The sequence below is a fragment of the Salvelinus namaycush genome, chromosome 24 (assembly GCF_016432855.1).
Source record: "Salvelinus namaycush isolate Seneca chromosome 24, SaNama_1.0, whole genome shotgun sequence".
Lineage (NCBI taxonomy): Eukaryota > Metazoa > Chordata > Actinopteri > Salmoniformes > Salmonidae > Salvelinus > Salvelinus namaycush.
In genome coordinates this window covers 12,296,352-12,440,530 of record NC_052330.1, presented here as the reverse complement: position 1 = coordinate 12,440,530, position 144,179 = coordinate 12,296,352, and the positions used below count along the sequence as shown (strand labels likewise).

Sequence of the window (144,179 nt, the reverse complement as noted above, 5' to 3'; positions counted from 1 at the left end):
ACCAGCTGGAAGTTACTGTACTGAGCTGTCCAAGAGTACAATAGCTCTATGCTTAGAGATATGAAAAAAGCCATCCCTGACATATAGTTCAAGTTTAAGTTTTATTTGTCATATGCACAACAAGTACAGTGAAATGCTTAACTCGCAAGCCATACCCAACAGTGCAGTATTTAATATCAAAAAAAGTATAATTGATATGAGAAAAAAGGGAAAAAATTTAAATAAGAAAGAGAGGAAGCTATATACAGGATCAGTACTAATTGTACAATGTGCAGGGATACTAGAGTATTTGAGGTAGAAATGTACATATAGGCAGGGATTAGGAGAAAGTGACTGGTAGCAGGATAAAAAATATATAAAAATATATATTATAATAATAATAATAGTAAACTGTGTGTGTGTGTGTGTGTATATACAGTGGGGCAAAAAAGTATTTAGTCAGCCACCAATTGTGCAAGTTCTCCCACTTAAAAAGATGAGAGAGGCCTGTAATTTTCATCATAGGTACACTTCAACTATGACAGACAAAATGAGAAAAAAAAATCCAGAAAAACACATTGTAGGATTTTTAATGAATTTATTTGCAAATTATGGTGGAAAATAAGTATTTGAACACCTACAAACAAGGAAGATTTCTGGCTCTCACAGACCTGTAACTTCTTCTTTAAGAGGCTCCTCTGTCCTCCACTCGTTACCTGTATTAATGGCACCTGTTTGAACTTGTTATCAGTATAAAAGACACCTGTCCACAACCTCAAACAGTCACACTCCAAACTCCACTATGGCCAAGACCAAAGAGCTGTCAAAGGACACCAGAAACAAAATTGTAGACCTGCACCAGGCTGGGAAGACTGAATCTGCAATAGGTAAGCAGCTTGGTTTGAAGAAATCAACTGTGGGAGCAATTATTAGGAAATGGAAGACATACAAGACCACTGATAATCTCCCTCGATCTGGGGCTCCACGCAAGATCTCACCCCGTGGGGTCAAAATGATCACAAGAACGGTGAGCAAAAATCCCAGAACCACACGGGGGGACCTAGTGAATGACCTGCAGAGAGCTGGGACCAAAGTAACAAAGCCTACCATCAGTAACACACTACGCCGCCAGGGACTCAAATCCTGCAGTGCCAGACGTGTCTCCCTGCTTAAGCCAGTACATGTCCAGGCCCGTCTGAAGTTTGCTAGAGAGCATTTGGATGATCCAGAAGAAGATTGGGAGAATGTCATATGGTCAGATGAAACCAAAATATAACTTTTTGGTAAAAACTCAACTCGTCGTGTTTGGAGGACAAAGAATGCTGAGTTGCATCCAAAGAACACCATACCTACTGTGTGATCTGTGTAAAGGAAAGAATGAATGGGGCCATGTATCGTGAGATTTTGAGTGAAAACCTCCTTCCATCAGCAAGGGCATTGAAGATGAAACGTGGCTGGGTCTTTCAGCATGACAATGATCCCAAACACACCGCCCGGGCAACGAAGGAGTGGCTTCGTAAGAAGCATTTCAAGGTCCTGGAGTGGCCTAGCCAGTCTCCAGATCTCAACCCCATAGAAAATCTTTGGAGGGAGTTGAAAGTCCGTGTTGCCCAGCAACAGCCCCAAAACATCACTGCTCTAGAGGAGATCTGCATGGAGGAATGGGCCAAAATACCAGCAACAGTGTGTGAAAACCTTGTGAAGACTTACAGAAAACGTTTGACCTCTGTCATTGCCAACAAAGGGTATATAACAAAGTATTGAGATAAACTTTTGTTATTGACCAAATACTTATTTTCCACCATAATTTGCAAATAAATTCATTAAAAATCCTACAATGTGATTTTCTGGATTTTTCTTCTCATTTTGTCTGTCATAGTTGAAGTGTACCTATGATGAAAATTACAGGCCTCTCTCATCTTTTTAAGTGGGAGAACTTGCACAATTGGTGGCTGACTAAATACTTTTTTGCCCCACTGTATATATATATATATAGTACCAGTCAAACATTTTGGACACATCTACTCATTCCAGGGTTTTTAAAATAATATTTACTATTTTCTACATTGTAGAATAATGGTGAAGACATCAAAACTTTGAAATAACACATATGGAATCATGTAGTAACCAGAAAAGTGTTAATCTAATCAAAATATATTTAATATTTGAGATTCTTCAAAGTAGCCACCCGTTGCCTTGATGACAGCTGTGCACACTCTTGGCATTCTCTCAACTAGCTTCATGAGGTAGTCACCTGGAATGCATTTCAATTAACAGGTGCACCTTGTTAAAAGTTAATTTGTAGAATTTCTTTCCTTCTTAATGCATTTGAGCCAATCAGTTGTGTTATGACAAGGTAGTGGTGGTATATAGAAGATAGCCCTATTTGGTAAAAGACCAAAGCTGTGTTTGAATACCCATTCTAACATACTGTATACTACATACTTCATGAGTATAAACGACATACTATATACTAATAGTTCATTTTAGTATACTGTAAATGAGCAGTATGCTTTTAGTTGAGCGTACTAGCTCTTCACCTGTCTACCGGAAGTTGATGCTGTTGCTATGCAACCTCTTGCTAGCTAGTTAGCATAACAATTGACTAGTTATACATTTTACAACCTCGGGTGGGTTCTTAAATTCAATCTGGAGTGCCAGAGTGTGCTCGTAAATTCAGAGTGTTGTCAGATTGTTTGTTTGTAAATTCAGAGCGTTTTGCTCTCGGAGCGCACACTGGATGCTCGGGCTGAGGATTAGGGTTGATTTGAGCGTACGGCAGTCAAGAACCCAAGCTAACGTTGGCTAGCTTGCTAGCTACTTCCAGACACAAATGAGACCACTGACCATTTTAATTGCCCTAGCAGAGCTGGTTAGGCAGTTTTCATGTTATCCAGAGCGTTGGTGACTGTAACTGTGCTGCTGGCAACAATTTAATTACGCTTTTTTGCCAACGTTTACTGACACCGGCCATATTCAATGGGTGTTGAGCACTTGTAAATTAATTATTCTGCGCTCTGGTACACTCAGACAAGAGTGCTTTGAAATCGGAGTAGATAGCCAGAGCCAATTTATAAAAGCACCCGAATGTCCATTGACTATACCATTTAGCTAAGCTAAGAATGACAGGAATAATCAAGTCAATAAACGTTGTGTAGTTAGTTAGATAGCATATAGTTAATATTCTGGCAAGTTTGATGTATAATTAGCCAACTAATATTAGGTAGCTAGCTAACAACATACTGGTACATACTGCTGTAATGATACGCTATGTGGTTCGTAAGGACAGCGTAGGTAACAAATTGCCAGCCAATATAGCGTGTGTGGTAACTTATTTGAAAAGTCATTACTTTATTACATTGCTCAACATTTTCTTAACATTTGTCATAATTAGTTAAAGCAATGAATTTGTGTCCACTCTCGTTGTACTTTGACTGCATATTTTCTGCCATTTTCTTCAAATCTGGAAACGATGTGAAGCCTCCAATGAAGCCTCCGACGAACCATTAAACAGGCAAAGCGTCAATACAGTGGTGGCCAAAAGTTGAGAATGACACAAATATTAATTTTCACAAAGTTTGCTACTTCAGTGTCTTTAGATATTTTTGTCAGATGTTACTATGGAATACTGAAGTATAATTACAAGCATTTCATAAGTGTCAAAGGTTTTTATTGATAATTACATGAAGTTGATGCAAAGAGTCAATATTTGCAGTGTTGACCCTTCTTTTTCAAGACCTCTGCAATCAGCCCTGGTATGCTGTCAATTAACTTCTGGGCCACATCCTGACTGATGGCAGCCCATTCTTGCATAATCAATGCTTGGAGTTTGTCAGAATTTGTGGGTTTTTGTTTGTCCACCCGCCTCTTGATGATTGACCACAAGTTTTCAATGGGATTAAGGTCTGGGGAGTTTCCTGGCCATGGACCCAAAATATCGAAGTTTTGTTCCCAGAGCCACTTAGTTATCACTTTTGCCTTATGGCAAGGTGCTCCATCAGGATTGAAAAGGCATTGTTCATCACCAAACTGTTCCTGGATGGTTGGGAGAAGTTGCTCTCAGAGGATGTGTTGGTACCATTCTTTATTCATGGCTGTGTTCTTAGGCAAAATTGTGAGTGAGCCCACTCCCTTGGCTGAGAAGCAACCCCACACATGAATAGTCTCAGGATGCTTTACTGTTGGCATGACACAGGACTGATGGTAGCGCTCACCTTGTCTTCTCCGGAAAAGCTTTTTTCCGGACGTCCCAAACAATCGGAAAGGGGATTCATCAGAGAAAAGGACTTTACCCCAGTCCTCAGCAGTCCAATCCCTGTACCTTTTGCAGAATATCAGTTTGTCCCTGATGGTTTTTCTGGAGAGAAGTGGTTTCTTTGCTGCCCTTCTTGACACCAGGCCATCCTCCAAAAGTCTTCGCCTCACTGTGCGTGCAGATGCACTCACACCTGCCTGCTGCCATTCCTGAGCAAGCTTTTACTGGTAGTGCCCCGATCCCGCAGCTGAATCAACTTTAAGAGACAGTCCTGGCGCTTGCTGGACTTTCTTGGGCACCCTGAAGCCTTCTTCACAACAATTGAACCACTCTCCTTGAAGTTCTTGATGATCCGATAAATGGTTGATTTAGGTGCAATCTTACTGGCAGCAATATCCTTGCCGGTGAAGCCCTTTTTGTGCAAAGAAATGATGACGGCACGTGTTTCCGTGCAGGTAACCATGGTTGACTGAGGAAGAACAATGTTTCCAAGCACCACCCTCCTTTTGAAGCTTCCAGTCTGTTATTCGAACTCAATCAGCATAACAGAGTGATCTCCAGCCTTGTCCTTGTCAACATTCACACCTGTGTCAAGGAGAGAATCACTGACATGATGTCAGCTGGTCCTTTTGTGGCAGGGCTGAAATGCAGTGGAAATGTTTTTGGGGATTCAGTTCATTTGCATGGCAAAGAGGGACTTTGCAAGTCATTGCAATTCATCTGATCACTCTTCATAACATTCTGGAGTATATGCAAATTGCCATCATACAAACTGAGGCAGCAGACTTTGAAAATTAATATTTGTGTCATTCTCAAAACTTTTGGCCACGACTGTAGAGGACTAAGATCGAATCGTACTACAATGGCTCTGACGCTCGTCGGATGTGACAGGGCCTGTAAACTATTACAGACTACAAAAGGAAGCACAGCCGAGAGGTGCCCAGTGACACGAGCCTACCAGACGAGCTAAATCATTTCTATGCTCGATTCGAGTCAAGTAACACTGAAACATGCATGAGAGCATCAGCTGTTCCGTACGACTGTGTGATCACGCTCTCTGTAGCCGATGTAAGTAAGACCTTTAAACAGGTCAACATTCACAAGGTCGCAGGGCCAGACGGATTACCAGGACGTGTACTCCGAGCATGCGCTCTCACCACCTGGCAAATGTCTTCACTGACATTTTCAACCTCTCCCTGTCTGAGTCTGTAATACCAACATGTTTCAAGCAGACCACCATAGTCCCTGTGCCCAAGAACACTAAGGTAACCTGCCTAAATGACTACCGACCCGTAGCACTCACGTCTGTAGCCATGAAATGCTTTGAAAGGCTGGTCATGGCTTACATCAACACAATTATCACAGAAACCCTAGACCCACTCCAATTTGCATACCGCACCAACAGATCCACAGGTGATGCAATCTCTATTGCACTCCACACTGCCTTTTCACACCTGGACAAAAGGAACACCTATGTGAGAATGCTATTCATTGACTACAGCTCAGCGTTCAACACCATAGTGCCCTCAAAGCTCATAAATCAGCTAAGGACCTGGGACTTAATACCTCCCTCTGCAACTGGATCCTGGACTTCCTGACGGGCCGCCCCGATGTGGTAAGAGTAGGTAACAACTCATCCGCCACACTGATCCTCAACACGGGGGCCCCTCAGGGGTGCGTACTCAGTCCCTTCTTGTACTCCCTGTTCACTCATGACTTCATGGCCAGGCACGACTCCAAAACCATCATTAAGTTTGCTGAAGACACAACAGTGGTAGGCCTGATCACCGACAATGATGAGACAGCTTATAGAGAGGAGGTCAGAGACCTGACTGTGTGGTACAAGGACAACAACCTCTCCCTCAATGTGATCAAGACAAAGGAGATGATCGTGGACTACAGGAAAAGGAGAACCGAGCAAGCCCCCATTCTCATCGACAGGGCTGTAGTGGAGCAGGTTAGAGATTGAAGTTCCTTAGCGTCCACATCACCAACAAACTAACATGGTCCAAGCACACCAAAACAGTCGTGAAGAGGGCACAACAAAACCTAATCCCCGAAAGGAGACTGAAAAGTTTTGGCATGCTTCCTCAGATCCTCAAAAGATTTGTCAGCTGCACCATCGAGAGCATCCTGATGGGTTGCATCCCTGCCTGGTATGGCAACTGCTCGGCCTCCGACCACAAGGCACTACAGAGGGTAGTGCGTACGGCCCAGTACATCACTGGGGCCAAGCTTCTTGCCATCCAGGACCTCTATACCAGGCGGTGTCAGAGGAAGGCACTAAAAATCGTCAAAGACTCCAGCCACCCTAGTCATAGACTGTTCCCCTGCTACCACACGGCAAGCATTACCGGAGTGCCAAGTCTAGGTCGAAGAGGCTCCTAAATAGCTTCTACCCCCAAGCCATAAGACTCCTGAACAGCTAATCAAATGGCTACCCAGACTATTTGCATTATTTACTGCTGCTCTTTAATAATTTGTTAATCTTATCTCCTTACTTTTATTTTTTGTATTTTCTTAAAACTGCATTGTTGTTGAAGGGCTTGTAAGGAAGCATTTCACTGTAAAGTCTACACCTGTTGTATTCAGCGCATGTGACAAATAACGTTTGATTTGATTTTGATTTGAAGCCACGCCCATTTCCTGAAGAATTGCATTATGGGCCCTAAAGTATGGAAATAGTGTCCTCTGTGTGTATACTTCATAATTTGGCGAATTTAGAATGACATCCGGGAACTTTTGGCATACTAACTATATCCATACAATGACCAATAAGCATACTATATACTCAATTCACGTCACAAATAGTACGGTTAGTGCGGTTAGTATGAGTATTCGAACACAGCTCTAGTCCATATTATGGCAAGGACAGCTCAAATAAGCAAAGAGAAACTACAGTCCATCATTACTTTAAGACATGAAGGTCAGTCAATCCGGAAAATTTCAAGAACTTTGAAAGTTTCTTCAAGTTCAGTAGCAAAAACGATCAAGTGCTATGATGAAACTGGCTATCATGAGGACCGCCACAAGGAAGGAAGACCCAGAGTTACCTCTGAGGATAAGGTCATTAGCATTAGCTGCACCTCAGATTGCAGACCAAATAAATGCTTCACAGAGTTAAAGTAGCAGACACATCTCAACATCAACTGTTCAGAGGAGACTGCGTGAATCAGGCCTTCATGGTCGAATTGCTGCAAAGAAACCACTACTAAAGGACACCAATAAGAAGAAGAGACTTGCTTGGGCCAAGAAACACGAGCATTGGACATTAGATGGGTGGAAATCTGTCCTTTGGTATGATGAGTCCAAATTTGAGATTTTTGGTTCCTACCGCCGTATCTTTGTGAGACGCAGAGTAGGTGAACGGAAGATCTCCGGATGTGAAATTTTTGCACATTTATTAAAAACAAAAAACAAAAATACCTTATTTACATAAGTATTCAGACCCTTTGCTATGAGACTCGAAATTGAGCTCAGGTGCATCCTGTTTCCATTGATCATCCTTGAGATGTTTCTGTAACTTGATTGGAGTCCACCTGTGGTAAATTCAATTGATTGGACATGATTTGGAAAGGCACACACCTGTCTATATAAAGTCCCACAGTTGAAGGGAAGGCTACCAAAACATTTCTGCAGCATGCTGAAGGGCCCCAAGAACACAGTGTCCTCCATCATTCTTAAATGTAAGAAGTTTGGAACCACCAAGACTCTTCCTAGAGCTGGCCGCCTGGCCAAAATGAGCAATCGGGGGAGACGGTCCTTGGTCAGGGAGGTGACCAAGAACCCGATGGTCACTCTGACAGAGCTTTAGAGTTTCTCTGTGGAGATGGGAGATCCTTCCAGAAAGACAACCATCTCTGCAGCACTCCACCAATTAGGCCTTTATGGTAGAGTGTCAGACGGAAGCCACTCCTCAGTAAAAGGCACATGACAGCCCGCTTGGAGTTTAGCAAAAGGCACCTAAAGACTCTCAGACCATGAGAAACAAGATTCTCAGGTTTGATGAAACCAAGATTGAACTCTTTGGCCTGAAGGCCAAGCGTCACGTCTGGAGGAAACCTGGCACATTCCCTACGGTGAAGCATGGTGGTCGCAGCATCATGCTATGGGGATATTTTTCAGCGAGAGGGACTGGGAGACTAGTGAGGATCGAGGCAAAGATGAATGGAGCAAAGTACAGAGAGATCCTTGATGAAAACCTGCTCCAGAGCGCTCAGGACCTCAGACTAGAATGAAAGTTCACCTTCCAACAGGACAACGACCCTAAGCACACAGCCAAAACAACGCAGGAGTGGCTTTGGGACAAGTCTTTGAATGTCCTTGAGTGGCCCAGCCAGAGCCTGGACTTGAACCTGATCGAACATCTCTGGAGACACCTGAAAATAGCTGTGCAGCAACGCTCCCCATCCAACCTGACAGAGCTTGAGAGGATCGGGAGAAACTCTCCAAATACAAGTGTGCCAAGCTTGTAGCGTCATACCCAAGAAGACTCGAGGCTGTAATCGCTGCCGAAGGTGCTTCAACAAAGTACTGAGTAAAGGGTCTGAATACTTATGTAAATGTGATGTTTCATTTTCTTTATTTTTTTAAATTAGCAAGTTTTTGCTTAGTCATTATGGGGTATTGTGTGTAGATTGATGAGGGGGAAAAAAACAATTTAATCAATTTTAGAATATGGCTATAACGTAACAAAATGTGGAAAAAGTCAAGTCGTCTGAAAACTTTCCAAAGGCACTGTATATCTTTATATGTACAGTTGAAGTTGGAAGTTTACATACATTTAGGCTGGGGTCATTAAAACTCGTTTTTCAACCACCCCACAAATTTCTTGTTAACAAACTATAGTTTTGGACTGTTCCCCTGCTATCCTTCCACAAGCCATAAGATGGGTGAATTTTGGCCCATTCCTCCTGACAGAGCTGGTGTAACTGAGTCATGTTTGTAGGCCTCCTTGCTCCCACACGCTTGCTCCCAAACTGAAAAGCGTTCTGCCCACACATTATCTATAGGTTTGAGGTCAGGGCTTTGTGATGGCCTCTCCAATACCTTGACTTTGTTGTCCTTAAGCCATTTTGCCACAACTTTGGAAGTATGCTTGGGGTCATTGTCCATTTGGAAGACCCATTTGTGACCAAGCTTTAACTTCCTGACTGATGTCCTGAGATGTTGCATCAATATATCCACATAATTTCCTTCCTCATGATTCCATCTATTTTGTGAAGTGCACCAGTACTACCTGCAGCAAAGCACCCCCACACCATGATGCTGCCACCCCCGTGCTTCACGGTTGGGATGCTGTTCTTCGGCTTGCAAGCCTCCCCTTTTTTCCTCCCAACATAACAATGGTCATTATGGCCAAACAGGTCTATTTTTGTTTCATCAGACCAGAGGACATTTCTCCAAAAAGTGCAATCTTTGTCCCCATGTGCAGTTGCAAACCGTAGTCTGGCTTTTTTATGGCGGTTTTGGAGCAGTGGCTTCTTCCTTGCTGAGCGGCCTTTCAGGTTATGTCGATTTAGGACTCGTTTTACTGTGGATATAGATACTTTTGTACCTGTTTCTTCCAGCATCTTCACAAGGTCTTTTGCTGTTGTTCTGAGATTGATTTGCACTTTTCGCACCAATGTACGTTCATCTCTAGGAGACAGAACGCGTGTCCTTCCTGAGCGGTATGACGGCTGCGTGGTCGCATGGTGTTTATACTTGCGTACTATTGTTTGTACAGATGAACGTGGTACCTTCAGGCGTTTTGAAATTGCTCATAAGGATGAACCAGACTTGTGGAGGTCTGCAATTTTCTTTCTGAGTTCTTGGCTGATTTCTTTTGATTTTCCCATGATGTCAAGCAAAGAGGCACTGAGTTTGAAGGTAGGCCTTGAAATACATCCACAGCTCCACCTCCAATTGACTCAAATGATGTCAATTAGCCTATCAGAAGCTTCTAAAGCCATGACATCATTTTATGGAATGTTCCAAGCTGTTTAAAGGCACAGTCAACTTAGTGTATGTAAACTTCTGACCCACAGGAATTGTGATACAGTGAATTATAAGTGAAATAATCTGTCTGTAAACAATTGTTGGAAAAATGACTTGTGTCATGCACAAAGTAGATGTCCTAACCGACTTTCCAAAACTATAGTTTGTTCTCAAGAAATTTGTGGAGTGGTTGAAAAACAAGTTTTAATGACTCCAACTTAAATGTGTGTAAACTTCCAACTTCAACTGTACAAAGAAATGTCAATAGAAGACAGGTAAAACGAAACAAAGTTCAGTCATTCCAGCTTCAGTTTGGAGTGATTGTGTTAGCTGTGTTGTTGGCTAGCTCCTCTGTCCTGAAGAGAGAGCACATTTTCTATGCCAGGTGAAATCACGCATCATTAGCACATTGTTATGGATGTATCCAAATAAATGTCCCTAGAAAACAGCTTAAACAAATGCAAATGCAACTACTTTGTTGTAATTCTGACTGCACTGTTTGACGTGACTGTGAGAAGGCCATAGTTGGCTAGCTAGCAAGCAAGGGATAAGAACGTTGCCAGCCAGTATGGTAATAGAAGATTTAGAACAAACGACTGGGTCGCACCCATAGATACAGAACAAAAAAACATAACGACTGGGTCACGTCTCTGGCAACCCGAACCGATAGAACGAACGGCCAGCCGGCTTGGGTATGACCCTAGATTTGTGTCGGAACTATATCGTGTGGAAGGATGAAATAATATGAATGAATTAATCAAAATAATGTTTTTAATTAAAATATGTCAATCATTATTTGAATCATGTTGGTAACCCGTTGCATAAAAGTGATAATGCCCTCGGAGCCGGTGTTTGGAGGATATATTGGCACGGTTTGCCGGCCCTCGACTTCGTCTTGGGCCTAACAACACCCGTGCCAAAATATCCTCCAAACACTGTCTTCGAAGGCATTATCACTTAAAGGGGGTCTGCTTCTCTACTTGATAGACTCACTGATGAAGAGACATGTTAGGGGTTTTGCATAATCATCTCTCTAACGTTTTAGCTATAGGCTAATGGCAGCATCAGGACCTATTTGTTTTGGTAAGGCTAAAAGGTTACTGCGAATCAACATTTGAATAGCTTCGTAAACTGCAGTATATACATTATGTAAATGCATACTCTATCCTAACGGGAAATGGTGGACAATTACAAACGATTCCAGTTCATGAACTGCTTTGCCCTTTATGGACTGTGCTATTTTATTGCTTTGCAGCTTGCTACAGACTAACTTGAGGGAACTCAACACAGCAACAGAGAACCGTAGAGTATCACCAAACTTTGCCATTGATTTCTTTCTCCACTTTATGCTGACGAAGCAAATCTTTGGCTCGGTGGTATTTACCCAGAGCAATGTGTTTACGGGAATTATCCATCCGTCTTCACACAGCTTTTGAGCTTTTCCTTGCTGCCTGTCACACTGTTTCTATTTTCCATTAAATATTACAAGAACTGTAATAACATTCATTCCATGGTGTGTTGAAAGATGGATGAAAAGGGACATGTCCTCTGAATCCATTAGCTTTAGGGTTATTTTCATCCATCCCAGCCTGGCTTCAGGCCATAAACCAGAGTGATTTTAGCAGCGCAATTATGTTTCACTATAGAAAATGGAGGCTCTGTCCTGTTCACTGAGCTCTTTTATTTCAATTACCAACCCGGTTGGGTTCTCTCACCTCATAATGAGATGTATTACTTTGACTGTTTTGCGGTGGTGCAACAGGGCAATGTATATATCTGTTATTAAAATACTTTAGGCTGTGATCGATAAAACGCAGGATTGACAGAGCGGTCTCATTCTCGGTTATAATACAGATTAATACAAGAACTTCCCTCCAAATTTCATTGTACCCTTAGATAATGTCTACTAAGGTGTACCACAAGCTTCCACGATTAATAGGGGCAGGAGATGTTTTGTACTTTGATAAAAACAAATGATATTATGGAGATCTAATCAACGTGTTATGTGTTCATTGGGAAGCTATCCTTAAAGAAGTAAAGAGGATATAAATAGTAAGCACAGATTCTGCCAGGCTGAGGGTCTCTTTCTCTCATTAGTTGTTTTCGTTCGACCTTGTGCAAGTCAAGCACGTAGAGCATTTTTACTTGGAAAGGGAGATTCATCTTTTCAACTCCTGAAAAGAGCTCATCTGCTGCTAATATAAATACAATACAATTGGACTTTCTCGGTTCCAGCATTGCAAAAGAAACGGCTATTTGATAGAAATTAATGGTGGCTTTTAAAATGTAGTAGACAGGTTATTTTCATATCTTTTAAACCAATGCCTTTTGGCAGGGTGTGAAGTGTGATTTGGGCTCCAATAGGAGGGGTTCAGTGCCAGGCAACCTGGGGTATAATACATGGAATTTGGGCGGCTGTCTGAGGAAACGGCAGGCGGAGAGCATTGTTCTGGGCATCCAAGACATTCATGTCCAGTGGGTCACACAGCGCAACCGAAGGTATTTATAACTAACCCAAGATAGTTAATCTGTGTCGTTTACAGTGGGAGCAAATGAAGCATAGTGGGCAGAACAAGCAAGGAGGTGGGCAAAGCCAATCACAAGCTAGTGAGATCCTATTGGTTGTTGTAGTATGTATTTGCTTATTTCTGTGAAGTGAGCGTCTCTGTAAACTGAATTTGACCTTGCACTCCTTCTAAACAACGCAAATTTAAAAACTTTGACAAAGCGTCAAGTCTATAAAACTTAGTGCACTGTGTTCGTAACAGATTCTAGTTTTGGGGACACAGATTATTTGGGGGATCAGTTGTTTAATTGATGAGAAAATTAGCAGAATGTCGGCCCAGTTTCACCTAGTTCCATCCTCTCCCACAACCCGCGACTGGACTTCCTCTCGCTACCATATTTGGTGGTGAGAAAACATTCTAAACTGATGCTTCAGCTTTATAGCCCATGTGATGTTTCTGGTTTACCCCTTCTGTCTGTGGCGCAACTTTGTTCCCCTTTCCTACGGCAGCATGACTAGGCAATGAACAGCTGAAGGGAACCCTAGAATCTATCTGCCCACTTAAGATGGAAAGCGAAGACTGGTGCTTGGTTTAATCAATGACTTTTAAAGACAAAATGGGAATTCAGTTGGTACTGTTAATTTGAAATGAATTAAGATACATCGATTTGAAATAGTTTGACAACATTTTGTGAAATATTTGAAATACTCAACTCAACATGATATCCATAGACAGTCATACAGAGCTTGGTCTAACAAACCAATTCTACTCACTGTCTCTGAAAACAATACTAAAGCTCTTTGCTGAGCCATGGTTGAATGCCACTTGCAGTTTTGGAGTTTAATTTCAGAATGTAATTCAAATGTGAGTCAAGCCACAGAGCCTTACATGGCTCATCAGAAACCAAAGTTCGCACTCTGGAGAAGCACTGTGTTGTCATATTAAATCCTATAGAGTCAGACAAACTGTTCGCTGAGAAAAAGTTTCAGCTGAAAATAGGGCACGCAGTCCCAGCAGGGCTAACTCCTGGCAAGTTTCATAGATGGACAATGTCCTGTTTGTGTTTGATACTGGCAAATGCCGCATTACATCACTGTGTAGTCTACCCACTTCACTGCTCATTTTGCAGTTAAATGTCATTATTCACAGGCTAATACACTCTTTCAAAGAAAATATGACTAAAGGAAAAGACTGTCACATCTATGAGGTCCATGGTCTCATCACTGCCAGGTTGGTAATAAATGAATGATGCTGTCTTTTCCATCTGCATCTGTCTCTGAAATTAACCATGTCCGTGTCCCAAAACTGTCTTGCCTACTAAAACAACATATTGCTTACTAATAGTACTACATACTATTTAGAGCATACTGTTAAGTAGAAACATATGCAGTAAGCAACAAATATCAACAAAAACTTTATCCATAAATTAAATGAGTATGACATCCTGATATTTAAAGCATACTATATTTTCTAAACTGTACATACTATAAAACGCTCTATTTCGTATACCACAAAAGCCTACTATTTAGAACACAAGTCTAGGTATTCAGACATGGCCCATGTTTTGTCAGCCATGCCACTATACAATCAAATTCAATCAATCAAATGTATTTATAAAGCCCTTCTTACATCAGCTGATGTCACAAATTGCTGTGCAGAAACCCAGCCCAAAACCCCAAACAGCAAACAATGCAGGTGTAGAAGCACAAAAGTTAATTGACAGTATATCTCTTCAATATATCCCACACTGTGTATTTCAACATTTGTATCACTCAGTATCTGACTAACTCAAACTATAGTAGCATAGCATTGTTAAAGGTTATGGAAGAGGACATAGTTGGTCCCAACCATTGTCACAACCATGACGCCTGTATATAGGTTAAATCCATTTGAATTCAGTCACTTATTGACAGCATTCCTTTTTGATTTAAACAAAACTTTTCGGACATGTTTGCCAATGGAAGAAGAGGTCAGAAAGTGACTTTTTGGACCTGAATGGAAAAACATTCAGGAGATAAAGGTGTTCAAAGTTGACCCATTTTGCATACCCCACCATACCATGAGACATCCATGACATCCATGTCTCCATCATTGGAAAATATAAATGGTTGAGTTTGATATCACTTAAACACTTACAAACAGGGTTGTAAAACTATTGTATAATTTCTTTAAATATTTCTTAATAAAAATTAAGATTCGTTTTTACCTTTTTATTATTATCTAAAAACGCATACACTTTTTTCATATTCGCATATGTTATAACTTAGACTGTATTTCACATCATCTGAGGTTTTTGTGTTGTGCCCGTCATCAGTTTAGACACAACCTGCTCTTGAATATTGAATACGGGGTGGGTGTCATGTTTTGGCTGTACTTAAAAGGGAATCAAATTGAAATTTCAACTTTCAAATGGTACCACAAAAATGGTTAGAGGTCCACACATCAGAGAATGTTGACTTGAATGGAAATATCTATTATTTTCAATTATCCTGTCAAACCTTTATAGGAAACCTATTGAAATGATAGAAATATAGACATAGAATATACATTCAATTGTGGATGGACAACATGCTCTTGAATACAGGGTGGGTGTCATTTCAATCATAGAAATTGAATTCATAGAATGGACCTATCCCTTCAGACCATTGCAATTTAGCTTGTACACCATTGAAATTGAAATCAAATTTAAAAAATTACTTCTAGAAATATCGGTCCATCCACCATTGAATGTCAATTCTATATCTATATTTCTATGACCTCCAACCATCTTTGTGGTACCATTTGAAATTGAAATTTCAAGTACATTTTTGTACATCTAAGCTACAACCTTGTTTGTAACCTTTTAATGATATCAATCTTTATATTTTCCAGTGATGAAGACATGGATGTCTCATGGTATGGTGGGGTATGTAAAATAAGTCAACTTTGGACACCTTTATCTCTTGAATGTTTTGGCATTCAGGTCCAAAAAGTTAGTTTCTTAGCACTTGGGCAAATATGTATGGAAGGTTTTGTTCAAATCAAAAGAGGTGCTGTCAAAAAGTGATTGAAATCAAATGGATTTACCCTATAGCCTGGTGCCATTCTTAGGTTACTGACCTAAACCAACAGGTTGGTCCAACAGGCTAGTAGCCTACATTTACCATGTTAGTGTATTCCAAAGCTCACCAAGAAGCTTGATGGTAGGCCGCTAATGCAGCTATTTTACAATGCAAGTGGAACATTTATCCAAGGTTGTTTTGAAGTGGAAATATTCTGCTAATCAGACGTTGCAGTGCATTTCAACACTGCTGGATCTGATGCCTCGCAGATAGCTTGGGGCTATGGCTCAGTGAACTGATGCTTTTTCCCCAGTGTGGTAATTGTGCTTTGGTCTGTTTCGCACCAATGGAATCAGAACATCTCTCAATGTGGAAATTCAGCGCCTGCACATTTAAAAAGCATTCCTACAGGCAACTCTTTTTAAGAATATTATTGCTTTATTTCTCATGCTCCAAAAACTATAGCAGGCGATGGCAAACAGATTTTCTAACTGAAGGTTCATGCTTGTCTTGGAAGTATACCAGTACGGTACCTGCTTGAGGATCTTACCAACACACAGCATTTTCTCATCATGTTTGAAAGTGAGGGAGATAAGAGAGACTAAGAGAAATGACATGGGCATTTTTTCTCGTCTGCTGTCATCTGAGTTTGAGATAGACAGTCCTCCCCAGTGTTTTCATGCTGGCAGCCACTCTGTGAGAGAGAGAGAGAGAGAGAGAGAGAGAGAGAGAGTGAGAGAGAGAGAGAGAGAGAGAGAGAGAGAGAGAGAGAGTTAATTAAAAGGGCTGGATCATCCGTGCCCGTCTTGCTGTGGATTCTGGGGGATTGACTCTCAGGACCCTACTACTGTAGCATACGCTCTCCACTGTCCATCACAGGCAAAGACAGGAAGGGAAATGGCAGTGATTTTTCATTTCCTGCTTCCACTCAGTCTGGGATGATGTGGCGTAGCTTAGAGTGTACGCCAGGGAGATTTGAGTTGATTTATTCTTGCACACAGATAAAACTGAAGAAATGCAGAATTGACATTACTAAGAATTGCAAAGCAGTCATTTAAAATAATTTCAGTGCCATCAGTCAATGCATAAGGCTGAACATGGGGATCAACACAGAGAGAGTATGACGAAGGGGTGGTAAAGACATCTCGCCATCATGGAGGTGTTCTGTCAGTTCCTGTGTTGTATTGATGTGTGTTGGCACAGTACAGTATGTTGCTAGAGAACACTGTTCCTGGAAATGAGGTTTCATATCTCTGTCACTGAAGGAAGTATGAGGGCACTTCTGTGTCAGTGCCTAGGCTTGTAGCATTAAGGAACTCCTGCAGCAAATTCAATCTCGATCAGGAACGTTGAATGTTTTGAGGAAAATGCTATAGGAAATGTGGCTGCCTGAGGATTGAGTAGGGCCATTATTTTGAAAAATGAAAAAATGTTACTGTGACTCCTGAGGAATAGTGGGGAAAGTGTTGAGGTGGGACACAATAACTAGGTCTCCTCCATCTTTACATTCTGCTGCACCAACAACGGAGAGCAGTCATTCATTTCTAGAAGATAGTACATGTAGTTTCATACTATCGAACCTCATTGACAGAGATTTGTAAGTAAACAAAATGATATGCTCAGAGACATTTATTTCATGCACGGATTTAATGTTGACTGTCATATTTTATTGATGATAGGTTAGTATTGATCTAACCGCCTGTGATTGCTCACTTTGAGCACGTGCCATATGGAATTGGTGTAACGGATGTGAAATGGCTAGCTAGGTAGCGGGTACCCGCTAATAGCATTTCAATCGGTTACGTCACTTGCTCTGAGACCTGAAGTAGGGTTTCCCCTTGCTCTGCAAGGGCCGCGGCCTTTGTGGAGCGATGGGTAACGACGCTTCGTGGGTGACTGTTGTTGATGTGTGCAGAGGGTCCCTGGTTCGCGCCCGGGGCGAGGGGACGGTTTAAAGTTATACTGTTACATTGATGCTGTAGACCCGGATCACTGGTTGCTGCGGAAAAGGAGGAGGTGAAAGGGGGGTGAGTGTAACGGATGTGAAATGGCTAGCTAGTTAGCGGGTACGCGCTAATAGCATTTCAATCGGTTACGTCACTTGCTCTGAGACCTGAAGTAGGGTTTCCCCTTGCTCTGCAAGGGCCGTGGCCTTTGTGGAGCGATGGGTAACGATGCTTCGTGGGCGACCGTTGTTGATGTGTGCAGAGGGTCCCTGGTTCGCGCCCGTGTTGGGGCAAGGGGACGGTTTAAAGTTATACTGTTACATTGATGCTGTTGACCCGGATCACTGGTTGCTGCGGAAAAGGAGGAGGTGAAAGGGGGGTGAGTGTAACGGATGTGAAATGGCTAGCTAGTTAGCGGGTACGCGCTAATAGCATTTCAATCGGTTACGTCACTTGCTCTGAGACCTGAAGTAGGGTTTCTCCTTGCTCTGCAAGGGCCGCGGCTTTTGTGGAGCGATGGGTAACGATGCTTCGTGGGTGACTGTTGTTGATGTGTGCAGAGGGTCCCTGGTTCGCGCCCGAGGTCGGGGCGAGGGGACCCCCATAAAGTTATACTGTTACATTGGCAACAACATGCAATGTGCCAGTGCAGCTGCACCACAGACTGTAAATCCATACCAGCCAGCATATAGAGAAACCCGGAGATGGACATTTGTCAGAGTGAAACCTCAGACTGCACAGATTCATCATGTCATATGCACTATTAAACCTTAAGTGCCAGACCTCACATGACACACTGTTATCTAGTGGTGGAGAAGAACTTTCGACTAACTGCTGAGGAAGCTTGTTAATTACTTCACTTCCATGTTTGATATTCCCATCCTACCAGGCTGAAGTGTTTTTGAAAGCAGAGTGACCACTCTCTCAGACAGCCAAACCAGGCTTCCCACAGTCCCCCAGGACCCAGGGAGTTTAGCAGGCTCAGCCGAGCACACTGCCCCACTGATGAATAGGAATCTATGGGCGAGAAAGCTGAGAGTGCTGGGTAGAATCCCTGACTGTCTGGATGTAGCTAATTAGCTAGTGGCGCTAGCCTTGAACTGGATGAATAAGCTCTGCTGATTGGCTGTGTGTTAGCTAGTTGGGTCTGGGACGCTCCTGAGTGTGGTGTTTCATTACACCACACCACAGCGCTCCCCAACTGATGAGGCTGGGCTTAGTGAAGTACTGTAGGTCAGGTCTGCGGAGCAGCCAGTCAGCCAGCCACCATGGACCCAGTCAGTCCATTCCACAAGACACTGGCGGAATAGCCCTCATCGGAACAGACAGAGAGAGACAAGGGGAGGAAGAGGGGAAGAGATGGACAGAGGCCTGACCAAGAAGGAAACTTAGAGAGAGGAAAGATTGCTAGAAGAAGAGGGATGTTGAGAGGGGGAGGAAAAGATGGAGGGACAAACGGGCAGAGAGAGAAAAATATGTCGACTTTTGAGAAGAAATGGAGAGAGAACATGGCATTATCTTTCTTCTGCATCACAATAAGGACTTGTTCCATAGAATTTTCCTCACACATAGGAGATGAATGGCCATGTGTGTGAGAAAGTGATCCCCCCCCCAATACTGGTGCACTCTTCCAGGGGTCATGAATGCGGAACAAAGAGGGATTCTGTGGGCCGCAATGATGAGATCACACACAGGACACACCAGCTCTGTCCCTGACGGTTATTCTTAGGGCACTGTGAGGCGACTGAGTCACAGGGCCTCAGGCCTAGAATATAGCCTGCAGCAGTACAGGGGGCTGTGTAGCCTGCTTCTGTCTGTCGGTTGGTCTATTAAACTTTGTCTGTCTGTTTGTCTGTTAGTCAGGCAGAAGAGAAGGTATCTAGAATTGGCAAATGGCAATGAGGAGATACGAGAAATGGAAGGATTCTCTCCACTGATAAGAAATCCGTCTTCAAATAAATCACTGCGCAATGTTCTTGAATATCGCAGGCCACTAGTGTTTCACCTTATATTCAGTGTGATATTAAAAATAAACGTATCTCTTCCAGTGGCAGTTTTGTGTGTTTGAAACATTGTGGATTCAAACCCAGTAACTGGGGTAATTTGTCATACTCTGCCTAGCTTTTAAATTCAATCTTTGACACATAGCATTGTCTTAAAGACGAACTGTAAGTGATGACTAAATCATGACTCTGGGTTATTTTTACCATTATCATGCTATCTTTTTTCAGACCCTCTCTCACGTACCACTGAGATGTGGAAAGCCCTGCTGTGTTATGTGAATTTATTTCTTATAATGACATCCTATGGGAGCCATTATTCTGGCTATTTTAGGGTAACGAATGTTTGGAAGGGAACATTGCCTTGCTTATTTCAGACCGTCGCATGCTTATACACTGCAACACAAAGTTTGATAGCGATTCCAGCCCGGTTGATGACAATGCATTGCATTAGGAGGGAACTTCCACATGCTGGTTCATTCCTGACCTTTGTGTGCTGGTATCTCACCGATTCACAACTCGATAGCAATCACTGTTGACAATGCAATGTAGTAGGAAGGACGCACAGTACATTTGTGGCGTGTCATTTTCTTGGAACTGGTAGTGTTGTTTGTGCGGCAGAGTCTATTGATTACCTGCGAAACGATTGCCTCGGCCTCTTTATTCATTCCCTTTTGAGTGTGAAGGATTTTGAGGTGACGTGAAGTTATCCCAGGGTGGCAAACCAATACCCAGCTCATTAACATACAACATTTTCTCTGAGAGTGACTTCAAAGGCTTTTCACCCACTCTACAGCCGGGGATGTTACTGTTGGTGTGTTGCTTTTGGATATCAACGTACGGGAGATGAATTTTGATCACCATATGGGTCTAGAGAAGAAGGGAACGTGGAATGTGCTCTGCTCTCACCCAAGCTGTTGGTGTTGTCTTCCATACTCGTCTACTGTAAGCAGCCATTAGCTAAAACATTAAGTGTCTTGCTCTGGAAAAGTCTACAAGACATGCTCTTTTGCTTGTATTGTTTTCATTTTTGTAGGAGCACCTATCCCATCACACTGAAGTACTGTATCAATAGTTTCACTAGGTTTTCATGACCTTTACCGTGTATCATGAATACCATGTACTCACAGGAGCCTAGTAGCCAAGATGTAGCTGAATCGCAAAATAATCAGCAGTGTGACCATCTGTGACACATGACTGGCAGTTGAATATGCTAGAAATATGCACCATTATAAACCTGCCCACCTGCTGTGGCTGGCTGCTGTGTCTGCTGTTGGAACAGTGATGTATCGCAGGACTCAAGGAGCTGCCAGTGCGTGGATTAAATACGCATCTCCTAAAGTAGGTAGAAAGATGAAAGATGAAGGTCTCTGTGCAACACTGGCGCCACTCGCCTGCCCATGTCTGACAGGAGGCCACGAGGACGACTGACTGATGGGACAGTGGAGGAGTGCTGAGTGCTGCTGACTTTCTGTTTGACTCAGTCCGACTGAAGAAAAACTAACATAATCCTACTGTCACGTTCTGACCTTAGTTCCTTTTTTGTCTTTATTTTAGTTTGGTCAGGGCGTGAGTTGGGGTGGGCATTCTATGTTGTTTTTCTATGTTTTGTTCTGTAGGTAATTTTCTATGTGTTTGGCCTAGTATGGTTCTCAATCAGAGGCAGGTGTCAGTCGTTGTCTCTGATTGAGAGCCATATTTAGGTAGCCTGTTTTCTATTGTGTTTTGTGGGTGATTGTTTCCTGTTTTGTGATTGCACCTTTCGGGACTGTTTCGATTTTTGTTTGTATCATTCACTTTGTTATTTTTGTATTTTTTTAGTGTTCAGTTTTAATAAATTCAAATGGACACTTACCACGCTGCGTATTGGTCCGATCCTTCATACTCCTCGTCTGAAGAGGAGTAAAATTGTTACACCTACAACTCTGAGGCCCCAAGGCCTGTCTGTGAAAACCTCGGAGGGGAGAGACTGCATACATACAGTACCAGTCAAAAGTTCTGACATACCTATTGATTCAAGGGTTTTTCTTTATTTTTACTATTCTTCAAAGTAGCCACCCTTTGCCTTGATGACAGCTTTGCACACTCTTGGCATTCTCTCAACCAGCTTCACCTGGAATGCTTTTCCAACAGTCTTGAAGGAGTTCCCACATATTCTGAGCACTTATTGGCTGCTTTTCCTTCACTCTGCGGTCCAACTCATCCCAAACCATCTCAATTTGTTGAGATCGGGTGATTGTGGAGGCCAGGTCATCTGATGCAGCACTCCATCACTCTCCTTCTTGGTCAAATAGCCCTTACACAGCCTGGAGGTGTGTTGGGTCATTGTCCTGTTGACAAACAAATGATAGTCCCAGTAAGTGCAAACCAGATGGGAAGGCTTATCGCTGCAGAATGCTGTGGTAGTCATGCTGGTTAAGTGTGCCTTGAATTCTAAATAAATCACAGACAGTGTCACAAGCAAAGCACCATCACACCTCCTCCTCCATGCTTCACGGTGGGAACCACACATGCGAAGATCATCCGTTCACCTACTCTGTGTCTCACAAAGACACAGCGGAGGTTCGAACTAAAAATCTCAAATTTGACCAAAGGACAGAATCCCAACTGCCTAATGTCAATTGCTTGTGTTTCTTGGCCCAAGCAAGTCTCTTCTTATTATTGGTGACCTTTAGTAGCAGTTTTGACCATGAAGGCCCGATTCACACAGTCTCCTCTGAACAGTTGATGTTGAGATGTGTCTGTTACTTGAACTCTGTAAAGACTTTATTTGGGCTGAAATCTCTGAGGCTGGTAACTCTAATAAACTTATCCATGAGAGCCAGTTTCATCACAGCGCTTGATGGTTTTTGCGACTGCACTTGAAGAAACTTTCAAAGTCCTTGAATTTTTCCGGATTGACTGATCTTCATGCCTTAAAGCAATGAAGATGATGGACTGTCATTTCTCTTCGGTTATTTGAGCTGTTCTTGCCATAATATGGACTTGGACTTTTACCAAATAGGGCTATCTTCTGTATACCACCCCTACCTTGTCACAACACAACTGATTGCCTCAAACGTATTAAGAAGGAAAGTAATTCCACAAATTAACTTTCATCAAGGCACACCTGTTAATTGAAATGCATTACAGGTGACTACCTCATGAAGCTGGTTGAGAGACATTTAGGCCAAAGTTTAATCTTGGTTTAATCAGACCAAGGAATCTTGTTTCTCATGGTCTGAGAGTCCTTCAGGTGCCTTTTGGCAAACTCCAAGTGGGCTGTCATGTGCCTTTTACTGAGGAGTGGCTTTCGTCTGGCCACACTACCATAAAGGCCTGATTGGTGGTTGTACTTTTGCAGAGATGGTTGTCCTTCTGGAATGGTCTCCCATCTCCACAGAGGGACTCTGGAGCTCTGTCAGAGTGACCAGCGGATTCTTGGTCACCTCCCTGACCAAGGCCCTTCTCCCCTGATTGCTCAGTTTGGTCAGGCACCCAGCTCTTGGACGAGTCTGGGTGGTTCCAAACTTCCTCCATTTAAGAATGATGGAGGCCACTGTGTTCTTGAAGACCTTCAATGCTGCCAAATGTTTTGGTACCGTTCCCCAGATATGTGCCACGACACAATCCTGTCTCGGAGCTCTATGGACATTTCCTTTGACCTCATGACTTTGTTTTTGTTCTGACATGCACTGTCAACTGTGGGACCTTATATAGACAGGTGTGTGCCATTCCAAATCATGTCCAATCAATTGGATTTACCCGAGGTGCACTCCAATCAAGTTGTAGAAACATCTCAAGGATTATCCGTGGAAACAGGATGCACCTGAGCTCAATTTCGAGTCTCATAGCAAAGGGTCTGAATAGTTATGTAAATAAGGTGTTTGTTTTTATATTTAATACATTTGCAAAAATATCTTTAAACTTGTTTTCACTTTGTCATTATGGGTTATTGTGTGTAGATAGATTAGGATTTTTGTTTTTTAAATCCATTTTAGAGTAAGGCTGTAACGTAACAAAATGTGGAAAAATTCATGGGGTCTGAAAACTTTCCGAATGCACTGTACATGCATACATACATACATACATACATACATACATACATACATACATACATACATACATACATACATACATACATACATACATACATACATACATACATACATACATACATACATACATACATACATGCATATGTTGTGTACAGCCATTTGTATTCACAAGTTCTAGTCGTGTTTTCGCCACCGCAAATGGCTTTGTGCTTTTAAGAACAGCTTGTCTCAGCAGTAGCTTGTTTGAACTTGCAGACGGATGAAACACTTGTTTATTGTCTTCTTTTTTATAATGGCTATCTGCTTTTTTATCTAGACAGTTCCCCTGTCACCACAAGTGGAGGAGAGGAGTTAAATATCGAAAGAACACAACAAAAACTTGGTAACTTCTTTGATGAGAAGAAAAAAAGCAATTTGTATGGTTTCCTTCAGCCAGTGTCTGGTGCTTTTGTCAGTCTTATCCTAAGTGCATTTGCTATTCCTTTTGACACGTTTAAAGCAGAACATTTTTTGCTTCAGGTGTCTGTGCATTTGTCAGCGCAAGACACATTACATCTTTGAAAGAAGAAGAAAATGTCTGTCAAACGAGCAAATAATCAGCACACGTCTCCCGCCCAAGCACAGCTCTCCAGTGCCTTTTGCTTCTACGTGCTTGCTCTTCACAGCGATAGTGAGTAATGATTATCGGTACTACAGTGTTAGATGACTTGGAGCCAAAATAATTTCCATTTGAACTATCTTGGCTGCACCTCAAACACCAAGGCTGTGGGTTTTTGTTTGTAGTTTATGTATTTTTGGGATAAATAATGCAGGTTTGGCAGTCATCGTTCGTTTTATGGCCTTAGGCAGTTTACTCACTGGGTTAACATTAGAGAGGGAAAAGGAGAGAGAGAGAGTCAATTGAAATGGAAACTGGTGTTCTTGCCTCCCGGTCCACAGCAGCACAGTTCAGGCTCTTCTGGATAGGGCTCAGAAAGCACCAGGGAACTGCATGTTAACTGCATCTATCCTACAATATCTTCTAGGTGCCTGCATACAGCACTAGAGCAGAAGCAATGGGGGAGACTGAGCTCTCTGAGATTCATCCTCCTTTGCCTGGTGTCAGGAGATGCTGTGTTTTGGCAGATGTTTCCAGCCCCTCTGTTGCTCATGCCCCCACTAAGACTTCCTGTTTATCCTCTGACCTTAATTCAGGACACCAGCTGCCAGCACAATGCCTTCAGCCCCAAGACTCCAGCTTCTAGCTCCAAGCCTCCAGCCTCCAGCCCCCATCTTCCAGCCTCTAGCCACAAACCTCCAGCCCCAAGCCTCCAGCTCCAATCTTCCAGCTCCCCCCTCCCAGCCCCAAGCCTCTAGCCTCCAACCACCCAGCCTATCAGTCTCCCCATCTACAGCAGCACACCATGGAGACCGACACCCCTATACTACCCTATCCTTACAAGGACGTCCCATCAGTAGACACCACTTGTGAAGCTCAGACCTGCTGATCAATGCACCGGATTCAATGAAAGCACAACAATGCAGATGTAAACACCTTGCACAGTACCACAATTCCATTGGTTCCCTATAACTAAACAGAAATGAAAGGAACCTAGTGGTGCTACCACTTCCCAGGCCAGTCAAGAGGGAATGTGTCAGTGTGTGTGGGGAGTGAGACAAGCAGACAGGCAGTCAGCCGCAGCCGAGGGGAGCGGGTGTGAGAGTGTGAGAGACAGCCAAGGCACTCCAGCCCACTCCCTCTGCCCTCGCAGGGAAAGCGGATGTTTGTCTGAGGAAAACAGAGGCAATGGAGCAAACAATAAGTATTGTGAGGGAGAGAGGCAGAGACTGAGTGACCGAAATGGACCTGGCTCTTGACATCCCAGCGAACAGTAGTCCATTCTTGATGCAGGGCTAATTTCTCCCCATAAAAACACTTGACACTTAACTTTCCTTTTACAACTTTACATTCTCACATCAAACCCCAGATGTGCTTGTCATGCTCTACTCTCATTGTCAGAGTAATCATACCTTAAACTCAATTGCCAGAACCCAGAGGACTTCAAAATGTAGCAATCTGGCTTTTCTCTCAGATAGGTATGGTATTATCGGTTTGAAATATTCATGGAGTTCGCCTGAGTACCCTTTTATTACACTGTAGGAGCACATTAATTATGCATGGCCTGGAGAGTTTCACATTGTATCCATGAACCACTGGAGTGAAGTTTCTGATATACTGTGTCTGGTAGAAAACCTCCAAAAAATTGAACCACAGGGCGATTATGAGAAACACAAATTCCTGGAGAGGGGTGAAACAGGCTCCCCGTCTCCCCTGTCCTTGGTGCTCTGGACCTGAACAAAGATCAGGATAGTATGAGGTCATCTCAGGCCAGATAAACTTGATCCTCCCCTGACAGCCAGACTCTCTTCTCTCACAGCTCCATCCAGGGCCATGTTCTCACTCCCTGTTTGGGGAATCAATTCAGTGAAATGTGGCTCTGGTCTGATCCTGGGGTTCTGCAGTTACCAGTCAAAAGTTTGGACGCACCTGCTCATTCCAGGGTTTTTCTTAATGTTGACTATTTTCTACATTGTAGAATAATAGTGAAGACATCAAAACTATGAAATAACGCATGGAATTATGTACTAACCAAAAAAGTGTTAAACAAATCAAAATACATTTTATATTTGAGATTCTTCAAAGTATCCACCCTTTACCTTGATGACAGCTTTGCACACTCTTGGCATTCTCTCAACCAGTTTCATGAAGTAGTCACCTGGAATGCATTTTCATTTAACAGGTGTGCCTTGTTAAAAGTTAATTTGTGTAATTTCTTTCCTTCTTAATACGTTTGAGCCAATCAGTTGTGTTGTGACAAGGTAGATAGCCCTATTTGGTAAAATACCAAGTCCATATTATGGCAAGAACAGCTCAAATAAGAATAGAGAAATGACAGTCTATCATTACTTTAAGACATGAATGTCAGTCAATTCGGAAAATGTCAAGAACTTTGAAAACTTCTACAAGTGGAGTTGCAAAAACCATCAAGCGCTGTGATGAAACTGGCTCTCATGAGGACCGCCACAGGAAAGGAAGACCCAGAGTTATCTCTGCTGCAGAGGATAAGTTCATTAGAGCTACCAGCTTCAGAAATTGCAGCCCAAATAAATGCTTCACAGAGTTCAACAGACACATCTCAACATCAACTGTTCAGAGGAGACTGCGTGAATCAGACCTTCATGGTAGAATTGCTGCTAAGAAACCACTACTAAAGGACACCAATAAGAAGAAGAGACTTGCTTGGGCCAAGAAACACGAGCAATGGGCATTAGACCGGTGGAAATCTGTCCTTTGGTCTGATGAGTCCAAATTTGCGATTTTTTGTTCCAACCGCCGTGTCTTTGTGAGACGCAGAGTAGGTGAATGGATGATCTCTGCATGTGTGGTTCCCACCAAGAAGCATGGAGTATGAGGTGTGATGGTGTGGGGGTGCTTTGCTGATGACACTGTCAGTAATTTATTTAGAATTCAAGGCATACTTAACCAGCATGGCTACCACAGCATTCTGCAGCGATGCACAATCCCATCTGGTTTGCGCGTAGTGGGACTATCATTTATTTTTCAACAGGACAATGACCCAAAACACACCTCCAGGCTATGTAAGGGCTATTTTACCAAGAAGGAGGGTGATGGAGTGCTGTATTAGATGACCTGGCTTCCACAATCACCCGACCTCAACCTAATTGAGATTTGGGATGAGTTGTACCGCAGAGGGAAGGAAAAGCATTCCAGGTGAAGCTGGTTGAGAGAATGCCAAGAGTGCGCAAAGCTGACATCAAGACAAAGGGTGGCTACTTTGAAGAATCTCAAATATAAATATATTTTGATTTGTTTAACACTTTTGGTTACTACATGATTCCATATGTGTTATTTCAGAGTTGTGATGTCTTCACTATTATTCTACAATGTAGAAAATAGTCAAAATAAAGAAAAACCCTGGAATGAGTAGGTGTTCTAAAACTTTTGACTTGTACTGTATTTGGTAATTAGTCGTTTTTGAGAGAAGAGACATGTTCAAGAGAAGGAAAACACCCCAGAGGCAGCAGCCCTTTGTTCTCATTGACGGCTGGAGAGGTTGACGCTTTTGATCTGAACAGGGTTTCTAGTGGCATGCTTTTCACAGTCATGTTGGTCTATATAACACTGTATGCTTTAATCAAACTGCTTTTTAGCCTGAGACTGAATACCGTACTGTAGCTGAGAGATTTATTCATTCATCTGCAAGTCATGGCACACATTGACCCCTTCTCACCCTGTTGTCCTGCAGTTCGGGTCGTAATTCAGCTACTTCATAATAGCTGCCTTGTTATCCAGTCATTGCTATGTGGTACAACATTGCTACCACTCTTTTCAGCGTTCACTCTTTCATTTTCTATACAGACCGTGTGATTATACACAGAACAATGAGGATTTTCTGGTCAAATGTTATGTGCTTTGTGACATCCTCCTCGGGGAGTGGGCTGAGTTCATCGACAAATGTTCCATTAAAGGGTACATGCTCATTTAATAGGAATAATTTACCTTGCTTGTGTTACCTTAGAGATCACCCCCCCCCCCTCTTTCTTTTTGTCCCCATTCTGTTCTTTTCTGTTTTCAGATATGCTCTTCAACGTCTTTTAATAAGAACCGTGTCTTTTTGACGGCCATTCATGGTGCCGTTTGCTGTCGTTATGTATCAGTGTGCTACTGGGAGAACACGTCTGTCGATGGATGCCCTGTCTCTCTCTCTCTCCATCTCTTCAACCCAGCCCGCCTCTATCTGTCTGTTTGCCTCTCCGACTGATGCTCTTCACCCGTCATGTTGACAAGGTCCTTACAAATGAACTCTTCATGTTCCCTCAAGCGGTTTATTAAATCAATTAACTGAAACAGCTACCAATTAAAGATAACAGCCGATAACACATTTATCTCTGCAAAGATTGATTGACAACCGATGAGCAGTACCTACCTATGTGTTAGCTATGTCAAAACAGGAAGAAGACATGACGAGCCGTTGACGACACACATGGTATTTTATGTGCTGTGCTGTTCTTCTAGTCCTGTTTTTCTTTATATTATTGAGAGGATATAGCCGAGCTAAGCATATCCATATCACATTTAATGGACAACAGTGTATTTCATCTCCATGACTGCTGCACTGTTCCAGTGAAGTGACTGTTGAGTTATTCAGGGGTGGCGCGGTAGGCAGTCCTTCACAATGGACCACTGGTCCCCGGCACGCATATTGAACACAGGCAGCGTTGTCTGGCTCTGTGAGGGAATGTGCCGGTGGACTTCACTGAACGGAAATGGTGTCTGGATCATTGTCCTCTGTTAGGGAGGCAGTACACTGTCGGACACATAGGCCTGTAGGAATATTATGGTATTATTAAACTGTACAGAAAGATAATTTCAGAGCATGAATTTAATCAAGCAATTATGATGTTATTAATGTCCAGAATTGTTGTTGTTGTTGTAAATAATTACTATGCTTCAAGGAATATTTTAATGTGATGAGCTGTGAAAACGTTGGTGTGAGTTCAGTTTACTGTTTGATGAGCAGAACAGGAGTCAGCTAGATGCAATTCATCGTTACATAGTCAGAGGTGGTTATATGTTATTGGACATAAATAACCAAATCTTGTCACAATTAACAAGTCTATTTCCTCTTAAAAGTCATTGTCAGTTAAAGTTGGCTGACTTTTACTCTCTGAGTACATGCTACAGTATTACCCTGTTTAATCTTAAGGGAATTGTGATCATTAAAATGGCCACACTGTGACTCAACCTCTGTCTCTTTTCTGGTCAAATTCACTTTTCAGTTTCTTAATCCCCCACACAGTGAATTAGTTAAATAAGGCATACAGTCCTCTGACACATAGCTACTGTAAGCATGACTGATACCCTACTGAGGTAGAGAGACCCATGCACTCCTAGGAACAGGAGAGAGGAACATAGGTCTCTCTTATCAAAGACATCAGCCACAGGCTCACATTCCATTTTTTAACCACACATTATTCTCACCATGTATTGAAGGGTTGAATTAAATGTATTGAGTAAGCGGTATTTAAGTCAAATCAAATGTCATTGGTCACGTACACATGGTTAGCAAATGTTAATGCGAGTGTAGCGAAATGCTTGTGCTTCTAGTTCCGATGGTGCAGTAATATCTAACAATTCCCCAACAACTACCTAATATACACACATCTAAAGGGGGGAATGAGAATATGTACGTATAAGTATATGGATGAGCGATGGCCGAGCGGTATAGGCAAGGTGCAGTAGATGGTATAAAATACAGTATATACATGTGATATGAGTAATGTAAGATATGTAAACATTATTAAAGTGGCATTATTTAAAGTGGCTTTGTTTAAAGTGACTAGTGATCCATTTATTAGTGTCCGGTGATTGGGTCTCAATGTAGGCAGCAGGCTCTCTGAATTAGTGATTGCTGTTTAGCAGTGTGATGGCCTTGAGATAGAAGCTGTTTTTCAGTCTCTCGGTCCCCGCTTTGATGCACCTGTACTGACCTCGCCTTCTGGATGGAAGCGGGGTGAACAGGCAGTGGCTCGGGTGGTTATTGCCTTGATGATCTTTTTGGCCTTCCTGTGACATCGGGTGTTGAAGGTGTCATGTAAAGCAGGTAGTTTGCCCCCGGTGATGCGTTGTGCAGACCGCACCACCCTCTGGAGAGTCTTGCGGTTGAGGGCGGTGCAGTTGCCGTACCAGGCTGTGATACAGCCCGACAGGATGCTCTCGATTGTGCATCTGTAAAAGTTTGTCAGGGTTTTGGGTGACAAGCCAATTTCTTCAGCCTCCTATGTGGGTGGACCATTTCAGTTTGTCTGTGATGTGTACGCCCAGGAACTTAAAACTTTCCACCTTCTCTACTGCTTTCCCTTCGATGTGGATAGGGGGCTGATCCCTCTGCTGTTTCCTGAAGTCCACGATCATCTCCTTTGTTTTGTTGACATTGAGTGAGAGGTTGTTTTCCTGACACCACACTCTGAGTGCCCTCACCTCCTCCCTGTAGGCTGTCTCGTCGTTGTTGGTAATCAAGCCCACTACTGTTGTGTTGTTTGCAAACTTGATGATTGAGTTGGAGACGTTCATGGCCACGCAGTCGTGGGTGAACAGGGAGTACAGGAGAGGGCTGAGCACACACTCTTGTGGGGCCCCAGTGTTGAGGGTCAGCGAAGTGGAGATGTTATTTCCTACCTTCACCACCTGGGGGCGGCCCGTCAGAAAGACCCAGTTGCACAGGGCGGGGTTGAGACCCAGGGCCTCCAGCTTGATGATGAGCAGACATGAAACACAACGCCATGATGCCGAGAAAGGTTTTTTAGAAGGGTTAGCGATGTAATTAGAGAGAGAGTGAGAGAGGTGGAGAGGGACAGAGAGTGAGTCACCAGTGTAAGGAGCTGGACCAAGGACTCAAGGAGTCTCTTCATCACAGGGAGCCCAGACAGCAGTGCAGACAGGACAGGCCAGCAGGGGTCACAGCACCATCAGTGTGTGTTTAGCACAGTCATTATCTCCTTAGATAATCACCACTCGCTGACCTAAACTGTGTGTGTGTGTGTGTGTGTGTGTGTGTGTGTGTGTGTGTGTGTGTGTGTGTGTGTGTGTGTGTGTGTGTGTGTGTGTGTGTGTGTGTGTGTGTGTGTGTGTGTGTGTAGGGGGCAAGTTGTAAGGGTGTGGACCAGGCCTCTCCCTAGGGGTCTTTCTGCTGCTGGCCAGATGGTACCCTCTACTGCCACCCTTACCCCACCCCACCCCAGCCGACACATTTCAGTTGAAGGCATTCAGTTGTACAACTGACTAGGTATTCCCCTTTCCCTTTCCTTTTCCCTGTCTGCTCTGCTCCCCAGCCCCACCCTGGATAGCCAGGCAGGGAAATGGCAAGCAGCCATAAGGGAGCTGCTGCTACTGTAGCACAGCTAGCACAGAACTATCATCTGCTTCATATGGTATTTACCCATCCATTATGCAAGTCCATTGAATGCAGTTTTGTTCCCAGAAACATTTATCTGTGCAAATGAGAATGGAGTAAGCTGGCAGTCTCCAGTGGGAGGTGACCTAGTTCTGATTAAACAGTCGTTCACGTCCCCCCCCCTGTATAATTCAGTTTTAGACGTGTCTGCGGTGACACCCATGCTGTAGCCGCTGTGATGGATGTGAGCTACCCCGCTCTGAGGACACCTTCCTGGGTACCAGAGCTGGATCAGGGGGGCTAAATTGTGGAGGTGTAGCACACTCCCTCCTTTCATCCCCAGGAGGATGGCTCTCTCTCTCTCACTCAGTCATTTTATTGCTCCTCTCTACCTTTCCTGCAGTATCTGCTGGTGCCCGGGCACTAACTTCCTTTTATTGATTGTGAGCTGTAGAAATGAGACGGAACATAACTGGGAACACTGCAGAGTAAAAAAATCTATGGCATTTACTGGGATGCTACTTGCTATCATGCCACTGCAAACAGTGATTGAAATCTGTACAAAGTACAATCACTCTTCTCCTGTGTTTCTCTTTATCGCTGCATACCTTTTTATTTCCTTTTAATTTCATCCCTTTCTCTCTTTTCATCTCTCCATCCCTTTCCCAATCTCTCTCTATCTCTTTCCTTTCCCATCCATCTCTCTCTCTCCGTCTCCTGCTGTGGAGGTGGAGGTGTCTCAGTATTCTGCAGAGTGAGGCAGAGTGTCTACTGAGAAGGAGCCACTCTCTCTGCCCGTCTCAAACGGGAGTGAATTAAATTAGGCCTCAATGTATATTTACTCCTGGAAGAAGATGGAGCCGTTGTAGGTCATCACGCTGATCCCGATCGAAGCAGACTGGAGTAATTTGGGGGAAATGGTGTTTGATTCGGCTTTGAGAATGGAGAGTAGAAGATAGGGAAAGTGGAGGGTGGCGGACACACACATCCCTGATGGTGAGAGGCCTGGATTTGGAGGAGAGGGAGTGAGGGAGGGATGGTGAGAGGAAAATCAATGGTTGTAAACACAGCGTCTCTCTTCTCAGTGTCAGCCCCCGAACACCCGTGTCCCTCAGGCCTGGGGTTGGGCTTGTCCTGGAGGCTTCTCTGGGATAGGGCTGGTGCTGGAGGCTTCTCTGGGATAGGGCTGGTGCTGGAGGCTTCTCTGGGATAGGGCTGGTGCTGGAGGCTTCTCTGGGATAGGGCTTGTCCTGGAGGCTTCTCTGGGATAGGGCTGGTGCTGGAGGCTTCTCTGGGATAGGGCTGGTGCTGGAGGCTTCTCTGGGATAGGGCTGGTGCTGGAGGATTCTCTAGGATGGAGTTAGGGTTGGGGGCTTCTCTGGGGCTGGAGGTGCACAGTAATGAACTTTTGTTGCCTCTAAATTTGATTCATGGAAAATTAAAGGCCAGGGTGAATCACTTGAAATGCCCATTCTCTCCATAATTACCTGTGATTTAATCTCTGAGTGTAATTGCTGTTTTTAAGAGGCAACCAAATCTACAATTTTTGGTGTTGTTTTTGAAGTTGTAGCTATTTTCTTAATGACATGCACCCTCTCGTAATAACATTTCACAGAAACATAATGTTTTGCTGAATATTAGATGGGATTTCATTCAATAGCAATCATTTTCAAATGCCCCTGACCTCCTTCCTTTGTAGTCTCATACCGTTCCATCAAATCCATCTGAAATGACTACTTTTTATTTCTTTCATATGCTCTTGCACTCATCTTTGTAACGCAGACAGGGTCATTGTCAGAACACAAAACATTGAAATGATTTGAAGAAACGTAATTTATATCCCTTGTTAAATCCATAAAAAATGGCTTCTCTCTCTCCTCTCTTCTCTCTGTGTGTGTTCTATAAATCAATTACCCTTAGGAATTAGAGCAAAGTTTTGCTGGAAAATGTTGTTTCTCAGATAAAGACATTTGTGTTCTTATTGTATTACATGATTTGTATGACTATGATTGACATCAGCATAGTTGAGGCTGTTGTTTTCAGTGTATTGTGTATTGTTGTATTCAGTTAAAAACATGCTGCCTCGTCGTACTAAGCTGACTACATAATACAGTGATAGTGTAGGTGTTAAACATCAGCAGTACGTCTGGGATAGTCCTTAAAGAGCTACTGAACACGCAGATTGGCGCGCGTGTGTTTCTGCTACTCATTGGATGTTTTAGTTTTGCAATTTGACATCTAACTAAGGTGTCTGGTGCACTATTTCTCAAGTATAAAAAGGTGTGACATGTTGCCTTATGTAAACAGTCGGAGGTCTGTATCACTGTCTATGCTATTGGATAGAGAGCGATCACTGCAGTTGTTCACCCCATGTTAGTGGGCAAAGGGACATCCTAAAATCAAAATCCAACCTTCATTTACCTGTTGTGACGGATGGATGTTCCAAACTCAGTCTTTGACGAGACTGACTTTATGACCAAAATTATCCTATTTAACTTTGTGGTCAATTTTGACACTAGAATTTTTCGGACTCATATCGATGCCACATCGGTCGTTTTACAAGGGATTTGTTGCTTTTTAAAGGCAGTCGCTCTTTAAAACTCTCTAACACTGCTTTTGGGTGTAGAAGCAGCCGTAGCTTCCTGAGTTTTCCCTTTCGTATATTGTGATCCCATGCCTCCCTCTTATATCTGGCTAACTTAGCTGATTAAGTGTGTCCTCTAGGCTTCCTTATTGTCCTTTGTTATTTTCATCCCCTTCTCAAAAGATGGTCAGTTGGACTAGAGCTCTCTGCCCTGTCCTTGAGAAGAGCAGCATGCTCCCACTACCACCACTCACCATGGCTGGCTCCTAGCACTGCGGATACAGGTAGTCATGCTGTAACCAGAAAATGGTTGGAAATGGAAGTTGCTCACATATTTTGTGAAATGGACTTCCTGATCATTCTAGCTGCCACTATGTTTTTACAGCACTACAATTATATCTGGAATGTTTGGCATTGCCCAGCATAGAATGTATAACACTTTATCTATGTTGGCCACATTTTTCTACCTCACTCGTCTGTGTGATCATAGTTGGTCATTTCCATGTCTTATTGGGTGTGAAAAGAAAGATAAGTCTATATTTTTTTTAGGAATTAAGACGTACAGTATAGAAATTGTTCAACCATTTTCCATCCTAAAATGTTTAATAAACAAGGGCTTTGATTTGTTGTCAAGCAGATGGAAAAGGGCTCGTTGAAAATATTTACGTCAAATAGTCTTAAAATGTATTAGAAATACTTCAAAACACAATAATGTTGAAGTAAAGACCCCTGCCAACTAATACCAACACTTATATTTAGTTCAGGAAAAAAATGTCTGCCTTCTGTAAGTTTAAGAAACATTGCCTTGTGCCTTGAAATTCCATTACCAAAAACCCACGTCTTGAAGATTTTTTCTAATTTCTCTCCCCCATGAGGAGGGAGGATAATAAACGTTCACAGAAGTAACAAGTAAAGGTAGACCTATTAATTAATTATAGTGTTTTTACTGATATGAATTATTAAATTATTAAAACCGGTAACCAAATCGGTAACAGAATCTTCCCGAAAATCGGTAATGGAATTTCTGCAAATGATTTGGCTACAATTTAAATCCTAGTAGTCACAAACCACAGTTTGGTCACCTGCTACTGTCCTCCCTTCCACTGGCATATTGTTATGTTCAGCTAATTACTGTTTTGGTTCTCTTACTGTTGTCTGGTGGTCAAAGAAATAGTGGGAAAAGTCTGGACAAGCCCTCCCTCTCTCTCTCGCTTCATTCTCCAGTTAAGGCCACCTCTCCCGGCTCTTACTGACACCTACCCATGAGCCCCCTCTTTCCATTTAGTGTAACCAGCATCCTCACTCACTGAGTACCGACCAACACCGGACAGCCATGGACGTTGAAAAGTATTTGAAATTTGGTCAGTGTGCCCTGGCCTTCATTTCAACGTCCACAGAAGTCGTTTTTTGGTCCTGTTACGTCCACTGTGATTGGTTCAGATTTGGGCCAGTCCGGATCGCTCCAAATCTGAACCAATCATAGATTTGTGTGTCATAGAAACTATGTTCCACAAGTTTAGACAGCACAGTACAGTAGAGTACAGTACAGTAGTGGTCTTCACGGGTCCAACAGACCCAAAATTACAAGATCCGACCTACGAGTCCTGATATAATTACCACGAGTCTCGGGTATGTGCTATTAAAATTAATTTATTGACTGGACCCGATTTGGACCCGTCCTCTATTCATTTAATGTGTGAAAGACTATGAGAACTGCGTGAGCTTGTGCTATGTGTCAGCCAATTTCAATTCAATAAAACGTATAGCTTATGTCCAGCTGAAACTGGTTCCGGCTGCTCACGTCACGTGTGCCTGCTGTTGAGGCGAGAAAGAGCGAGTGAAAGGAGCCTCAACCGAACAAGGCTTCTGTTGATTGCGAAGATGGAGGCCTTTTTCATTGAAGTAAAATGAAAGTTAGAGGAGAAAGAGTATAGTGAAAAGAAGCCTACAAGGGGAATGTCCTCAGGGACAAGTTTTAGAGGACAACGATGAGAAGAATGTTGGTGCATATTTATATTTGTATCATATTTATTATAATTTGTTTTATCATTATTATTATTGTATATTATTATTATTGTAGGCCTATTTAAGCATCTAAACCAGTTCTTTACATACAGTGGCAAGAAAAAGTATGTGAACCCTTTGGAATTACCTGGAATTCTGCATAAATTTGTCATGGACAAACACAGTGTGCTTAAACTAATAACACACAAATTATTGTAGTTTTCTTGTCTATATTGAATACATCATTTAAACATTCACAGTGTAGGTTGGGAAAAGTATGTGAACCCCTAGGCTAATGACTTCTCCAAAAACTAATTGGAGTCAGGAGTCAGCTAACCTAGAGTCCAATCAATGAGACGAGATTGGATATGTTGGTTAGAGATGCCCTCCCTATAAAAAAAACATTTACAAAATTTGAGTTTGCTATTCACAAGAAGCATTGCCTGATGTGAACCATGCCTCGAACAAAAGAGATCTCAGAAGACCTAAGATTAAGTATTGTTGCCTTGCATAAAAGCTGGAAAGGGTTACAAAAGTATCTCTAAAAGCTTTGATGTTCATCAGTCCACAGTAAGACAAATTGTCTGTAAATGGAGAAAGTTCAGCACTTTTGCTACTGTCCCTAGGAGTGGCCGTCCTGCAAAGATAACTGCAAGAGCACAGCGCAGAATGCTCAATGAGTTTAAGAAGAGTCCTAGAGTGTCAGCTAAAGACTTACAGAAATCTCTGTAACATGCTAACATCTCTGTTGACGAGTCTACGATACGTAAAACACTAAACAAGAATGGTGTTCATGGGAGGACACCACGGAAGAACCCATTGCTGTCCAAAAAACACATTGCTGCACGTCTGAAGTTCACAAAAGAGCACCTGGATGTTCCACAGCGCTACTGGCAAAATATTCTGTGGACAGATAAAACTAAAGTTGAGTTGTTTGGAAGGAACACACAACACTATGTGTGGAGAAAAAAAGGCACAGCACACAAACATCAAAACCTCATCCGAACCTTAAAGTATGGTGGAGGGAGCGTCATGGTTTGGGACTGCTTTACTGCCTTTACTGAGTCCACCTGTGGTAAATTCAATTGATTGGACATGATTTGGAAAGGCACACACCTGTCTATATAAGGTCCCACAGTTGACAGTGCAAATCAGAGCAAAAACCAAGTCATGAGGTCGAAGGAATTGTCCATAGAGCGCCGAGACAGGATTGTGTCAAGGAACAGACCTGGGGAAGGATACCAAAACATTTCTGCAGCATTGAAGGTACCCAAGAACACAGTGGCCTCCATCATTCTTAAATGGAAGAAGTTTGGAACCACCAAGACTCTTCCTAGAGCTGGCTGCACGGCCAAACTGCATAATCGTGGCAGAAGGGCCTTGGTCGGGGAGATGACCAAGGGACCCGATGGTCACTCTGACATAACTCCAGAGTTCCTCTGTGGAGATGGGAGAGCCTTCCAGAAGGACACCCATCTATGCACCACTTCACCAATCAGGCCTTTTATGGTAGAGTGGCCAGACAGAAGCCACTCCTCAGTAAAAGGTACATGACAGCCCACTTGGAGTTTGCCAAAAGGCACCTGAAGGACTCAGATCATGAGAAACAATATTCTCAGGTCTGATGAAACTAAGATTGAACTCTTTGGCCTGAATGCCAAGCTTCACGTCTGGAGGAAACCAGGCACAGGTCATCACCTGGCCAATACCATCCCTATGGTGAAGCATGGTGGTGGCAGCATCATGCTGTGGGAATGTTTTTCAGCGGCTGTAATCGCTGCCAAAGGTGCCTCAACAAAGTACTGAGTAAAGGGTCTGAATACTTATGTAAATGTGATATTTCAGTTTTTTTAAAACATTTTAGAATAAGGCTGTAACGTAACAAAATGTGGAAAAAGTGAAGGGGTCTGAATACTTTCCGAATGCACTGTATCTGTATAGCAGTAGTAGCCTGACAAGTATAAAGAAATGCATGTCGGTGTTGGTAACATGGAGCTGGCATATCTCTATCTTTCTCTCGGTCACTCTGGGGTTGGCATAAGCTTCTCTTCCTTTTATATTTGAAATAGTCATATCATACAGTGGACACCTAGGCCTTTAGGCTATTAGCTTGCAGTGCACTGATGCATTTAGTGCTCAAATCTCAGACAGTTGAACCGTGATGTGGACAATTATTGTTTTAGGAAAGTAAAAACCAATAAAACAGTAGGTTATAAAGTTTTGTATATGCTACACATCGTAATTTGTTATAGGTAGTTTGTAAGGACACGTAACTAGATTGTTTGGCCAATATCGCTTGTTTATTGATGGCACTGGCAGCACCCGGTCTGAAATTTCTTTCTCTCTCTCTTTTTCCATGGCTCTTTTCGGAACGGGTTATCTGGTCGGGTGGGAAAGCCACGGATCCATTTCAGAATGGTCTGACTTTTTGGACCCGTGAAGACCTCTACAGTAAAGAAAAGTAGAGTGTAGTTCAATATAGTATAGTACAGTCCTGGTCTATACTTAAGCAATAAGGCCCAAGGGGGTGTGGTATATAGCCAATATACCACGGCTAAGGGCTGTTCTTATGCACGATGCAACGCGGGTGCATAAGAAGGTGCCTTATTGTTACTGCAAACTGGTTACCAATGTAATTAGAGTAGTAAAAAATGTATGTTTTGTCACACTCGTGATATACCACGGCTGTCAGCCAATCAGCATTCAGGGCTCAAACCACCCAGTTTATAATGTAGATTAGAAATGGTACATTTGTGTACCTATTTATGATACATCACCATGAAGAGAATGACATTGATATCCATAATTATGCATTTCTATGATGAAATTCCGTTACCTCAGTTCTGTTAACGGGTGTAAATCCACTTCACTTTCTGTATTTCAATAACCAAATAAGATTTTTTCAAACTCAAAGTGTCATGTCATACCTGACACCCCATTCTCTCTGCAGACATCTTTGAATCTTAATTCGGAATAGATATTTAAGAGTTTGGGGAAAACGTGGTCACATAATTTTTGGCGATTTTACCGAAATTCTGTTACCAAACTTTGCATCTCCACCATTCTTCCAATAAATGTGTTTTTGCAAAATGTTCAGTGTAAATTGTTAAAAGTAATCTTTGTGCGTAGAGTTGAAATCAATGTTTGTTTCGCTATTCAAGGACTTGCGATGCTCGTGGTTGTTTCTCAAGGATGATTTTGCTTCTGTCGGGAGTAGGGACTATGTTTGTAGAGAGGAATGTAAAGGGGAACACGGGGCTCCTAGAGAATATGTTGAGAGGGATATGGACTTGGTACATTGGTGCCTCTTTTCTATGAGGGAGAAAACTGAGTGATTTAAACCTAATTCATTTAGGTCTCGACTAAGGTAATACTACTTGAGCAATAAGTAATTGGACAAAAATAAAAATACATCCATATTCAATCCTGACTCTGATTGCCTTAGAGGAAAGTCAATTGGTTTCCATCTAAATGCAAATGTCTACCTCTGTGTATTTGGCGCAATGAAACCATGCATAAATATGCACGTATGGAATACGCCGTTTTCTGGCCATATCATAGCTAAGCTTTAGATATGAATTATGTTTGACTTCTGCCAGTAACTGTGTGTGTACCGTCATACTCTACAGTATGTACTGCTCTATTTGTTCAGAGTGTAACTCTCAGTCCCGTGTAGGCCTACCTGTGTATTTGCAGGTTTAAGCAAATATTAGTTTAATGACTTGAAATCCCCTCATCAGCAGCTGCTAATGGCCTAGCGGTGCAGTATGATTAACACAGCAGTTTATGTACCCTTTATGACTCAGCTGAAAAATGCAAGCGAACAAACATGACATCACCGTCCCAGATTCATCAATATGTCTGCTCCTCCTAGTAGAATCTAGATCTCGAAGAAGAGTTTGGGGCATCAATGTTTACTTTAGATTGACTGTAACTACTCCGTGCACTGTAGTAATTGTGCAGGAGAAGATTCAAATTAGAGTGTGTAAGAGAGGGGATGTGTATGCCGGAGGAGGTGATTTGTTTGTTGCAATTTATTGGTGTATAATGTAATATGGGTGGTGTGATTCTACTCATTACTCTGGGCTCCACACAGAGATGCTCACAGTCTACGGCTGTAATTACACGTGTCTGGGAGATAATGGGAAAATAAACTCTCTGCAATGGGCTAGCTGCAGAGAGGGCGGGGGAGAGAGAAGCTTAGGGCAGTTAGATATCTCTGCTCCATCAGATAATGTTGTTATCGCAGAATTACCCATCAATACCGCCTTCGCGGAAACCGTGAAGAGTTGAAAAACTAATTAAACATCAATTGATAGTAAACAAGATAAGGGAGTGGTGAGACTGAGTGTTGTGATGCTTTGTATTTCATCACAGAGATATGAGCATGAAGTAATTGATGTTTAGGGTTTTTGGTCAATATATGCATTGTTTCTTAGGCCTATAGAACATATTTAATATACATGTTGTGTCATTAGCAGAGTAGTATAGTCTTTTAATTTTTTTTTTATTAAAACAACAATAGGTAGCTGCAATGAGTTGGTTATAATTATGTATTGACCATACATCTCCATATACCGTTTCCCAATCTGGCAGATCGACGTTAAATCTGGGTTTGGCCGATGCCAGGAGAATGCTACCTGCCCCAATGCATAGTGCCAACTGTAACATTTGGTGGAGGAGGAATAATGGTCTGGGACTGTTTTTCATGGTTCGGGCTAGGCCGCTTAGTTCCAGTGAAGGGAAATCTTAATGCTACAGCATACAATGACAATCTAGACGATTTTGTGCTTCCAACTTAGTGGCAACAGTTTGGGGTAGGCTCTTTCCTTTTCCAGCATGACAATGTCCAAAGTGAGGTCCTCCATACAGAAGTGGTTTGTTGATATCGGTGTGGAAGAACTTGACTAGCCTGTAAAGAACCCTGACCTCAACCCCATCGAACACCTTTGGGATGAATTGGAACGTAGACTGTGAGCCAGGCTTAATCGCCCAACATCAGTGACACCGACCTCACTAATGGTCTTGTGGCTGAATTGAAGCAAGTCCCCGCAGTAATGTTCCAACATCTAGTGGAAAGCCTTCCCAAAAGAGTGGAGGCTGTTATAGCAACAAAGGGAGGACCAAATCCATATTAATGCCCATGATTTTGGAATGAGATGTTCAATGAGCAGGTGTTCACATTTTGGTAATGTAGTGAATGTTCTGCCTCTTCTGGAGGATAACATTTGAATTGTAGCCGACTATGTGTAGCTTCATTTAAAAATCAAGATACTTTAAACAGGGTTCCATTGTCAATCCACTGGAAATGGATAGTTTTCATCTGTATGACATCATAGAGCCCCCTTTTAAACATCGGATGTTCCTCTCTTAGTAGCCTACTGGAAAACCAGTTTGGATTTAGATACAGTTTCAGTATAATAGAAGCTTTAAGAGAGAGGTTTAATGCTTTTTTATTAATTTTATAAATATAACTTTATCTGGTTTTCCATTCCAGTGGTCCTGTGTAGAGGTCGACCGATTATGATTTTTCAACACCGATACCGATTATTGGAGGACAAAAAAAGCCGATACCGATTAATCGGCCGATTTAAAAAAAATAAAAAAATGTTTTGTTATATACACTGCTCAAAAAAATAAAGGGAACACTTAAACAACACAATGTAACTCCAAGTCAATCACACTTCTGTGAAATCAAACTGTCCACTTAGGAAGCAACACTGATTGACAATACATTTCACATGCTGTTGTGCAAATGGAATAGACAACAGGTGGAAATTATAGGCAATTAGCAAGACACCCCCAATAAAGGAGTGGTTCTGCAGGTGGTGACCACCGACCACTTCTCAGTTCCTATGCTTCCTGGCTGATGTTTTGGTCACTTTTGAATGCTGGCGGTGCTTTCACTCTAGTGGTAGCATGAAACGGAGTCTACAACCCACACAAGTGGCTCAGGTAGTGCAGCTCATCCAGGATGGCACATCAATGCGAGCTGTGGCAAGAAGGTTTGCTGTGTCTGTCAGCGTAGTGTCCAGAGTATGGAGGCGCTACCAGGAGACAGGCCAGTACATCAGGAGACATGGAGGAGGCCATAGGAGGGCAACAACCCAGCAGCAGGACCGCTACCTCCGCCTTTGTGCAAGGAGGAGCACTGCCAGAGCCCTGCAAAATGACCTCCAGCAGGCCACAAATGTGCATGTGTCTGCTCAAACGGTCAGAAACAGACTCCATGAGGGTGGTATGAGGGCCCGACGTCCACAGGTGGGGGTTGTGCTTACAGCCCAACACCGTGCAGGACGTTTGGCATTTGCCAGAGAACACCAAGATTGGCAAATTCGCCACTGGCGCCCTGTGCTCTTCACAGATGAAAGCAGGTTCACACTGAGCACATGTGACAGACGTGACAGAGTCTGGAGACGCCATGGAGAACGTTCTGCTGCCTGCAACATCCTCCAGCATGACCGGTTTGGCGGTGGGTCAGTCATGGTGTGGGGTGGCATTTCTTTGTGGGGCCGCACAGCCCTCCATGTGCTCGCCAGAGGTAGCCTGACTGCCATTAGGTACCGAGATGAGATCCTCAGACCCCTTGTGAGACCATATGCTCATCATAAAACTTTTATGAAAAATACATGTTGTACAGCAAATGAAAGATAAACATCTTGTGAATCCAGCCAATATTTCCGATTTTTTAAGTGTTTTACAGCGAAAACACAATATATATTTATGTTAGCTCACCACAATAGCCAAACACACAACGCCATTTTTTCACCGCAAACATAGCTTTCACAAAACCCACAAATAGAGATAAAATTAATCACTAACCTTTGAACAACTTCATCAGATGACAGTCTTATAACATCATGTTATACAATACATTTATGTTTTGTTCGAAAATGTGCATATTTATAGCTACAAATCCTGGTTTTACAACGCAGCCATCGTCACAAATAACACCAAAATGTCCGGAGACATTTTAGACAACGACGTAATCTAACCAAAAAACTCATCATAAACTTTGCTGAAAAATACATGTTGTACAGCAAATGAAAGATACACTTGTTCTTAATGCAACCGCTGTGTTAGATTTTTAAAAATTACTTTAGTACAAAGCACAGCATGCAATAATCTGAGACAGCGCCCAGCCATTCTCCGCCATGTTGGAGCCAACATATTCCACAAAAATACGAAATAACATCATAAATATTCTCTTACCTTTGATGATTACATCAGAATGCAGTACAAGGAGTCCTAGTTCCACAATAAATCGTTGTTTTGTTTTAAAATGTCTGGCTAGCATAGTGGAGCGCACATGTCCATGAACTCTTGGCGCATGGAACGAAAAATTCCAAAAGTCATAATAAAAGTCGAATAAACGGGTCAAACTCAGTTGAAAATCCATCTTTATGATGTTTTTCTCATATGTATCCAATAACGTCCAAGACGGAGCATTTCGTCGTGTCTACCTAACGCATTGCAGAAAACAATATGGTGCTCTCTGGTGCGCAGCAAAATACTGCCAATATGGCAGACCTGTCACTCCAAAAGCTCTCATTCGGTCTCACATCAAGCTAGACACCCCATTCAACATTCTACTACCTGTTGACATCTAGTGGAAGGCGTATGAAGTGCATACAGATCCATAAATAAAAGGCAATTGAATAGGCAAGGCCTTACACAGAGACCCATTTTCAGAATTTTCACTTCCTGTTTGGAAGTTTGCTGCCAAATGAGTTCTGTTTTACTCACAGATATAATTCAAACAGTTTTAGAAACTTCAGAGTGTTTTCTATCCAATAGTAATAATAATATGCATATCGTATGATCTAGAACAGAGTACGAGGCCGTTTAATTTGGGCACGATTTTTCCCCAAAGTGAAAACAGCGCCCCCTATTAACAAGAGGTTAACTGACTTGCCTAGTTAAATAAAGATTAAATAAAGGTGTAAAAAAATAATATATATATATATAAAAAAATCGGCAAATCGGCGCCCAAAAATACCGATTTCCGATTATTATGAAAACTTGAAATCGGCCCCGATGATTAATCGGCCATTCCGATTAATCGATCGACCTCTAGTCCTGTGTAGCTCAGTTGGTAGAGCACAGATGTTGCACCGCCAGGGTTGTGGGTTTGATTCCCCAGTGGTGACCAGTATGAAAAAAAATATGAAAATGTATGTACTCACTACTGTAAGTTAGCCTGGATAAGAGCATCTGCTAAAATTCCCCCCAAAATGTTTTTTGCTCACATAACTTCTCCGGGAGTCGGTAGAGCCATGAATAGATATGCCAATTGCACACTACCTCAAAACTTGAGACATTTGTGGCATTGTGTTGTGTGACAAAGCTGCACATTTTAGAGTGGCCTTTTATTTCCCCCAGCACAAGGTGCATCTGTGAAATGATCATGCTGTTTAATCAGCTTCTTGATATGCCACACCTGTCAGGTGGATGGCTTTTCTTGGCAAAGGAGAAATGCTCACTAATAGGGATGTAAACAAATTTCTGAGGAACATTTTAGAGAAATAAGCTTTTTGTGTGTATGGAACATTTCTAGTTTGTATTTTTGTTCAGTACAGTTGGGTTTTAATCCAGATAAACTGGATAAATTATCCAGGTCTTCAATAAGAGCGTTCATGGTTGAAGATTGTGGACTTGAGAACTTGAATCGTCGGTTTACATTGATATCTTTATTTCTAACCCATTAATTGTATTATTGGATTTGATTTCTATAGCTAACAATTCAATGGCCATAACAAACAAATATGGTGATAGAGGGCAACCTTGTTTTACACCTCCTGACAATTCAAAATTCTTAGAGAAATAACCATTATGCATAATTTACATTTACAGGAGTGTTATACATTACTTTTATCCATCTCATAAAATATTCTCCAAGGTTGAAATAATCCAGGTACTTATAAATACATTTTAGCCGTACTTTATCTTAGGCTTTCTCAAGATCTCATATAAAGATATTAAAGCCTAACAGTCTGTTAACTACACATAAATGTCATTACTCTTTCCATTTTTTAGGATGGCAGTTGGTCATCTTCATCTGTACCCAAGTTCTCTGCATTCTCATAGTTTTCAATTATTTATAGTAATTGTCTTAAGTTATCTTCAATATATCTTCCTTTTAAGAATCCTTTCTGATCATGATGAATAATATCCGGTAAGATCTTTTTAATTCTATGAGCAATACATTTTGGAAATATCTTTGGATTGCAAAATTGAATCTTCAGAATGAGGGAAATCAGCCCTTCTTTTTGTGTGTCAGACAGTTTACCATGTATATATGAATAATTAAAACATGCTAGTAGTGGATATTTCAATAAGTAATCAAATGTTTGATATATTTATATTGGAATGCCATCAAGGCCAGGGGTTTTCCCAGTCTGAAAGGAGTGAATTACCAACTGTAGTTTGTCCTTTTTTATGCTGCAGATAGTTTAAGCTGATTTTTAAGGAAAATAATATCACAACAAGCAAGTATAGTCTTTTGATACTGTCAACCACCTGTAGTGTGTCTCATAAGCAGTACCTTGGAATATTCACTAAAAGGAAACACTCAGGTCAGGTCACTGTTGTGGCTATCTTATCCTTTATACTGTTTCGTCTCAGTTTGTTAATAACTTGTCTGTGCCACTGAAAGCTTTGCATACTAATTCCCTCCAGCTGAAAGATCAGACCAGGCTCCAGGGCTAATATTGGATCTAATTGGTTTCCCCGAGCTCGCCATGCATCTGTCTGGTTTACCTCTTCATGTTTGTGCTTGTGTCATATTATTATGTACCTCGTTTCAAACACTGGCCTTTGACCTTTTCCTCTATAAGGACACACACACACTTGCTATTATTTCCCAGGCATTACTAATTAGATTTGAGATGAACTGAGCGTAAATGGAACAAATAATAATCTCTTGACTTGCTTGAGTGTATGCCTATTTGTTGGTCCTTTACTACAGCTCTGTACTGAATATGCAGATATTTAAAGATATTGCGCTGGAGTGGCTCTGCATTTTGCTCTTCCAGCGTATGTGTGCACATGCGTGTTCTCCCCTGTCACGGTGCCAGTGTGTAGGTGTAGAGGGAGCAGCGAATGGGGCTGATTTGGTATGTGCTCCCCCCCGGGGGGGGGGGGGTTTAGACTTGATTGACAGCTCTTTCTTCCAGCTGAGGCAGAACTGACAGCTCCCACGATTGTATTTTACTACAAATACAATCAAATAGAAAGATTACACAAGTGGCCTGAGAGGTTGGGTGTGTTCAGGCCTGGGCCAAAAAAAGTGCTCCATAGGGAATAGGGCGTTTATTTCAAAAAGTAGAGCAGCATATGGGAATAAAGGAGGATGTCATTGGCCAGAAGAGGAGACGTTATGGAGAATCCTCTGTACAACACTGTACAGTAAGCTCAGTGAGGAAGCTTCGTGTCCTTAAACAGCTGTTGATGAATGAGAGGAGCCAAGGCCATGTGTCACAATGGCTGATGGAGGGTGTTTGTAAATCCTGTCCTAATATAAATCAGACTGGAAGCCCTTGATGTGCCTCACACTGCTAGAGAGACTGGAGTATAATGAGTTTAGAAGGTGACAACTCTGTGGGAGTCAGTGGGATGCAGAGATGGGTCTGTGGGTGATGGGGACACCTGTTGATCTGCTGTTGTAGCTAGGGACAGGAGTTTTACATGACCATGTGAGCTTCTGTTCTCTGGCCATGCAGTGCTGTGAATGTACTGTACTACACTAGTTGTATTCCAATGCCCTTTCCGGTCAGTGGTTTAGTATCTGTGCTGTAATACCAGTGTGTAGTAACAATGTCTTCTTCCCTGTCTCTCCTCTCCAGGGAACTTCTAGTAACACTGGCTCTGGGCCAGGTCCTGTCTCTGCTCATCTGTGGCATCGGGCTGACCAGCAAGTACCTGGCTGATGACTACCACGCCAACACGCCCGTGTTCCAGAGCTTTCTCAACTACATCCTACTGTTCCTGGTCTACACCACCACGCTCGCCGTTAGGCAAGGTATGACAATGGACACACATGCACGCACTCACATGCAACTGGACACAACAGGCATCAGTTGCTCAGGTCACACCTGAGTGCAAATAGAGACTATAACAGGATTAGTTTGAATCCTACTAGATGAATATTATATTGTGTACTCATCACTTTCTCAACAATAAGGGAAAGGTAAAAGCCCCTGTCCTCAATAGCTACTGCATAATGTAATACATTTGCTATGCTTTATGGCATTGGAGCTGGAGATGAATGGGACAGGACAGGACTTGTATAAACTAAAGACAGTTTACAGCTCGGATTGTGTACAAACATCTTTGTTCTGAATGATATGTTTGAAGAGAGGAGCTCTTGTTCTCTACTGACCTTCTAGGTGACCTCTTGGAGTGCTCACAGGGAACATTTCAAAACAAGCAGCAGGTTTCTTAGTGAAAAACTATCACTGTGTGTGTTGTGTCAGAGTGTATGGTGTGTGTGTGGAGCACACTGAAAGGCCGTCTGAGTGGAACACCTGCTGGGGGTGTCAGTGTTAACTTACTCGCTAACTTACTCTCAGCATCGCATGTTGTGCCTGAGTGGCCATTGTCACAAAATGTATCCTAACAACTGTAGATGGTAGATTCCAGGTGAAGAACGGTGAGCTGATTTGGTTTTATACAACAGATTGCATGGAGAAGTTAAACATACTCGAGATGAATTAACTGATTTATTCATCCCTCTCCCGCAGTTTTTCATACCGCATACCGCACCCACCCACACCTGCTGGCTTTCTGTCCGACTCCCACTAGCTGCCGCAAGAACTGGTCCCAAACCCAGCCCCCAAATGCTATTTTAGGCAGATGAACGTGGTACCTTCAGGCATTTGTAAATTTCTCCCAAGGATGAACCAGACTTGTGGAGGTCTACAATTCATTTGTTTTTCCTATGATGTCAAGCAAAAAGGCACTGAGTTTGAAGGTAGGCCTTGAAATACATCCACAGGTACACTGCCAATTGACTCAAATTATGTCAATTAGCCTATCAGAAGCTTCTAAAGCCATGACATCATTTTCTGAAATCTTCCAAGCTGTTTAAAGGCACAGTCAACTTAGTGTATGTAAACTTCTGACCCACTGGAATTGTGATACAGTGAATTATAAATTAAATAATCTGTCTGTAAACAATTGTTGGAAAAATGACTTGTGTCATGCACAAAGTAGATGTCCTGTGGTTGAGTGGTTGAAAAACAAGTTTTAATGACTCCAACCTAAGTGTATGTAAACTTCAGACTTCAACTGTATATGCAGTACCAGTAAAAAATTCGACACACCTACTCATTCAAGGGTTTTTCTTTATTTTTTTTACTATTTTCTACATTGTAGAATAATAATGAAGACATCAAAACTATGAAATAACACATATGGAGTCATGTGGTAACCAAAAAAGTGTTAAATAATATATTTTATATTCTTCAAAATAGCTCCCTTTGCCTTTATGACAGCTTTGCACACTCTTGGCATTCTCTCAACCAGCTTCAACCAGCTTTTACAACAGTTCCCACATATGCTGAGTACTTGTTAACTACTTTTCCTTAACTCTGCGGTCCAACTCATCCCAAACCATCTCAATTGGGTTGAGGTCGGGTGATTATGGAGGCCAGGTCATCTAATGCAGCACTCCATCACTCTCCTTCTTGGTCAAATAGCCCTTACACAGCCTGGAGGTGTGTTGGGTCATTGTCCTGTTGAAAAACAAATGATAGTCCCACTAAGCTCAAACCAGTTTGGATGGCGTATCGCTGTAGAATGCTGTGGTTGCCATGCTGGTTAAGTGTGCCTTGAATTCTAAATAAATCACTGACAGTATCACCAGAAAAGCACCATCACACCTCCTCCTCCATGCTTCACGTGGGAACCACACGTGCGGAGATCATCCGTTCAGCTAGGTGGTTTGAACCGAAAATCTCAAATTTGGACTCAGACCAATGGACAGATATCCACCAGTCTAATGTCTGTTGCTCGTGTTTCTTGGCCCAAGCAAGTCTTCTTCTTATTGGTGTCCTTTAGTAGTGGGTTCTTTGCAGGATTTCGACCATTAAGGCCTGATTCACGCAGTCTCCCCTGAACAGTTGATGTTGAGATGTGTCTGTTACTTAAACTCAGTGAAGCATTTATTTGGGCTGCTATCTGAGGTGTAGTTAACTCTAATGAACCAATCCTCTGCAGCAGAGGTAACTCTGGGTCTTCCTTTCCTGTGGTGGTCCTCATGAGAGCCAGTTTCATCATAGCGCTTGATGGTTTTTGCGACTGCATTTGAAGAAACATTGAAAGTTGTTGAAATTTTACGGATTGACTGACCTTTGATGGAGTTTCGTTTCTCTTTTCTTATTTGAGCTGTTCTTGCTATAATATGGACTTAGTCTTTTACCAAATAGGGCTATCTTATGTATACTACCCCTAGCTTGTCACAACACAACTGATTGGTTCAAACATATTAAGTAGCAAAGAAATTCCACAAATGATCGTTTAACAAGGCATCCCTGTTATTTGAAATGCATTCCAGTGCTGTCAAGGCAAAGGGTGGCTACCTTGAAGAATCTGAAATATAAAATATATTTTGATTTGTTAAACACTTTTTTGGTTACTACATGATTCCATTTGTGTTATTTCATCATTTTGATGTCTTCACTATTATTATACAATGTAGAAAATAGTAAAAATAAAGAAAAACCCTTGAATGAGTAGGTGTGTCCATACTTTTGACTAGTACTGTATATATATTACCGGTATATACGTGATTGGATGTGTAGACAATATGGACAGTATATGGATAGAATATGTAGTATATCTGAAGAATAAGAACGGCAATAGTTAAATAGGATAGGCCTTGACTAGAATACATATCGTGGACAGCAGAGGGAGCACCCCTTATCCACATTGATGGGACAGTAGTGGAGAAGGTGTAAAGTTTTAAGTTCCTCGGCGTACACATCACGGAAAAACTGAAATGGTCCATCCACACAGACAGCGTGGTGAAGAAGGTGCAACAGCGCCTCTTCAACCTCAGAAGGCTGAAGAAATTTGGCTTGTCACCAAAAACACTCACAAACTTTTACAGATGCACAATCGAGAGCATCCTGTCGGTCTGTATCACTGCCTGGTACGGCAACTGCTCCGCCCACAACCGTAAGGCTTTCCAGAGGGTAGTGAGGTCTGCACAACGCATCACCGGGTGCAAACTACCTGCCCTCCAGGACACCTACACCACCCGATGTCACAGGAAGGCCAAAAAGATCATCAAGGACAACAACCACCCAAGCCACTGCCTGTTCACCCCGCTATCATCCAGAAGGCGAGGTCAGTACAGGTGCATCGAAGCTGGGATCGAGAGACTGAAAAACAGCTTCTATCTCAAGGCCATCAGACTGTTAAACAGCCATCACTAACATTGAGTGGCTGCTGCCAACATACTGACTCAAATCTCTAGCCAATTTAATAATAAAAAATTGGATGTAATAAATGTATCACTAGTCACTTTAAACAATGCCACTTTATATAATGTTTACATACCCTACATTACTCATCTCATATGTATATACTGTACTCTATACCACCTACTGCATCTTGCCTATGCCGTTCGGCCATCTCTCATCCATATATTTATATGTACATATTCTTATTCATTCCTTTACACTTGTGTGCATAAGGTAGTTGTCGTGAAATTGTTAGATTACTTGTTAGATATTACTGCACGGTTGGAACTAGAAGCACAAGCAATTTGCTACACTCGCATTAACATCTGCTAACCATGTGTATGTGACCAATACATTTTGATTTGATATACATATGAAGTGGGTAAACAGAATGTAAACATTATTTGATGTGACCAGTGCTCCATTATTAAAGTGACCAGTGTTCCATGACTATGTACAGTTGAAGTCGGAAGTTTACATACACTTAGGATGGAGTCATTAAAACTCGTTTTTCAATCACTCCACAAATTTCTTGTTAACAAACTATAGTTTTGGCAAGTCGGTTAGGACATCTACTTTGTGCATGACACAAGTCATTTTTCCAACAATTGTTTACTGTCACGCTCTGACCTTAGATATCTCTGTTTTCTTTATATTTTGGTTAGGTCAGGGTGTGACGAGGGTGGGTATGCTAGTTTTTGTATTGTCTAGGGTTTTTGTATGTCTAGGGGTTTTGTAGGTCTAGGTATTTGTATGTCTATGGTGGCCTGATATGGTTCCCAATCAGAAGCAGATGTTTATCGTTGTCTCTGATTGGGGATCATATATAGCCATTTTCCATTTTGTGTTCAAGGGTTCTTGTTCTATGTTTAGTTGCCTGTCTGTACTATTCATATAGCTTCACGGTTCGTTTTGTTTGTTCGTTTGTTCAGTGTTCATTCTTTAATAAATAGAATTTACGCATACACCGCTGCGTACAACGCTGACATTTACAGACATATTATTTCACTTATAATTCACTGTATCACAATTCCAGTGGGTTAGAAGTTTACATACACTAAGTTGACTGTGCCTTTAAACAGCTTGGAAAATTCCATAAAATGATGTCATGGCTTTAGAAGATTCTGATAGGCTAATTGACATAATTTGAGTCAATTGGAGGTGTACCTGTGGATGTATTTCAAGGCCTACCTTCAAACTCAGGGCCTCTTTGCTTGACATCATGGGAAAATCAAAAGAAATAGCCAAGACCTCAGAAAAGAATTGTAGACCTCCACAAGTCTGGTTCATCCTTGGGAGCAATTTCCAAACGTCTGAAGGTACTACGTCCATCTATACAAACAATAGTACGCAAGTATAAACACCATGGGACCACGCAGCCATCATACCGCTCAGGAAGGAGACGCGTTCTGTCTCCTAGAGATGAACGTACTTTGGTGCGAAAAGTGCAAATCAAACCAAGAACAACAGCAAAGGACCTTGTGAAGATGCTGGAGGAAACAGGTACAAAAGTATCTATATCCACAGTAAAACGAGTCTTATATCGACATAACCTGAAAGGCCGCTCAGCAAGGAAGAAGCCACTGCTCCAAAACCGCCATATAAAAGCCAGACTACGGTTTGCAACTGCACATGGGGACAAAGATCGTACTTTTTGGAGAAATGTCGTCTGGTCTGATGAAACAAAAATAAAACTGTTTGGCCATAATGACCATCGTTATGTTTGGAGGAAAAAGGGGGCGGCTTGCAAGTTGAAGAACACCATCCCAACCGTGAAGCACGGGGGTGGCAGCATCATGTTGTGGGGGCGCTTTGCTGCAGGAGGGACTGGTGCACTTCACAGAATAGATGGCATCATGAGGAAGACACATTATGTGGATATATTGAAGCAACATCTCAAGACATCAGTCAGGAAGTTAAAGCTTGGTCGCAAATGGGTCTTCCAAATGGACAATGACCCCAAGCATACTTCCAAAGTTGTGGCAAAATGGCTTAAGGACAACAAAGTCAAGGTATTGGAGTGGCCATCACAAAGCCCTGATCTCAATCCTATAGAACATTTGTGGACAGAACTGAAAAAGCGTGTGCGAGCAAGGAGGCCTACAAACCTGACTCAGTTACACCAGCTCTGTCAGGAGGAATGGGCCAAAATTCCCCCAACTTATTGTGGGAAGCTTGTGGAAGGCTACCCGAAATGTTTGACCCAACTTAAACTATTTAAAGGCAATGCTACCAAATACTCATTGAGTGTATGTAAACTTCTGACCCACTGGGAATGTGATGAAATAAATAAAAGCTGAAATAAATACACTGCTCAAAAAATAAAGAAAACACTTAAACAACACAATGTAACTCCAAGTCAATCACACTTCTGTGAAATCAAACTGTCCACTTAGGAAGCAACACTGATTGACAATAAATGTCACATGCTGTTGTGCAAATGGAATAGACAACAGGTGGAAATTATAGGCAATTAGCAAGACACCCCCAATAAAGGAGTGGTTCTGCAGGTGGTGACCACAGACCACTTCTCAGTTCCTATGCTTCCTGGCTGATGTTTTGGTCACTTTTGAATGCTGGCGGTGCTTTCACTCTAGTGGTAGCATGAGACGGAGTCTACAACCCACACAAGTGGCTCAGGTAGTGCAGCTCATCCAGGATGGCACATCAATGCGAGCTGTGGCAAGAAGGTTTGCTGTGTCTGTCAGCGTAGTGTCCAGAGCATGGAGGCGCTACCAGGAGACAGGCCAGTACATCAGGAGACGTGGAGGAGGCCGTAGGAGGGCAACAACCCAGCAGCAGGACCGCTACCTCCGCCTTTGAGCAGGAGGTGCACTGCCAGAGCCCTGCAAAATGACCTCCAGCAGGCCATAAATGTGCATGTGTCTGCTCAAACGGTCAGACACAGACTCCATGAGGGTGGTATGAGGGCCCGACGTCCACAGGTGGGGGTTGTGCTTACAGCCCAACACCATGCAGGACGTTTGGCATTTGCCAGAGAACACCAAGATTGGCAAATTCGCCACTGGCGCCCTGTGCTCTTCACAGATGAAAGCAGGTTCACACTGAGCACGTGACAGACGTGACAGAGTCTGGAGACGCCGTGGAGAACGTTCTGCTGCCTGCAACATCCTCCAGCATGACCGGTTTGGTGGTGGGTCAGTCATGGTGTGGGGTGGCATTTCTTTGGGGGGCCGCACAGCCCTCCATGTGCTCGCCAGAGGTAGCCTGACTGCCATTAGGTACCGAGATGAGATCCTCAGACCCCTTGTGAGACCATATGCTGGTGCGGTTGGCCCTGGGTTCCTCCTAATGCAAGACAATGCTAGACCTCATGTGGCAGGAGTGTGCCAGCAGTTCCTGCAAGGCATTGATGCTATGGACTGGCCCGCCCGTTCCCCAGACCTGAATCCACTTGAGCACATCTGGGACATCATGTCTCGCTCCATCCACCAACGCCACGTTGCACCACAGGCTGTCCAGGAGTTGGCGGATGCTTTAGTCCAGGTTTGGGAGGAGATGCCTCAGGAGACCATCCGCCACCTCATCAGGAGCATGCCCAGGCGTTGTAGGGAGGTCATACAGGCACGTGGAGGCCACACACACTACTGAGCCTCATTTTGACTTGTTTGAAGGACATTACATCAAAGTTGGATCAGCCTGTAGTGTGGTTTTCCACTTTAATTTTGAGTGTGACTCCAAATCCAGACCTCCATGGGTTGATACATTTGATTTCCATTGATAATTTGTGTGTGATTTTGTTGTCAGCACATTCAACTATGTAAAGAAAAAAGTATTTAATAAGAATATTTCATTCATTCAGATCTAGGATGTGTTATTTTAGTGTTCCCTTTATTTTTCTGAGCAGTGTAATTCTCTCAACTATTATTCTGACATTTCACATTCTTAAAATAAAGTGGTGATCCTAACTGACCTAAGACAGGGTATTTTTACTAGGATTAAATGTCAGGAATTGTGAAAAACTGTGTTTAAATGTATTTGGCTAAGGGGTATGTAAAGTTCCGACTTCAAATGTACATAGGGCAGCAGCTTCTAAGGTGCAGGGATGAGGAACCGGGTGGTAGCCGGCTAGTGACAGTGTAGTTGAAAATCCAAACATGATTGAGTTGGAGACGTGTGTGGGCACGCAGTCATGGGTGAACAGGAAGTACAGGAGGGGCATGAGTACGCACCCTTGTGGGGCCCTTGTGTCAAGGATCAGCGTAGTGGAGGTGTTGTTGCCTACCTTCACAACCTGGGGGTGGCCCGTCAGGAAGTTCAGGACCCAATTGCACAGGGCGGGGTTTAGACCCAGGGCCCCGAGTTTAATGACGAGCTTGGAGGGTACTATGATGTTGAAGGCTGAGTTTTAGTCAATAAACATCATTCTTACATAGGTATTCCTCTTATACAGATGGGATAGGACAGTGTGCAGTGTAATGGCGAATGCATCATGTGTGGATTAATTGGGTCAGTAAGCAAATTGCAGTGGGTCTAGGCGTCTTGGGTAAGGTGGAGTTGGTATTATCCTAAACTAGCCTCTCAAAACACTTCATGATGAAAGAAGTGAATGCTATGGGGCGATAGTCATTTTGTTCAGTTACCTTCGCTTTCTTGTGTACAGGAAAAATGGTGGACATCTTGAAGCAAGTGGGGACAACAGACTGGGATATGGAGAAATTGAAGCTGTTTTGCAGATGCTCTGAGGACGCAGCTAGGGATGCCGTCTGGTTAACATATATAATTTCTTACTCACGTCAGCCACGGAGAACGAGAGCTCACAGTCCATGGGAACGGTGGTGGCCGGCGTCAGCGGCACTGTTTCCCTTGAAGTGGGTGAAGAAGGTGTTTAGCTTGCCCGGGGCAAGGTGTCCGTGGCTGGTTTTACCTTTATAATCCGTGATTGTCTGGAGTCCCTGACACATGTCTTGTGTCTGAGCCGTTGAATTGCTACTCCACTTTGTCTCTGTACTGATGTTTTGCCTGTTTGATTGCCTTACGGAGGGCATAACTAGACTGTTTGTACTCAACCATATTCCCAGTCACCTTGCTATGGTTAAATGAGGTGGTTCAGTTTTGCACGAATGCTGACATCTATTCACGGTTTTCGGTTTGGATAGGTTTTAATGGTCACAGTGGGAACAACATCCCCTATACACTTGAACTCAGTCACCGTGTCAGTGTATACACTTCCTGATGAACTCAGTCACCATGTTGGTGTATACGTCAATGTTATTCTCAGTGGCAGCCTGGAACATATCTCAGTCCGGTTGATCAAAACAATCTTGATTCATGGATTCCGATTGGTCAGACCAGCGTTGAACAGTCCTTACAACGGTACTTCCTGTTTGACTTTCTGTCCATAGGAAGGGAGGAGCAGGATGGAGGTGTGATCTGATTTGCAGAAGGGAGGGCGGGGGAGGGCATTGTAGCTGTCCCGGAAGGGACAGTAGCAGTGGTCGAGAGTGTTGATCGAGAGTGCAACGTGTTGATAAAACTTTGGTAGCGTTTTCCTCAGATTTGCTTTATTAAAGTCCCCAGCTACACTAAATGCGGCCTCAGGATATGTGGTTTCAAGTTTGCACAAAGTCCAGTGTAGTTCCTTGAGAGAAGTTTGTGGTATCGACTTGAGGGGGAATATACACATCTGTGACGATGACCGAAGAGAATTCTCTCGGGAGGAAATGCAGTCTGCATTTGATTGTGAGGTATTCTAGGTCGGGTGAACAAAAGGACATGAGTTCCTGTACATTACCACAATCACATCATGAGTAGTTAATCATAAAACATATACCTTTCTTTTTCCCAGAGAATGCTTTATTCCTGTCTGCGGGATGTACTGAGAAGCCAGCTAGCTGTATGGACTGGGACAGTATATCCGGAGAGAGCCATGATTCTGTGAAACAGAGTATGTTAGGTCCTCGCCCTGAGCTTGTCTATTTTATTGTCATGGGATTGAACAATAGCGAGTAATTTACTCGGAAATGGTGGGTGGTATGCACGCCTCCTGAGTTGGACTAAAAGTCCACCCTCAATACCTCTTCCCCGCTGGCGGCATCTTGGAGCAGTCTCTGGGATAAATGTAAATAACTTGGGGGGTACGAACAAAGGATCCAGTTCAGGAAAGTTGTTTTTCTCATCGAAATGCTGGTGAGTTACCACCGCTCTAATATCTAAAAGTAGTAATGCAAAGGACAAAGGATGCAAAGGACTTTCTGACCTACGAGAAATAGCACAAAAAAAATGAAATACTGCAAAGTTGCTTAGGAGCCATGAACAGGGCGTCTGTTGGTTCTATCTTGCTATCTTGCTATGATCTTGCATGCCCAACTAGGAGAGGAGAGGTAGGCTACCTAACTTTAAGCAGTGTGAATAATATGACAAAGATCTGCTTTTAATACAATAGGTAGGCTGACGCATACAAGCATAAAGACGACCATTTCCAAATAATTTGCGGGAGAACCAAAATATTATAATCCCAAAGTTCAGCTCCAAACCGCAGCATGAAAAATTCAGACCGCACCACAATGATCTCTGTCGGGACCGACCCGCTGCTCTTTTTTGTCCTCATTGCAGTTTCATGCTGTGTAGGAAGCTTTCGTGTTAAAGTTGTCATCATTAGCCTCAGTTTTCTGTTGACGTTTTTGATTCAGAGTGACATGGATGTTGAGGTAGAGGTGCATGGAGGGTGAGATATGAGTATCGATGCTGCATGGGAAAACCTGCCACAAGCAGATAGTGAAACCTTTGCCAGGCCTCACCTCAGCTCACTCACACACTCTTTCTATACACCTTCTCTCCTAGGCTTCCTTGTTTGGATATTCAACTCACACATCCTAGAATAGAACAAACATGTAAGGGTCTCAGAGAGAGACAAATTTAGTTATGCTTTCTAATAGTAGAGCTGAATAGCAGTAGCATCACATAAACTCAGCAAAAAAATAAACATCCTCTCACTGTCAACTGCGTTTATTTTCAGCAAACTTAACATGTGTAAATATTTGTATGAACATAACAAGATTCAACAACTGAGACATAAACTGAACAAGTTCCACAGACATGTGACTAACAAAAATGGAATAATGTGTCCCTGAACAAAGGGGGGGGTCAAAATCAAAAGTAACAGTCACTATCTGGTGTGGCCACCAGCTGCATTAAGTACTGCAGTGCATCTCCTCCTCATGGACTGTACCTGATTTGCCAGTTCTTGCTGTGAGATGTTACCCCACTCTTCCACCAAGGCATCTGCAAGTTCCCAGACATTTCTGGGCGGAATGGCCCTAGTCCTCACCCTCCGATCCAACAGGTCCCAGACGTGCTCAATGGGATTGAGATCCGGGCTCTTCGCTGGCCATGGCAGAACACTGACATTCCTGTCTTGCAGGAAATCACGCACAGAACGAGCAGTATGGCTGGTGGCATTGTCATGCTGGAGGGTCATGTCAGGATGAGTCTGCAGGAAGGGACCGCATGAGGGAGGAGGATGTCTTCTCTGTAACGCACAGCGTTGAGATTGCCTGCAATGACAACAAGCTCAGTCCGATGATGCTGTGACACACCGCCCCAGACCATGACGGACCCTCCACCTCCAAATCGATCCCGCTCCAGAGTACAGGCCTCGGTGTAATGCTCATTCCTTCGACGATGAACGCGAATCCAACCATCACCAGTGAAGAGTACTTTCTGCCAGTCCTGTCTGGTCCAGCGACGGTGTGTTTGTGCCCATAGGCGACATTGTTGCCGGTGATGTCTGGTGAGGACCTGCCTTACAACAGGTCTACAAGCCCTCAGTCCAGCCTCTCTCAGCCTATTGCAGACAGTCTGAGCACTGATGGAGGGATTGTGCGTTCCTGGTGTAACTCGGGCAGTTGTTGTTGCCATCCTGTACCTGTCCCGCAGGTGTGATGTTCAGATGTACCGATCCTGTGCAGGTGTTGTTACACGTGGTCTGCCACTGCGAGGACGATCAGCTGTCCGTCCTGTCTCCCTGTAGCGCTGTCTTAGGCATCTCACAGTACGGACATTGCAATTTATTGCCCTGGCCACATCTGCAGTCCTCATGCCTCCTTGCAGCATGCCTAAGGCATGTTCAAACAGACGAGCCGGGACCCTGGGCATCTTTCTTTTGGTGTTTTTCAGAGTCAGTAGAAAGGCCTCTTTAGTGTCCTAAGTTTTCATAACTGTGACCTTAATTGCCTACCGTCTGTAAGCTGTTAATGTCTTAACTACCGCTCCACAGGTGCATGTTCATTATTTGTTCATTGTTCATTGAATAAGCATGGGAAACAGTGTTTAAATCCTTTACAATGAAGATCTGTGAAGTTATTTGGATTTTTACAAATTATCTTTGAAAGACAGGGTCCTGAAAAAGGGACAGTTGCTTTTTTTGCTGAGTTTATATATTCCTCTCTGATTCTCTACATGTAACACAGCCTTCTCTCTGTGTTGGCTTCAATCACTCCTATTCTGTTCATGCAGGTCTGTTACAGCCAGAATCACTGAAGGCTGAATATTCTGTGGTATGCTAGCTTGGCCCTTTGAAGGATCTGCTCTGTCTCTGGTGATTTGGTCTTGAAAAAAGCAGATGCAATGCACTGGAACAATACAGGTGTGATAAAAAATGTATAGGAATGGTAGCTGTTGTTCAACCAAATGTGAATTATTATTATTATATTTTTTTAGGTCGTAGATCAGCTTTAATATTGCCGATAGATTGTGGCTTCTATCAATGTAAGTTGATAACAAGAAAATAGACAGAGGCTAAGTTTTCTCTTTGCGTGACCAGTATACATGTACATGTATTATATACTAAACAAAAATATGAACGCAATATGTAAAGTGTTGGTCCCATGTTTCATGAGCTGATTAAACAGCATGATCATTGCACCTTATGCCGGGGACAATAAAAGGCCACTCTAAAATGTACTGTTTTGTCACACAACACAATGCCACAGATGTCTAAAGTTTTGAGGGAGCGTGCAATTGGCATGCTGACTACAGGAATGTTTACCAGAGCTGTTGCCAGAGATGTTTATTTCTCTACCATAAGCCGCCTCCAACGCCGTTTTATAGAATTTGGCAGTACGTCCAACCGGCCTCACAACCGCAGACCACATGTAACCATGCCAGCCCAGGACCTCCACATCAGGCTTTTTCACCTGCGGGATTGTCTGAGACCAGCCACCCGGACAATTGATGAAAATGAAGATTATTTCTGTCTGTAATAAAGCCCTTTTGTGAGGAAAAACTAATTCTGATTGGCTGGGCATGGCTCCTATGCCCTCCCAGGCCCACCTATGGCTGCGCCCCTGCCCAGTCATGGGAAATCAATAGATTAGGGCCCAATTTATTTATTTCAATTGACTGATTTCCTTATATGAACTGAAACTCAGAAACTCAGTAATTGTTGCATGTTGAAATTGTTGCATGTTGCGTTTATATTTTTGTTCAGTATAGTATATTACCGTAATACTTGATCCCAAGTATACCTGAGTCAGGATTGGCTATGTTGAGGGGTTAGAGTAGAGCATGACCCATGTTTTTGATTAGACAAAACTGTCATCCTCTCAAATTAGAATGTAGGCTGTTAACAGACAAGCAATCTCATTATTTCCAAGCAAGCTGTTCTTTGTTAGACAGTGTGGCTACTTGTCCAACAGGCTCCTGGCCAAATTGGTCCAATTCTGTGTCGTGTAAGGCAGGGCCTAGCTGTAGTTGGGAGCTGCGGTAAGCATGACCATGCACAGAATGAATAGTGATAATTGAGTGCCTTACTGGAAGGAACTACAACAGGAGCAGCTGCCTGCCCCAGCTCTGCAGCCAACAGCCCAACTGATCTGTTGTCCTATTCACTTGTAGCTAAAGTTGAAACAGTAACAGATAAACAGCTATGAATAAATTCATAACCAACTATACGCTGAGTGTACAAAACATTAAGAACACCTTCCTTGGGGCCTAAGGTACTACATTGCGGCCCGGGTGCCTGCAGGCTGGCTTCGGTCGTCAGTTGAACAGTGTTTCCCCCGACACATTGGTACAGCTGGCTTCTGTGTTAAGCGGGCGGGGGTTAAGGACACATGACTCGACCTTCGCCTCTCCCGAGCCCGTTGGGGAGTTGCAGCGATGAGACAAGATCGAAAAAGAACACCTTCCTAATATTGAGTTGTGTCCAAGTTGGCTGGATGTCCTTTGGGTGGTGGACCATTCTTGATACACACAGGAAACTGTTGAGCGTGAAAACACAGCTGTGTTGTAGTTCTTAACACAAGCCGGTGCGCCTAGCATCTATTACCATACCCCGTTCAAAGGCACTTACATCTTTTGTCTTGTCTATTCAACCTCTGAATGGTACACATACACAATCCATGTCTCAATTGTCTCTCCATGTCTCAATTGTATCAAGGCTTAACAAAAAATTACAAAAAAGTGGATTTAACAAGACATTTTTGCAAATTTGTGATAAAAAAAATGAAATATGACATTTACATAAGTATTCAGACCCTTTACTCAGTACTTTGTTGAAGCACCTTTGGTAGCGATTACAGCCTTGAGTCTTCTTGGTTGTGACGCTACAAGCTTGGCACACCTGTATTTGGGGAGTTTCTCCCATTCTTCTCTGCAGATCCTCTCAAGCTCTGTCAAGTTGGATGGGGAGCATCACTGCACAGCTATTTTCAGGTCTCTCCAGAGATGTTCGATTGGGTTCAAGTCCGGACTCTGGATGGGCCACTCAACAACATTCAGAGACTTGTCCCGAAGCCACTCCTGCGTTGTTTTGGCTGTGTGTTTAGGGTCGTTGTCCTGTCTGAGGTCCTGAGCGCTCTGTAGCAGGTTTTCATCAAGGATCTCTTTGTACTTTGTTTATCTTTGCCTCGATCCTGACTAGTTTCCCAGTCCCTGGTGCTGAAAAACATCCCTACAGTAATGCTGCCACCACCATTCTTCACCGTTGGGAATGTGCCAGGTTTCCTCCAGACGTGACGCTTGGCATTCAGGCCAATCTTGGTTTCATCAGACCAGATAATCTTGTTTCTCATGGTCTGAGAGTCTTTAGGTGCCTTTTGGCAAACTCCAAGCGGGCTGTCATGTGCCTTTTACTGATGAGTGGCTTCCGTCTGGCCACTCTACCATAAAGGCCTAATTGGTGGAGTACTGCAGAGATAGTTGTCCTTCTGGAAGGTTTTCCCATCTCCACAGAGGAGCTCTAGAGCTCTGTCAGAGTGACCATCGGGTTCTTGATCACGTCCCTGACCAAGGACCTTCTCTCCCGATTGGTTACAAACTTCTTCCATTCAAGAATGATTGAGGTCACTGTGTTTGTGGGGACCTTCAATGCTGCAGAAATGTTTTGGTACCCTTCCCCAGATCTGTGCCTCGAATCAATTCTGTCTCAGAGCTCTACGGACAATTCCTTCGACCTCATGGCTTGGTTTTTATTCTGGCATGCACTGTCAACTGTGGGACCTTATATAGATAGGTGTGTGCCTTTCCAAATCATGTCCAATCAATTGAATTTACCACAGGTGGACACCAATCAAGTTGTAGAAACATCTCAAGGATGATCAATGGAAACAGAATGCACCTGAGCTCAATTTCGAGTTTGATAGCAAAAGGGTCTGAATACTTATGTAAATAAGATATTTCTGTTTTTTGTTTTTAATACATTTGCAGAAATGTCTAAAAACCTGTTTTCGCTTTGTCGTTATGGGGTATTGTGTGTAGATTGCTGTAGGTCCATTTTTGAATAAGGCTGTAACGTAACAAAATGTGGAATAATTCAAGGGGTCTGAAGGCACTGCATGTAATGGAAAACGTTCATAATGTTTTGTACACTAAGTATATTTTTTGATCAAACCACCAGTTTATTCTGAGCTAAACTGAAAACGAAAACATTGACAACAAACATATAGCCTACCCAACAGTGCTTAAAAGTCCAATGAAGCTGTTTTTATCTCAATATCAAATAATTTATCGGTAACAATTATTTTGTATTTATTTTATTTATTTAACCTTTATAATAACTAGGCAAGTCAGTTAAGAACACATTTTTATTTACAATGACGGCCTACTCCGGCCAAACCCGGACGACGCTGGGCCAATTGTGCACCACCCTATGGGACTCCCAATCATGGCCAAATGTGATACAGCCTGGATTCAAACCAGGGACTGTAGTGACACTTCTTGCACTGAGATGCAGTGCCTTAGACCGCTGCGCCACTCGGGAGCATTCAAATGAAGTACCTTACTCTGAATGTTTTCGATTAAAATTGTTAAAAACAAACAAAAATAACTTCTTAGCAATTTCTCAAGCAAGACTTTTGCTTGGACTGTGGTCTGAGTGGGTAGGGGGAAACTGATGTCACCAGGCAGGCCAAAACTCCATCCCAACAAAACAGGTAGAAATTTCAGGCTGTCTTTTCAAACAACTGTTATACTAAAAGGACATTATCATAATTTTCACTATTTCACAGTATTATTCCAACCTCATAGTATGAAAATATATATAAAACACAGGAAATTTTGACTGCACTGGGCCTTTAAAGTGCAACCACATATTTACTTTGACCTTAAAGTGCTTTAACCACACTGTCCCACTGGTTTGAATTTACTATCCACTAGTCCACAGATTTCCTCCTAGCCTTTGGCTCTGACCACCACTTACTGTAAGTGTAAGCAGCAGCACCTCTACTCTGTTATTCCAGACTGAAATGAATTGGGGCTCAGTTCCTCTCCCTCCTTCTCCTTCCTCTCTGCTCCCCATAGGGTTTCCTGACCCGCTCGTCCTCACTCAAATTCGATTTAAACTGTAGCCCAGAATTGGGGTCACAGGAGGAGGAGAACAGGAGAGGGCTGAGCTGGCACTCCCCCAAGGTGTCTTTCTCTCTCTCTCTCTCCATCTCTCTCTCTCTCTCTCCTTTTCTCTCTCTCTCTCCCCTCTCTCTCTTTATCCCCTCCTATCTCTCTCCTCCCCCCACTCTCTCTCTTTCCTCTCTCTCTCAGAAGTGCATGACTTATCACAGGAAGTGAGGCGAGGTGATTATTCACATTAATACGCTTAGACGATTATTAATTACATTGGGTTCATGCTGATGGCTGATAACAAGACTTTTCTCAGGCTGCACCATCAGTGGTGGCTGCCTTTCCCTATTAAAGCACATTCATATTACAGCAATTACCCAGCTCTGAGCCCCACTGATATTAAATACACAGAGACAGAGCTAGTTTTAATGTGCCAAAGAATACGTTTAGCATTTTTATTAACTCAAGGAGCTGACGACGATCTAGATGAGAAGTTTTGAAATGTCATCCAATGTCAAATTGATTTTGAAATGAGATATTCTATTGTTGTAGAGATATGTTTTGTGCTCACTGTCAATGAAAACAGAACAGGTCTTGGTGTGGCACAGTTGGTGACAGAATGATCTAATATCTGAGGGACCCATCCTTCCACTGCCTCCATGGGTGCTAATGTGACTCATACAGCATACAGACACCCGAAACAGCAAATGCCACCTTGTATCAGAATCTCTCATTTGCCATCACAGGGACCAACATGCCTGGCAGGCCCTCTCTTCTCTGACACAATACTGGCGCCCAAGCTTATGGTCCAGCAGGCTCAGCCATTGTTTTTCAGGATTAACAGATTAATAGGAATGGCTGCCAGCATTCTTCTTTACCAATCTGTCAGAGTGGGGGGGGACTGGCTTTTGCCAGGTGGAGCCCCGTCCAAGAGAAATGACTGAACAGCCATAAATAACAGTTAAAATCACTGAAAAGCTCAACAGTTGCAGGGCGGAGAACCTGTGAGTGGGTTTAGGATGGGAGGGGGCTTGTGCTGAAACACTTTCTAGTTTTGTTGCACTAACTGTCGCATCCATCTGCACTTAACTGGTGCTCAGAAAAAAAATGCCGAAACCATAAGGATCCTCTCAATTAATAATTGCAGGTTATATAACCAAGAATATACAGTTGAAGTCGGAAGTTTACATACACCTTAGCCAAATACATTTAAACTCAGTTTCACAATTCCTGACATTTAATCCTAGTAAAAATTCCCTGTCTTATGTCAGTTAGGATCACCACTTTATTTTAAGAATGTGGAATGTCAGAATAATAGTAGAGAGAATTATTTCAGCTTGTATTTCTTTCATCACATTCCCAGTGGGTTAGAAGTTTACATACACTCAATGAGTATTTGGTAGCATTGCCTTTAAATAGTTTAACTTGGGTCAAATGTTTCAGGTAGCCTTCCACAAGCTTCCCACAATAAGTTGGGTGAATTTTGGCCCATTTCTCCTGACAGAGCTGGTGTAACTGAGTCAGGTTTGTAGGATCCTTGCTCGCACACGCTTTTGCAGTTCTGCCCACAAATGTTCTATAGGATTGAGGTCAGGGCTTTGTGATGGCCACTCCAATACCTTGACTTTGTTGTCCTTAAGCCATTTTGCCACAACTTTGAAAGTATGCTTGGGGTCATTGTCCATTTGGAAGACCCATTTGCGACCAAGCTTTAACTTCCTGACTGATGTCTTGAGATGTTGCTTCAATATATCCACATAATGTTTCTTCCTCATGATGCCATCTATTCTGTGAAGTGCACCAGTCCCTCCTGCAGCAAAGTGCCCCCACAACATGATGCTGCCACCCCCGTGCTTCACGGTTGGGATGGTATTCTTCAACTTGCAAGCCTCCCCCTTTTTCCTCCAAACATAATGATGGTCATTATGGCCAAACAGTTTTATTTTTGTTTCATCAGACCAGACGACATTTCTCCAAAAAGTACGATCTTTGTCCCTATGTGCAGTTGCAAACTGTAGTCTGGCTTTTATATGGCGGTTTTGGAGCAGTGGCTTCTTCCTTGCTGAGCGGCCTTTCAGGTCATGTCGATATATAACTCGTTTTACTGTGGATATAGATACTTTTGTACCTGTTTTCTCCAGCATCTTCACAAGGTCCTTTGCTGTTGTTCTGGGAGTGATTTGCACTTTTCGCACCAAAGTACATTCATCTCAAGGAGATAGAACGCGTCTCCTTCCTGAGCGGTCCTCCTTCCTGCGTGGTCCTATGGTGTTTATACTTGCGTACTATTGTTTGTACAGATGGACGTGGTACCTTCAGGCGTTTGGAAATTGCTCCCAAGGATGAACCAGGCTTGTGGAGGTCTACAATTTTTTTTCTGAGGTCTTGGCTGATTTCTTTTGATTTTCCCATGATGTCAAGCAAAGAGGCACTGAGTTTGAAGGCAGGCCTTGAAATACATTCACAGGTAGACCCACAATTGACTCAAATGATGTCAATTAGCCTATCAGAAGCTTCTAAAGCCATGACATCATTTTCTGGAATTTTCCAAGCTGTTTAAAGGCACAGTCAACTTAGTGTATGTAAACTTCTGACCCACTGGAATTGTGATACAGATAAATAATATGTCTGTAAACAATTGTTGGAAAAATTACTTGTGTCATGCACACAGTAGATGTCCTAACCGACTTGCCAAAACTATAGTTTGTTAACAAGAAATTTGTGGAGTGGTTGAAAAACGAGTTTTAAATACTCCAAACTATGTGTATGTAAAATTCCGACTTCAACTGTATATATTTTGTTCCCATTCAAATTGACATTTGTTACCTAATTAATCACTTCTAAGTGAAATTCAATGTATTGATTTTTAAGTAAAGAGATGTGTTTGCCATGAAGCCTAAAAAGCTGGGAAGCCTCCACTCTTGGTCTCTACTATAGAAATACAGACAGAGAATACATGTCAAGGCCGTAATGGATTCACACCATGTGACCATAATATACCACAGTATACTGTATATGGTGACTGACAAGGTGATAGTACACAATAGTTATCTGTGGTGTAGGCCTATACTCTAACACCTATCCAGTTGTTACATTTTCACAGACAGAGGGACTGTAATAACATGGCTACTAGGGTAGAGAGGTTAGCTCTCTTCAGAAATAGCCTTAACACAGCAGCATAGCCATAACACAGCAGCATTCTGTAATAAATGTTAGCCCACAAGGAAAACAGCCCTGACATCGCAGGCTGAATGATGCAATGCACCTGCAATGACTTAATGCACTTACAGTATGTTACAATGTAGCAATACCCACAGCCTACCTCTTTTTTTCCCATCAATATTTTAACTTCTCTATGGGATGTTCAATCAATCATCGCCTTATCTCCCTGGACTGTCCTTGACTGTCGACTCAGGTTTTTGTCAGGCATTTTATACTTCAGTGCTTTTAGTTGTGTTGAATTGGACTGAATATAAATGTGTGGGTGATTGCTCTAGTTATCTCTTCAGTGTGGTGTGCGAGTGTGTGTCCATAAGATATTGTGTGTTTGTGTCTCTTAGTCAGTCAATGTGTATACCCTAGTCAGTGTGTATGTGTCTGAGGTGTGTCTCTGACTCTGTTTATTTTGGGGAGAGTTTGGTGGAGTTATCTTGAGTCAGTATTGTTCTTTACCTCCCGTGGTATCTTCCTTCAGGAGCCTGCAGGTACTTGGTCAGGTCAATGCCTGCATCCTCCCAGCAGGTGATTGCCTCTGTGAGCTCGCTCTTATATTGCTCTTTAGGAGGGAGGCTCTGCCCTTCCCAGCCTATTGACAGCAGAGGAGACTCAATAAGCAACGGGGTCTTGCTGCAGGGACAATCTCAGCAGAATATACAGTATACGGCTGATTGTGCTTCTGTTCCCATAAGCACATAATCAATAATGTAATAACTTATGTGTCACGCCCTGACCTTAGAGAGCCTTTTTATTCTCTATTTGGTTAGGTCAGGGTGTGACTTGGGTGTGCAAATCTAGGTTTCTATTTCTTTGTTGGCCTAGTATGGTTCCCAATCAGAGGCAGCTGTGTATCGTTGTCTCTGATTGGGGATCATACTTAGGCAGCCCTTTTTCCCACCTTAGATTGTGGGATCTTGATTTTGTATAGTTACTGTGTAGCCTGCAGAACATTACGTTTGTTTATATATTTATTTTTTTTTGGTGTTCATCAAATAAAGAAAGATGTACGCTTACCACGCTGCACCTTGGTCTCATTCCAACAACGGACGTGACATTATGTCTATATCAGGGTTGGGGGTAGAAGGAGGAGAGAGGAGGTACTAAGTAGCCTATGCTTGCTTATCTAACCGCACTCTTGGCCATATTAAGAGTGTTTTAGGAGTTTTATGATAGAGTTTAAAAAGACTTGATTAAGAATGAGGCCAATGTAGAAAGGTCCATCCATATTCCATTGCAGTGGCGACCCGTCATTCAGGGCAGGTGGGGCTCTGAATGACGGGTCGCCACTGCAATGGAATATGGATGGACCTTTCTATATAGGCCTCATTCTTAATCAAGTCTTTAACCTCATTCTTAATCAAGCCTTTAATCATGTGTTTTGAGCCCCAGCTGTTTAGCAAAAAAATAAACAATGTTTTTCTTGTGGTTGTTGTTGCCTGTTTTGCATATTATTTTGGCAATAATACATGTCACATATCCGTTTGCAAACAATGTAAAACAATGTTTATTGAGTTATTAAAGCTGCATACAAACATGGTTTCTTTTTTGCATTCTTCAGTAAGGCAGCTCCAAAATGCAGGTGTTTCAGCCTAGCTCAGTGCTTTCTGTGGTGGAGGGGCAGTCAGTGGAAAATACAGAGCATAGGGGTTGGTAATATTCTCTAGTTGTGCCGTGACTGGCTCAGTGTTCTGTCACTCATGGGGACTAGAAAGTTCAAGCCCCCTTGGATGCTGGCATAGATTTACATTAGTAGTGCCCTTCCAAGAAGGCTCAAGGTCATTGGCCCCAGATAAAATGATGTCAAATCACGTTATATCTACTTTAGCTTTGATTGGACTGATCATGTCAACATCATACTTTCAAAATCTTAGCTAGCGAGCTAGACAAGCAGTCATCATTATGAATCACGTTGACAATCTACTGGTAAATCCTATTCATTCCGTCATATGAAGAGAAATTATAAACAAAACGTATCGGTGCTCATCGGCTATTGGACATAAACATTACACAACAAGTTTGAAATCGCAAATTCAACAATGAGTGGTTTGGAAGGAATCAGTGGCTAACCAGAAGCGTTGCAAAGCAATCACTATTTTGCTTCCCCGGCTATTCGGTGGAGAGGGTGTGTGATCCAAGTCTGGGTTTAAAGGTCTCTTTTCCAAGATTAAAAAGAAAAACATTCACACGCAACACCATGTGCCAGAAATGGTTGAATACATTGGCCATGCTGTCAATCCAGCATGACTTCTGCTGCGCAAAGCAACTGGAAACTCGGAACTGGAAAATCTCAGTGAGTTCAAGACAACTGTGAACTCTGAAAATAATTTGCTCCGACTGGGAAAATACATTTTGAACGGTCATCCAACTCAGAATTCTAAGTCGGGAACTGAGGCCTCTTTCTTGAGCTCCGACCTGAAGATCACTGACGTCATGATTTGACCTTGTTTTCCGAGTTCCCCGATGTCTTGAAAGCGCCATAAATCCAGAGGATGCCAGACTTTGATGACAAAGTTTGATGAAAAAATTTGCCCACAAGAAGGACTGCTGCGCCACCTTCTTGTTCAAGTAAGCACAGCACAAAGGTGAGTCCAAAAATGTATTGTATGCTGCTGCATAAATGATGTAATATGCCAGGGAGATATGTATACTGTAGCTAAGAAAGTAATACTAAGTGTATGTTGTGTAGTAAGATGTTAGTAGCCCATGTGCCTCACCCTAATAATTTGGTCCCTTTCCCCCTCCTAATTTCACTTACTGTTCTGACTTGGTGGTGCACATGTAGCCTTTAGCCTGTTTTAGAGAAATGTAATCATCAAATTTATTTTTTTATTTATTTATTTCACCTTTATTTAACCAGGTAGGCAAATTGAGAACACGTTCTCATTTACAATTGCGACCTGGCCAAGATAAAGCAAAGCAGTTCGACACATACAACAACACATAGTTACACATGGAGTAAAACAAACATACAGTCAATAATACAGTGAAAAATAAGTCTATATACAATGTGAGCAAGTGAGGTGAGATAAGGGAGGTGAAGGCAAATAAAATATATATATAAATAAAAATATTTAAAAAAGGCCATGGTGGCGAAGTAAATACAATATAGCAAGTAAAAAAAACACTGGAATGGTTGGTTTGCAGTGGAAGAAGGTGCAAAGTAGAGATAGAAATAAAGGGGTGCAAAGGAGCAAAATAAATAAATACAGTAGGTAAAGAGGTAGTTGTTTGGGCTAAATTATAGATGGGCTATGTACAGGTGCAGTAATCTATGAGCTGCTCTGACAGCTGGTGCTTAAAGCTAGTGAGGGAGATAAGTGTTTCCAGTTTCAGAGATTTTTGTAGTTCGTTCCAGTCATTGGCAGCAGAGAACTGGAAGGAGAGGCGGCCAAAGGAAGAATTGGTTTTGGGGGTGACGAGAGAGATATACCTGCTGGAGCGCGTGCTACAGGTAGGTGCTGCTATGGTGACCAGCGAGCTGAGATAAGGGGGGACTTTACCTAGCAGGGTTTTGTAGATGACCTGGAGCCAGTGGGTTTGGCGACGAGTATGAAGCGAGGGCCAGCCAACGAGAGTGTACAGGTCGCAGTGGTGGGTAGTATATGGGGCTTTGGTGACAAAACGGATGGCACTGTGATAGACTGCATCCAATTTATTGAGTAGGGTTTTGGAGGCTATTTTGTAAATGACATCACCGAAGTCGAGGATTGGTAGGATGGTCAGTTTTACAAGGGTATGTTTGGCAGCATGAGTGAAGGATGCTTTGTTGCGGAATAGGAAGCCAATTCTAGATTTAACTTTGGATTGGAGATGTTTGATGTGAGTCTGGAAGGAGAGTTTACAGTCTAACCAGACACCTAGGTATTTGTAGTTGTCCACATATTCTAAGTCAGAGCCGTCCAGAGTAGTGATGTTGGACAGGCGGGCAGGTGCAGGCAGCGATCGGTTGAAGAGCATGCATTTAGTTTTACTTGTATTTAAGAGCAATTGGAGGCCACGGAAGGAGAGTTGTATGGCATTGAAGCTCGCCTGGAGGGTTGTTAACACAGTGTCAAAAGAAGGGCCAGAAGTATACAGAATAGTGTCGTCTGCGTAGAGGTGGATCAGAGACTCACCAGCAGCAAGAGCGACATCATTGATGTATACAGAGAAGAGAGTCGGTCCAAGAATTGAACCCTGTGGCACCCCCATAGAGACTGCCAGAGGTCCGGACAACAGACCCTCCGATTTGACACACTGAACTCGATCAGAGAAGTAGTTGGTGAACCAGGCGAGGCAATCATTAGAGAAACCAAGGCTGTCGAGTCTGCCGATGAGGATGTGGTGATTGACAGAGTCAAAAGCCTTGGCCAGGTCAATGAATATGGCTGCACAGTACTGTTTCCTATCGATGGCGGTTAAGATATCGTTTATTACCTTGAGCGTGGCTGAGGTGCACCCATGACCAGCTCTGAAACCAGATTGCATAGCGGAGAAGGTATGGTGGGATTCGAAATGGTCGGTAATCTGTTTGTTGACTTGGCTTTCGAAGACCTTAGAAAGGCAGGGTAGGATAGATATAGGTCTGTAGCTGTTTGGGTCAAGAGTGTCCCCCCCTTTGAAGAGGGGGATAACCGCAGCTGCTTTCCAATCTTTGGGAATCTCAGACGACACGAAAGAGAGGTTGAAAAGGCTGGTAATAGGGGTGGCAACAATTTCAGCAGATAGTTTTAGAAAGAAAGGGTCCAGATTATCTAGCCCGGCTGATTTGTAAGGGTCCAGATTTTGCAGCTCTTTCAGAACATCAGCTGACTGTATTTGGGAGAAAGAGAAATGGGGAAGGCGTGGGCGAGTAGCAGAGGGGAGGGCAGTGCTGTTGACCGGGGTAGGGGTAGCCAGGTGGAAAGCATGGCCAGCCGTAGAAAAATGCTTATTGAAATTCTCAATTATAGTGGATTTGTCAGTGGTGACAGTGTTTCCTATCTTCAGTGCAGTTGGAAGCTGGGTGGAGGTGTTCTTATTCTCCATGGACTTTACAGTGTCCCAGAACTTTTTTGAGTTTGTGTTGCAGGAAGCAAATTTCTGCTTGAAAAAGCTAGCCTTGGCTTTTCTAACTGCCTGTGTATATTGGTTTCTAGCTTCCCTGAAAAGTTGCATATCACGGGGGCTGTTCGATGCTAATGCAGAACGCCATAGGATGTTTTTCTGTTGGTTAAGGGCAGTCAGGTCAGGAGAGAACCAAGGGCTATATCTGTTCCTGGTTCTAAATTTCTTGAATGGGGCATGCTTATTCAAGATGGTGAGGAAGGCATTTTTAAAAAATATCCAGGCATCCTCTACTGACGGGATGAGATCAATATCCTTCCAGGATACCTCGGCCAGGTCGATTAGAAAGGCCTGCTCGCTGAAGTGTTTCAGGGAGCGTTTGACAGTGATGAGTGGAGGTCGTTTGACCGCTGACCCATTACGGATGCAGGCAATGAGGCAGTGATCGCTGAGATCTTGGTTGAAAACAGCAGAGGTGTATTTGGAGGGCAAGTTGGTTAGGATGATATCTATGAGGGTACCCGTGTTTACGGAATTGGGGTGGTACCTGGTAGGTTCATTGATAATTTGTGTGAGATTGAGGGCATCAAGCTTAGATTGTAGGATGGCTGGGGTGTTAAGCATGTTCCAATTTAGGTCGCCTAGCAGCACGAGCTCTGAAGATAGATGGGGGGCAATCAGTTCACATATGGTGTCCAGAGCACAGCTGGGGGCAGAGGGTGGTCTATAGCAGGCGGCAACGGTGAGAGACTTGTTTTTAGAGAGGTGGATTTTTAAAAGTAGAAGTTCAAATTGTTTGGGAACAGACCTGGATAGTAAAACAGAACTCTGCAGGCAATCTTTGCAGTAGATTGCAACACCGCCCCCTTTGGCCGTTCTATCTTGTCTGAAAATCTTGTAGTTAGGGATGAAAATGTCAGAATTTTTGGTGGTCTTCCTAAGCCAGGATTCAGACACGGCTAAAACATCTGGGTTGGCAGAGTGTGCTAAAGCAGTGAACAAAACAAACTTAGGGAGGAGGCTTCTAATGTTAACATGCATGAAACCAAGGCTATTACGGTTACAGAAGTCATCAAAAGAGAGCGCCTGGGGAATAGGAGTGGAGCTAGGTACTGCAGGGCCTGGATTCACCTCTACATCACCAGAGGAACAGAGGAGGAGTAGGATAAGGGTACGGCTAAAAGCTATGAGAATTGGTCGTCTAGAACGTCTAGAACAGAGAGTAAAAGGAAGTTTCTGGGGGCGATAAAATAGCTTCAAGGAATAATGTACAGACAAAGGTATGGTAGGATGTGAATACAGTGGAGGTAAACCTAGGTATTGAGTGATGATGAGAGAGATATTGTCTCTAGAAACATCATTGAAACCAGGTGATGTCATCGCATATGTGGGTGGTGGAACTGAAAGGTTGGATATGGTATAGTGAACAGGGCTAGAGGCTCTACAGTGAAATAAGCCAATAAACACTAACCAGAACAGCAATGGACAAGGCATATTTACATTAAGGAGAGGCATGCTTAATCGATTGATCATAAGGGTCCAGTGAGTAGAGGTTGGTTGGGGTCACGGCGATCCAGACAGCTGGCCGGGTAGCTGGCTATCGGTAGCAAGATAACATAGGATGGAGGTCTATTTTTAGTCACCTCGTGCGTTTCCGTCGGTAGATTAGTGGGGTTCCGTGTGGTAGAGGGGTTCGATCCAATTGGCAAAATAGATATAGTGACCCAAGAAAAAAAAAAAATTGTCCGATATACTTATTCAGATAGCAGCCGATAAGACAGCTAATGATTAGCAGATGGGTCTTCGGAAACATCGCAACGGAAAAGCCTGTTGAAACCACCTCGGACAATTACGTTGGCAGACCAGTCGTGATGGATCGGCGGGGCTCCGTGTCGGCAATAAAGGGTCCAGTCCAATTGGCAAAAGAGGTATTGTAGCCCAAGAATTCGCTGGTAGACCTCTTCGGCTAGCCGGCAGATGGGCCTAGCTCGAGGCTAGCTCAAGGCTAACTGGTGCTTGCTTCGGGACAGAGGTGTTAGCCAGTAGTAGCCACTCGGTAGCAGCTAGCTAGCTGCGATGATCCGGTGTAATTGTCCAGAGCTTGCGTCAGGAATCCGGTGATGTGGTAGAGAAAAAGCAGTCCTATATGCTCTGGGTTGATATCGCGCCTGCAGACTGGCCGGTATTGGCCCGAGCTGAAGCTGGCTGGTGTCCGAGTTAAGGGTGAAGACCGCAGCAGTGGCTAACTGACTACTAGCTAGTAGCTAGTTATCTGGCTAGCTTCTGATTGGGGTTACGGTTCTAAAGTATAAAAAATAGCAGATCCGTACCACATTGGGTGAGGCGGGTTGCAGGAATGTATATTCAGTTCCTAGATGGAAAGTGAAATTAAAATATATACGAAATGTATACGAAAAATACAAGGGCTATTTACGCGGGACAAGACGGGACAAGACAAACACACGTCTGACTGCTACGCCATCTTGGAACGAGCTTTCATTGTCTGATTATATGCCCCCTTTATTTCTCCTACAGCCCCTTTATTTGTCCTACGGTTCTCACTTGGTGTACAGGGAGAATAGTTTAAGAAAGGTTCTAAATTCTGCTGCTGTACATTTCAAAAGTGCTGAACAAATATTTATATTGCCTACGTCCGTCTTAGCTCGCTCATTAATGTCTTAATCTTAGCCTCTTATCCGCTCATCATTCCCTTATGCCATAGTTTGTACATCTCAATTGTCAGTAGAAACCACATTTGTTTAAGCAAGTCACCCATATCAGCTATGTTTTTTTTTTAAAGCAGTAAATGAGGCTGAATGAACTGTTTCACTGCCAGACGAGCCTCCGCTGATAGCCAGGTGTAGCAGTGGTAAGGATTGATAGAGTGAAAAGAAAAGAAAAATAAAAGAAAGCTCTGCTGTTGGGACAGCTTTATGTAGGCCCTAACAGTTTGTCACCGTTATAGTGCAATTCATGTATTGTTTAGTGTTGTGTTGTGTAATGGCTTTGCTGGCATGCCCCACCAAGATTTACATGCTAAAATCGCCACTGTTCCTTTGTGAGATATCCACAATCAGTGATTCCATTGAGTCTGGATGGATTGGTATTGAACGGTGTGATGGTATTGTCTGGTAGTAGGTGGTATAAAACATCAGCATACATAGAGCATGTTCATGAAAAATGATTATGTCGAATACAACGGCTGTAGTGACTTCTAGAGGGATGTGTGTTTTGTACCTCTCTCAGTCTCTCTCCATCTTTCTGAGTACTCCTCTGTATGGTCTCGGAGTCCCACAGTGTGTGTGTGCCACCACTCGACAGGTCGGGTGTCATAATCTTGTCATTGTTTGTTAGCTTGCCGAGTGTCTCACACACTGTGTGACTGTGTTGTAACTGAGGTAGTCCAGGTGAAGTGGGCCTTCTCAAGGGCACTGTGTGTGTGTGTGTGTGTGTGTGTGTGTGTGTGTGTGTGTGTGTGTGTGTGTGTGTGTGTGTGTGTGTGTGTGTGTGTGTGTGTGTGTGTGTGTGTGTGTGTGTGTGTGTGTGTGTGTGTGTGTGTGTCAGGGTTGGTCTCAATTCAGAATTGCATTGAGAATGCCTCATAAATTCTTGAATTTGAATTGAAGTAGGAAACAGGATACAGAATTGCAATTCAGATTTGAATGAAAGGAAATATAAGTGAATGAAATTCAAATGCCTCTTCTATATTAGGTGTAGCGTATATAAAAATAGAACAGAACAGAACAAAAAATATAAACACAACATGCAACAATTTCAAAGATTTTACTGAGTTACAGTTCATATAAGGAAATCAGTCAATTGAAATCAATAAATTAAGCCCTAATCTATGAATTTCACATAACTGGGAGTACAGATATGCATTAATCAGGCTGTTGATTGTGTCCTGTGGAATGTTGTCCCACTCCTCTTCAATGGGTGTGCGAAGTTGCTGGATCTTGGCTGGAACTGGACAACGCTGTAATACACGTCCATATAGAGCATCCCAAACATGCTCGATGGGTGACATGTCTGGAGAGTATACAGGCCATGGAAGAACTGGGACATGTTCAGCTTCCAGGAATTGTGTACAGATCCTTGCGACATGGGTCCATGCATTATCATGCTGAAACATGAGGTGATGGTGGTGGATGAATGGCACGACAATGGGCCTCAGGATCTCGTCACGGTATCTCTGTGCATTCAAATTGCCATCGCTAAAATGAAATTGCCTTCGTTGTCCGTAGCTTATGTCTGCCCATACCATAACCCCACCGCCACCATGGGGCACTCTGTGCACAACGTTGACGTCAGCATAACACTCAACCACACAACTCCATACACGCTGTCTGCCATCTACCCGGTACAGTTGAAACCAAGATTCAACCATGAAGAGCACACTTCTCCAGCGTGCCAGTGGCCATCAAAGGTGAGAATTTGCCCACTGAAGTCGGTTATGACGCCGAACTGCAGTCAGGTCAAGACCCTGGTGAGGATGACGAGCACGCAGATGAGCTTCCCTGAGACGATTTCTGACAGTTTGTGCAGAAATTCTTTGGTTGTGCAGACACACAGTTTCATCAGCTGTCCGGTTGGCTGGTCTCAGATGGTCCCGCAGGTGAAAAAGCTGGATGTGGAGGTTCTGGGCTGGTGTGGTTACACGTGGTCTGTGGTTGTGAGGCTGGTTGGACATACTGCCAAATTCTCTAAAACAACGTTAGAGGTGGCTTATGGTAGAGAAATTAACATCAAATTCTCTGGCAACAGCTCTTTTGGACATTCCTGCAGTCAACATACCAATTGCACGCTCCCTCAAAACTTGAGACATCTGTGGCATTGTGTTGTGTGACAAAACTGCACTTTTTAGAGTGGCCTTTTATTGACCCCCGCACAAGGTGTGTAATGATCATGCTGTTTAATCAGCTTCTTGATATGCCACACCTGTCAGGTGGATGGATTATCTTGGCAAAGCAGGATTGCTCACTTACAGCGATGTAAACAAATGTATGCACAAAAAATTTGAGAAATAAGCTTTTTGTGTGAATGGAACATTTCATGGATCTTTTATTTCAGCTCGTGAAACATGGGACCAACACTTTACATGTTGCGTTTATATTTTTGTTCAGCGTACATCTTATATATAAAACATCAAACATGTCATTATATACATGCATAGAAAATATTGTTGAAACAATATTTCAGGGAAAATTCTTATATTTCATTAATAAACCTTTTGTTAAACCTTTTGTTAAATATAGGGGGGAAATACAGTTCCCACATTTCCCAGAATGCATTAGTTTTACCTTCAAGTTAACCCTTTGGCCTTGGTGGAAATATAATTGGCTATTCTAAGCACAAAGGTTAAAAGAGTATATGAACATTGTTTCCAGAGAAAAGTGATATATTCTTTAGTATCTGGAAGTGTGACCTTTCCGATTTAATGAAACTCTCATGTTCTATGACTGAGTGGAATTTATTTGATTTGCACTGATTCAAACTCAAATTCAAATTCTACATCCTGTGGGGTGTGGCCAATTTAATTAGAATTTCAACTCATGAGTTGAATGGGAGTAAATTCCAAAATTCTGCATTGAGACCAACCCTGGTGTGTGTATGAGAGAGAGCCTTCATCACCCTCCCTCTCACAGCCTCTTGCCCCTCCATCCTCCACTGAGCTTCTGATCTCTGTCTGTTAGACTAGACTAGAGACAACAAGCATCACATCAGACACAATTCAAACAGAAGGTCAGGTGATTGGTCTCCAATGATCTGTGTGACTTAGTGATGGGCTCTCTCCCTCCCTTGTGTGTAAACAATGATAGAGCGTATTTGCACACCTCGGCGAATAGCGGTGCGTTGATTAAAAGGGACATCCAGTGTTTGGGCCTCCCACGCCGTCGTTTCAATCTCCCTCCTCTGTTTGAGATAGTCACCGGTTCACCGGGGCAACCTTCTTCGTGACGATGACTCACACTATAACACAAAGCAGAAAGGCGCCTCTCTAACCTTGGCTGATGTTGAAGTTGACGAGTAAGCAAGGCGTGAGTTTAACATTGATTTTCAACAATGATTAACCTTTTTCTTTAACAGTTTAGCTAGGTACTAGAAGTTCCCTCTAAGTACCCTTGGTAGAGGCGCAGGGGGAAGAGAAAAAAGTCCTGAGTTCAAATTGGAGCAGATTTAGAAGCATCCCAATTAGTGCCTGAGGGAGAGAGATGGGCCTGTCTGGTAGAGGAGCACTGATGAAGCACCTAGGCTCCGTCATTAGCCTGCACACTGAGTCCCTTGACACCCCCGTTGGCCACAGAGCTTGATGAGGTGGGCTGGAATGGACACAGCGTCTGTCTCCTTTGTCTACTGCTGTTGCTGTTGCTGTTCCCTGGCACGGCTCTGTCTTCTACCATGTGCTGCTGGGCTTTCTGTTCCAGAAATAGCTGGCCAAGTGTATGCAAAATCAGCATTGTACTGTATGCAAAATCGTTTTCATATGCTGCTCATATGCATGTAATGTATTGAGCAGGTCTGGGATCTGTTGTATGTGACAGGAATGTATCCTTTGCCAGAGGAGACAACCCTATGTTGAATGGTGGTTGTCTGTGCTGCAGCCTAGTGTGATTAGTTTGTTGGCCCTTATCAGTTCTCTTAACAAGCTCCGTAGTGACACCTCTGCTCCGCTCCAGGCCCCTGGTCATCTAGTAAATGTCACTATAATGACACACGCATTAACATGTACAGGTCCAGCAGGCCAAAAGAGATAATTGGGGACTGTAACCAGCAATGAAAAGGAGAGATGTCAAGGATTCTAAAAATGACATTTTGGTTGTAGAGTAAGTGATGTTTTGGATCATTTTTAGGTGCATTTATTTTAGGAACATATTTCATATTTCATTGTGCAGTTTTCGAAATGTGCAATGATTTCAGTATAAAGACCTCGGTGTTTAGAATTGTTTGGACTATGAGGTTGCTAAGGAAACATTACCATCCAATGGTCTTGTTATTCTTGATCAGGTTCTAGGACTAGTAGTGCTTTAATTGGTAGAGTAATTGAAATGCAGAGCCCTGCAGGATCTATCCCAGTAGCATCGTTTAATTGTTTTTACATGGCCAATCAGTGTGTGTGTGTACCCAGAGAAGCTCCAGGGGACCTGTGCTAGCTAGCTAGCTTCATTTTCACTGTCACTACCCAGACAGGTTAATGTTCTCTTATTCTGGCCTTATTAAAAGCTGCTGCCTGCTACACATCCTGATCCCATACTCATCACGTCTCCTCTGCACTTCTAACCAGGTCTGGAGATGTTTTCTGATTTCCTCAGGTACATTTAAATTGCTTTTCGGTGTCTGAAATGGCAGTGGAATACTGACCCATCGAGCACATAAAGTGTGTGAGTGCCAGGCAGGCTGTGGTAATAGCGTGCTCAGAGACACTTGGCTCTAATAAGAGGTGTTTGATTTTTATTTTTATTTTTTTTTATTTTTTTTTATTTTTTTGGGGTGGATCAGCTTAATATTGCGGAAAGAATGTTGCTTCCAATGTAATTGTCTGCATCATTTCCAATCCCCCATATTTTTTTGGGTAAATATATATATCCATACACGCATGCATACATATATACATATATACATACACATACCTATATAGACATACATACTTTTTTAAAGAATATACCTTTATTATTATTCCCCGCAACCCTACCACCGCTCCCCCAATTGGAGTAAACTAATAAACACTTCTGCTTTTACCTTCAATTTATACATCTTATACCTATTTTACAGACACAGACTACTTTATAATAGTTCTCTCTTGTTTGTTCTTAGTCCTTCCTCTATTTCTGTTGTCCATCCAATTTTATTTCCACTTGTAACTGTGCTATTTCACAAAAGCTCCGCACCTATACACATTTCACAGATCCCGTATGCCCTACATTGTTTATCTTGTTATTAGTCCCACCCTTCAGTTCCACTCAACCCTTCCCATCTATCTTCCAACATCATCCATTTCGGATTTTTATTTGCCATATATTTTTCAACTGTGCTGTGATGCTTCACAAAAGATTTGAACCTTCCTATTCTCATAGCTTCTACAGATTGTAAATTAAAAATAAACATTTTTGCTAAAATAATTATTATATTATTGATTGATTGACTATGGCTTTTCAAATCCCCCAGTATTGCTATCTGTAGCGTTAGTTCTAGGCAAATGTTGCAATTCTTCAGCCATTCCTGGACCTGTGACCAAAAACGAGCTACATATGGACAATACCAAAATAAATGATCTAATGACTCTGCCTCCTCACAACAGAATCTGCAGAGCTGGGAAGATTGTATACCCCATATATATAACATTCTATTAGTTGCAAGAATTTTGTACAGTAATTTAAATTGAAAAATTCGAAGTTTTGAATCCGGCGTTGTTTTGCGTATCAATTCATAAACCATGTGCCATGGAATGGGTACATCGAAAATCTCTTCCCAACTATTTTGCAATTTATATGGCACAGCTGTCAGTTTTTTGGTCCTTAAATGAAATTGGTATATGTTTTTATTTATCACACTTTTCTTTAACCATTTATGTTCTTTAATACAGGGCCGACATACAAGTTCCTTACTTTTTTCCCCTTCTACTTGCCTCTTCCATTTTTGTGGTAATGCTGCAATTAATTGGTTGTAATTTTGGGTAGAGCAGACATTTCCATATGTCTGTGTTAGCTGCATGTGTGACATAACTCCACCAGTCCTATTTATGATATCATTCACAAAAATTATACCTTTTTTAAACATTTCTTCGATAAATACAGTTTTTTTATCAATTACTATATTTGAATTTAACCACAATATTTGTTGTACTATTTGTTCCGTCCTTTCAGGTGGATTAAACTGGAATTGCAACCAACTTTCTAAGGCTTGTTTAAAAAATAAGGATATTTTGGAGATTATTTCCTTTTCAAACAACCGAAAGTGAGCAGGTGTAATCTGAATAAAGGGGAAAAGGCCCTTCTTGAACATAGGATGAGACATTCGTACCAATTTACTAGAGAACCAGTTTGGATTTAAGTATAACTTTTGTATGACTGATGCCTTTAGTGAGAGGTCTAATGCTTTAATATTTAATAATTTCTGCCCTCCGAATTCATATTCGTTATATAAATAGGCCCTTTTAATTTTATCTGGCTTGCCGTTCCAAATAAAATGGAATATTTTTTGTTCATATAATTTAAAAAGCAGGTCACTAGGTGTAGGCAAAACCATAAGCAAATAGGTAAACTGTGATATGACTAAAGAGTTAATCAGGGTGATTTTTCCACAAATAGACAAGTATTTTCCTTTCCATGGTAGCAAGATCTTATCTATTTTTGCTAACTTTCTATAAAAATTTATTGGAGTGAGATCATTTCTTTCTTTTGGGATTTTTATACCGAGTATGTCCACATCTCCGTCAGACCATTTTATTGGTAAACTACATGGCAATATAAAATGTGTATTTTTTAGTGATCCAATACGTAATATGGTACATTTATCATAATTTGGTTTTAATCCAGAGAGGATAGCAAAGGTATCTAGATCCTCTATGAGGCCGTGGAGAGACTCTAGTTGTGGTTTTAAAAGAAAACATGAATCATCAGCGTACAATGACACCTTAGTTTTTAAGCCACGGATTTCTAATCCATTAATATTAATGTTTGATCTAATTTTAACAGCTAACATTTCGATGGCAATAATAAATAGATATGCCGATAGTGGACAACCTTGTTTTACTCCTCTAGATAGTTTAAAACTTTCTGAGATGTAGCCATTATTTACTATTTTACACCTAGGGTTACTATACATAATTTTAACCCATTTTATAAGAGATTCCCCAAAATTGAAATATTCTAGGCATTTATATATAAACTCCAGTCGTACTTTATCAAAAGCCTTTTCAAAATCAGCTATGAAAACCAGACCTGGTGTCCCCGATATTTCATAGTGTTCTATTGTTTCCAGTACTTGCCTTATATTATCTCCAATGTATCGTCCATGTAAAAAACCTGTCTGATTAGGATGAATAATATCTGACAAAACTTTTTTTATTCTATGCGCCAAGCATTTTGCTAGGATTTTTGCATCACAACACTGAAGTGTAAGAGGTCTCCAATTTTTTAATTGGACTGGATCTTTATATATACCACTTGGGTCCTGTTTCAGTAATAACGATATCAGACCTTCTTGTTGCGTGTCTGATAATCTACCATTTATATAGGAGTGGTTAAAACAAGCTAATAATGGTCCTTTGAGTATATCAAAAAAAGTTTTGTATACTTCCACTGGTATGCCATCCAGCCCTGGAGTTTTCCCATCCTTAAAGGCCCCAATTGCATCAAGCAGTTCCTCCTCTGTAATTTGGCCTTCACATGAGTCTTTCTGTACAGATGTTAATTTTACATTATTAATAGGAAAAAAATCCATACAATTAGTTTCAGTTAGTGGAGATGGAGGAGCCTGAAACGAAAACATATTCTTAAAGTACTTTACTTCCTCTTTCAAAATATCATTTGGTGAATCATGCGTGACTCCATCATTTGTAACAAGTTTTAATACATTTTTTTTGGTAGCATTTCTATATTGAAGATTGAAAAAGAATTTGGTGCATTTTTCCCCATATTCCATCCAGTTCGCTTTATTTTTATAATATATTACACTGGATCTTTCTTGAATAAGTTCCTCCATTTCTTTTTGTTTTTCCTCTAACTTATTCTGTGCCTCTATGGTACCGTTTTTATTGCTATCTAACTGTACTGTTAGTCCTTCAATTTCCTTTGTTAATATGGACTCTTTTGATCTAAATTCCCTTTGTTTTATAGATGAGTACTGAATTGCATGGCCTCTAAAGGCACACTTAAAAGTGTCCCATACAATAAGGGGATCTGCTGTACCTATGTTATGTCTGAAAAAGTCAGTTATAAAATCTTCTGTCCTAGTTCTAAACAATTTATCATCTAGTAGACTTTGATTAAATTTCCAATATCCTCGCCCACGTGGAAATTCTGTAAGAGAAATATATATGCCAATTATGTGATGATCCGACCGCATTCTGTCCCCTATCAACACTTTTTTAACTTTTGGTGCCAGAGAGAATGGTATAAGAAAGTAGTCAAGACGACTAGCTTGATTCAGCCTCCGCCATGTATATCTCACTAAATCAGGGTATTTAAGTCTCCATATATCCACTAATTCCAATATATCCATGACATTCATGATTTCCTTAAGTGCCTGAGGGTGATAGTTTGTAGTGTGATTTCCTTTCCGGTCTATAGAGGTATTTAAGACCGTATTAAAATCTCCCACTATAATAATAGAGTCTAGTGTTGCTTGTAGAGTTGATAAATTCTTATATATATTTTCAAAGAAGCTTGGATCATCATTATTCGGACCGTATAGGTTAACAAGCCATATTTGTTTATTGTCCAATAACATATTTAAAATAATCCATCTACCATCTATCTATCCATCTATCTATCTAATCCATCTATTAAAAAGTAACATAATGATTGAGTGTCTATATAGTTGTACCATGATATTTGCATTTCTACTAAGTAAACCTCCAATTGGTCCCTACTATTCCACCCGCTAAAAGGCCTCATCTCGAGATGGCTTGTCATCCCAATGCCCGGCAGACCACCCTCGACCCCCTGTATCCCATAGCCCTGAACCGACTGGGATCCATTCTTTGAAAAGAGCATACAGTGCCATTTACCGAATTGAAGAAGATCAATTGCCATATGCATTTCCATTGCCCTCACCTCGATTTGTATTATATATATCTGTGGATCATCCTCTATTGTCCCTAACATCTTTTACTTCTTCCTTCGCAACAGTTGTGGGATACACACATACACCCACACACACTCAGCCCTTACCCCCACACAACCATAAGCTCACTTTCTCAACAATTGCACCATCCCAGAGCCCAACTCAAGATGGGTCATGATTTACAAATGCACTTGCAGTTGCAGCTGCATGAGAAGGCCTGCAAGACCGCACAAAAAATTAGCAAAAATTGAGAGATTTATTTACCATTGTCATATCCTAGATAATGGAGGTCAAATGTACACCTTATTCCTGAAACACCCACAATACGGCCACCCGTCATGACCATGTCCCCACGCATCTCCATGCAGTCCGACTTTGATTTTGTGCCGCCAGGGCCACAATAATATACCCCCTCTCTGAATGTCCGAGTGTGACCCCCTCCCCATGGGTTACTGCAGCTAGTGTTGCCAGCACTGCCACTGCCTGGGTGGGGGCACCCCACCGGAATCCCCACCGGCTAGGTACAAGGTCGTCAAGGTTCTCATTAGCAGCTTTGAGAATTTCCTTGTATATTATGCTCTCCCTTTATGGGGCTTTGGCTTTGCAGGACCAACCCTGCCAAGCAGGCTCAGAATCTTGAGGGGGCAGTGCTGCTCTTGGTCTCTGACCTCATTTTAGCTGCATACAGACCGCTTACAGCGGGCACATAAAACAGTTAGGGACTTCTCCTTAGTATCTGGGTCATTCAGGTGGGTGTCTAGGGTATAGTGCCATGGACCGTACCATTAAAATAGGATAATAAATAATTAGATATAATTTATAAAAAAATAAATAAAAAATGTAGTTCTCCATGATATGACAATAAATAAATAAGACGTATAATTCATTATAAAAGTATATCCATCATCTGAACAACATTGAAAGCCCTCTCATACCCGGCTCACAGCAATACATTGGCTCTGGGATATGCAACCATTTCATTACTCACTCACTCAACTTTCCAAACATAACAAATAAAATAAAAAATAAACACAAACCATACCATCCACACATACTGTGCCTTCTGTTTACTTAGTTTTTATCTTCACTATGTTGAATTAGTGCTTGTGTGTTCAATTAGTTATATGTGAAGATTTATAGAAAAGCTATATTTTTTATTGTATTGTTACAATCAGTAACCGGGCTTGAATTGTGTTTATTTCCCTCGTCTATGAGAACTTTGTAATTTTTAAAATAACCATGGAGTAGTCTTTGTGTCTCTGAACAACTGGTTATCAATATATAGTTTATCAACGACGAGAGCTACTCGTTTCGCTTTTAATCTATTTTCTTTGAAAATTGGATACAGAACTTTGCGCCGTTCTGCAATTTCCTTCGGAAACTGATCATTCATGCCAATTTTGGTCCCAGCAAGTCTTTTACCCAGGCTTTTAACCATTATTTTATCTTTAAATGAAGCAAATTTGGCAACGATTGGGCGTTCGTACCTCTGCCCTCTCTGTCCGAAGCGGTGAACGCGTTCAAGTTGGATTTTGTCGATAACTTCGCGTGGAATCTGAAGCGCTGTAAGGAGGAACTCTCTAACTATAGATTCAGGAACTTCTCCTTCTTTTTCTTGGATACCTGTAGAGGTGTTTGATTGCTTTTTTAATGTATTTCTCCTCCTGTTGATTATGTTTTCGGCCGGCTGCGGGGAGGACAAGCTCATGACAACTCATGACGCTGCTGCTTGAGTGATTCTGAGCTCAACATGTGAACGTGGATCCTTACTGTAGATAGGCGAGGTACAGTAGCAGTAATGCTATAGAATATATGTAGAGTGTCTATATTTATAGATTTGTCGTAGAGAGGAATGGTAACAGATCAGACTATTCCTCACTGACTTCATACTGTCTAGGTATAAGGAGATTGATATAGACAGAGCATACAATGACATCCCTGTTTAAATGAAGAGATAACCTGCTCTTGGAGATGGACGCTTAGACATGGACATAAAGCTCAGTAAATACACCTCTATCTTTAGGAAATATTTACCTTTCTCTGTGAACAGTGGCTGGCTGGCTGGCAGGCTCGGTAATGTTTGCTGTGCTGTGTGACCCATACCCTGTCTTTTTAAAAGCTAGAACACGTCCCAGTGGAAATCAGTGAATATGGTTGTTAGCTAGTAGAGCACAGAACCATCAGAGTTTGGGAAAGAAAACGGTTCCCCATCAATGCACTGCACTCCTGTGGACCCTAGGAAGAGTAGCTGCTGCTTCAGCAACAGCTAATGGGCATCCTAATAAAATACTTAATACTCAACTCCCTCCAGTCAAGGAATGGAAGTCATTTTGAACGATTTCCCTACAAAGGTTTCTGTTCGTTCTACACTTGAGTTCACTCTATGCAGCTATACAACTGGTGGCATATTTTTGTGTGCATAGAAAGACTGTCAATATGTAAATGCAGGGTAATTAAACAATTTCCTTCAGTGCATCTGTAACAGAGTTAGCTTAGATTTCAATAAAGTACCAGTACAGGTGTCAGTGTACAACACTATAGCTGCCATAGTATTAACCCCACCAACCTGTGTCTGACAGTTTGATGTTTTTGAGGCTGAAAATAATTTGCTTTTGAACGCCTCCCACTCGCTCCCCTGGAAATATTGTTGGGCTGAAAGTCTGCACGCACTTCTTTGTTGTCTCCAATTATTCCTCCACTCCTGCCTTACTCTATTTCTCTCTCTACCCACACTCTGATCCCAGAGAGCTTTCTTTCGCCAATTATGGTCATAAAGAAAGGCGGCCATTTTAGAACACTCTCATGTTGGGCTTGTTGTGTTAAGAGATTACTGCACTTTGCTAGCTGTATAGTAACTGAGATGAATTGAAAATAAATAACTAGCTAGCCGGTGACTGCATTGATCTCTTGAGATTGCAGGAATGCTTTTTCCTCCCATGATCCTCGGGGAAAGGCTGACTTCTCTCATGTGTGGTTTTGTTTATCTGTTTGTTTTGTCATGGTAATTGTTTCCGTCTTTGTATCCGTCTTCTAATTAATTTGAAATGTTAGCCACACACTGAAGCTGAAAGGGAAATCTTATATACAGTAGTTTCAGCATGTTAAGGCTTATAAGGAGCTTACGCACTTATCCCTAGACAATGTCAATTATATCCACCCACAATATCTCATGAGCACAGTTATATTCCCTGTGGGAACAGACGTTTTTAGAACATGTCTCTCTTATCCTCTTCACAGGTGAGGAGAATTTACTGGCAATACTGAAGAGGCGATGGTGGAAGTACATGATTTTGGGATTGATAGACATCGAGGCTAACTACCTGGTTATCAAAGCCTACCAATACACCACACTAACCAGCGTACAGGTGAGTCTGTTTTCATCTATCACATGTGAACCCATAGGTGTGCGTGTATGTGCGCAGGGGTGCGTGGGTGCATGTGTAGGTACAAGCCTGTCCCTAGATGTTCCCTTGACTGGCCGCTGGACAGACATAAGACAGTAATACGGCAGTGACCTTTGTTGAGTCTACATAATAAGATGACTAATTAAAGGTACACTGGCTGACTCTCACCCCGTGTGTCAGTTCATCTTCATTAAATTGCAGTTAGTGCCAGAGGAGCCTTACTCAGATCCATCCGAGAGGCCTCAGTTCCTTGGCGCAGGGCTGGAGGGATGGAAGGAGGGAGGTTTAAATGATTATAGGAGAGTCTCGGTGAGAGCACAATAGATTTCTTTCCTCTAATCTCACCTGAATCTGACATTTTCCTCCACTCCTCCAGAGCCCAGGTAGGACTCAGGATCAATTCCAGTGGCCCGGTGGCTGCAGAGATTTGGGGAAACAGATAGTGAGGAGTGTGTCGGTATCCCCTCTCTAGTAATGAATCAGGCCTCTAAACTCTCTGCTCTCAGTGTAGTCAGTTAGGGCTGAACGGGAACAGACGATACCATTAACACTCCACAGGCTAACCAGGACTCTTCTAGTTCCTCCAGCATACAGGCCTCTCACACTCAGAGAGAATGAGAGAGGAGAAATGAGATCCGTGCCAACTGCAAAGTTGTGATAATGGGTATTGATAGCTCTTGTGGTGTACATGCTGTACTGAAACCATATCAGTTGAGTAGTTTCACTGTAGTCTAGTGTCATTTTCATTCGTCAAGTCTATGGTAGACTGAAAATGTGAGGTATCAGCAACAATCGGAAGAAATAGATCAATTCCCTCTTCAGATCATAGTGGAGATGTGTCATTTTCCATTTGCAAGTAGTGGGAGGGAACCATGTGGAAACAAGTTGGCAGAATAACATCTGTAAATGTGTCTTCTGTCAGCTTGTGGGTCTCTGCCTCTGCCTCTACTCAGCCAGACAGAAAACAGATGGAGTGTCAGGGTCTATATCCGTCAGATACCGCTCAGCTCACATTGTCCCCCGACCGCCACTCGAGACCGCTCCGCCTCGCCGTTATTTCGGGAAGTGGAATCGATGACCGGCACGGCACCGCTGTCTCACGACAGAGAGAGATAATCCGTGGCCTGGGCCTGAGTCCTGCTCTGGGCTGGAGGAGCGGGAGTGGGAGTGTCAGGGCCAGTGGTGTGGAGGGCTGACTGTTCTGTTGAAGTAAAGTAGGGGAAGTGTAAAAGATACCAGAATCCCCTCATTCCCCTTGGGTCTGGCCCTGTGACTGACAGACAGAAAGACCTCATTCCCCTGTCGTCTGGCCCTGTGACAGACAGACAGACAGACAGACAGACAGACAGACAGACAGACAGACAGACAGACAGACAGACAGACAGACAGACAGACAGACAGACAGACAGACAGACAGACAGAGACAGACAGACAGACAGACAGACCTCATTTCCCTGTGGTCTGGCCCTGTGACAGACAGACAGACAGACAGGCGGGATGACGCAGTGACGAGTTGATCAGTACCTCCATGCCCTGCTGACCCAAAGTCAGCACAACGCACTGATGTGACAAGCACACAAATGGCCTGCAGCTACTGTTTACACAGCGATGGATCTGACTGTCACTGAATGATTAGGTCGGGCGGTGACGAGAGTGATAGGGTGACTCTCTTCCACAGTGTAGAGACAGGGATATTTGAGAGTAGCATTGCACAGCAGCAGCTCTCTCTCTCCAAAGTAAACCCAGCCTGAGCATATGGCGAAGGTGATTAAACATTCAGAGGAAGGGGTGCTCATGGAATCACTGTAAATATTGACTCCGTAAACAGCTAGAACTCAATCTGGGACTCCTCAGTATTTTTGTTTTTCGAGGTCTGCTGTGCAAGTTTGTTTGATATTTAGAGAACAGCTCAGGTCAAGTGAAGTCAAATGAAGTAAGTGTGGTTGTTAGTTGGAGACTTTATCAATGGACTCTCTCACTATAAGGCCAAGTTATACTCTCCTCTTGTTACTCTGTGCAGGGTCATTTGCTATTTAGTTTGATTGGCTTTCACTAACTGATTCCTTTGGGAGGGTGGAGGAGAGAAATAGCCATAACAATTCTCAACAGTGTTATGTAAACTATAACAAGGTTAGACAATGCCTCATCAATATTAATATGCAGGCATGAAGAGAACTGGGCATAAGACGGTGCTATAAAATACTTTCCCATTAAGGGGAAATTATTAGTTGTTATGAATGGTCATGGTGTCTGGCTAGGCTCCAGTATGAGGAGATCAGTGGACACATCTGGGGAAAGCTCCTCTTCATCAACTCGTTAGAACAGGCAGCCACAGATGTAGGATCTTTATTTGAGCCAGTTTGCTGCAGCAGGAAAATAATCCTGCAGCAACAGGAAATGTGAATTATTATGTGGACAATTTTTTGTAGGGGTTGATACATTCCTCATTAGGGAAATCAACAACTTTAGAAGCCTTTTTAAACCTCAAATACACTACCAGTTTGCATTTCCTGCTAGGCAAAAGAGTGATCAAATTAAGATCCTACATCTGAATGCTACTCAGTCCTCCACTTCAAGATATGCAGGTAGCCAGCCGTGGTCCTGGTGACAAATCACTGTAAAACAGAGGAATTAGTTGAAGATTTATTTCGGCAGAGTTAAGCGGAAAGTCTTAGGACTGACTAAATCACATCATTCTTTCTCCTCACTTGGCTAAGTCTCATAGGACCTGTGATAATTGTATTGGTTTCATTAGTTTGCTGGTATTTGTAAAAAGGAGCAGAGAATGTCATTGACAATGTCAGGTCTATTATTTTGCTAGTAATTCACTGTAAAAGTTGTCGGGTTAATGCCAGAGCTGTTCCCCAGATAGCCCTGAGAGAACAGGTGAGAGTAAACACAGAACTCAACCTCAATCACTCACTCACTTTCAGGGTTCTCTCATGTTTATCGTTATCCCTACACTGTTTATTTATCTCGCTCCACTTCCCTTTTTCTCTCTCTCTTGCTCTCTCTCTCTCTCTCTCTCTCTCTTGCTCCTTTTCCTCTCATCCTTCTGTCATCCTTCTGTCATCCTCATCCTTCTGTCATCCTTCTGTCATTCTTTTTCTCTCGCCTGCTCTCTGTGATTGTCCCTCTCATTTCCTCCATCCACTTTCTCTCTCCACTCTCTCTCGCTCAAGGGCACGCTTCACTACAGTAACAGACAGGTTTATATAACCAAGCAGTGAAAAAGCCTTCCATTAGGCAGAAACACACTGGCCTGATGAGAGAGTGAGACATACTGGGCTGTCGTTTACACATCGATAAACCACACGTTATTATGCCAGGGTTGTCTTAGGTGTCAGAACATTCATTGCACACATCGATGTTGTGAGCTGCCAGGAGAGCCACCGCACCACCTCTTCTCCTCTGTGTACTCAACCTGTGATGAGCAGTAATGGGGGGGCCATTTTGCTGTCCTGCGGTTAACCCCTCGTTCTCCTGTGCACTACCTTTCCCAGAGGGTGAGCCCATAGTGCTACCACTAAGTGCCAGAGAGGCTTCCCAGAATGGAGGCCTGATGGTCCCCTAGGCGATCATAAACCTTCCTCTCCTCCCTCCTGCATGACCCCTTCTCCTCCCTGACACGCCATCCTCCATCACCCCTAATTCGCCATCCTTATTTTCTCTCATCACCATTAGTGTTGGACTGTCCTCTGACCTTGTCCTCTATAGTACTGTGTGTCCCCGCTGTCCTATGTGTCACCCCTGGACTTTGTGGTGGGTGGTTTTAGCTCTGCTGTGATACCATATCTGGTGTTTAGGTGTGTATTTTGTCTATGTGGTGTACAGTATCTTGGAACTCCATTGAAACCATTTTCTCTGTGTGTGTCTATGAACTAGAGTTCAGTGTGTCCATTCTAACCCTGTATCTCTCCGCTCTGTCTGTTAGCTCTTAGACTGTTTCACCATCCCCGTGGTGCTGCTGCTGTCCTGGTTCTTCCTGCTGGTGAGGTACAAGGCCGTGCACTTTGTGGGCGTCGGGGTGTGTCTGCTGGGCATCGGCTTAATGGTGGGGACAGACGTCCTGGTGGGAAGACAACAGGGCCTAGGTAACACACACATGCTCACACACACAAACACACACAACTTTGAACTATATGGGCGTAATATCAGGTTTTGATTTAGGGGAAGGCGAGGATGGGTAAGCGCAGCCCTTTTTTCTTTATGATTGTTTATTTATTTAATTTGAAGATTGTACATTTGAAATATCAAGGTTGTTTTTTTAGTTTGATATGATATAACCTAATTGTAGAGGTCGGGTATATTATGACTTAAAAGCTGTGAATCGGAACGAATAGCTTTTATTAAGATTGTAACGGCTGTTTGAAGAAGAGGACCAAGGTGCAGCGTTGTATGTGTTCATGATTTTTAATAAAGCTGAACACTAGAACAAAAAATAACAAAGCGGAACAAACGAAACAGTTCTGTCTGGTGCAGACACACAAAACAGAAAATAACTACCCACAAAACCCATGTGGGCAAGAGCTACCTAAGTATGGTTCTCAATCAGAGACAACGATAGACAGCTGCCTCTGATTGAGAACCACACCCGGCCAAACAACAAAGAAATACAAAACATAGAACACAAAACATAGAAAGCCCACTCCAACTCACGCCCTGACCAAATCAAAATAGAGACATAAAAAGGATCTCTAAGGTCAGGGCGTGACAAAGATAAAACGTAATAAATATGAAATTATTTATTATAGGGCTAGGATAAAGGATTATATAATTAAAAACCTGCCTAGCTTCTCTATTGGAATAGGCCTATACGATCCTAAAATAATTGGTTATTACACTTTTACATTTAAAAAATAAATCTCAATATAAAAAATGTAAAGGATGATTATTGTTCCGATACACACCGGCAAATGGATGGATTAGGTATTGTCAACAGGGTTGTTGTCTCTAGTGTGTGTGGGCTCGTTAACACTGGGATAAAGTGATTAAAGTTAACGGTAGAACTAATACAAAAACTGGCTTATGGAAGCACTTCTCTAAGTGAGAGAAAGGTATAGTATATATTTCTATATAAGTTATTTATGATACCTTTTATATTCTTGATCCTAATGATATAGGCCTAGGTTTAAAACAGCCAAGGTGATAGAGCAACGACCTTGGAATATAAAACAAAATGTGTATGGGTGGAGAGAGGGTTGGTTTTACAGGTTTACTCGCTCTGGGTTGTCAGTACCGCATGTATTCTTGGCTATCGTGCCTTGGCTGTGTCAGAGTCAATTGTAAATGAAACTTGGGTATTCCTTTATGGGCAGTGTGATGCCTAAGACAAATTTTTACTAATTAGCGGCCGTTAGAATCTATGTTCCTTTTTCTTTCTTCCTTTTTTGGCTGGAATACAACAGGACATAATGAGGACTACATGTAATATGTCTTGCATGTAATGGAGATTTAAAAAAAGTACTGGTCTTGCGATATGTTCAGGTTGTTTTCTCTTAATTGAATCCAAGGAACTGAGCAGGCTGGGCTGACATGCTTATAGCCTTGCTAGGACTTTCTAAATATGAGCATGCATGTTTAAGATTGTGCTGTTATTATTTATATTAATACTATCTATTATTGTTACTATAAAAAAAATTCTGACTGTTTTCCATGTTATTTGGTTGGTTATCTTAAGCACCCTCATAGATATTTATGTTATCATGAGACTGCCCATATTTCCTTCTGGCCAACGCCAATTGTCGGCCAAGGGTTTGCTTTAGGATGCAAAGGTGCGTCATGAGTCAGGGAGAGGGTCTGATCGTCATGGTGACAACATACCTAGATATGGGGGGAGGTTTTAGTGGGTGGAATATTAGGACAATTGGAGGTTTACAAAGTTGCAGCTAAAGTATGCTTAACAGTGCAAATTATTATGGTACAGCTATATGGACACTTAATCATCATGGTGCTTTTTAATGGTAAGTTTACAAACATTGGTTGTGGTAAGTATAACTGAAACTTTGGTAAGTGGGGAAATAAGTATAGCTAGTTATAATTGTAATGGCTTAGCAGATCATTAAAAAAAGAAGATACATTTTTACATGACTAAAAGATAAAGAATATAATATCTATTGTTTACAGGAAACTCATTCTACAAATATAGATGAGGTTGGGTGGAAAATGGACTGGGAGGGAGAAATATATTTTTGTCATGGGCAAAGAAACTCAAAAGGGGGGATTATACTAATTAATACAAATGATGATCTGATTGTGCAAACTGTACAAACAGATCCGCAAGGAAGATGGATTCTTTTAAATATGCTATTGGACCAAAAACAGATCTGGCTAATTAATCTATATGGGCCAAATAATGATGATCCACTCTTCTTCGAAAATATATATATAATAATCTATTGAGCTCGCAAGCAACAAAATAATATATTATTATGGTGGGAAATTATAATACGGTTTTAAGTTCCTCAATGGATCGTAAAGAAAATCCCTCTACAAACTATCACCCTCAAGCACTGAAGGAGATCACGAAGATCATGAATACATTAGAACTAGTGGATATATGGACGACACAACAGTGGTAGGCTTGATTACCCACAACGACGAGACAGCCTACAGGGAGGAGGTGAGGGCCCTCGGAGTGTGGTGTCAGGAAAACAACCTCTCACTCAACGTCAACAAAACAAAGGAGATGATCGTGGAGTTCAGGAAACACCAAAGGGAGCAGCCCCCTATCCACATCGAAGGGACAGCAGTGGAGAAGGTGGAAAGTTTGAAGTTCCTCTGTGTTCATATCACCGACAAACTGAAATGATCCACGCACACAGACAGTGTGGTGAAGAAGGCACAACAGCACCTCTTCAACCTCAGGAGGCTGAAAAAATGTGGCTTGTCACCAAAAACCCTCACTAACTTTTACAGGTGCACAATTGAGATCATCCTGTCGAGCTATATCACCGCCTGGTACGGCAACTGCACCGCCCACAACCGCAAGACTCTCCAGAGGGTGGTGCGGTCTGCACAATGCATCACCGGGGGCAAACTACCTGCCCTCCAGGACACCTACAGCACCCGATGTCACAGGAAGGCAAAAAAGATCATCAAGGACAATAACCACCCGAGCCATGACCTGTTCACCCCGCTTCCATCCAGAAGGTGAGGTCAGTACAGGTGCATCAAGCTGGGACAGAGAGATTGAAAAACAGCTTCTATTTCAAGGCCATCAGATTGTTAAACAGCCACCACTAGCACAGAGACAGAGAGGCGGCTGCCTACCTACAGACTTGATATCATTGGCCACTTTAATAAATGGAACAGTAGTCACTTTAATAATGCCACTTTAAGAATGTTTACATATCTCGCATTACTCATCTCGTATGTATATAATGTATACTGTATCCTTCACTATCTATTGCATCTTAGCCACTCTGTCAGTGCTCATCGAGATATTTTATAATTATATATTCTCATCCCATTCCTTTACTAGATTGTGTGTATTAGGTTTTGTCGTGGAATTTGTTAGATATTAGGTTTTGTTGTGGAATTGTTAGATATTACCTGTTAGATACTGCTGCACTGTCGGATCTAGAAGCATAAGCATTTCACTACACTCACAATAACATCTTCTAACCATGTGTATGTGACCAATAAAATGTGATTTGATTTGAACGACCCTGATCGAGTAAGATATACATGGAGGAGCTAGCCGTCTTGATTACTTCCTAGTCTCGTTCTTGCTGGCATCAAAAGTTTTAAAAAGTATTAATAAGAGACCGAATGCGATCGGACCACCATCTAATTGGCCTCCATATAACGCTTACAGAATTTCCACGTGGACAGGGATATTGGAAATTGAATCAAAGCTTATTGGATGACAATTTGTTCTTAACTAAAACAAAATAATTCGTAATTGACTTTTTTGCACAACATAGGTACAGCAGATCCCCTTATTGTATGGGGCACTTTTAAATGTACTTTTAGAGGCCATTCAATACTCATCATTAAAACAAAAGCAGTTTACAGTAGGTAAAAAGAGATCACACTAATAAAGGAAGTAACAGCGCAGGTACACTACCGTTTGGGATCATTTAGAAATGTCCTTGTTTTTGAAAGAAAAGCTACATTTTTGTCCATTAAAATAACATCAAATTGATCAGAAATACAGTGTAGACTGTACAGTTCACCTAATACTTTTTTTGCACTATTGGTTAGAGCCTGTAAGTAAGCATTTTACTGTGAGGTCTACACCTGTTGTATTCGGCGCACGTGACAAATAAACTTTGATTTGACATAATTTTGTAAATGACTATTGTAGCTGGAAAAGGCTGATATTTAATGGAATATCTACATAGGTGTACAGAGGCCCGTTATCAGCAACCATGACTCCTGTGTTCCAATGGCACATTGTGTTAGCTAATCCAAATGTATCATTTTAAGAGGCTAATTGATCATTAGAAAACCCTTTTGCAGTTATGTTAGCACAGCTGAAAATGGTTGTTTTGATTAAAGAAGCGATAAAACTGGCCTTCTTAAGACTAGTTGAGTATCTGGAGCATCAGCAGTTGTGGGTTCGATTACAGGCTCAAAATGTCCAGAAACAAAGACTTTCTTCTGAGACTTGTCAGTCTATTCTTGTTCTGAGAAATGAAGGCTATTCCATGCGAGAAATTGCCAAGAAACTGAAGATCTCATACAACGCTGTGTACTACTCCCTTCACAGTACAGCGCAAACTGGCTCTAACCAGAATAGAAAGAGGAGTGGGAGGCCCCGGTGCACAACTGAGCAAGAGGACAAGTACATTAGAGTGTCTAGTTTGAGAAACAGACGCCTCACAAGTCCTCAACTGGCAGCTTCATTAAATAGTACCCGCAAAACACCAGTCTCAACTATTTATGAAAGAATCACATTGATTAACTCTTTGCTCCTTTCACAGTTTATTTACTTACTAATGGCACTGCCTACTCCAGATGACACATTTTTTTAATCATATGAGCAAAAAAAACAAACATTTTATTTGGAATGCTAAGCCAGACAAAATTAAACGTGCCTATTTATATAATGAATATGAGTTTGGGCGGCAAAAATTATCAAATATTAAAACATCTCACTAAAAACTTCACTTTGTTACAATGATGCTTGAATGAACTCGAACCCAGTCGCAGAGAAACACAGCAAACAGTGGGTAAGTTTAAATCCAGAACTTTACTTAAAGTCTTCACAGAAACAAGGCAACAGCACAAGAGTGCACTAAACAAAACATAAGACCTAAGCAAGGTTCCAGACCAACAGAGGAACCTAAATAGCCAGGCAACCAGGTGAACAGAGAGGGCAATCAAACACAGGTGAAACCAATAAGAAACAATCAGGGTAACCTGGGAACTAGAAGCAAGGTAAGGGTGCCCTCCAGCAGTAACCTAAGGAAACGCACTCCAAAAGAAACAGAAACTGTGACACACTCATACATAAGTTATACTTAAATTCAAATTGGTTCTCCAGTAGATTATTAAGAAAAGCTCATCCTTTGTTCAAAAATTGCCTTTATACAGATTACAACTTCTAATTTCCGACGAATTGAAAATGTTTTTTTTTTTTAAATTGCCCTTTCTTAATAAACAAGCCGTATATAGCTGGTTACAATTTCTGTTTTGTCCCCCAGAAAATATTTCTTTATGGAACATTTAAAAAAAAAAATGTTTTAGATTTATGAATGAAATTATGAATAGAAACGGAGGAGTTATGTCACATATGCAGTTATGGAAAATATACGGGAGGTTCTGCTCAATCCAAATTTACAACCAACTGATTGCAGCACTACCACAAAAATGGAGGAGGAAAGGGAGAAGGTTGGGAACTTGTTTGCCTGCCATATATTAAAGATACAAATTGGCTGTAAGGAACTGGCATAAATAGAAAAATAGACCCGTTTCATCTGAGGACAAAAATGTTGACAGCTTCGCCATACAAGTTGCAAAATAAATGGGAGGAGATCTGATGTACGAATTCCATGGCACATGGTTTATGAACTGGTACAAAAAACTACACTTGATTCAACACTTAGAGTTTTTCCATTTAAATTATTATATACAATTCTTGCCACCAACAGAATGCTATATATATGGGGCATACAACAATCTCAGCTCTGTAGATTTTGTTGGGAATAGACAGAATCAATAGATAATTTATTCTGGTATTGCCTCTATGTAGCTTGTTTCTGGTCACAGGTTCAGGAATGGTTCAAAAATCACAACATGCACTTAAAATGAACCTTACGAATAGCTGTGTTGGGCGATTTGGAAAGCCATAGTCAGTCAATAATATAATAATACTTGTAGGAAAGGTTTTCATCTTTAGCTCACAATCTGTGGATAATGTATGATTAGAAAGGTAAAAAAATTATGTAAAACATCACAGCACAATTGAAAAATATATGACACATGGAAACCAAACAAGGGCGGTCTATGGTGATAGGTGGGATGGGCTGAGAGTGGCTGAGGGTTGGGATTAAAGAGTTTATGTTTTGTAAAGTATTATTGTTATGTGACTGCTTTATATAACAGTAAAAGTATGTATCCAAAATGTGTACAGTTGAAGTCGTAAGTTTACATACACCTTTGCCAAATACATTTAATCTCAGTTTTTCACAATTCCTGACATTTAATCCTAGTAAAAAATTCCCTGTCTTAGGTCAGTTAGGATCACCACTTTATTTTAAGAATGTGAAATGTCAGAATAATAGTAGAGAGAATTATTAATTTCAGTTTTTATTTCTTTCATCACATTCCCAGTCGGTCAGAAGTTTACATACACTCAATTAGTATTTGGTAGCATGGTACAACGCATCTCCTTCCTGAGCGGAGACGGCTGCGTGGTCCCATGTTGTTTATACTTACGTACTATTGTTTGTACAGATGAGCGTGGCCTTGAAATACATCCACAGGTACACCTCCAATTGACGCAAATGATGTCAATCAGAAGCTTCTAAAGCCATGACGTCATTTTATGGAATTTTCCAAGCTGTTTAAAGGCACAGTCAACTTAGTGTATGTAAACTTCTGACCCACTGGAATTGTGATACAGTGAATTATAAGTGAAATAATCTGTCTGTAAACAGTTGTTGGAAAAATTACTTGTGTCATGAAATTTGTGGAGTGGTTGAAAAATGAGTTTTAATGACTCCAACCTAAGTGTATGTAAACTTCCGACTCCAACTGTATGTAAAATGTATATGTAAAATGTATGTATATGTAGCAAAGAGCTTTAAACATACTTTGATTGCTATTGTGGAGTCTGCTGTGTCCTTCACACAAACACCCTCATCTCCTCCAACACACAGACAGTGTTCTCACTGTGCAGTTCACCATCGCTGTCTCATTGTGTTCAAACCTCACAGTACCTTCAGCAATAACTGAGTCAGATCCCCAGTGTTAGTCCCTGGTGTGGTTTGCCTTTCACACCCATGGAGAGCCTCCCCCTCTCACTATTGCATTAAGTACTCCTTGATTTCCCCAGCTCATCAAGATTCAGATAGATAGATTGCATTTTGGTTCGATATGAATAATACATGTTACGATCCAAATCATATTACGTGTTCTGGATCCGAAGAGTTTAGAGTTTCATTGAAAACACACGGCTGTAGTTTCATTTCTGTCTCGTGATTGACAGAATCGTTACGTTATAGTGGGATTATTTAAAAATCTTCTAGCATGTGCTAAGCATCTGTAAGATCTTTGTTTGATTGGGTACAGTTTATCCATACCTTACTGAAACCCATTGCAGCATACAGTATGCACTAAGCATGTAGGGATAAAGGAACAATGCAATTGTTTGGTGTCAGCTTCCAATCAATAATGCCTATTTGTTTTACCAGCTACACAGTAATGTTGCTTAAAATAGTGAAAATAGATATTTTAAACACAGTAAAGTGAACGGTAAGAAGATTAATTAATCAATGAAACTCCTTCTTCTGTTAAAATCCTACATTTACTCAATGTATGAACTCAAGCACAGTTGCTTTCTGTACCTTTTAAACACCCAATGTCTTTCACTGCCTCATTGTCATAATTTTTTTTCTCATAGGATAGACACTTAGTCAGATATTACTGGTGAGGGTTTCATAGGATAACCTATTTGTCATGAATAACTAATGGCTCTTTCATACAGTTTGACAGTCTCTCTCTCTCTCTCTCTCTCTCTCTCTCTCTCTCTCTCTCTCTCTCTCTCTCTCTCTCTCTCTCTCTCTCTCTAGGGGACCATAAGCTCCTGGGGGACCTGCTGGTGCTGGGAGGGGCCACGCTGTACGGCATCTCTAATGTGTGTGAGGAGTTCATCGTTAAGAACCTGAGTAGGGTGGAGTTCCTGGGCATGATGGGACTGTTTGGCTCCTTCTTCAGCGGCATTCAGCTGTGAGTGTGTGTGTGTGTGTCAGACCTATTGGAAATTATTTCAAATACTTCAACTGTGCTTCATTGAGCTTGTCTGGTAAAATCAAACCAATATAATAGTCCCATAATGTCATACCTAGCCAATCAGGCACTCCAGGCAGGCTAAAGCAAATACAGGAAAAAGAGAGCTGAACACGCCCCCATTCACATCGACGGGACTGTAGTGGAGCGGGTTGTGAGTTTCAAGTTCCTTAGTGTCCTCATCACCAACAAACTATCATAGTCTATACACACCAAGAAAGTTGCAAAGAGGGCACGACAATTCCTTTTCCCCCTCAGGAGACTGAAAAGATTTGGCATGGGTCCCCAGATCCTCAAAAAGTTCTACAGCTGCACCATCAAGAGCATCCTGACTGGTTGCATCACTGGTAGGTATGGCAACTGCTCGGCATCCGACCGTAGTGCATACAGCCCAGTACATCACTGGGGCCGAGCTTCCTGCCACCCAGGTCCTATATACTGGGCGTTGTCAGAGGAAGGCCCCAAAAAAATTCAAAGACTCCAGTCACCCAAGTCATAGACTGTTCTCTCTGCTACCGCACGGTACCACTGGAGCACTTAGTCTAGGTCCAAAAGACTCCTTAACAGCGTCTACCCCCAAGCCATAAGACTGCTGAACAAGTAATCAAATGGCCACTATTTACACCGGCTCTATAGTATTCAGTCTTTCTCTCTCTCCAGATCAGATGATGGCTTCTAAGAAGGCAAATTACAGTTGGCCCAGAACAGAGCAGCCAGGCCCTTAAAGGTACACAGAGGGCTAATATCAGTAACATGCATATCAGTCTCTCCTGGCTCAAACTAGAGGAGAGATTGACTGCATCACTACTTGTCTTTGTGGGAGGTATTGACGTGTTGAAAGCACTTGAACTGTCTGTTCAAACAGCGAACACTCAGCTCAGACACCCATACATACCCCACAAGACATGCCACCAGGGGTCTCTTCACAGCCCCTAAGTCCAAAACCGGCTCTGGGAAACAAACAGTACTACATAGAGCCATGATTACACGGAACTCTCTTCCACATCAAGTAACTCAAGCGAGCAGTAAAATCAGATAACAAAACAATCAGATAAAACACACACGTATACGCACACACACACTCACGCTAATACAAACACTCTACACACACACACATTGTAGTATTGTAAATGTTATATTGTACATTTGTAATACTAGAGTAATAATGCAATAGTGTCTTGTATGATGTATAATGCTATTTCTGATGTAGGCTGTTGTTTTGTTGTTATGTAATTACTTTATTCATGTTTGGACCGCAGGAAGAGTAGGGACCTAATAAATACTATACAGTTCGGCTTCCTAACCAACTTTAGTGGGAAAATGCTCAGCTTCGATGGCAACAGGCACACTGGAGAAGTTTCAACTGTACCAGGCAGATGGCAGACAGCATGTAAGGTGTCATGTGGGCGAGGGGTTTGTTGATGTCAACGTTGTGAACAGAGTGCACCATGGTGGAGGTGGGGTTATGGTATGGGCAGGCATAAGCTACGGAGAACAAACACAATTGCATTTTATCGATGGCAATTTGAATGCACAGAGAAACTGTGACGGGATCAAGAAGCCCATTGTCGTGCCATTTATCTGCCGCATCACCTAATGTTTCAGCATGACAATTCACAGCCCTGTGTTGCAGGGATCAGTACCCAATTCCTGGGAGCTGAAAATGTCCCAGTTCTTTCATGGCCTGCATACTCACCAGACATGTCACCCATTGAGCATGTTTGGGATGCTCTGGATTGACATGTAGCACAGTGTATTCCAGTTCCCGCCAATATCCAGCAATTTTGCACAGCCATTGAAGGGGAGTGGGACAACGTTCCACAGGCCACAAGCCTGATCAACTCTATGCGAAGGAGATGTGTCTCACTGCAATGGTGTTCACACCAGATACTGACCTGTTTTCTGATCCACGCCCTTACATTTTTAAGGTATTTGTTCCCAACAGATGCATATCTGTATTCCGAGTTATGTGGAATTCATAGATTAGGGCCTAATGAATGTATTTAAATTCACTGATTTCCTAATATAAACTGTAACTCAATAATAATATTAGAAATTGTTGCCGATTGTGTTTATATTTTTGTTCAGTTTTACTACTTTTTAATGAGCTCATTCTGAGGCTTAAAGAGGAATGATAAATTAAAAAAAACTAGTTATGAGACATTGCCTGTCTTCCCTCCACTTATTTATCCACTTGTTATGTATGAAATGATTTCTACTGGGGAAGACAGTGGGAGCATGGGGACCTGTCTCTGTTTCTGTCTCTCGCTGATGTTAATTTTAGACACGGGAGCACCAGACGAGACCGTAACCTTGGTAACACGTCAGCACCGCCTCGTCAATTACGCTTTTTCACAGAGATGTCACAGAGCGAGACCTGGGTGGATTGTTTTCCATTCCTCTTGTCTGGAACAGAGGGGAGGGAGGGAGGGAAAATGGTCTACCATGTTGTTTCTATTGTTAGTGCCCCTCTGGAGTCAGAGGATTCCGCCAATAGAATTCCCAGGATCTATTCTGTAGGGTCAGAGGGTTGAACCCCGCCTCGCTCTGATAGGATTGATTTGTCACTGACTCATCAGAACCACAGGTGCTCAGCTGTCAAAACTTTTCTGTCAAGAGACTTGCTTATGATCCTCCTGTCTTACTTTCCTCCCTCCATCAGTAACTCTGTTGTATTCCCTATCTCACAAAGCTTACCTCTGGCTGACGGGAATAGTTTTTCTTTCTGTTCCAGGGCCATCATGGAGCATAAGGAGCTGTTAAGGGTGCCCTGGGACTGGCAGATAGGTAAGTTACTGTTACTGGGATTTAGATGCTGCTCTCTCTTGCAGCGTTGGTTAGCAGCCCGTGTGGGGGGGTGGGGGGGATACAGGGATGATTAAACATTTGCAGAGTGGGAATTGATTGCCCTGTCTAGAGGAGATGCGCCCCCCCCCCGCTGTGTCAGATCCTGCTCACGCAATCAGTTAGGCTGTAAGGGGTGTCACTGGAAGATCACTCTGCAAATTAAGTAGGGGGAAGGGGGGGGGGGCCCTGAGCTAAGATGGATGGGCCGCCGCTGTATAGTCAAAATGTATAGTGGGATGGTGTCAACCTTTACGAACATTTTGTTGTGCCGCATGAGTTACTGGTAGGAGATGAAGGTGTCCACTGTTAGGTTCTAAATAACAGAGTAAAAACTAATGGACAACTATGAAAAGCTCAAACCAAGTTTATTCACCCAATGGGTCAGACAGCTGAACAGACAAAGACATGTTCCCACCAGCACAAGTATAGATACCCCACTTTAGGTGAAGTCTCCTCCTCTTCTCTGAACGTTACATCTTTATTGCATCTTTATGTCGGTAGAAAACTGTTCCATCTCCCTTAATGTGACCTGACCTTGGGCCCCGTTCGTCACTAATCCACAGCTCTCCACCCTTATCAGTGACCACAACCATATGATTGCCTTTCCCTTACTGAGTAACATTCCAAGCCCCTGGCTCATATCCAACCTTAATTGACCCCACCCTATACATTCCTCCTACAGATAACCATTAGCTTCTGGTGTAGAAACCAGACTGTGTCCCTTCTCCTTTCCATAGGATGCCTGATGTCTAACAATAACATGTTCTGACAGAACTTAAATGTTCTGCATTCCCCTCTCTCCCTCAGTACCATGAACAAGGATATTTCATATTTCAAGTTTAGAAGTCAGAACCCATCACCACTAACTGATATATGGATGCACTTTATTTGCTTATAACAGTGACTGTTCACTTAATATTTCATTTTAAACAAACAAGCCAAACAGGGTGCTACAGTACAGTATATAGTATCCCATTAATGTTGACTGAGTTTCAATTAACTGGCCACTGAATATTTAAAATACAATAAATTATCAAGACAGCATGTTATATAGTAGCCCATGAAGATGCCCGATTTTAATTTACACTGATACAGGAGCTCAATGTGTGACGTGCAATTCGCCGCTCTCCAAAGCCAAAGCAAGTGACTAGGTCCTTAATCCACTTGGATTTACCCACTTTCTTTTGATTGAGCGAGCGAGGATGTGTGGTGCCAATAGCAGCGTTTGGGTAGCGTCCCAGGAGATGCTGGCTTGTCACAGGCATTAGCCAGTCAGCGGTGGCTTGAGGGGCACGCCATTATCTGTCACTGCCATGGCGGACAACATAGCGGGCGCCAGAAGGAAAGATCTCCTCAGCCAAGATTGCTTTGCCCTAGAAAAATAATGAGGACTCGGTCATGTAAAATGTAGGATTGTGAGCGCCTTCCAAATACTTGGTGGGATCAATTGTTGTTTCTTACCTCCTCAAGCTTACCACAGTTGTGTGTTTTTTCCCTACTCTTAATAACCAGATATTGATCATAAGAAAGATGAAAACAAAGGCCCATACACTGCCGTGAAATAAAATTGTTTATTTTAGATTCTCTTCGGGTGGTAGTCATGAATTCTCATACAAATACAGTAGCTCATCTTTCCTAATAACAGGGATTTGAATATTCATGGGATTTAGATGTGCTTCTAAAAGCAGAGTCTCATACTACTACACCATTAAAACTTAGCCCAGAGATACACTTCAACATAGTTAAGAAAAGCAGGTGTCGGCCATATTGCTCTCTGGTATGCTGCCAGACAAAGTAAACAAGGCATTTGAATAACTCATGAGGCCTTCTGTTCAGCTATTCCACCAACTACCAACAGCGCCTGGAGAAAAAGGGTTAGGAAGTCTCTGTGCTTGGCCTTACAGAAAATGGCATACATCTTGAGTGGATCGGAATACAAATAATGCTGAATACAGTGAGACTTCCTGGTCTTCAATGGAGACCTTTGTTTTGGTCAAAACAGTCTCATCCTGTTACATGCAGTAGCTTGGGCATGTCATGAATTCATGCACTAAACCAGAGCATGCAGATTAGGACTAGAACTCTTCAGTGTTTAAATGTATCCTATTCCCACCTGATCAGTAGTCAGCTGTCCTTCAGTACCTTCTCTCTACAGATAAACAAGTGGATATTTGTGTTGTCTCTGCTGAGGACAAAACTCCTGATACGTAATGACTATAAAAATGAAAAGCGATTGAATGGAATCCTGATTTCTTTTAGTGGAATGAGCTTGTCGGAAATGGCCTTTGCAGCATTCATAACAGCTGCAAAGGCCTGAGAGCAGAATCTGACAGATAAATGCTATTTACGTTTAGTTTTGACACAAATTACCGTTGCCTGTCTGTGTTGTCTTTTCATCTGAGCCAGTAAAAGTTGTCTTTCATAAATGCATTTCAAAAAGTCAAACCTGAAACTAGATGAGTCATTTTATTTCAACACTAAATCCATTACCGTGTTTCTGCAGGACAAAAGATTATCAGAATGTCTCTCGTCGCTATATGACCACCTTCTCTCTGATATCTCGGTCATTGTGTCAACATCTTCTGTCTCAGATTCCCGCTTCTTCCTCAATGTCTGTCTTTTCACTGTTATTGACCTTCACAGTGACCTGACATATATATATTTAACGGTATTCTCCCCCCCCCCCCCCAAAAATGACAAATTAACTGTTTTTTGGTGAAAGATTGGTAAATTAGGAAATGCTGACATGATTACTTTCCCATTTATATCAGTTGGTAATCTTGGTTAAAACAGCAGTAAAATCTTGCGTGATTAACATCTGGGTCTATACGTGTTAGGAAAGGGGAGTTCCGGCAAAAACAAAGTCTCCACCCTCGCGCCAAAGCCCCCCCCATCTGACCTTTGTTGGCACACGCACAAAGAGGCGAAGGCGAAGCAGTTTAAACACCGCCTTCGCCCAATCCTGATACGTTCAAATAACCAGCGACGAAAACCCCCAAAACTGAACTAATGCTGCTCGTTATCTCGCGCATCCCATTCAATCACAACAGATTCTTCGGTCTACAAGCTGAATCTGCCCACGAGAGATTCATCTGTTTGGTATGCAGGAAAAATGTCACAGGATCCAACAAAATGTTAGATAATTGGACAAATCACTGCACGTGTAATATGGAAATGTGTTGACGAATGGGGAAGATGAGCCCCTCTCTACTCTGTCATGAAGGCCTTTCTGTTCTTGCATGACCACAAGGAGAAAACGCATCTATGCAAACCCTTGATAGACAGACAGGTGAATGATATCTAGCTGGCTAGTTGGTATTCTAGAGAGCACTGTGCAGTTAATTATTATAGTCCAGTCTCTGTCCCTGCGGATCTGTCACTCATCATGTTCTGTGTGTCTGTGTGTGTGTGTGTGTCCTTCCCCAGGGTTGCTCTACATCGGCTTCAGTGCCTGCATGTTTGGCCTGTACAGCTTCATGCCCGTGGTCATCAAAAGGAGCAGTGCCGCGTCGGTCAACCTCTCTCTGCTGACCGCTGACCTCTACAGCCTGTTCTGTGGTCTCTTACTGTTCCAGTACAAGGTGAGTGCTACACACACACACACACACTTTCCACAAGCCTCCAGCATCCATTCTCCTGTACAGATTTTCTTCTCTTACTGCTGCAGCTCTGATAAGATGAAATTTAGATCAAGCGCAGTTTAGTGTGAGAGAATGTTAAGTAAGCCTTCTCTCTTTTAATTGTGTGGTAGAACAAATATAAATGATTTGTTTTTATCTTTCACCCTCAAAGTCTTTCATCTATCATAATTATTCAGATTTTGAGGGATTGTGTTCTGCTGTGTGTACCGCTATCATCTGAAACAATCTTATTCCACATATTTTCTTTGGTTTTACACCAATTGTTTGGGAACATTTTTGGTTTGCCTTTGCTATTCAGTAAATCAGAGAGGACCAGCGTGTATTTCTGCAGGGCATCGAAGCCTTGTCGTTTGGGAAGATGAAAAGGAGGGCGATGAGAGTCAGTGAGGGCAGCGTGCCAGGGTGGTTGGGCTACAATGTGGGCCTTCATCTTCCTCCGTCCCGGGTGGGCTGATGGCCATCATTACCCTTAAAGCAGCTAGACCACCAAACACTGCCCATTAGTCGTGCCTTACAAATAAATAAAGCCCTCTAATCGCTTTCCCAGCTCTGACTCATGTAGTGCAGATTACCGCCCACTGCAAAAGTGAGAGAGAAAGAAAGCGAGATTAAAATGGGTGGCTTTATGCCGTGTAAACCTGTCTCTGCACTCTCTCTTCCACCCCAGCAATCCTTTGCTGTGTTAACTCTAAAAGTGGCTTGGGACATGGCTAATATTTTACTTGTATTTCTTAGTTATCCCTCTCTTTATGTTACCTTTAAAATGCAGCTTTTTCAAAGTCAATCATGGCCAATCAACAATGTCTGGCAGATTGCAGTCAACAATGTCTGGCAGATTGCACTTTATTGTGTATACTACTGTTGTAAGGCCTGGGTGTCGGAGTGTGAAGTCAAAGCGCAGGAAACAGCAGGTGCCAATACAAAATGTTCTTTAATGAACACGGACAAACTAGGCCACCCTACTAACACACTGGGTGTACTACTTAACCAACCCCAGACACGGGGGAAACGAACACAGTCCAGAAAACACGTAGCACAAAACCAACACCACTACTTACAAAAAAACAATCCCGCACAAAGAAACGTGCGGGCCGGCTGACTAATAAGCCCAACTAATTAACCCTAATACAAAACAGGTGAACCCAATAAACACATAGGGAGGGGGAGAAAAGGATCAGTGGCAGCTAATAGGCCGGTGACGACGACCGCCGAACGCCACCCGAACGGGAAGGAGAGCCTGCCTCGGTCGAAGTCGTGACAGTACCCCCCCTCTGACGCGCGGCTCCCGCAGCGCGCCGACACCGGCCTCGAGGTCGACCCGGAGGACGAGGTGCAGGGCGATCCGGATGGAGGCGATGGAAATCCCTCAGCATCGACGGATCCAAAATGTCCCCCACCGGTACCCAGCACCTCTCCTCCGGACCGTACCCCTCCCAGTCCACGAGGTACTGCAGGCCCCTCACCCGGCGTCTCGAGTCCAGAATGGCCCGTATCGTGTACGCCGGGGACCCCTCGATGTCCAGAGGGGGAGGAGGGACCTCCGGCACCTCACCGTGCTGCAGGGGACCAGCTACCACCGGCCTGAGGAGAGACACATGAAACGAGGGGTTAATACGATAATAGGAAGGGAGTTGTAATCGATAACACACCTCGTTTATTCTCCTCGGGACTTTGAAGGGCCCTACACACTGCAGACCCAGCTTCCGGCAGGGCAAGCGGAGGGGCAGGTTTCGGGTCGAGAGCCAGACCCTGTCCCCCGGTACAAACACGGGGGCCTCACTGCGGTGGCGGTCAGCGCTCCTCTTCTGCCGTCCACTGGCTTGTTGGAGAGATTCCTGGACGGCCCTCCATGTCTCCTTGGAACGCTGCACCCATTCCTCCACCGCAGGAGCCTCGGTCTGGCTCGGATGCCATGGTGCCAGGACCGGCTGGTACCCCAATACACACTGAAAGGGGGACACGTTAGTAGAGGAGTGGCGTAGTGAGTTCTGGGCCATTTCGGCCCAGGGAATGTATCTCGCCCACTCCCCTGGCCGGTCCTGGCAATACGACCGCAGAAACCTACCCACCTCCTGGTTCACTCTCTCCACTTGCCCATTACTCTCAGGGTGATACCCGGAGGTCAGGCTGACCGAGACCCCCAAACGCTCCATGAACGCCCTCCATACTCGGGACGTGAATTGGGGGCCCCGATCAGAAACGATGTCCTCCGGCACCCCGTAGTGCCGGAAGACGTGGGTGAATAATGCCTCCGCAGTCTGTAGGGCTTTAGGAATACCGGGCAACGCGAGGAGACGACAGGACTTCGAGAACCGATCCACAATCACCAGTACCGTAGTGTTCCCCTGAGACGGGGGAAGATCGGTCAGAAAATCTACGGACAGGTGCGACCAAGGCCGTTGTGGAACGGGGAGGGGTTGTAACTTCCCTCTAGGAAGGTGCCTAGGAGCCTTACTCTGGGCGCATACCGAACAGGAGGAAACATAAACCCTAACGTCTCTCGCCAAGGTAGGCCACCAATACCTCCCCCGAAGGCTCCCCACTGTCCTCTTCACCCCAGGGTGACCCGAGGAGGGTAGAACGTGAGCCCACCGAATCAATTTGTCCCGAACACCAAGCGGCACGTACTTCCGCCCCACCGGACACTGAGGAGGAGCGGGTTCCGCCCGTAACGCCCGCTCGATGTCCGAGTCCACTTCCCACACCACTGGTGCTATCAGCCTTGAGGCGGGAAGGATGGGAGTGGGTTCAGTGGGCCGATCGTCCGAGTCGTAAAAACGGGACAGTGCATCCGCCTTTACGTTCTGAGAGCCCGGTCTATACATTAACGTAAACTGAAATCGGGTAAAGAACATAGCCCACCTTGCTTGACGTGGGTTCAGTCTCCTAGCTGCCCGAATATACTCCAGATTCTGGTGGTCGGTCCAGATGAGAAAAGGGTGCTTAGCCCCCTCAAGCCAGTGTCTCCACACCTTCAGGGCACTGACCACTGCTAACAACTCCCGGTCCCCCACATCATAGTTACGCTCCGCTGAACTGAGTTTCTTCGAGAAGAAAGCACAGGGGTGGAGTTTTGGTGGCGTACCAGAGCGCTGTGATAGCACGGCACATACCCCAGCCTCGGATGCGTCCACCTCCACTATGAATGCTAGAGAGGGATCCGGATGCGCCAACACGGGCGCATCCGTGAACAGCGCCTTCAACCTGTTGAAAGCTCCGTCCGCTTTTGCTGACCACTGCAACCACACCGGACCCCCCTTCAGCAGTGAGGTAATGGGAGCTGCTACCTGGCCAAAACCCCGGATAAACCTCCGGTAGTAGTTGGCAAAACCCCAAAACCGCTGCACCTCTTTTACCGTGGTCGGAGTCGGCCAATTACGCACGGCCTTAATGCGGTCACTCCCTACCACCACGCCCAAGGTGGAAATGCGATAACCCAGAAAAGAGAAGGCTCGTTTGGAGAACACACACTTCTCAGCCTTGACATATAGGTCATGCTCCAGCAGTCTACCAAGCACCTTGCGCACCAGAGACACATGCGCGGCGTGAGTGGCTGAGTAGATCAGAATGTCATCGATATAAACAACCACTCCCTGCCCGTGCAGGTCCCTGAGAATATCGTCTACAAAGGATTGGAAAACGGCTGGAGCATTCTTTAACCCATACGGCATGACGCAGTACTCATGGCCCGATGTGGTACTAAATGCGGTTTTCCACTCGTCTCCTTTCCGAATACGCACCAGACTATACGCGCTCCTGAGATCCAATTTTGTGAAGAACTGCGCTCCGTGAAATGATTCCATTGCCGTAGCAATGAGAGGTAGTGGGTAACTAAACCCTACGGTGATGGCATTTAGACCTCTATAATCAATACACGGACGCAAACCTCCCTCCTTTTTCTTCACAAAAAAGAAACTCGAGGAGGCGGGTGAGATGGAGGACCTAATGTACCCCTGTCCCAGAGACTCAGTGACATATGTCTCCATAGCCACCGTCTCCTCTTGGGACAATGGGTACACGTGACTCTTGGGAAGCGCAGCGTCTACCTGGAGATCTATCGCACAATCCCTTCCCGGTCGATGAGGTGGTAATTTAGTCGCTTTCTTTTTACTGAAAGCGATTGCCAAATCGGCATACTCGGGGGGAATGCACACCGTGGAACCCTGGTCTGGACTTTCCACCGACGTGGCACCGATGGAAACTCCCAAACACCTTCCAGAACACTCCTTTGACCACCCTTGGAGAACCCCCTGTCTCCACGAAATTTTAGGATTGTGCCGGGCCAGCCAGGGAATCCCTAGCACCACTGGAAACGCAGGCGAATCAATAATATCAAAGCTGATACGCTCCTTATGATTCCCCTGCGTCACCATGTCCAGGGGGACCGTGGTCTCCCTGACCACCCCTGACCCTAATGGCCGGCTATCTAGGGAGTGCACGGGAAAGGGAGAATCTATCTGCACAAGCGGAACCCTTAACCTAAGAGCGAGTCCGCGATCCATAAAGTTCCCAGCTGCGCCTGAATCGACTAGCGCCCTATGCTGGGAAGAGGGAAAACATTTCAGGAAAAAAATCAAGACAAACATGTGACTAACAGGGGGTTCTGGGTGAGTTTGGTGCTGACTCACCTGGGGTGATCGAGAAGCGTTCCGCCTGCCATCTCGACTCCCAGACGGACCCCCCCAGCACCGATCGGCCGTGTGTCCTCTCCGACCACAGCTGGTGCAGGGAGAGCCTCCTCCTCCGGTATCCCTCGGCCCAGCCCCTCCCAACTCCATCGGAATAGGAGCGGAGGGGCTGGGTGGTGGAACGTACAGGACCCTCTCAGAACGCCCGCGGGCTGCCAGCAGATTGTCCAGACGGATGGACATGTCAATCAGCTCATCCAGGGAAAGAGCGGTGTCCCGACATGCTAGCTCCCTGCGGACGTCCTCCCGGAGACTACACCGGTAGTGGTCAATAAGGGCCCTGTCGTTCCACCCAGATCCTGCAGCCAGGGTCCGGAACTCCAGCGCGTAATCCTGGGCGCTCCTCTTCTCCTGCCTAAGGTGGAACAGTCGTTCTCCCGCCGCTCGGCCCTCTGGAGGATGGTCAAATACGGCCCGAAAACGGCGGGTGAACTCTGGGTAATGCTCCTTCGCCGAGTCTGGGCCATTCCAGACTGCGTTGGCCCACTCCAGAGCACGACCCGTGAGGCAGGAGACGAGGACACTCACCCTCTCCGCTCCCGAGGGAGTGGGTCTTACGGTGGCAAGGTACAGTTCCAGTTGGAGTAGGAACCCCTGGCACCCCGCCGCCGATCCATCATAATCCCTCGGGAGTGTCAGACGGAGAGCGCTGGAGCCGAGGGATGGAGAGTCCTGGGCTGGAGGAGCCGAAGGTGGAGAGAGGAAACCACTCCTCTCCCATCAGTCCATTCGCTCCATCATCGAATCCATCGATGATCCAATACGGTGGAGAACAGTGGTATGATGGAGCACCCGTTCCTCCATCGATGGGAGAGGGTTGGCCGCTGCTCCTGCTGACTCCATTTGGGTGCGGGATTCTGTAAGGCCTGGGTGTCGGAATGTGAAGTCAAAGCGCAGGAAACAGCAGGTGCCAATACAAAATGTTCTTTAATGAACACGGACAAACTAGGCCACCCTACTAACACACTGGGTGTACTACTTAACCAACCCCAGACACGGGGGAAACGAACACAGTCCAGAAAACACGTAGCACAAAACCAACACCACTACTTACAAACAAACAATCCCGCACAAAGAAACGTGCGGGCCGGCTGACTAATAAGCCCAACTAATTAACCCTAATACAAAACAGGTGAACCCAATAAACACATAGGGAGGGGGAGAAAAGGATCAGTGGCAGCTAATAGGCCGGTGACGACGACCGCCACCCGAACGGGAAGGAGAGCCTGCCTCGGTCGAAGTCGTGACAACTGTACGTATATACAGTACCAGTCAAAAGTTTGGACACACCTACTCATTCCAGGGTTTTGCTTTATTTTTCACTATTTTCTACATTGTAGAATAATAGTGAAGACATCAAAACCATGTAGTAACCAAAAAAGTCTTAAGCAAATCAAAATATGTTTTATATTTGAGATTCTTCAAAGTAGCCACCCTTTGCCTTGTTAACAGCTTTGCACACTGTTGGCATTCTCTCAACCAGCTTCATGAGGTAGTCATCTGGAATGCATTTCAATTAACAGGTGTGCCTTGTTAAAAGTACATTTGTGGAATTCTTTCTTAATCAGTGGTGTTGTGACAAGATAGGGCTATCTTCTGTATACCACCCCTATTTGGTAAAAGAACAAGTCCATATTAAGTCAAGAACAGCTCAAATAAGCAAATAGAAATGACAGTAAGTCTTTACTTTAAGACATGAAGGTCAGTCAATGAGGAAAATTAAGAACTTTGTAAGTTTCTTCAAGTGCAGTCGCAAAAACCATGAAGCGCTATGATGAAACTGGCTCTCATGAGGACCGCCACAGGAAAGGAAGACCCAGATTTACCTCTGCTGCAGAGGATAAGTTCATTAGAGTTACCAGCCTCAGAAATTGCAGCCCAAATAAATGATTCACAGAGTTAAAGTAACAGACAACATCAACTGTTCAGAGGAGACTGTGTGAATCAGGCCTTCCTGGTCGAATTGCTGCAAAGAAACCACTACTAAAGGACACCAATAAGAAGATGAGACTTGCTCAAGTCAAGAAACATGAGCAATAGACATTAGACTGGTGGAAATCTATCCTTTGGTCTGATGAGTCCAAATTTGAGATTTTTTGTTCCATCCGCCGTGTCTTTGTGAGACGCAGAGTAGGTGAACGGATGATCTCCGCATGTGTGGTTCCCACCGTGAGCATGGAGGAGGTGTGATGGTGTGGGGGTGCTTTACTGCTGACACTGTCTGTGAGTTATTTAGAATTCAAGGCACACTTAACCAGCATGGCTACCACAGCATTCTGCAGCGATACACCATCCCATCTGGTTTGCGCTTAGTGGGACTATCATTTGTTTTTCAACAGGAAAATGACCCAACACACCTCCAGGCTGTGTAAGGGCTATTTGACCAAGAAGGAGAGTGATGGAGTGCTGCATTAGATGATCTGGCCCCCACAATCACCTGACCTCAACCCAATTGAGATGGTTTGGGATGAGTTGGACCGCAGAGTGAAGGAAAAGCAGCCAACAAGTGCTCAGTATATGTGGGAACTCCTTCAAAACTGTTGGTAAAGCATTCCAGGTGAAGCTGGTTGAGAGAATGCCAAGAGTGTGCAAAGCTGTCATCAAGACAAAGGGTGGCTACTTTGAAGAATATAAAATATGAAATACATCTTGATTTGTTAAACACTTTTTTATTTACTACATGATTCCATGTGTTATTTCATGGTTTTGATGTTTTCACTATTTTTCTACAATGTAGAAAACAGTAAAATTATTGTTTCTTGTTTGTGATTATATACCTTGGTGATAGAACCTTTACTTGCCTTGAGAAACAAAGCTCTGTAAGAATGTTTTCGGTTGTTGGGTCAGAAAAAGGTTGAATGTCTGTACAATATTTGTCAGGTCTTCTCAGAGAGTTTATACAATGTTTCTCTCTGCCAGCGAATAGTAAAAATACTAAAACATAGTAAAAAAGAAACCCTTGAATGAGTAGGTGTCCAAACTTTTGACTGGTACTGTACATGTAAGTACTGTATGTAACCTGGAAGTGAGTCCGATACCACTCTGAATAGAGTGCTTTCTCTTTATCAATGAAGACCCACCACTTGTTTTATTTGAACCGTGCTTCTTGGGTTGGCAGGCCCCTTAATAAATACAGTACAAAGTGTGCGACAGCCTCCTTCAGCCCAGAAATGCCATTAAGTCCTGAGGTCTGTGTCACTGTCTCCAACCTGCCCTGTGATTGGAGAGCGTGAAGTGGAGCGAAGGGTCTAGCTAGTAGCTACCACACTCCCATCAGCTCAAGGCTGTTCCTTCCATCTCTCTGACTGTTGTAATCAGGCCCTGGAGCTGTCACTAAGGGGCATCGTTTCCTCACCACAATCACTTCGCCCCATTCACAGTCCAGAGATGCTGTCTGTTGATAAGGTGGCCCACTCACTTGAGTACGAGCAGGGTAGCTTCTGATAATAACTGATCCTTGCATCAGCAGTCTGGAGGTGGTAAGACAAGAGTGAGTCGACCTTGCAGTATTGTAATACAGGCACAATAAAATCACAGGGCAGAGAGAGGCTTTTTTGTTTTAGCAATTTATTGGGAAATTGTAATAAAACTGGTATTTTCCGGTATTGTTGTACAGTCTAGTGTAGGTCACAAATCCAAGAGGATAACATTAGAACACTCAATGGAACGTTTTGTGGTATACATCACTAAATCATTCACTCCAATCATTTTAATTGTACAACTGGAGCATAAACCTCTAGTCTATTCTGTTGTCAGTTCATTTGTATTAGCTCGCCCACATGCCAGATTCTCTGGGGTATTACCGACCATGAGAATAATTCATTATATTCTTGTCCTTGTTTGGGGGAAAACAACTTCATTGTTCCGTGCTCAGAAAGGCTAGAGAGATTATTACAAATGCTACGAGCGGTAGCAGAATTCAGGAAGTATCCATTGCGGTCTCTCCGTGAAATTTACATTTCCTAATAATATTAGACCTTCTCTACCTTGTCTCATTTGTTATGTTGGGCCAGCAGCAGCCAGTGCAATGGAGAGGGGATAAGTACACGCAGTACATGGAGAGGGGATAAGTACACGCAGTACACAGGCCACTTGTTCTTTACCTTTGTGGATCCATGCAGAGCAAGAGAACAGATAAACAATATTTTTACAAAATCTCTCCCTCTTTTGTTTCTCTCTCTCGCTCCCACTTCTCTCTATCTCTCTCTCCCTCCCTGTCCCTGTAAGCTTCCTCAAGGTGGTCTTGCATTGACAAATAGCCACGTCTACTGCAGACCACCCCAATCAGTCCTCTGCTGATCCCTCTCTATAATGCATGTTCCCCTACCCACTGTGTGGAATATGAATGACTTACTCTACACCTGTAATCCATTTGAGGCCATTGCAGGCAGTCAGTGTGGGAAGTAAGAGAGAAGTGAACTCAATATTGTCATGGCCTCTGGATGCATTTCTACAGCATCTGTGCTGCTTTGAAGGCAAGAGCTATTACTCAAATTGCCAGTCTTGGCAGAGAAGAAAGCATTCCATTCAACACCTGAGACATATCTGTCCTTTGGAGTTTCTACTATAGGACCATGCTACTGTGTCTGATTGCTATGATTCATCTTTGAATGATTCAGTTTCTTTATTTCTTTATTTTCTCATTTTGTTAGTCGTCTGATGCCCTTATTGCACCTACAGTCAACGTAAAGTAAACATTAAATCTTGTTCAAATCAAATTGCCTAGGAACAACACAAGCATCCATGTTCCTCGCCAGAACTAATTGCTTTTGAACTCCTAAGGGGAGATGCAGGGAATTGTGTGCTATTATTGACAGTGGAGGATGAATTAATATTAATAGCATTATACTGTAGAGCATCAGGAGGGTAGTGGAGAATGCAAAGGTCTCTAATTTGTTTCAGTATTGATGGAATATTCTGAATTAAGATCTGACAATGCCTTGGCTGTGATAGATAGACACTGGTATTTTGGCTAAAACATTTCCAGCATTTAGCTTAGCCAGTTTGAATGAATATGCCCTATCCTTCTCTCCAGAAATTAGCAACAACAATATTGTATGTAAAGGTTGGTTTATTAGTGCTATACTGTAAATCGACTGCAGGGAAAGATGAGGGAATAGGGAAGTTGTTGAGGCAGCATTTATTGATTTGGCTTTGGACTCTGTCTCAGCCCACTGACCACTTTGACCACAACTGTAATCTTTGCCTCTAACCAGACTATGAGGAATGAACACATCGGCGTGATGGAATGCTTGTGTCAGCGGTTCACAATATGTGCTTTATGGTACAGTACAATTCTCAGGTGAGCATGCTGTCCAATGTTGAAATGATGGTGGTATCCGGAATTATTTTTCAAAAATACATGTTTGTCCTTGGGTGGAAATCGTCAATCATGAAGATGTCCTAATACTTAGCATGCAGTGCTAATGGTTTGGTTTAACTGTGCTGTGAGCAGCAAGAGCAGAAAAGCAAGGTCCTCTACCTCTATCCTCAGACAGTCATATTTGATTCATATTCTCTAAATGTCTCATGTCCTCATTCAGTATAACGAAGCTGGGATGCATTCAAATGAGCTGTGGCTGATGTAATGTAATGCTATCTCTACCTGCTGTGACCACTGTAGGAGGAGACCATGGCCTGATGGGAATCTAATCTCTAAACTCTCATGCAAATCACAAATCATAATCCCAGAACAGAGCAACAAGGGAAAGGTACAGGCAAAGGGCAACCAACAATAACACACCATCTGCTTAAATGAAAACAGCTATATTTGAATTCTCCCCGAAGATTTTACTACATTAGATGATGAACAGTGGTGGTGAAAGTCTTTCTCCTTTTCCACTCGCTTCTGAGTTTCTATCACGGTATGCAGGGCTGTAGCCGTGTCTCCAGTAGGTTCATGTCAATTAGAGTATGTGGAGATGTCACCATGCTAAGTAGAATGTATTCCTCTCAGTTTCCAGTTATGGCTTTCTCCTCTCATATATTCTCCTTCCCTGCAAAAGCACTGTCTCTGTGCCTGTTACTCCACATGTTAATAAAAGTCTTGACTAGGGCTGTTGCGGTGACCGTATTACCGCCACATCGGCGGTCAAGAGTCATAAAGGCAGTCAAATTCTACATGACCGTTTAGTCACAGTAATTAGGCTTCTCTATACTCTGATGCTGCTGCTGGTCATTAGTAGCCTATCAAACTTGCTAACTGCCTGGTACTCAGCATTCCATTGTCCCTGTAATTACTTTGATATCAATGCAAATGTATTCGAAAATCTGATCAAACACTTCATGAGAGCCCATGAGCTCATGTTGCACAACATTTCTATAGGCTTGTAATACCCGGGGTGTCGTGGATGCAAGGAGTCAAACGCAGGAGACAGAGGGTTCAGAGTAGCGTTCAAATTTAATTCCCCACACGGGTGAAAACACGACGCTACTCTAAACCAAATGCTTCACCACAAGCAAAGTGAGAAACACGAATAAACATAAACCAACGAACACGTATCCTGACACACAAGAATGTACAGGCTGTACACACAACATAGAATGCCCACCCAGCTCACGTCCTGACCAACACTAAACAAGCAAAACACACAAGAACTATGGTCAGGACGTGACAGTACCCCCCCTCCTGAGGTGCGGACTCCGGACGCACCCCTAAAACTCAAGGGGAGGGTCTGGGTGGGCATCTGTCCGCGGTGGCGGCTCCGGCGGTGGACGAGGACACCACTCCACCATTGTCTTTGTCCCCCTCCTTAGCGTCCTTTGAGTGGCGACCCTCGCCCCCGACCCTGGTCTAGGAACCTTCATAAAGGTCCCCCCTAGATAGAGAAGATAGCTCAGGACAGAGAGGTAGTTCAGGACAGAGAGGTAGCTCAGGACAGAGAGGTAGCTCAGGACAGAGAGGTAGCTCAGGACAGAGAGGTAGCTCAGGACAGAGGGGCAACTCCGGACTGAAGGGCAGCTCCGGACAGAGAGGCAGCTCTGGACTACTGGCAGCTCCGGACTGAGGGGCAGCTCCGGGCTGAGGGGCAACTCCGGGCTGAGGGGCAGCTCATGACTGGAGGGCAGCTCATGACTGGAGGGCAGCTCATGACTGGAGTGCAGCTCATGACTGGAGTGCAGCTCATGACTGGAAGGCAGCTCATGACTGAAGGGCAGCTCATGACTGAAGGGCAGCTCATGACTGAAGGGCAGCTCATGACTGGAGGGCAGCTCATGACTGGAGGGCAGCTCATGACTGGAAGGCAGCGCATGACTGGAAGGCAGCTCATGACTGGAAGGCAGCTCATGACTGGAAGGCAGCTCATGACTGGAAGGCAGCTCATGACTGGAAGGCAGCTCATGACTGGAGGGCAGCTCATGACTGGAGGGCAGCTCATGACTGGAGGGCAGCTCATGACTGAAGGGCAGCTCATGACTGGAGGGCAGCTCATGACTGGAGGGCAGCTCATGACTGAAGGGCAGCTCATGACTGGAGGGCAGCTCATGACTGGAGGGCAGCTCATGACTGGAGGGCAGCTCATGACTGGCGGGCAGCTCATGACTGGCGGGCAGCTCATGACTGGAAGGCAGCTCATGACTGGAGGGCAACTCATGACTGGCTGGCGGCTCTGGCAGCTCCTGACTGGCTGGCGGCTCTGGCAGCTCCTGACTGGCTGGCGGCTCTCAGATGGCGCTGGGCAGACGGATGGCTCAGACGGCGCTGGGCAGACGGATGGCTCAGATGGCGCTGGGCAGACGGATGGCTCAGATGGCGCTGGGCAGACGGATGGCTCAGATGGCGCTGGGCAGACGGATGGCTCAGATGGCGCTGGGCAGACGGATGGCTTAGATGGCGCTGGGCAGACAAGCAGTGCAGGCGGCATTGGGCAGACGGCCGACTCAGACCTGCTGAGGCGCACAGTAGGCCTGGTGCGTGGTGCCGGAACTGGTGGTACCGGACTGGAGACACGCACCTCAAGGCTAGTGCGGGGAGCAGGAACAGGGCACACTGAATTCTCAAAGCGCACTATAGGCCTGGCGCGTGGTACCGGCACTGGTGGTACCGGGCTGAGGGCACGCACCTCAGGGCGAGTGCGGGGAGAAGGAACAGTGCGTACAGGGCTCTGGAGACGCACAGGAGGCTTGGTGCGTGGTGCCGGAACTGGTGGTACCGGGCTGGAGACACGCACCATAGGGCTAGTGCGTGGAGGAGGAACAGGGCTCTGGAGACGCACAGGAGGCTTGGTGCGTGGTGCCGGAACTGGAGGTACTGGGCTGGAGACACGCACCACAGGGAGAGTGCGTGGAGGAGGAACAGGGCTCTGGAGACGCACAGGAAGCCTGGTGCGTGGTGTAGGTACTGGTGGTACTGGGCTGGGGCGGGAAGGTGGCGCCGGATATACCGGACCGTGCAGGCGTACTGGCTCCCTTGAGCACCGAGCCTGCCCAACCTTACCTGGTTGAATGCTCCCCGTAGCCCGTCCAGTGCGGGGAGGTGGAATAACCCGCACTGGGCTGTGTTGGCGAACCGGGGACACCATGCGTAAGGCTGGTGCCATGTACACCGGCCCGAGGAGACGTACTGGAGGCCAGATATGTTGAGCCGGCTTCATGGCACTTGGCTCAATGCTCAATCTAGCCCGGCCAGTGCGGGGAGGTGGAATAACCCTCACCGGGCTATGCACACGTACAGGAGACACCGTGCGCTCTTCCGCATAACACGGTGTCTGCCCGTACTCCCGCTCTCCACGGTAAGCATGGGAAGTGGGCGCAGGTCTCCTACCTAACTTCGCCACACTACCCTTTAGCCCCCCCCCCCCCCCCCCCCCCAAGACATTTTTGGGATTTCTTCTCGGGCTTCCTGGCCAGCCGTGTTCCCTCATAACACCGGTTCCCCTTCTCAGCTGCTTTCGCTCTCCTAGCTGCCTCCACCTGTTCCCATGGAAGACGATCCTTACCAGCCAGGATCTCCTCCCATGTGTAGCAACCCTTTCCGTCCAATACGTCCTCCCAAGTCCATTTCTCCTGGTCCCGCTGCTGCTGCTGCTGCTGCTGCTGCTGCCGTTGCTGCCCGTTGCTACGCTGCTTGGTCCGGGTTTGGTGCGGGATTCTGTAATGCCCGGGGTGTCGTGGATGCAAGGAGTCAAACGCAGGAGACAGAGAGTTCACACAACATAGAATGCCCACCCAGCTCACGTCCTGACCAACACTAAACAAGCAAAACACACAAGAACTATGGTCAGGACGTGACAAGGCTATGCAATTGCGTGAGAAAACAGAGTGATGGCCGCTAATAAAAACATGACGATCCCATCAGCTTTCTATTGGCTAGGCCTAATATATTTATTTCTCAACTTTCCTAATATTAAGCACATTGCTTCTCTTTACGACAGGAGTATAGCCTACCTGGCTGACATGAAAATGAACCACAGGAAAAGCGTCCTCCATTCGCTATTTAAGTGCATAGATTACATGTATTTTTTCCCGCTGCCTCTGTTTCGATTCAGGTGCATGATAATGGTACATTCTAAATCGAAACAAATGTCACACATATATTATTTAGTATATGTAAAGACAAGATTAAATCAAGAAAAGTCTGGTGGGTGACAATTAGGGTTGCAAAGGGTCGGAAACTTTCCGGGAAATTTTCCATGGGAAGTTACCCGGGAATTTTGGGAAGTTTGCTTAAATTCATCAAAAAAGTTAGCTTATAACAGTGAACCTTTTTTTGTGGAATACACATAAGGCGATTATAGGTCTTGTGGCATATTTTGGTTAAACTATCCCCAATTCAATGGCATTGCAACCCTCTGCATGCACAGTGCATTCTGCCATCATATGTACAGCTGATTCTCAAGATCTTGCACACTAATGAGATGCTATTGAGCCCACACTACTACACTGTCTGAGCCAAGGACTACATGCTTTCTGGTAAGTTTTGATTACAATACTGGGTGGGGTGAATATTTTATATGACATGCATTATTTTTTGTTAACTAGTAAATAGTAGCCTACAACAAAGTGTGTTTAAATCATTTCTAACTTGTTAACAATTTCTACTAGTTCGTTTTTGCTACTATGTGGGTTTTAGCTTGCTTGAGCCTGCTAACTGAGGAGTGTTAATTCACCTGTTTCCATACATGTTTCATTTTAAAACAGTTATCTTACAAAGGAGTTGTTTAATCTAACTGCTTAACTATTTATCTGTACATAGAATTGTATTTGTTTTTTTTAACTCATTTTCCCCCCTAATCTTTACAGGAAAATGCCATGGGCACTATCTGATGTGTGGAGACATTTCACTGCAGCTAATGTAGAAGGAAAAGCTGTCTACATTTGCAAATAATGTGCCAAATCATATGTGAAGAATGCAACAAAGATGCAGAATCATCTGGCCAAGTGCATAAAGTTCCCTCAGCGCTCACAACAAGCAATCTCTGACAAAAGTCCTTCTACTTCTATTCAAGGTGAAAATGATGAATCAGATACCTTATTGATAGCAACAGCTCATGGTCCTCCTGGAATCAGATGTTTTTTTGACTCAATGGAGGAACGTAGTCAGAGAAATGCTGATGAATGTCTTGCTTGAGCTGTGTATACAACTGGTTCACCTCTGATGCACACAGGCAATGTGTATTGGAAGAGATTTATGGATGTTCTTCGCCCAGCATACACCCCTCCAACCAGACATGCTTTATCTACTCATTTGCTGGATGCAGAGTTCAACAGAGCTCAAGTGAAGGTCAAGCAAATCATAGAGAAATCAGGCTGTATTGCAATCATCTCTGACTACATCATCTCCACCCCTCAACCAGTATTCTACAAGAGCACAGACACAAGGGACAATAGACACACCGGTCTCTACATTGCAGATGAGCTGATGGCAGTCATCAATGACCTTGGACCAAAAAAGGTGTTTGTACTGGTGACAGACAATGCTGCGAACATGAAGACTGCTTGGTCTAAAGTGAAGGAGTCCTACCCTCACATCACACCCATTGGCTGTGCTTCTCATGCATTGAATCTTCTCCTCAAGGACATCATGGCACTGAAAACAATGGATACACTCTAGAAGAGAGCCAAGGAAAATGGTTAGGTATATGAAGGGTCATCAAGTTATAGCAGCAATCTACTTCACCAAGCAAAGTGAGAAGAATAAGAGCTCCACATTGAAGCTGCTCAGCAACACCCGTCGGGGTGGTGTTGTCATCATGTTTGACAGTCTCCTGGAGGGGAAGGAGTCTCTCCAAGAAATGGCCATATCACAGTCTGCCGATATGGACAGCCCCATCAAGAGGATCCTCCTGGATTATGTATTTTGGGAGAGAGTGGTAAGCAGCCTGAAACTCATGAAATCTATAGCAGTAGCCATTGCACAGATTGAGGGAGACAATGCTATCCTGTCTGATGGTCAGACTCTGCTTGCAGATTTAAGAGAAGAAATCTGTACTGCCCTGCCCACTTCACTGTTACTCCAAGCAGAGGAAACTGCAGTTCTGAAATACATCAAAAAACGTAAAGACTTCTGCCTGAAGCCCATACAAACCGCAGCGTACATGTTGGACCTCAAGTATGCTGGCAAGAGCATCCTGTCTGGTGCAGAGATCAACAAGGCCTATGGTGTCATTACTACCGTGTCTTGCCACCTTGGCCTGGATGAGGGCAAGGTTATTGGCAGTCTGGCGAATTACACTTCCAAGCAAGGGCTTTGGGATGGAGATCCAAATGTCAGTCGTGCCAAAATATCTCATCCGCCACCTGGTGGAAGGGACTTTGTGGATCTGAGGCTCTTTCCCCTGTTGCCTCCATCATCCTCCAAATCCTACCAACATCAGCCGCCTCAGAGTGCAATTGGTCCTTGTTTGGGAACATATACACCAAAACACACAACAGGCTGACCAATACAAGGGTTGAAAAACTGGTGGCCATCTGGGCAAATTTTAGGCTTTTTGAGCCTGACAACAAGCCATCCTCAACAAGGTTGGAAAGTGACAGTGAAGATGAGGCCTCAAAGTCTGATGTTCAAGAGGTGGACATTGAGGAGGTCCAGGGAGAAGACATGGAAGCCTGAGAGAAAGACAACCAAAGCTTTAGTTTCTAGACTATCATTTTACGTTTTTTGGGAGATGTGATGGATCATTGGGATCATTCAATATTCCCTTTTGTTGTTCAGTGAAATCATCCCATGTGAAGAGTCAACTCATTTAATTAAAGTTCAATTCGTAACTAAATAGTTTTTTACATTTTCTATTGGAAGGATTTAATAATTTGCAATTATGTCTACTTATAAAAAGGTAAAAGGTTTATGTTTCTGTATCCATATGATATGGTAAATATATCCAATGCAAAAAACATCTACATTTAAAGGTATTACTATAAATTTGCGTATTCCCTCTAATTCCCATATATTCCCGTTAATTTCCACGGAAAGTTTCCATCTCTGAATATTCCCCAAAATGTGCAACCCTAGTGACAATATTAGCCTATCACTTGTCAATTGTATGTTATCACTTGTGAATGATGCCCAGCATAAGAAACAAAGCCTTATTTTTGTGAATTTTTAGAATCATAGTCGCACACCTCATGTAGCCTAGCCCATAGGCCTATATGTTTTAATAAGGTTAATATCACAACTAAAGTGGCCAAATAACTTTTTTTAAATGAAGCACATTAATTAAGGGGTGTAGCGCCTAACTGTCATACATAAGCAGCTCGTGAGTTTCACGTTTGGGCAAGAACATTTTCACCATAAAAATGTACCTTTATAATAATAAATAAATAATAATAAAAACATTACATGCACAATTGCATTTGCGGTCACTTTTGATAATGGTGGTTTCCGCTAATGGCACATTCACGGGTATAGCCTTCTACATTGTGTGCATTGCTGCAAGTATAATGTGAAGAAATAGCCTAATAGTTTATCAACATTTGAAGGTAAATGTTCTGACCTGTTGCGTCAGCCACATTGCATATGAAGCTGTTTTGATGCTACTGGTTGTATTCATTTGTGATCTATTGCATCCAACAACTGTCCAAGACTATGTTTGGAATATTTATTTCTCGCACAGAATAGAATTAGGTCAACTTTTGTACTATGGGGGATAGTAGATTGACATAGGCTAGTGCTTTTGCTGTTCGTTAGGCCTACTCATCTTGTTGGCTGACGAAATGTAAATGTGGACAGTTCTTCCAATATGCACCTCGGAATTGGATAAGGACGTGCGCAGTTGCGTCCCGGATGTGTCTGTCTTCATTTGTAGCCTGAGAAAGACCTGATCACGTGACGGAGAGCCATGTGAGTGAGAGGGCTTCCGATAGCGCAGAACGCTCAGGGAGAAGGGCACAACGCAGCACTCCGGGCCACAAAATGCCCCAAAAAATTTAGGGTGCAGTAAGGCCACAAAGGGAATGCCGGCATGAAATTCGAGGCATTATCAAGTGCTTGTCAATTTGTGAATGAGAGACTATTGGAGTGTGCACAGCCTGTGCAAAAAAAACCAAGCAGAGCTCATGCCTTTCAAGCGACTTTTTCCAAATCATCATTAGAATCTCATCATGCGGCCTTACAATGTATTAAAAGCCAAAACATGTAGCCCAACATTTGTAGAACAACTGGATTTACATCATTCTAAATTTCTACTTTATTCAGCTTTGTTCAAGTTGTATTCCTCATACTATAAAATAATATAAAATAATTATCCGGAATTATAAGCAAATATTGTCTGTTAAATGAACTAGTGTAGCCCACAGCCATTTGGCATAGCCACATCAGGACAACTCAGTATGCTCTTCTGTTCTTCTGAAATAGACTCCAAATTTTTTTTGACTATTCATATCATGCTTCTTTAGACCTGCCTAAAATAAATGGATTTATTGTGAAAGTATAGGCTATATTACATGGATTTATTGTGTGGAAGCCAGGAGATGCTAAATGTGTTTATGTTAATTAATGATCGATCAATTACCGTGAGACTGACAGTTGTTTGCTTGACAATCACCGGCTGACAACATTTCGTCACTGCCATAGTCTTGACAGAGCCATTTGCATGATTTGTTTCCCGTGGTCTACATTGATATTGTTCTCAGGACTGTTTACTTTAGCAAATTCTAAATTGAAACCCTGCAGAGGGGGTATTGCTGCGCAGCAATTGGGGGGGGGGGGGGGGGGGGGGGGGGTGCCTCCAGAGAGAGAGAATTCCTGGTTGTCAGGGTAATGATTCATATTTCAGTGGCACGAAATGGGAAGGATTAATTATGTCGGTGATGACTCCCTCTGCCTGCTTCTGTGACAGTGACGTTCATGCGTCATGTATTTGGTGTTGTTTCTGTGAATGTATGGCCAAAATGTTTTTATATCTGCTCTGTTCTGTGTATGGCTGTTATTGTTCCGAGACAGTATTCTATTCATTGTATGTTACTCATCTGTTTTGTTCCTTGGTTGTTTGTCTTGTCTAGTTTGTTTGGTTTCTAGAGGATTGCTCCATATTGCTGCAGCATAAGGCACATCTAGACACTATCTCAGGCCAAAGGCAATCGAGGGGCTAAATAAAAGCCTGGACTTTACTAATTAATCCCTATTTCTCAAAAGCTTAGAACACATGGTAATGGTGGTGTGTGTGTGCTTCTCTCTTCCACACTCTATGCTTCTCTCACTCTACCTCTCTCTCACTGCCAGCTCCAACACCCAGGGGTCGTATAATTGTGTACAGTGCGTTCAGAAAGTATTCAGACCCCTTGACTTTTTCCACATTTTGTTAGGTTACAGCCTTATTCTAAAATGGAATAAATTGTTCCCCCCCCCCCTCAATCGAAACACAATACCCCATAATGACAAAGCAAATATTTTTTTAAATACATTTTTACATAAGTATTCAGACCCTTTACTAAGTACTTTGTTGAAGCACCTTTGGCAGCGATTACAGCCTTGAGTCTTCTTGGGTATGACGCTACAAGCTTGGCACACTTGTATTTGGGGAGTTTCTCCCATTCTTCTCTGCAGATCCTCTCAAGCTCTGTTCGGTTGGATGGGGAACGTCGCTACACATCTATTTTCAGGACTCTCCAGAGATGTCCGATCGGGTTCAAGTCCGGGCTCTGGCTAGGCTACTCAAGGACATTCAGAGACTTGTCTTGAAGCCACTCCTACATTGTCTTGGCTGTGTGCTTAGGGTTGTTGTCCTGCTGGAAGGTGATCCAGGTTTTCATGAAGGATCTCTCTGTACTTTGCTCCGTTCATCTTTCCCTCGATCCTGACTAGTCTTCCAGTCCCTGCCGCTGAAAAACATCCCCACAGCCTGATGCTGCCACCACCATGCTTCACCGTAGGGATGGTGCCAGGTTTCCAAAGAGTTCAATCTTGGTTTCATCACACCAGAGAATCGTGTTTCTCATGGTCTGAGAGTAGTCCTTTAGGTGCCTTTTGGCAAACTCCAAGCGGGCTTTTATGTGCCTTTTACTGAGGAGTGGCTTCCGTCTGGCCACACTACCATAAAGGCGTGATTGGTGGTTGTACTTCTGCAGAGAGGGTTGTCCTTCTGGAATGTTCTCCCATCTACACAGAGGAACTCTGGAGCTCTGTCAGAGTGATCATCGGGTTCTTGGTCAACTCCCTGACCAAGGCCCTTCTCCCCCGGCTGCTCAGATTGACCGGGCGGCCAGCTCTAGGAAGAGTCTTGGTGATTCCAAACTTCTTCCATTTAAGAATGATGGATACCACTGTGTTCTTGGGGACCTTCAATGCTGCATAAATGTTTTGGTACCCTTCCCCAGATCTGTGCCTTGACACAATCCTGTCTCGGAGCTCCACGGACAATTCCTTCGAGCTCATGGCTTGCTTTTTGCTCTTAAAAGCACTGTCAACTTTGGGTCCTTATATAGACATGTGTGTGCCTTTCCAAATAATGTCCAATCAATTAAATGTACCACAGGTGGACTCCAATCAAGTTGTAGAAACATCTCAAGGATGATCAATTGTAACAGGATGCAGCTGAGCTCAGTTTCGAGTCTCATAGCAAAGGGTCTGAGTACTTATGTAAATAAGGTATTTCTACTTTTAATACATTCGCAAACATTTTTAAACCTGTTTTCACTTTGTCATTATGGGGTATTGTGTGTTGATTGATGGGAAAAAAATGTAATACATTTTAGAATATTTCTGTAACGTACAAAGTGTGGAAAAAGTCAAGGGGTCTGAATACATTCTGAATGCACTGTATGGTGTGGTAATCGTGTTCACCCAGGGAAGGGGCTGCTGCCCACTGCAGGCTGCCCAGAGAGGGGGACCAACATTATGAATGCCCATACTCTGGCGACTGACATGGTGCTTCGGCATCCTGAGGGGCTGCCCTGAGAGGAAAGGAATCTACCGTATCTCTGCTCTGTATCTATTGAGCGGTCTGAATGTAAATCTTAAACAGACGTTTATTAATACATAATATCTGTGTTTGTTTTGAGATCAGAAGACTGATAGTGATAACAAGGCTGTTATGACCAGAGGGACTTGAGATGTTATTTCTGCTACTCCCATGACGCCCAGCCTCTTAGCATGTTTAAGAAGGCCCCATATTCACCCCCTGGAGCCGAACATAAAACTGAGCCAAAATTGCATCAAAACACACTCATAAATTATCCCAGAGGCATTGCATTGTAAACTAGTGTCTTACATTTTGATGTTAGCAGGTTCTTCTTATGATTTTCAAAGAATGTTTACAGTGGGGAAGTTTTAATGTATAATGTTGCCTCCTGCTAATGTTCATTATTGCACTGCAGCAGTCTTAGCTGTAACTCTAGGTTATCTCTAATCAGAGACTGATTCAGAGTCCGACCTGGGACAACAGATCAGTGGAATGTCTGGTCAATCAGCGACATTACCGCTAAATCAATCCATTACCTACCAGGGAGAAAAGAAAACCAGCAGTATTGCTGTACAGACAAGGCTCCGATTTGGGAACTATTGCGATAGACCTATCAGTCCACAGAGTAAGTGGCATGTAATCAAGGAGACGACTAGACCAGAAACACCCAATGTCTCATTATTACAGATCATTTCCCATTTACAGTTTCAGTAGAGTTGTTTGATGATTGCATCAACAGCCCCCTTCAATATAGCAATCAAATCAAACAGTCAGTGGCCTTATTTGACTCTATCAAACCCTTGTTGGAACACTATACTATAGACTATGACCTACAGAGAGCTCCGAAAGTTTTGGGACAGTTACATACATAGTCCCACCATTATAGGGGACCAAAAGTATTGGGACAAATTCACTTATGTATTAAATTAATACAAATTGAGTATTTGGTCCCATATTCCTAGAACACAATGATTACATCAAGCTTGTGACTCTACAAACTTGTTGGATGCATTTGGTGTTTGTTTTGGTTGTGTTTCAGATTATTTGTGCCCAATAGAAATGAATGGTAAATAATGTATTGTGCCGTTTTGGAGCCCCTTTTATTGTAAAGAAGAATAGAATGTTATGGATAATCCTGAATGAATCGTGAATAATGACACACAAATATCATATCCCCCCAAAAATGCTAACTTCCCCTGTTATTGTAATGGTGAGAGGTTAGCATGTTTTGGGGGTATGATATTTGTGTGTCTATAACTTTTTCACTCATCATTATTCACGATTCATTCAGGATTATCCGTAATCATGGTAGCATCCACGTGAATGTAGAAGTGTTTAGAAACATATTCTATTGTTATTTACAATAAATGTGCCTCCACAATGACACAATACATTATTTACCATTCATTTATATTGGGCACAACATAATCTGTAACACAACCATAAGAAACAGAAAATGATTCCAACAAATGTTTTGAGTCACAAGCTTGATACCCTCAAATTAAAGCTGACAGTCTAAACTTTAACCTCATCATTTCAAATCCAAAGTACTGGAGTACAGAGCCAAAACAACAAAAGTTGTCACTGCCCCAATACTTTTGGAGCTCACTGTATGTGTCATGTTGACATACACTGAATATACAAAACATTAAGAACACCTGCTATTTCCTTGACATAGACTGAGACCAGGTGAATCCAGGTGAAAGCTATGATCCCTTATTGATGTCACTTGTTGGGGGCAACTCAATATAAGGAAGGTGTTCGTAATGTTTGGTATGCTCAGTGTATGTGTGTTGTAATATGAATGATGTATAAATTGCATAAAACTCCATTGACATGCAGACTGTGTAATGTAACATTCTCATTGGAGCTTCTGGCCTTTACATTTTTCGATGCACCATGTGCATTTGGCCTATTTTAGTATTCACTGTGTACTGCTGTGTAAACACAACTGACTGGTTTGTACTTCAGTGTCACTTTCTGTCTCTCACAACTTCTAATTAGGGTCAGTAGCCATGTATGTCTGTAAATCCATGTCTGCGAAGCCATGTCTGCAGCCCCTTGGTTGGTTTTGTATGTATCAAAACAGAGATTATCCCAGAATGTCTGTTTAAGTCACATACGTAGTACAGAAAAACAGTTCTGCATGTTTGTTTTATCCCACAACTGGTCTAGTAATACGTTTTTGCTGTGTATCTCTCAAATGTAGAAAACGTGGCTGGTTGAAATATGGTTGTTTGACCTCGTTCAGTCAACTCAATCACAAAATGGTATTACCACCCTGTCTTTTAAGATGATATTTTTTGATTGTCACATGGCAGGTTACCGCTGTTTCTAGGATGTGACTCTTAATAGATGTTCACCAAGAATAGAAATAGACAGTAGATTTTCTGCTTTCAAATGCTCATTACCTCATCCTCTGCAAAATGCATTTAATTATTTTCCTCATTCTTAACTTGAGTTTCTAGACATAATGTAGTTATCACTGTATCACTCAGTGCTCCATTTATACTTAACAAAAATATAAATGCAACAATTTCTAAGATTTGACTGAGTTACAGGTCATATAAGGAAATCAGTCAATTGAAATAAATTCATTAGGCCCTAATCTATGGATTTCACATGACTGGGAATACAGATATGCATCTGTTGGTCACAGATACCTTTAAAAAAAAAAGGAGGGGCGTGGGTCAGAAAACCAGTCAGTATCTGGTGTGACCACCATTTGCATCATGCAGCGTGACACATCTCCTTTGTATAGAGTTGATCAGGCTGTTGATTGTGGGCTGTGGAATTTTGTCCCACTCTTCAATTAGTGTGCGAAATTGCTGGATATTGGCGGGAATTGGAACCCTGTCGTACACGTCTATCCAGAGTATCCCTAACATGCTCAATGGGTGACATATCTGGTGAGTATGCAGGCCATGGAAGAACTGGGACATTTTCAGCATCCAGAAATTGTGTACAGATCCTTGCGACATGGGGCTGTGCATTATCATGCTGAAACATGAAGTGATGACAGCAGATGCATTTTACGAAAATGGGCCTCAAGATCTCATCATCTCTGTGCATTCAAATTGGCATCGATAAAATGCAATTGTGTGTGTTGTCCGTAGCTTATGCCTGCCCATACCATAACCCCACTATGGAGCACTCTGTTCACAACGTTGACATCAGCAAACCGCTCGCCCACACAACACCATACACGAGGTCTGCGGTTGTGAGGCCGGTTTGACGTACTGCCAAATTCTCTAAAACGACGTTGGAGGCGGCTTATGATAGAGAAATGAACATTAAATTATCTGGCAACAGCTCTGGTGGACATTCCTGCAGTCAACATGCCAATTGCACGCTCCCTCAAAACATGAGACATCTGTGGTATTGCGTTGTATGACAAAACTGCACATTTTAGAGGGGCCTTTTATTGTCCCCAGCACAAGGTGCACCTGTGTAATGATCATGCTGTTTAATCAGCTTCTTGATATGCCATACCTGTCAGGTGGATAGATTATCAGGAAAGTAAACAAATTTGTGCACACAATTTGAGAGAAATAAGCTTTTTGTGCATATGGAACATTTCTGGGATCTTTTATTTCAGCTCATGAAACAGGGGACCAACACTTTACATGTTTATATTTTTGTTCAGTGTACATCTTGGGGGAATATGTGCTTTTGCTTTTGTACCATGAGATCTGTCAGTAGATCATGAGCAGCCCTCAAGGCAGCCTGTTGGAAACTCAGAACACTGCTATTACAATGCCCTCAATGTGTTTCATCTTATCAGACAGAGATTATTTAGGTTTGTTTGTTGGAGGCAGCAGGTAGCCTAGCGGTTAGAGCGTTGGGTCAGTAACTGAAATGTATCTAGTTCGAATCCCTGAGCCTACACAATGTTCCCTTGAGCAAGGCACTTAACCCTAATTGCTCAAGAGTTGCTGTTAATCATGGTGGACCCTGGCCACGACCCCACTCTCAGGAGGAGTTGGATATGCAAAAAAAGAAATTTCCAATTTAGATGTGTGTATTAGTACACACTTCTGAAATAGGACCAATATAAGCAATTTCTCAGTTGACTGAGTGTATGTGTCTGCTCCAGTTCTCAGGGCTCTACCTCCTGTCCTTCGTCATCATCGTGCTGGGTCTGGTCCTCTACACCTCTTCCTCTACCTACGTGGCCCAGGACCCACGCATCTACAAGCAGTTCCGCAACGCCGGCCACCCCATTACGGACACGCCCACTCTGGGGCCCCTGGAACCCTCGGTGACCTATACCAGCCTGAGGCAGGAGATAGAGGAGGAACCTCGCATCAGGGTGGCCTGAGGGGGTGGAGCCTAATCATCCACTGCACCGCCTCCCAGATTCTGTACAGAGAGAATGATAATGATCACTGAATGATAATGATCACTGAATGATAATGATCACTGAATGATAAAGATATAATCACGTAGCAAACAAGCAAAAGTACACTGTGATCACAAACTGTGAATAGATAGCAGTGACTATTTCAGATTGAGGATTTGTTTCATGTATAGAAATATACTGTTCCCCCATCACATTCCCTCTTACTGTACATTTGACATGTTTAAAAAGGTTTTGTGTTAAAGGCTTGTGTAAATGGTGACTGTTTCTTTTTTACATCAGCACAGAACTTTATTGGATTTTAAGATTTGAATTTGAGCTGTGGGTCTAGCTCTCCCATTTACTTTATTCCAGTGTTGTATTGTTCCCTCAGAGATAAGATAAAGTAATACACAGACTTACCATGAGTCAGTGCCTTACAATGTATTACTGTTGTGTGTTAGAGCTGCACATTATAAATGGCCCCTTCCTTGTGAGCCCAGAATTGTCTGAAGACATTGAATACTGATGTGGCCCCTCAATTTATATTAATAAACTCTATTTAGAGCACTGTGGATTGCTTCTCTGCATTACATTTAGTCTGCCCTTACAACTACTTACTAAACCACACATATATCCAACTTTCCATGTTGGAGACATTATCTCCTGAGGCCAATGGGTATAAAGACAAATATATCAGGATTCCTAATGAAGCGAAGTGATTATTGTACATTTGTTTCATTGTTCATACGTACACTGAACTCGCGTGGATAGAAAAAAAATGTGATGATTACAATGCACATGTCATTCCAGAATTGTGATGTTCTGTTTAACTGATTGTCCAGCTGTTGGATTGTATTTTAATTGTGTTGCTTTTTATTCCCTGCTGGATTTTATCCAAAGCACATTAATGGAATGATTTGGAACATATTTCTTTCAAAGTAATATTATCCTCTGTTTTTTGTATTCTATTTGATGTTGGTGTATTGGAGCCCTTGCTGTCAGAAGTGTTGCTTAAAATAAAGTATCTTGGTCTGAAACGCAGAGAAACGGAAATATCACACCACTCAAAACATGGTGAAGATTTGTAGCAAATAAACACACAGAAACAATATTTACCACTGAAGATTGGTAGAGTGGTTGTGCAGATTCATATGCTATCACTGGGTCAGATAACCACATCCACAATTCATTACTGAGTGCAGGTCCACACCTACAACACTGAAAGAGCAGGTCATGTTGAAACAGTTACTTGTTCATTTTCATTATATTCTGGAACATGTGTAACGTTCATTTTGCCAGACTCAGCAAATGTAATTTGGTCATAGGGACCAGATTGCAATATCTTATATCATAGGGTTTTTCCTAAACTTTATATGATATGGTAAAGTGGGTCTGCACATACAGTATGCAGCAGGATGTTATGCCAAAATCAATTTATATGGAATATCAGAGTGAAAACATGGATCTCTTACTTTGCATACCGCATTGCACTTCAAATACAAGTCACAACCTTAACATTGCCAAAAGTTTAAAGGAAAGGTTGCTGTCTTGTGTAAGGCCTAAATGTGCTATCAATATTCTTTAGATGTGTTGGTACTTAGGCTGTAATTTGCTTAAATCACCTAGATTAATTAAAATAGTAGCATACTGATTACATATTGTACCCAATGGGTAAGCCTAAACCTTCAACTGAAACTTAAGACCTCATATAGCAGTGGCATATGATGTAAACAGAGAAGAATCTGCAGTAATTTACCATTTTGATATTTGCATGTTCTAGGTGGATTGGCTGTGGTAATGTCTATTAACTGTAAATTGTTTTCAAATAAAATACTTTGTCAAACAGAGATTGAGAGAATTGTGTGATTTATACAAACTTCATCCTGATGATGATCACCACGCAATTTGTTGAAGATTGTTTTAACTAATGTAGCGAAATGGTACAACCCGAACAGCTGCTCTTGATTTATATCGGCTCGGTTCAGTTAGCATTTTTAGAATAGCCTATTCATCTTTTGGTACACTATACACTACCGTTCAAAAGTTTGAGGTCACTTAGAAATGTCCTTGTTTTTGAAAGAAAGGCATTTTTTTGTCCATTAAAATAACATCAAATTGATCAGAAATACAGTGTAGATATTGTTAATGTTGTAAATGACTATTGTAGCTGGAAACGGCAGATTTTCTATGGAATATCTACATAGGCGTACAGAGGCCCATTATCAGCAACCATCACCCCTGTGATCCAATGGCACGTTGTGTTAGCTCATCCAAATTTATACTTTTAAAAGGCTAATTGATCATTAGAAAACCCTTTTGCAATTGTGTTAGCACAGCTGAAAACTGTTGTTTTGATTAAAGAAGCAATACAACTGGCCTTCTTTAGGCTAGTTAAGTATCTGTTCACCCATGTTGGTGGGCAAAATGTACATCCTCAAATCAAAACCCAACTTTAATTTACCCATTGTGACCCATTGTTACCCATAATATTTTGTCATGGGCAAAGAGAACAATTTGCAGTTTTATAGCTTATTTCCTGCAATACTAAACATTTTGTCATGGGGCAGAGGAAAAGCTGTAGTTTTATATCTTATCTCACACTATTCTACACATTTTGCCATGGGCTAAGAGAAAATTTGACATTTTTAAAGCTAAAATACAGGTGTGTTGACTGTGATAAAATGCACTGGCTTATGAGCTATCTTGCTTGCTAAATGAACAAATGAAATAAGCAGTGGCATGGTGCATATAACCATTGAAGGACAGTGACATATGTGGCTTTCAGTTAGATATTTTTGGCAACCCATCCCGTGAGAGTGAATGACATTCCGGTTAATCTGTTCTGTTATATTTAATCTAATCTGATTAAAACAGTGCACTGTTTGCTATGAATTATATCTGATGGTGTTTGCATGTTTAGGTAAAAAGTCTAATGTCCTGTTTGGAACACTGACAAGTAAAGACCAATCCGATTGTCTGGGCTTGCCTCTCCAGAGGCCTACGCCCCTGCTGCCACACATATAGCCAATGCAGTTGATTTCAGATGGTGTATGAAGGGTAGGACTAGTGCTCCAGTTCGGAGGGTACAGTATAACATAACAATCCGGAGGGAGACAGCTCGGAGACTGAAACCATTTGTGACTAGTTTCCGCTCCCCATATCACCAGCTGATAAAAACACTTTGAAGCGACTCAGCAGTGCAAAAAATTGGATAACCTTTTTTTCCTCTACGGCTTCAATCATAGACAGACTGCCTGTAATAAACCAAAATCCTGCAATGGGATACAGCTCAAAAGGTTCTCCAGAGTAAAATGCCAATGTCGAGCTTCCCAGTACAGCATTCTAAAGATTGGGTATGATGAGTCAGATGAGGTCTCTGCTTTGAGGATTAAATCAACTCATTGCTTACAGGTGTGGTGTCAAACTACTGAAAAATAACTCAACTTATTTTCTTTATCCATTGGGAACAGCCATGTTTCTGGCCAGAATTCACACATAACTTGGCCATAGCCACAGCACAACAGTCAAGAGCGTTCATCTGCACTGCCAAAAAGTCCATCTGTATAACAAATCTGGCATGCAGCTCATAGCAGGCAATAAAGGACAGTACCACCTTTGATTCCCATTGTGTTCACAGTGAAGAATCTAATTATAATTCATAACTGGCTGTGGAAAGCAGACTAGTCCTAAAATTGATCCCCGCAAAAGTAAAAAATGGTATGCCCCATATGACCTTGCCTAATAAATCAGACTGAAACCAATTCACAGTCTTGTGCACGTGCCTTTGGTCACAAGCAAACAAATCTTGATTGGCACCCACAGACACCTGCATTTTGAAGTCTGTTTAACAATATTTTCCTGTGGATATTTTGTCTCAAATTGACACACAAGGACCAACCCATGGACAATCGGCAAAGTAAGTTCACATTATTTTAGTCAACATTTGTGTCAGACAAGGGACGTTTAGGCTTTTTCTATGTAAATATGCGTGGTTATGCCTGCACAATGGAAGGCATTGCCACAATCGGTATCACATATGACCTACCATAGTTCTGTAGTTGGTTGAGTACATGCTGGAAAACGTTGGCAATGCTTCCGTGATGCTCAATAGCAGTGGTGTAAAGTACTTAAGGGATCTTTACTTTTATTTAAGTATGACTATTGGGTACTTTTTCCACTACTGCTCAAGAGCCAAGTAATACAGCTCCTTCCATTCAAACTTCAGCATGTTTCCCTCATCATCATCTTTGTCTGCCAAATAAGAACAAAACACCTCTGGAGAGGCAAGCCCAGACAATCGGATTGGTCTTTTTGGCCTATAGGCAGGGCAATGTTAATGGAAGCTAATGACCTAAAGGCATCCCTTACTCATATACTGTATGTTCCATTTCATGATCCTAAAATACATTTTACAAACTCTACATTTCTGTAAGTGGCAGACAGGAATCGATCTGTGTTCATTTCAAAATGAGTCCTGTTTTCCCTGTAGTTTTTGATCTCCACTAGATTTAGATGGGGACTGTTGTGGCGTTATCCATGTATTGGAGCATAAATGCAATTTCACCCTTGACATGCAGTGCATCCATTTGTGCTAAAGCACTCTACCCTGAAGCAGGCCTCTTCCCCCCCCTCTACCAGACCACCGTGAGCTGGAGACCATGTTCAGTCATTACACCCAGTGTCGATTCCAGTGGCTCTTTACCTACTGGCTGTTCCGCCAGCCGTCGTCCTTCGACAGGCAGCTCAGGGCCATTTACCTACAGTGGCGGAAGCACAGCAAGAGGAAGGTGGCGTCCTGGGGAGGCACGCTGTGTGACGTCCGCTACCTGGCCTCGCTCTAACGCATCACCGCCGACTACTGGAGAGGGAAGCTGGCCCGGGGCGACGGCACTGTGGGTGAGTAACGCTTTGAGATGTTGCGCCTTGCCCTATACTTTTATTCTACTTTATGTTAACGTTATGCACAGTCATGGCACTCTGATTCGATTGACTGCGCTGAGTGGATCAAACCTTGTGCTTTACTCTGGATTTGTTTTAGAACGGCACCCACTCTTGGGTGCTCAAAAATATTCTTCACTCATTATGGTTATATTCAATTTCTATGCCCCAAGAATAATATCATACCACCTTGACTTATGACTGTTAATGGTATCATTTCTTTATACATTATTGATTGGATGCAGTGAGTAGGGAAATGAATAAGCCTCTCCCTTGACACTGAGGCTCTTCTATTGAGCGTTACCCTGTGTTACCCTGTGTTCTGCTCTGCTATCTGTTGTACTATGACAGGTCTTGAACAAAGGCCACTGGCTTTCATGCCAAGTGTCTATTCTCCTTCTTCCCAGGAATTCAGACGGTGGAGAACTATTTCTCCATGTGCAATCCACTGGTGGCCTTAATTGTAAGTGCATTCCCAGCTGATACAGATACTGTGCCTATCGGCATTTTGTCTGGTGGTAATGGGGCTATCTTGGCAAACATGCCAGTGGTCATGTGGTGTCCCATATAGAACAGGAGTTCCCTGATCCTGTTGCAGAATACACAGGGTTTCTCCCTCCCCATATTAACTGATACCATTCAATTCAATAATAAAAAGGACTAAGTAAAAGTTGTCTAGTAAAAATGTGATGCACGGTATCAAGCCCGTCTGTCAGTCTGGACTTTGACAAACGTTGGTGAGCAGACAAGAGTTGAGGCAGGAGGTGAGGTCTTTGCCAAAGCCCCCAGTAATGGCTATAGCAGCATAGATCAGCTCCTGGCCCCTCCTCAAAGATACTGATCAGACAGACAGACAGACAGACAGACAGACAGACAGACAGACAGACAGACAGACAGACAGACAGACAGACAGACAGACAGACAGACAGACAGACAGACAGACAGACAGACAGACAGACAGACAGACAGACAGACAGACAGACAGACAGACAGACAGACAGACAGACAGACAGACAGACAGACAGACAGACAGACAGACAGACAGACAGACAGACAGACAGACAGACAGACATGATCAATGGCAGTGGTGAAAGAAGTACCCAATTGTCATACTTGAGTAAAAGTATAGATACCTTGATAGAAAGTTACTCAAGTAAAATTGAAAGTCATACTACTTGAGTAAAAGTATTAGCTTCTAAATATACTTAAGTATCAAAAGTAAATGTAATTGCTAAAATATACTTAAGTTGAATCATTTCAAATCCCTTACATTAAGCAAAGCAGATGGCACCATGTTCTTGTTTTTAAAATGTACGGATAGCCAAGGTGTACACTCCAACACTCAGACATCATTTACAAACTATGCATTTGTTTTTAGTGAGTCCACCAGATCAGAGGCAGTAGGGAAGACCACGTGTTCCCTTGGTAAGTGCGTGAACTGGACCATTTCCCTGTCCTGCTAAGCCCTCTACATGTAACGAGTACTTTTGGGTGTCAGGGAAAATATATGGAGTAAAAAGTACATTAATTTCTTTAGGAATGTAGTGAAGTAAAAGTTGTCAAAAAATATCAACAGTTAAGTACAGATACCACAAAAAACTGCTTATGTAGTAGTTTAAAGTATTTTTACTTAAGTACTTTACACCACTGATCAATAATGGCTGGTTCTACCAGACTAGGTTATGCCTTGGATGTTATATGCACCCAAGAAGTAGAAAATAATCAACAAATGTCAGTTAACATCAATTGTTTCACAATTGGGTTATCAAATGTATCAAATGAAGTGGTGTACCTTCTGTATTTCTACAAATGATGAGCCTGTGAAAGCTGTTGCCGCTGGCCGGATACTTGTCAACATTCCTAGGAATGCTCACAGTGAGGGCATGTCTGTATGATGCTGATGAGAGCCTCCTTGTTGGTCTTCTCTGTGCTGCATGTTCGGCTCAAACTGGACATCTCTTGAACAACTGCAGCAGGCAATCTTATGAGGTGGTGTTGACTGGGAGAGCCCGTGACAAGGTGATTTATATTAGACAGCCAAGTGGTAAATTGCATTTTGGTTTTAAAGAAAGGACAACGCTAATGCACTTCACAACCAAAATGACTACTAGTTGTATCTGCTTGGCTGGGGAATTGGCCTACTATTTTATCAAGCTGGGTATTGTATCTTTGAATACAACTTTTCACATAACACACTACCTGTCGTCGATGAAGCAGTCTTTCATCAAGGCAGTAACTCTGGTCACTATCAGAGGCCTCATGAGGATGTGTTCTTTTCATAGGAGTTGAGGGAGACTCTGGCAACAACGGAGGTGGTGTCACAAAGGTACTTGTCACATTTCACTCTTTCATTCTGAGGTCTTGCCTGACAAGCTGTGAACATGGTAAGTGAACAGTGAATGATATGATTTTGAGGATGCTAAACCATTGCAATCACATTGCTGGACATGTTATGATACCCACCTTTGCTGCTTCTGTTAGGTCCCAGCATCCATTCATGACCAGGGGATCACTCTGGCACCCAACTGTCCACTTTGTCTAACAGAAAAACAGGTTAAATGATTGTCATCATCCTTCAATAATAAACGTTGCTTGAGAAACGTAATCTCGTTTGGAAGCTAATTCTATACTTTACAGATGTAGACTGACTGGCTCCAGATTGGATTAGATTCAGGCCGGTGACGCTGTTACACTATGCAACCAACCAACTGTGATGTGTTTTGCTATGGCCCTGTGTTGGTTTGAGTTTGTTGCTGCTAGTTAGTACACTATTGTAGTCACATGAGTTACTGTAGCTAGTACCACCATAGTTGCAGCCAATATTTATTTGTGCATTAAATATGGTTTGCACCTCAGAGAATAATGTGACTGTTTTGTCTAGATTACCATTGCTAACTTGGAGTGGAATGAACATAACTGGTAGGAAATAACTTTGCTTTATTATGTTGTCAAATTTACTTTCGATGTTGCATTTTGCTGTTAGTAGAGATCCTGGTTTGAGTCCATGCTCTGTCCAGCCGGCTGCGACCGAGAAACCCATGAGCGGTGACCGGGAGACCCATGAGTCAGCGCACACTTATCCTAGCGTCGTCCGGGTTAGGGGAGGGTTTGGCCGGCAGGGATGTCCTTGTCCCATCGCGCACAAGTTTGTCAAATAGCTAGTAATGCTAATGTTAGCTAGCTAAAATACGGTAGTCCCCTCTATCTTAGTTAGCTGGATAAAAGTATAGCTACTGTATCTAAAGTCAATCTGGCCACATCACAATCATGACAAAAGGTTTTTCTACAAATGATTTACCTTTTGAAATGTTATCGTGTTTCTAAGCCAAATCCGAGTTGTATTGAGGTAGGCTAAAGCTAGGTAGGGTGGCTAACGCTAGCAAGGTGGATAACGTTAGCTAGGCTAGTGGTTAAGGTTAGGGTTAGCTAACATGCAAAGTAGCTAAAAAGTATTAAGTTGCAAAAATTGTCTAATGAGATTTCAAACAGGCAACATTTGGGTTGCTAGATGTTCGCGATATACACCCACTCATCCACCCCGACCAACCACCTTACTTTCGTTTTGGCCTTAAGTAACCTGTCTTAAGTAACCAAACCAAATTTAGCATATCATACTAATTTTAGTGTTTTTCTTTACTGCTTTTTCATGATATCCAATTTGTATTTACAGTCTTGTCCCATTGCTGCAACTCCCCTACAGACTCGGGAGAGGCGAAGGTCTAGAGCCATGCGTCCTCCGAAACACAACCCTGCCAAGCCACATGGGTCTACCGGTCACCGCTCATGGGTCTCCCTTAGACCGCTGCGCCACTCGGGAGGCCCTAATATTTACTATGTTATGACTAGTCTGAGACCAGGCTGGTGCATCCTGCTGGAAGCATGCATTGCATGGTAAGGCTTTTCAGTCTCAAATGGCTGGTTGGGGGTAATGAAACAACTGAGCCCCATTTAATGAAGGGAAGCGAAGTGGGCGGATGGGTGATTAGCATGTGGAGCTTGGCAAAAGGGGACTAATTGTAATCCAAACCCAACCTTAATTTACTCGTTGTGATGCAGAGGTTTCAAACTCAGTTTAGACTAGACTGACTTTGACCAAAATTATCCTATTTACACTTTGTAGTCAGTTTTGACACTGGAATAAATGCCTCTGACTCGATGCCACAGGTCGTTTTCAAAGGGATTAGTTGGTTTTTAGGGGCAGTCACTCTTTAAATGACTAAATTTCAGAAAACATTAGTGGAGTGTAATGTGTAGTGCACCTACCGAAATGAGAGCACTCATTGTGTTTTTGTCAACACTATTGAAAAAAGATGAGAGATGCCTGACTCTTTTCAACATTATGGAGGACAATGATAATTTCCTTTGCCAAACTGCTTGTATACAAATTACATTTTTGGCATCTATTCAGTGGTGTCTTTAGTATTCCATCAGTGTGCATCTCCTTCCGTTAAGCATCTCCAGATCATCAGCTCTGTGCTGGTGATTTCACAGGTCACAGCTTGAGCAGGCTGCAGGAAGCGCCTAGACCCATGTAATGTCCTGCTAAATGGATTATAGACATATCAATGCATGTCCCACTCAATTACACTTCATGTGTGAATACAGGCTAGCTGCAGGCTTGTACTCAAGGACAGTGTTATCAATACAATTTATACAATCATATTGGCATTTGGTCCATTAGTGGTTTGTATAAGCAATTATGGATGGGATTGTTTTCCCCAGCTAGTTTACTTGATGTATAGAATTGGAAAAGCACTTAACTTTGGCATTAGGAATTCGCTTGGATGACAATGGCATATAGGCTGCTGTAGTGTTTGATATTCCTAAATTCTACTGTATGATTGTCTGATGGATTAGTGATTGACTGAGTGCAGGTGTACGAGGACACCCTGGAGGGCGTGTACCTGCTGCTGAGGGAGATGCAGGAGACTCTGGTGGAGCACAAGAGGTTCTGGCAAGTGGCCAAGGTCCAGATGGCCCAAGTGTGCACCCTAAAGAGACGGTCATCAACTGGAAGATAATCGAGACACTGCCCTACTACAAGTACGTGATTATTACACTGAAGAAAAATATAAATGCAACATGTAACAATTTCAAAGATTTTACTGTTTCAGTTCATATAAGGAAATCCGTCAATTTAAATGAATTCATTAGGCCCTAATCTATGGATTTCATATGAATGGGAATACAGATACGCATCTGTTGGTCACAGATACCTTAAAAAAACAAAGGTAGAGGCGTGGATCAGGAAACCAGTCAGAATCTGGTGTGGCAACTGTTTGCCTCATGCAGCGTGACACATCTCCTTAGCATAGAATTGATCAGGCTTGTGGCCTGTGGAATGTTGTCCCACTCCTCTTCAATGGCTGTGCGAAGTTGCTGGATATTGGCGGGCCTCAGGATCTCGTCACGGTATCACTGTGCATTCAAATTGCCATTGATAAAATGCAATTGTTTTCGTTGTCCGTAGCTTATGCCTGCCCATACCATAACCCCACCTCCACCATGGAGCACTGTTCACAATGTTGACATCAGCAAACCGCTCGCACCCACGACTCCATACACACTGTCTGCCATCTGCTCAGTTCAGTTGAAACCGGGATTCATCCATGAAGAGCACACTTCTCCAGCATGACAATGGCCTTCGAAAGTGAGCATTTGCCGACTGAAGTCAGTTACGACGCCAAATTGCAGTCAGGTCAAGACCATGATGAGGACAACGAGCACACAGATGAGCTTCCCTGAGACGGTTTCTGACTGTTTCTGCAGAAATTCAGTTTCATCAGCTGTCCGGGTGGCTGGTCTCAGACTATGCCGCAGGTGAAGAAGCTGGATGTGGAGGTCCTGGGCTGGCGTTGTTACACGTTGCATATGGTTGTGAGGCCGGTTGGACTTACTGCAAAATTCTCTAAAATGACGGAGATAAATTATCATTAAATTCTCTGACAACAGTTCTGGTGGACAGCATGCCAATTGCACGCTCCCTCAAAACTTGAGATATCTGTGGCATTGTGTTGTGTGACAAAACTGCCCATTTTAGTGGCCTTTTATTGTCCCCAGCACAAGGTGCACCTGTGTAATGATCATGCTGTTTAATCAGCTTCTTGATATGCCACACCTGTCAGGTGGATAGATTATCTTGGCAAAGGAGAAATGCTCACTAACAGGGATGTAAACAAATTTTTGCACAAATAAGCTTCTTGTGCGTATGGAACATTTCTGGGATATTTTATTTCAACTCATGAAACATGGCACCAACAATTTACACGTTGCGTTTATATTTTTGTTCTGTACAGTTAATCAGATCCAGATAACTAATCAGGGTTAGGCTTGAGCGGTATCCAGATTGTCATACCGTCCTTGTGCCATCCCAGGACTACACTGAGCCTCTGTAGTCCGAAGGTTAGCAAACATGTAAAATCCCATAGCGGATGCTAGCAAAATGCTAATGAGTGCATGCAAGCATATTATAATATAAACTAGTGGGATGGTGTGGTGAAAGCACTTTGAGGTCAATGCAAATAAGTGGTTGCAGATTAAAGGCCCAGTGCAGTCAAACTTTCCCCTGTGTTTTTATGTACAGTCGTGGCCAAAAGTTTTGAGAATGACACAAATATTAATTTCCACAAAGTTTGCTGCTTTAGTGTCTTTAGATATTTTTGACAGATGTTACTATGGAATGCTGAAGTATAATTACAAGCATTTCATAAGTGTCAAAGGCTTTTATTGACAATTACATGAATTTGATGCAAAGAGTCAATATTTGCAGTGTTGACCCTTCTTTTTCAAGACCTCTGCAATCCGCCCTGGCATGCTGTCAATTAACTTCTGGGCCAAATCCTGACTGATGGCAGTCCATTCTTGCATGATCAATTTGTCAGAATTTGTGTGTTTTTGTTTGTCCACCCGCCTCTTGAGGATTGACCACAAGTTCTCAATGGGATTAAGGTCTGGGGAGTTTCCTGGCCATGGACCCAAAATATTGATGTTTTGTTCCCCGAGCCACTTAGTTATCACTTTTGCCTTATGGCAAGGTGCTCCATCATGCTGGAAAAGACATTGTTCGTCACCAAACAGTTCCTGGATGGTTGGGAGAAGTTGCTCTCGGAGGATGTGTTGGTACCATTCTTTATTCATGGCTGTGTTCTTAGCCAAAATTGTGAGTGAGCCCACTCCCTTGGCTGAGAAGCAACCCCACACATGGTCTCAGGATGCTTTACTGTTGGCATGACACAGGACTGATGGTAGCGCTCACCTTGTCTTCTCCGGACAAGCTTTTTTTCCGGATGCCCCAAACAATCGGAAAGGGGATTCATCAGAGAAAATGACCTTACCCCAGTCCTCAGCAGTCCAATCCCTGTACCTTTTGCAGAATATCAGTTTGTCCCTGATGTTTTTCCTGGAGAGAAGTGGCTTCTTTGCTGCCCTTCTTGACACCAGGCCATCCTCCAAAAGTCTTCGCGTCACTGTGCGTGCAGATGCACTCACACCTGCCTGCTGCCATTCCTGAGCAAGCTCTGTACTGGTGGTGCCCCAGCTGCTGAATCAACTTTAGGAGATGGTCCTGGCGCTTGCTGGACTTTCTTGGGCGCACTGAAGCCTTCTTCACAACAATTGAACCGCTCTCCATTTGAAGTTCTTGATGATCCGATAAATGGTTGATTTAGGTGAAATCTTACTGGCAGCACAGTATCCTTGCCTGTGAAGCCCTTTTTGTGCAAAGCAATGATGACGGCACGTGTTTCCTTGCAGGTAACCATGATTGACAGAGGAAAAACAATGATTCCAAGCACCACCCTCCTTTTGAAGCTTCCAGTCTGTTATTCGAACACAATCAGGATGACCGAGTGATCTCCAGCCTTGTCCTCGTCAACACTCACACCTGTGTTAACGAGAGAATCACTGACATGATGTCAGCTGGTCCTTTTGTGGCAGGGCTGAAATGCAG

At 43.0% G+C, this 144,179-nt stretch overlaps 1 protein-coding gene across 1 annotated transcript; it reads left to right on the top strand.

Moving 5' to 3' along the window:
• Nucleotides 1-47,102: 47,102 nt before the first annotated feature.
• On the top strand, nucleotides 47,103-131,272 carry LOC120019286 (solute carrier family 35 member F1-like). Its single transcript, XM_038962593.1, has 7 exons — nucleotides 47,103-47,307; nucleotides 86,813-86,940; nucleotides 90,914-91,073; nucleotides 99,222-99,378; nucleotides 102,173-102,225; nucleotides 105,712-105,866; nucleotides 131,048-131,272. Exons 1-7 carry the CDS (start codon nucleotides 47,103-47,105, stop codon nucleotides 131,270-131,272), a joined length of 1,083 nt encoding a protein of 360 aa, XP_038818521.1.
• The last annotated feature ends 12,907 nt before the right edge of the window (nucleotides 131,273-144,179 follow it).

Coding starts and splice junctions, on each gene's coding strand:
- LOC120019286 (XM_038962593.1), top strand. CDS start 47,103: ATGTCTTCTTCCCTGTCTCTCCTCTCCAGGGAACTTCTAGTAACACTG. Junction 91,074..99,221: donor GGGAAGACAACAGGGCCTAG/GTAACACACACA, acceptor CTCTCTCTCTAG/GGGACCATAAGCTCCTGGGG. Junction 105,867..131,047: donor TCTTACTGTTCCAGTACAAG/GTGAGTGCTACA, acceptor TGTCTGCTCCAG/TTCTCAGGGCTCTACCTCCT.